A 144179-nucleotide genomic window follows, 5' to 3' on the forward strand; every position below is an offset into this window, starting at 1 on the left:
CCAAGGGGTGGCGCTTCCCTCCAGGCAGGGCAGGCACCCACCTGCTCACCCTGCCACTAAGGTCACCTAGATGACCCACGCTGGGCTGAATGAACACTGTTCCACCACCTTCCCCAGGAGAGTGTTTTTGGAAAAGACACTGGAGTGTCTCCAGCTCCTGAAAGGCAGAAAACAAAGCTTGGTGACATTTTGGCCCAGGTGAAATATTTAATATTTCTTGAATTTTCACTGGAATTAACTAATAGTTTATTTTTTAAGCGGGTTTGATTCCAGGGGTTTTTAAAATCAATCTTTCTTTATTATAAAAATGGCTTTTTAAAAATTATATATACTTTTTAAAAACATTTTTAAAATAAACTTTGAATTTTAGAACAATTTTGGATTTACGGATTTATTTATTTTGCTACTGATGACCAAGAATGTCTCAAGAGGTGCCTGGGTGGTTCAGTCTGTTAAGTGTCTGCTTTTGGCTCAGGTCATGATCTCAGGGTCTTGAGATCGAGCCCCATTTCTGCTCAGTGGGGAGTCTGCTTCTCCCTCTCCCTCTGTCCATTCTCCCTTCCCCCCATGTTCTCTCTCTCTCTTTCAAATATTTTTTTTTTTTTAAAGAATGTTTCTCCCTCTCTGGTTTCATCTTGTTTCATCTCAGGAAACAAACTGAGGGTTGCTGGAGGGGAGGAGGGTGAGAGGGATGGGGTGGTGGGATTATGGACGGTGGGGGGTGTATGTGCTATAATGAGTGCTGTGAATTGTGTAAGACTGATGAATCACATACCTGTACCCCTGGAACAAATAATACATTATATGTTAATTTTAAAAATTAAAAAAAAAGAATGTCTCAAATGATACAGCTGTAGAAATACCCATTTGTCTTGGTAAGAGAAAAGCATATACCAAAAAAAAAATCAGTTATGGTTCCAAATGGGCTTTCTTTTTGAAACACTCAATCCCATGATTTATTGAGAAAAAAGTTAGCAGAATGTTCTTAAGGATAATTATTTTATTATACTTTTCTTGAAAGGAATTTCATAATGTCCAAAAAATGAAAATTATAACAACAGATAGTCGTACCACAACAAAATATTCTTATTGATAGAATGATATAAACATATTTATATAAAGTTACAATCATAATGTAAAATTATTTTCATGCTTTAATTATGTTATCATGGACAATTTCTCATATTGCTATATAATCTTTATAATTATAATATTTATTTTTTGAAAAATTTATACTGCTTTCACAATGTGATATACTTAGTCTCAATTTTGGGGACTTATAGTTAGTGCTACAATGAATATCTTCATGAAGCATACAGCTTTTTCCTTCCGTTGAATTAAGTGAATGACCTAACATTTTCTAAAAGCATCTAATTCTTGTTAGATAACGTGGAGCCTTGGGCATCAAATTGCCTGGGAAGTAGTTGTGGCTTCTCCATTATAAGCTGTTTGATCGTAAACAGATTACATCAGCTTTCTACACCTTGGTTTTTTTCATTTGTAAAATGGGAATAATCATAGCACCACTTCCAAAGCGTTCTTTTAAAGACCAATTGTCACATAGTGATCCGAAGGGGCACGTGCACCCTAATGTTTAATAGCAGCAATGTCCACAATATCCAAACTATGGAAAGAACCTAGATGTCCACCAACAGATGAATGGATAAAGATGTGGTGTTTGTGTGCGCGCACACACACACACACACACACACACAATGGAATACTATGCAGCCATCAAAAGAAATGAAATCTTGCCATTTGCAACAAGACGGATGAAACTAGAAGGTATTATGCTTAGCGAAATAAGTCAATCAGAGAAAGACAACATCATATGATCTCCCTGATATGAGGAAGTGGAGATGCAACGTGGGGGGTTTGGGGGGTAGGAAAAGAATAAATGAAACAAGATGGGATCAGGAGGGAGACAAACCATAAGTGACTCTTAATCTCACAAAACAAACAGGGTTGCTGGGGAGAGGTGGGACGGAAGAGGGTGGTGGGGTTATGGACATTGGGGAGGGTATGTGCTATGGTGAGTGCTGTGAAGTGTGTAAACCTGGCAATTCACAGACCTGTACCCCTGGGGCTAATAATACATTATATATTTATAAAAAAATTTAAAAAATTTTTAAAAAGCTAAAAAAAAATAAAAAAATAAAGACCAATTGCCATAAAACATGTAAAAAGTTTAAAACAATCCACAAAACATATTAAGTTCTCAAGAACTATGATATATTATTTGGAGTAATATTGGAGTATGAACATATTAATGTAAAAATTTCTGTAGCACTGAAGCTTTACTAGTTCTGCTTTTTAGAAATGTTTTACCACTTTAGCAGACATATCATTATATCTCATGATTGCTTGAATTTTTACTCTTTGACTACAAAGGATGAACATTTCTCCTGTATTTATTTATTTTTTAAATATTTGGTTGTTTATTTTAAAGAGAGAGAGAGATAACACAAGCACGAGGGGCAGAGGGAGAAGGAGACAGAATCTCAAACAGACACCACGCTGGGTGCCGAGCCCGACATAGGGCTTTATCTCATGACCCTGAGATCGTGACCTGAGCAGAAATCGAGAGTCAGATGCTTAACCGACTGCACCACCAAGGTGCCCTGTACTTATTTTATTTTTAATGTGTATTATCTATTCTCTCTAATAAGCCATTTTTTAAAAATATGTCTAATAGCCTGAACATTCTGACTCTTTGATTCATTTAAGCATGTGTATTAGTGTATTAATGTACTGTCACTGGAACAAATTACCACAAATTCAGTGGCTCAAAACAACCTACATTTATTCTCTTACACTTTCAGAAGCTAGAAGTCTAAAATCAAGGTGTTGGCAGGGCCGTGTTTTTTTCTGGATGCTTGGCCTCAAAGTGTGGTTCTCCTTATCTTTTTAAGCTTCTAGAGGCCACTTGCATTTTTGGCTCATGGCCCTGTCTTACAAGGACCCTTGTGATTATATTGGGTCACTCAAATAATCCAGGATAATCTCTCTGTCTCAAGATCCTTCATTTAATCACATCTGCAAAGTTCCTCGCACAGTTCTGGGAATTAGCATGTGGATATCTTTGGCGGTGTGTGTGGGGGGGGTTGTTGCTACACTATTCAGTCTATGACAGCACACAGGTATTAGTTCTTCCGCACACACGTGTTGAGCAGCTCTGATGGGTGCTGGAGCCAGAGGGGTGATTAAGACACTAAGTCTGTTTTCAGGGAAAAAGAGAGGGTGGGGAAAAGGAAGGGTTGAAAGGAGGGAAGGAGAAGGAAAGAAGAGAGAGGGAAAGAAAGTCAGCAGGCCATAAAAGAGATTCAAATGCTACGGCAACGGAACAGGAAAACTTGCCCCCATTGCTGGGGCCTGGAGGTGTCCCAGAAAAAAGGACATCTGCGCTCATCCTTGGAAGTTAAGTAGGGGGCACCAGGCAAATAAGTAGGAGAAGCCATTCCTGGGGAGAAGACTGAACTGCGGAGGGACAGAGATGTGCAAGAACATGAAACGTTTGGGGAAAAGCAAGCAGCTTGGTTTAATTCAAGCCAGGCTATTTCATATTGAATTGCAGAGGACAGAAGGCCTATGCTAAGAAGTTAAAAAAAAAAAAAAAAACCTACAGGTAAAGGGGAAGCTGGAGTCAAGGTAAAAACAGGCAATGAACTGATCTGATCAGTGCTTTAAACCTCTCTCGTGGCTCGGATAGACCAAATGAGGGGAACATTACTGTTAGCCGCTGGAGGAGTGGCAAATTCCATTTATATTTCTTTTTGTTTTAATGGGGACTTAATACAATAAATAGAAAGGAACAGAAATGAACTGGATGATTTTAAAGTTCCGTCCTGACCTAAAGTTCTGTGGTTTCACGGTCCCTATTCAAGTTGTTCTCCCCATGGCACTGGTGGTTACAGCACTTTAGCTACTAGGCCTAGAGTAAAAAATTATATTTACTCCCAGAAAATGACCTACAAAAGAAGCTTTTACATAACTAGCTACTAAAAAGTGTTATTAAAAAATTACTCAATTATTTCCCCTAATGTATACTCTGAAGCCTTTGGATAGATTTTTATTTCCTTACAAAAGCACACTATAAAAGCAATGCCACAGTCCTTACTGAAAGCAGCAAAACCCTTCACACTGCAGACTCAGAAAAACAATGTCTGTTTTTCTTTTTCTCCCCCCTTAATGTTCCCCCCTTAATTAAAAGTTGTTGGACTTTAAGGCTGAAGTCTAGAGTTACGAATTAATTTCTAGAAAGGCCTTCCTAACACCTGTAAATTTTTGGGGTTTATAAAATCCCTCATCCACTGCTTCTTATTCGACTTCCTTAGACCCATCAATATCCTTTAACCACTTGCACGTTCTGATTTATCTTGAAGGGGCAGCATTTAACTTTTGTTCTTTTCCCATTGAATTTCTTTCCTGTGGCTTCTCAACAGATCCCTACTTTTACTGCTTCAGGGTGGTTGTGAGGACCAGTAAAGAGGTAGGACCTGAAACAGGCTTAGAAAGTACCTGGCCCAGGGGCACCGGGGTGGCTCAGTCAGTCAAACATTTGCCTTTGGCTCAGGTCATGATCCCAAGGTCCTGGGACTGAGCCCTGCACTGGGCTCCTTGCTCATTGGGGAGCCTGCTTCTCCCTCTTCCCCTGCCTGCTGCTCCTCCTACTTGTGCTCTTTCTCTCTCTCTCTCTCTCTGTCAAATAAAAAAATAAAATCTTAAAAAAAAAAAAGAAAGTAAGTACCCGGCCCATCATAAACATGTGTGTGAACTATTATCTATGTGAACTTCGTGGAAACGGAGCATATTATCCTATGAAATAGTCAAAAACTTTTCAAGATAATGGTCTTATTAAATAGTCTGTCATAATGAGCAACTGAGTGGGTCAGCTGGCTGAGCATATGACTCTTGGTTTGGGCTCAGGTCAGGATCCCAGGGTCGTGGTGATGAGCCCTGCGCCGTCGGGCTCCACGCTCAGTGCGTTCTGCTCTGGATTCTCCCTCTCCCTCTCCTTTGCCCCTCCTCCCACCCTGGCGCACATACCTTCCCTCTCTCTCTCTCTCTCACTCTCTCTCTCTCAAATAAATAAATAAAAATCTTGAAAATAAATAAATAGTCTGTCTTAAGTCTCCAGCATCTTTCTCTGGAAATAATAACTTACGACTCAAAAGGAGAGAGGGAGGGGCATAGACCAAGACAAACACCACAGGTTCGACCCGCACCTGTTTTAGCATCAAGCCGTGGTTCCCAGACTTCAGCGCCCATCAGCCTGGACCGCGGTCTCCATCTGTGTGGAAGTGCCTGTGAGTACCTCAACTGCAAGACCACAGTAATGACTTAGGGTTTACTGCCATGGGTTTCCATCCCAGCTGCATTTTTGAGTCACGTGGGAATATCTTGAAGAATTCCCATACCCAGGCCCCAAATGAGACCAGTGAAATCGATTCCCTGGAGGTGGTCCCCCCAAAAGTCCCCAATTGATTCTAATGTCAGTCAGCTTTGAGACCCACCAGCCAAGAGTGTCGTCCATGTAAACAGTCCCCAAACCACAGGAAACCCCTGCCTCAGCTTCTCAGGACTTCCAAGACAAGGACTGAGGCAGGCCAGAGACCTGGGAGATTGTTCCAGAATCTTTACAGCTCCTGAAATGCAACTCAAACTGAAGCGGTACTTGAGAGATTCTCATTCTGTTGTCTCGGGAAACATTGTTTGGGAAAAAACAAACCAACCGAATCCACGCTCTAAGGGCCATCACTGAACAAAGTGTCACTCAGCACATATTTACTGAACTCCTATTAGGAGTGCCAGGTAAAGATGAAAAAGGAATGGTTCTTGTCTTCAAAGACATCTCACTCCAGTGGGGCTATTTATATGTAGCTTTGAATACCCTTGATTATGAATAGCTTGTCACTCTGATCAAGGTAATCAAACTTGATTTTAATGAGGTCAAAATCCTTTCTAAAAGAGAAATGAAGTATCTCAACGAGGGGTTCGTTTAAGAAACCCAAAATCAGCTAGGCTGACTTGAATGATGAGGGATTTATTTAAGGATTCACATGTATCGCACAGAACGCAAACGGAATGGACACAGCTGGGCCTCCCCAGGGACTGGATCTGGAAAGCCATCAGGAACTAAGGTAACTACTACCTTTTTATATCTCTATTTCTGGGTTACATGATTCCCAATATAAGTCTTCCTTCTCACTGCAGACCAGCCTCTCTGTTCACCTAATCACATGGAAGGAAATTTGGACTCAGTCCCCACCCCCAAATTAACTGCCTCACTCCCTCTGTCCCTTCAAATTTCTGAGAACCTGGTTGGTCTGGTTTGTGTATTGTTGTGCTTTTTCTGGGCAAGTCTCCACCTACCCTTCGGCCAGTGAGCAGTGACCAGGAAAGCTAGGGGGCTGTGCAACTCACCCCCAGGTGATTAAGATGGGTTTTCTGGGCAAGAACCAGGAGCGGGGCTGTTAAACCCACTGATATGGCCACAACAACTGTCGCATTAACAGTACAAAGTAAACTGTCTACAAGAAAAAAAAATGCACAGTAACGATGGAAAGAATAAAAGGCCTATAAAACATGCAGGCACAGTATTAGCGACACTTACCTAATGCAGCCATGATCAAACAAGAATTGTTTTCATTATACTTGCTGAGGTTAATCATTAGCTGATGAAGAATGACCTCACTAGACAACATTTGTTCTGCTTTTGTTCTGCTTTGTCCCAACACATTTTTGAACTTGTTTCTGTTGAAAATCGATTTTAGGGTTTGCTGTAAGTTCAATTTTTTTTTTTTTTTTTTTTTTTGGTAAAATGACACAGTGCTAGTTCCTAACTGTATAAAATTACATTGGCAGAATCCGTCTCACTGCCAACCCTGTGGCCCTCACCCCACCGCGCCCCTCCCCTACACAGACCGCCATTTTTATTATCCTCCCAGTGACTCCTTTGTAAAAGAGAACTAAGCACACACATGTAATTTTAGCTCCCCTTCTTTCATTCACAAAAGGCAGCATTTTATACAGTTTGTGAACCTTATTTTTTTTTTCCTACAGGACACTATTGGTCTGGAAACCAGTACAATCAGAGCATAGAATTTAGGCCCCCTCTTTTATGGCTGCAAAGTGCTTCAGTGTGTGGGTGACCGTTCACCCAGTTCCCTCTGCTCAGCGTCCATCTTTGCTATTCTAAATAGCACCTCCATGAATCAAATTGTACACGTTATTTCTTATCTGTAGAGATGTATCTTTAGAATCGATGCCTAAAAAAAGCTTTCTGGGACAAAGGGTGAATGCTTTAGCGATTTTGTTGGATCTTGCCGAATTCCCCTCCACAGGAGTTGGGACATTTTGCATTCCATGTATGAGAGCACTTGGCTTGCCACAGCTTCGCCAATTGTGTTGGTGAAACTTCTGGATTTTTGCCAGTTGGAGAGGTCAGAATTGGTACTTCCATGCAATTTTCATTTGTGTCTCTCTTACTGTGAGTGGAGGCGATCATCTTTCCATATAGGGCACTTTACCTCTGTGGTAATAAAAAATTCTCAACTTTGAGGTCGTTGGAGACTCCCATGCAGTGGTAAGAAATGGTGCAGAGAAATCCCTATACCCTCTCCCTAGTCCTGCAAGCAGTTACAAGGCCAGGTCTCAACTACTGTACTGACCCACAGTCAAGATACAGAATAGTTCCTGATCTTTCTTTGTCGGGGGATTTCTGGGAATTGAACAAGATGGGGTAAACGCATTCCATTAGCTTCTTCCCACCAGAAGACTGAAAGGTGAAGTAAAGAAGGCAAACTCCCAGGGGACATGGGGACTTGATGAGAAACAACCCAGGCGTGAGTTCTGGGAGGTTTTATTCTTGTGACCTCGGTATCAGCTAGAGATGTCTGCAGCCCAGAAATGCTGATGGCAGACCCCAGCCCCCTCCTCCCAAACAAAGCAGATTCTCTGCAGCTCAAGAGCCTAGAAGAGCACAGGTCATCACCTTTCCAACATACCTGTCTACTCTCCAGAAGGCACTCCAGAAAAGCCAGGGCCCTCTCCACCCACGACTGGCAACCTTGTCCCCTCCTCTCCCCACCCCCACCTTCTGCATGGTAGAGGTGATGCGCTCCCTCACAGAGCCTGTGGATGCAACTCTGCGAACTCCTTGCTTCTATATGACCTGTCCAAGAATTTGTCCATTTTTCTATGGAGTTTCCAAGCACGTTATAAAATACTTAGAGACAAAGGGGTGGCCCCTGTGAGAAACTCTTCGCAAGCATTTCCCTTGCTTGGCTGTGGCCTACTTGAGGGAAGTAACTGCCTTCTTCACTCTCAAGTCCTCAGCACAGCACAGTGCCTGACACAGCAGGTGCTTAATAAATGTGTGGATATAGTGGGGTTGGAGAGACCACAAACAAGGCTGCCAGAAGTTGTCAGACAGGTTAAAAGACTGGTTAATTACCCTATGCCAAATGACATTTATACAAGGTCAGGGATAAGAGAATAATAAAGGGGAAATTTGGTTACCATGGTGACCCTGTTCTGCCCAAACAAAAGCACTCACAAGATTTCATAAAGACTCCAGGAAAACAAATCGCCGCCATGATTTTCTCCTGATTCTAACAACAGTGGTGGTGGAAGAGAAAAAGGAAAAACAGGTGAAGGAAGGGAGGAGGGGGAGAGATAATCGTGTAAAATAAAGTCCTTGAAAATCAACTAAATACATTTTAAAAAGTGCCTCAGATGGAAATTATGTTCCACAGGTAAATTAACACCTTCTCTCTGGTATTAAGTCAAACAGGTGTTTCCAGCATCTGCTCTCATTTTTCTTCAACACAGTAATGACTTGTGACATTTATTTTACAGGAAGGATGACTTCCACTTTCCAGGTTTTTTTAATTTAATAAAAATTTTAGCAGTGAATTTTCACTATTCTATTTCTTTTTACAATAATACATAATAATTTATAAAAGTATTTATTGTCTACCTCTGAAACTAATAATATACTATGTTCATTAACAAGTAAAATTTGAAAAATAAATATTATTTGAGAGAGAAAGAGTGGGGGGAGGGGCAGAATCTCAAGCAGACTCCCCGCTGAGCATGGAGTCCAACAATGTGGGACTCAATCTTATGACCACGAGATCAGGACCTGAGCCAAAATCAAGAGTCGGACGCTTATCCAACTGAGCTACCCAAATGCCCCTATGTTAATTTTCTAAGCTTAGTAAATACTTTAAAACTCTAAAAATATGTTGAGTAAAAAGATGGGCCTGGCTCCCTATTCAGATAGATTTATAGGTGGGTTGAAACACATCCTGACAATGGCACTTGACAGTCCTAATTAAGGCACTGATCCTGCTGGACATAGCTCTGAGTATGTATGACACATGGAGTCATAGCACAGTAATGTAGAATGCGATGGAGTGTTCTGCCCTAACAGATGGCAAATAGTGTTGCCCTGACAGGATGGTTCATTCACTGAGTGGTCTGCAGGAGCCTGGTATACAAAACCAAATGGCATCGACCACTGCCCTCAAAGAGCTAATAGTCTGTGAGAGAAGAAGAAAACATATAAACAAATTAAAAGCCTAAGACATCCTTTTAATGGTGTAGTACTGAAGGGACAAGAGCACAAAGGAGGGAGTGGCCAATTTTACTTGGGTTGGCCAGAGACGGCTTCCAGAAGAGCTTGAGTTTTTCTTCTCTCTCTCTCTCTTTTTTTTAAAGCAGGCTCCAAATCTAGCGTGGAGCCCATCTTGGGGCTTGGACTCACAGCCCCGAGACCAAGATCAAGCCAAAATCATGAGTGGGTCACCCAACCGAGCCACTCACCCAAGAGATTGAGTCTTAAGAGATAGGTTGGAGACCCTCTGGTGGATGAGGGTAGAAAAAGCAGAGGCAAGCGGAAGCCAGATCATTAAAGCCCTGGTCTGAAAAGCAGAAATATTTGGACCTTTCTTTGTGGGCAATGGAGAGCCACTGAAAGATTTAAAGCAAGGTAGTATTTCAAAAGACACAATTTTGTATGTCAATATGGAAGATAGATTCAAGGTACCTTTTTTTTTTTTTTAAGATTTTACTTATTTGACATGAGAGAGGGAACACAAGCAGGGGGAGTGGACAGCAAAGCAGGCTTCCCGTTGAGCAGGGAGCCCAAAGTAGGGTTCAATCTCAGGACCCTGGGGTCATGACCTGAGCTAAAGGCAGATGCTTAAGGAGTGAGCCATCCAGGCGCCCCTGGAAGACAGATTCAAAACAGAAGGCATACCTTTGTATTAAGACAAGACTGGGAGGATCCAACAGTTGTTGAAGAAACAAAAGACCCTACAGATTGTAGAGGGACTTCAGAGGTGGAGCTAATTAATGCTGATTGTACGGAGGAGATAAAGGGAGATTGACTCACAGATTTGGCCTTGAGTTACTAAGTGGATAGTAAAACAAGAGGAATACTACATTTTGAAGGTGAATATGATAAATTCAGCCTAGGACATGCTGAGTTTTAAGTTTCTATGAACAAGCAGGTTGATATGACCCGTAACTTGATAACGTGGGTCAGGAGCTAAGAATTCTAAGCTGGACATTTGGCTTGAGAGCCTTTTGCCTGTATTTGGGGACACCATGAGGTTAAAGTTCTGCAAGTATAAGAGATCATCTGCTGTATGTGGCTATTTACATTTACCTAACATTTGACAAAATTAAAAATCTAATTCCTGGCTCACACCAGCCACATTGCAAGTGCTCAACAGCCACATATGGCTACAGCCTACCACACTGGACCGCACAGTCCCAGAACATTTCCAGCACAGGACAGTGTTAGCCAGTGGTCCCAGAAATTGAGCTACTGATCAGAGGAGAATGGAGAAAGAATGGCAAGCAGAGGAAGAAGGGTCTTCTGTGGAAACTGGGAAAAAAGCAGGTGAAAAAGCTAAGCCCAAAAGCCAAGGTAAAGAGTAAAAGCAGTAGAAGCCCCCATGGCATTTAATTTTCTTAGTCATAATACTGAGAGAAGCTATAAGTTACTGGACCCCTTCCATAAGCAAAGTATTGGAATAGGTGCTTGCTTCCCCACGCTGTCTACCTAAAATCACATAAGCCTCTGAGCAAACGGAGCCGGATTGCCACTTGCTGCATTTTTCCTCACGACTATTACTAAAAGTTAGTTTTGCATCTTTGCCAGTTTTACTAATTGTTTACATGCATTATCATGTATAGATAGGGTAATCACTAACTTCATTTCCAAAAAAGAATCAAAGAATGCAGTATAATTTTAAAAATATGATCTAAGATAATTTGCATGCAAGAAAAGCTTATCACCCTCAAGTCGAAAACTGACTTAATTATAAGCCAAGTTTTTGCTCAGCGTGTCAGGTGCTGCTGTGTTCATTTCTCTGTTAGGATCAGCTTATTTAAGTTCTTCAGCAATCCTTGGGTAGTTCCTATCATCCTCAAACATAAGATCAGGAAACTAAAACCCACAGGGGTTTAAAATTTTGCTAAAATGTCACAGTGTGGCCTTTAAATTCAAACTCAGGTCAGTCTGATTCTGGAGTTGTTGCTTATAACCACTACCTTCCACACAGTCCTATTAAAAGTTCACTGTAAATCCTCAAGATTTATTGTAGACAAACAATGACCTCCATCCTTCTGATGCATAGGGTTTAAAGAAACATTCTGTGAGAAACAAAAGTTTCTCCCACAAAGATACTCAAATGGCCTAATACTGTTTTAGTAAAATATAAAACCAACGTTTGCAGAGGACACAATTGAGCACTTCATTTCATAGTGTATAGGTTTTTACGTTGTTTCCATGTCTGTTTTATCCACAAAAGACAGTAAATTCCACGAGTGTAGGTAATGTCTGAGATCAAAGACCTCACTGATGGAGTTAGGAGAATGAAATTAGCAACAAAATTCAGATCCACCAAAATGTGTTATAGAAATGTGTTGAGAAAGATACAAGTTTTATTTTTACAACCTATATATTTTTCTTTTAATTATAGTATAATTTTCAGTGATATAGCACTATGTTCTCTGAAGTCATTTAAATTAAGAGCAATATAGTAATATGCTCCTCAAGAAGAACGTTCTCTAAATAAAACAATCTGGATCCAGAATATCTCCACAACCTTAAATCCATGTGTTTAATATAGGACAAAAAATACAGATATAAGATCATTCAACTGAGTTGGCATGTTTCATCAGAGGACACATTAGTACCATAGGTAGGAACCTGGTCCAGACTAAGCCAACTCAATTTTATGGCTCTGTATGATTTAAATGACTAAATGATTATGATTTTACCATTGGCTTTGTGACGTACAGTGTCAATATCTCTATAGCTCATACTATGCATAAAAATTAATAGTAATTCATTACATAAATAATTTAAGTTGACAAAAGTCATGATTTCACATTGCAGGCTCAGATACAAATCTAGTCCCTAGGTATTATCTGCCTTAAAGATCTTCAACACTACTTGATACCTAGAAAACAAGAAGGGCACTGAGGACAACAGACCAGCTTAGTTTACTCAAGTTGTGTAGGCAGAAGAAATGTTAAAAATGACTCCTTAAATATTCTTCTTGGTAAAGTAGTATACTAATTGTACTGATGAAAATATTTAAATTTTGAGATCATTAAATGTATTTAAACTGCTGCAAAGGCAAACACAATGGCCGCTTTATGCTTCTACTGCCATCTTGTGCAACCAAGGTATTCATGAGCAGTTCTCCTCAAAATTAGGAAAACAAACACAATAAAAAAACCAGGTAAGCCCCCAAAAGTTCCTGAGCGAAAATAATTAACAGTGTCACATGGAGTCTTTAGAACATTATATTTCATAAAAGACAATGATAAAAAAGTACAAACATTTCCATGAGAAGCAAAAAAATTAAAATTAAAATTAAAATGAGAGTACAAGAAATTACTAGCATTTATTTCAGTGCATTTATGTAGAAGCCTTTCAGATCTAATAAATAAAATTATTTTTAAGTATACTTCCTCTTTCTGATAAACAATACTATGGCCATTTTAGATCTCTCAGTTGGCATACTTGCAAATACAAGGCAACAAATCTAGAGTACTAATATTCATCTGAAAAGTACAAAGAGAAATATAGCAGATACAAGCAGAGGCCAAACAAAATGACATAAAACCTGCATTCACTTGTAGGAAGCCTCCAAAAGAAGGACGGTACTGTTGTATTGGTCATTTTCCCATTTTGTTTTAAAATTGATATCAATAGTTTGGCTGGAAAAGAAGTCTAGGCAAGTTTTTTAACACGTAATTATGTATTTGGATAATAATGTAAATAAGTTTTCTGGTTGAATACCTTTTCACAAAATACAAACAAATTTAAATGTAGATTTAAAAAAATACTCATGTCTACACTTTTCCCTCTCTTTTCTACAAACAGGCCATTAATCATTACTTCTCTCTCGAGCTGACAGGTACTACATAACTTTCCCAGTTAGTGCCATAGGGACCTCATGATAGCCCCATGTCCACATATATGTTTCTTGACTTTGAACCTAAGAAATACAACAGGTAAGTTATCAGAGGATGTCTTCATAATTTTAGAAAGGTTTCAACTTGCTTGATTTGATTTGTTCAGAAATACAATACTTTTTCTGTTGGCGTACCTCACATTGCACTTCATAGAGTCGGCAATCAATACACATTCCCAAAGAAATCCACCAAACATGACAATAAAAGAAATTTCCATTTGCAATGCATTTGTTAAATTTTATGCAATAGATTTATTTTCATAAAATGAAGATAACTGAGCAAAACTCTCTATCACCCTTCCAGAAACATATAAAAGTCATTCTTTATAGGCAAAAATCAATTTTAGGTGTGCATGTGAAACCAAAACAAAACAAAGAGGGTAAAAGCGAAAAACAAACTAATGAGATGATTTTCACAGGATGACATACCGTATTCAAAACTGAAGAGAGCAAAATAACATGGCTCACTCATAAAACAAAAATGGCTGTTAGACTTAATCCAAGAAAATAAGGCAGATACTAGAACTGAGTTCTCCTAAAACTGTAAAATGTGTATCAAAATGAGAATTCCAAAATGTGGGCCACTCCACATTAAAAAGCAAAAAATATGTTTTACGAGTAAGACTCAGAAACAGCCCTAATTTTCCCCACAGTTAAAATATGTAAGTATTAAAAAAATATTTAAGTATTATTGGCTTAACTACGCCCCTACTATCCTGTTAGTGATCACAAACGTTAACATTCCCAACCGACTTTCATTTCACAATTAAAAAAACTGCATTGGTTATGAGACCAAAATGAACAGATACGCAAATTCAGAACAAATTTTTTTTACTTTTCAGAGTTTGATTTTTTGTGATTTTGAGGACCACTAAAAAAGTGGGAGATAAATATTTTGGACATATTGCTAGAGAAATAAATACAGAAAATTCTGTTTGTATCATAAGGGAGAGTGATCAGTTTTTTCAAAGTATAAGAATTTCAATTATGTTATTATTTGGTTTGTGGTCATTTGTATTATTACTACTGCCATAAAAGATGGTATTTCAAAATTAAACTCAAACCTGAGATAAATAACCATATTTCTGTTTTAGGTGAACAATCTATGAGGCAAATATTATCCCAACATCCCTCATAGATAGATTTCTATTGTTCTTCATTGTTTTTGAAGATTCACTTTATGGATACATAATTTTTTTGTTTTAAATTTGTGAAAATATCAAGATATTTTCTAGAATCTTTGGTTACCTATAGTTGATAATTTTCAAAATAAGGATGTTATTTGGTTTTGTCATGAAAACTTCATCCAAATTTAAGATCAAGTAATATACTGGATGTCAGGTAGTGTTCTCAGAGAAGTACCCTAGAACATCAATTCATTTAAATAACTGATTATATATTTTAATATAATTCTATTAAATCATTTCAGTGAGGCAATTTTAAGAATACCAGGAATGTAATTTCTTAAAAGTGAAAAAAATATATAGTTCTAATAAAACTGGTTGACATTAAAGGTTCCCTTCAAAAACTTGAAATTCTATGAGTCTGAGAACTAAACTTAAAATTTGTTTTTATCTACTAAGCATTTATCTTCATAAAAATAGAACATTTAATTTCTTATCTAATATTATAATTCATTTGTATAAGTACTACTGGGTTTTCCATAGCTCATTCTTTTAAAAAAATTGTTTTGATTTTTTTTTAAATGAAAATTGTTTTTTGGCTCTTCTGAACTAGAAATAATAAAAGTGCTGTTTACTATGAATTAAAAAAAAAATACAGTGTACAAACACACACTACCTCAGGAAGATTTTTTGAGGCACAAAATCCCTGACAATTACACCAAAGATACATGAAAGACAGTTAACATAAAGAGGTCCTTTATATCATGTTAACATCACAACGTTTAAGATTTTCTTGGTAATACTCATGCAATATGCATAAACAATATGGTTGTGATTTAGCAAAATCTGATGGGATTGCAAGCAAGGAAAAAAACAGGTAATTTCGGTAGGAAGAAAAGTGGTCTAAGTACTTTCTTCTTACCCTTTAAAACCCTAGGGAAGTTGTGACTTCTTCCACACAAAAGGCTGAAGGTCTAAAGCTCAAAACTAGTATAACAGTTTACTGTAGTAGTTGGCTGTCAATTATTGACAGTTCCTTCATTTCACACAAGGGTTAACCTTTGTTTAGTGACATAAATTTGCATTGTTTTCTTCCATGCAAATAAAAAATGTCTATAAAAGTCCGATAAAGGCATAACCAATTACATGCAAAACTGCAACACATCTTTTTTTTCAACAATTTGAACACGTAAATTTACATCACATATATACAAAACATGTTTAAACAGAAATAAAGCATTCTCTTGAATTAAATTATATATTTTAGTATAAAAATTTTCTCTTTGTAGGGAGCTCTCTTAACTTCCAGATTTCAGCAAGGGCCTTGGGTATCTGCAGTGCTCGCTGTGGGGGTGTGTCTCAGAGAAGAGGGTGGGTGATGGTCTCTAATCTCACGCTGTAAACACTGGGGCACTGCTGGCTCTCCTCATCACAGCAGGGCACCAGGACACACCCACTCACTGACCTCCAGTAAGAGCAGGCTCCTAGTTGATGATCCAGCATTGCAGTCTGTCTTGCCTTGAGAGCTGTTTCCTTTAGTAGTCCTCAATGGGAGCTAACTCTGGCATGAGGTTTACAGATATATTTGTATACAACCTGTCAACCAGTATTTTTGGCGTATATATTAAATTGTTCAACCCATCGATGTACTGACGCTCTTTTGAATATCTTAGCAATTTATACCTATGGTGTTAGAGAAAAAAATGAAAAATAACAGGAACACGTTCAAAAAGAAAAACTGATGACAAATATGTCAGGGTCATTCTACAATTAAAGCATTTAAGCTTTTTCAATTTTTACTTTTCATATATAATTAAAGATCTTTTAAATCATTATCTAAATTAGCATTTTTACTAGTTTTAAAAAGCCTCCTGAAAAAATTATTTTGCACACTTACAACTCAGACATCCTTAAGAAATAAAATGTTTTATGAAATAATACATCTTATGTTAAGGGAACACTTTTTATATAGTTAACCGGGCTCTTTAATATAAATATATACATATCTCTCCCCAAAATAAGCACAAAAATATTTTACTTCTATAAGAGAAAATAAGATCAACAGAAAATTCCCTGCCAAAGATTTTTTTGAGGCTGCAATGTTTTTTAACAAATTTTTCATACATCAAAATATTCTGAAACCTTTTTATCTAAAGGTGATATTAAACTTACCGTCCTAAAAATTGGACTTCACCTCGATGGTGATGAGGAATAGACTTGTATTTTCCCAAGTCTCCCTCTGGCCTTGTTACATTGTATCCAGCATAGTGAACTCTACAAAACATGGAAATAAAAATATAAAGGAATAAACTGTGACATAAAAATTGACTACCTGAATTTAACTTGAAATGCAGAAGAAGGCTCTCATTAGAGTGGTCAATAATTTCAGAAGGCACTCTTAATGAAGAAAGGTAGAAACACAAAGCAGGATTTAAAAACCTCAAAAATTTTCCATCCCCAAAAATCTTTTCTTGGAATAGCAAAGTGCAATGTAACTAACAGAAAGGAAATTTATACAAATTCTATTATTAAGCAGTTTGTACCTCAACATACCTATTCCAAAGGTCATCATCTTCTCCTCCCCATCCCCAGAAGGCATTAGGAAAACCATTGATCTTTCTAAATTGTTCCACTGTCAGTCCACTTACACCACCAAAAAACTCTTTATATGGAAGACTAAAAAGAAAGCAGAATACAGCATTCTAAAAATGAAATCAAAATAGTTTGCCAACTGAAATCAAGTTTTCAGTCTTATATGTGCCTTGCAAAATATATTCTTATTTTCCATATAAACAATTGTGCAGATTAAATCATATTCTGGGAAATATAAAGTACACCAAGAAAGAGAACATTTTCACAGTCTAGCAAAACATCTATGTTAGGTAAAACACTTGTGATAAATGAAATTTAATACTCAATATTGTTATTTTGTAAGACTCACAATGCAGTGTTCAAAAATTGATAAGACTTCCACACCAAAGCAAACTTGATTAAATACATCAATAGTTGTCAATGCAATGTTAGATGCTGTTAAGCTAATAAAGTATTCTAAATCAATTGAACTTAATTATAAATGCATCACTTATTATGTAGATAGACCAGGATAAAAATAAATTAGTAATTACAACTCTAGCATTTATTTTGAAATGACTAGCTGCCTGTTCCAATAATAATCATACCAGTTTGGTATAATACCATAATATGCACAGATATTTACAAATATATTATCTTTAATGTACTAATATTTAGATAAATCACTTTTTGATTGAGATATAATAGACATATAACACTGTATTCATTTTAGGTATACAACATAATGATTTCACATACATATATACTATAAAATGATTACCACAATAAATCTAGCTAATATCCATCACCATACACAGTTACAGAATTCTTTGTTTTCTTGTGATGAGAGCTTTTAAGAACTATTCTCTTAGCAACTTTCAAATATATAGTAGAGTATCATTAACTCTAATCCCCATGCTGGACATTACACCTCCAGGACAAATATAACTTACAACTGAACTTTGTACCTTTTAACCCCCTTCAGTCACCACCCCCTCCACCAGCCCACCACTTCTGGCAACCACCAATCTGTCCTCTGTATCTATGAGTTTGTCATTTGTTTTAGATTCTACATATAGGTGAGGTCATGCAGTATTTGTCTCTTGGAGAAATGACTACTACATTTTCAAGTTTGGATTTAGTTTCCTTACCTTTCCCTAACTCATACACCAAGGAATTTGGCAAATCAAGTTGTTTGTTTAGATATAGATTGGTTTTCTGATCTCAAGGGAGCACCCCTAGACTTAGTTCTGAGTAAATTCCTGTGGCCCCAACCGTACTAGTGGGAAGTGGTACAGCAGGGCCCCTGCAGAAGTTAGGTCAATGTGGGGCGGCCAGCAGGGAAAATCTGACCATGCGCAGCATCTAGAAACCAAGCTGAGGGAAATCCGGCTGGGACTATAGCAAAGCTGCCTCAGAGAAGGGGGAGAGCAGATCTCATTGTTTTTGTGGGAGGACTGTCATCTCGTCTCATTCCCTGTGGGAAGAAGTGCTGGGTGCCCACGGAGATCCGGTGTGGGAGAAGCAGCTCCTGCATGGACTCAACGGGTGAGGAAGAAAGCAGTCTTGGCCCCAATGGCTAGAGGCGCCCAAGGACAACCACAGTGTCCCAGGAGACGGCGCGAGGTTTACATCTGGGAGGTAACGGTCCTGCTTATATCACGAGCTGGGGGTCAGCAGGGCTGACAAGTACTCGTGGCACTTGTCATGGCATGGGCTTCCCACGCCAGCTAGATTATTCTTCCTCAGGCTACTGGTTTGGGAGAAACCCCAGATAAGGGCGTGTGTGTTTTCATTAACATGTATAAACTGGTAAGCACATTAATTCCATTTATTGTTCTGTTTAGGTGTAAACAATCGATTGTACTATATCCAAAATGAAGAAAAATTGGGTAAAAGGAAGACATAATAAATAAAGAAGAAAGAGAGAGGGAAAGAAAAGTATTCTTTTCCTGTTCTAGTGCTGATTCACCTGGTCATGTCCTTAGCATTTTTTGTCTCCCCCTAGCCTGTAGGTCAGGCAGCAGGCACAGCTGTGAAGTAGGGAACATCGCTTTTGCTCCAGGCTTACAACTGAACCTTCTGTTCTGCTCTGTCTTCTCTCCACTTCCATCAACCAATGAAAACTGTGATGACTTGCATGCTTCAATGTCAACTTAAGTTACTGTCACAGCTCTACTGACTGTTTACATTTCAAGGAATGTGCAGTCAGAGAGCAAGAAAGGTCTGCCTCTTATTAATAAAGGCAAGACAAGAACCTATAACTTAGAAAGAAGACACACTACAGAGAAAGGGCCTTCTCCGCACCATAATAAGTCACTGGAGAAGGGGAAGCAGAAAGGAGCCACCACGGGGGTTGCGTGGGTGGCTCAGTTGGTTAAGTGTCTGCCTTTGGCTCAGGTCGTGATCCCAGGGTCCTGGGATCAAGGTGCTCATTGCGCTCCTTGCTCGTCCGGGAGCCTGCTCCTCCATCTCTTCCCCACTCGTGTGCCCTGTTTGCGCTCTCTGTCACTATCTCTGTCTCTCCCAAAGGAATAAATAAAATCTGAAAAAAAAAAAAGAAAAAAGAAGGGAGCCACCGTGTGCTCCATGCACCTATTCAGGGCAGGCCCAGGGTGTGTGGTCTCCTACAGTCCTAAGGTCAGACTCTACGACTCCAACAATCAAGAAAGCCAACATGCAGGGATAGAAGGAACGAACAAAGTCCTATCACTGATCCGTGAGGAACCCTAAGTTAAACCTACTTTTGCCTCACATAGAGCCCAGGTTCTCTTTCCCATCTACCCAAATGCACATCTCTGTGAGGAAGCGCCTAGATGGCGGGTGAGTGACTATCCCCAGCTCCCTGTGAAGACCAAGTAGAGTGCAAGATCTCTCAGGCTTTTGAGCCCTCAGATCCAGGCACACTGAGAGAGCTACCTCTTCAATGACACGATTTTTAAGTATACGGTCTGCTCTCAAGAGGAAGGCTTATTACTCACATATACATGTATTTATCCAGCTTCGCTGCAAAATGACGTGGCATTTCTCCACAGCCGTAATAGTTTCGGTCATTCTCGGGTAGATGATCCACATCATGGAAGATGACGCAGTCCCAGACACTGTCTTTCATGGCCTCTTTGAAGCCCACATTGAAGAGCATCGCACGGTTAAAAGGCTGTGTGCCAGTCTTCACAAAGGAAAACAGAAACGTAGTCAGGCTTTGTCATCTGACTTTGCTCTATGGTTTTCTAACTTGTTGAATCATGGTCAAATATTAAGAGTAAATACATCCAAATAAACTAGATAAAACAAGAAAACATGTCAGGCTCTCCAAATATGCTGTTTAGATTTAGTTACTACGTCCTTTTGTACTTTGGTCACATATAAGAAAACGCTGTCATCTAGTGCATTTACGGGATGTTTCCATTTTACTTCAAATACATCAGAATACAGATCACTTATGACAGGGAGAAAAAATTAAAACCATTAAAAATAATATAGGTTGTGGGGTGCCTGGGTGCCTCAGTCATTAAGCATCTGCCTTCAGCTCAGGTCATGATCCCGGGGTCTTGGGATCGAGCCCCACATCAGGCTCCCTGCTCATCAGGGAACCTGCTTCTCCCTCTTCCACTCCCCCTGCTTCTGTTCCCTTTCTTGCTGAGTGTCTCTCTGTCAAATAAATAAATAAAATCTTTAAAAAAATAATAATAATAATATATGTTGTATTTTTCAGTGAAGCTTTCCATATGTGTCAAGGCTAAGAGAAGCATGAAGTTAACTGGGACAGGACAAACAGTAGGCCTCTGCTTACAGAACAAGGCCAGTGAGAGCTAATTCTGTAATGTTAATTCTTATAATAAAGACACCAACATTTTGAGAGACATAAAGAAGTGAAACTTACTACACAAAACCCAATTTCCTTTATTACAATCATTTACCTTTATTATTAAGAAAAGTCTATTAATGTGCATGGGCAACAAACACTTCCTCTTTTTCTTATTCTTGCTTATGATACAGACCAAGAACACTTTAAGGAACAAGAAGATGGGAACTTATTACACAGAACCCAACTTCCTACAGAATATTCACTTCCCTTTATTCATGAGGGAAATTATATAAAGGTGCACCGGCAATTAAATTGCTTCATTCTGTATCTGAAGGAAAGTAAACAGCAATTATCCACGCCTTCGCAATATTTCTCAAAATCATTTCCAAACTAGAAAATAAAATAAGATGATGACAGAAGCAAATGAGATACACAGCACAGTCATCACCAGAGGGCTGCCGCCGGAGGGAGAAAGAATTTCCGGTCCCAAGTCCTGCATGAACTTTACTTTTACTTTTCACTTTCCTTTTTACAGCTTCTTTCTTCACCATTGAAAAGGAGAATAAAAAGGAAAGGGAGGTAAGTTAAATTATAGTGTCACTACTGGCACATCAACGTCAGTGTGAACAAGTTCCTTTCAGGTTTTAAAAAATTGGTTTTATTAAGTGTGGACATAATGCTTTATGGCTTATAAGCAAAATAAGAAGTCTAACCCATCTAACCCATCTTCACCTTCCAAAAGTAGAGCATTTCACCTCCTGTAGTAGTTTATCCGGCACTTCTCTCCATATTGCAAGGTGATGAGAGTTCTGACTCTCATTAATGTTGAGATAATAATGGCTTCATTAATGTTAGACATTGTCTACTGACTTCCTACCCTGGCCACTGAGGATTCACACCACCATACTCACTGCCCCTCCATCCATTTTCCCAATACAGTTATATCATAATTTACATCATTAGGACTGCATAAATATTTCTTGAGTACAGGAGCACCTGAGTGGCTTGACTGGTTGGGTATCTGCCTTTGGCTCAGGTCATGATCTCAGGGTCCTGAGACTGAACCCCACTTTGGGCTTCCACTCAACGGGGAGTCTGCTTCTCCTCCCTCTGCCTTTGTGTTCTCGCTCTATCTCAAATAAATTTTACACACACACACACACACACACACACTCTTGTTTTTCTATTCTTAGTTTTCTATTATTACTTTGTACAAAAGCCCCAACAGATAAACATTTTACTTATTAATAATTGATGTAATTCGAGCACATCAAGTCATCTATCAACTCCTTTTCCACCTCCTCAAGCCCAAAGGCATTTCCCACTGCCCTGGATTCTTGCTCCAATCTGGAGAGGTCTAACCATGGGCACCTCTCATCCCAGGCCTTCTTCATTCCCTGGCATCACCCCTGTCCCTGACTTGGCTTTCTCTATTTGTTAAGGCACATCCCTCAACAGCTTCCTAAGTAAGGGTCCATGGAAAAAAAAAAAAAATCTAGCTAGCTAGCTAGCTATCATCAGTCTACCTTACAACTGATTGACATTTTGGCTGGGTAAAAATTTCTAGGTTAAAAATCACAATCTCTACAATTAGTTTTTTTTTTTTTAATTTTATTTATTTATTTGTCAGAGAGAGAGAGAGAGAGAGAGAGAGTGTGTGTGTGTGTGTGTGTGTGTGTGTACAAAGCCGGGGAACAGCAGGCAGAGGCAGAGAGAGAAGCAGGCTCCCTACTGAGCAAGGACCCAGAGCCGGGACTCAACCCCAGGAACCCGGGATCGTAACCTGAGCTGAAGGCAGGCACTTAACCCAAACTGAGCCACCCAGGTGCTCCTCCGCTAGAATTATAAAGGCCTGGATCCACAATCTTCTAGCTGTCAGCATTACTGAGAAGTTTCCTATGATCCTGATATATAATCACTGGAAATCCTACAGAATTTCTTCTTGATACCTTCTCTTTTTAATTTGTATTCTAAAATTTCAAAATAACACGCTTCACAGTGGATCTAGATTTTATTCACATGTACCTGTGAGTTCCTTCAATCTGAAGACATGCCTTTCCTCCTGGGAAACTTTCTTACATTATTTCTTTGGACTTTTTCCCCCTACTCCCCCCAGTTTCTGTGTGCTCTGCTTTTCCAGAACTTGGATTAGTGAATCTACGGCTAATTGTGAGCAGGGAACTGGGACAACCACACAGATGTCTTCTCTCTGCTCCATGACATCTCGGCCTGGCCTGGAAGATCCGCTTCCGGGGTGGGGGGCGAGGGGGTGGGAGCTCGCTCACACAACCAGCAAGATGATGCTGCCAAGTTGGTTTCCCCTCCCCAGGGCTGCCCGAGTGTCCTTGTGACCTGGCAGCTGGCTTCCCTGACAGTGAGGGATCCAAGAGACCAAGGCAGAAGCAGCCATGTCTTTCTGACCCGCCCTCAGAAGTCACACACTGCCATTCCTGCAGTCTGGCTGCCCAGGCAAGTCAGCTCATATTCGCTGTGGGAAGAGACGACTCGAGGCCTGGCTGCACAGAGGCAAAAATCCTTGCGGGCCGTCTGGGAGGTGGTTACCCCGTGACATACTGGTACTGACTGATGGTCTTAATTTCTTACGTCTTGTTCTACTTTAGGAGTTATTTTCTTAAGTTTATCTTCCAGCCATTGTACTCAGTTTGTTTAGTTCGGACATTTTCGTTTACAGTAACATCCTTATTCCGACTACTCTTCCTTTATGATGCCCTATTTTTGCAGATTCATGATCTTTTCGCTCTGTGGATATTGATTATGAGCTTTTGTTGTTCTTTTAAGATTTTCTCTGTTTCCTTCATTGTCTCTATTCTCTTCACTCCTTCTCTTGGATTGGTTTTATCCCCTCTTGTGCAAGCTTTCTTCAAGATCGGAGTAGCCTTGGCATTCGTGTTTGAGAGTGAGGCTCTAAAAAGCTGGGGAGAGTCTCCACGAAGCTATGAGAGCTCTGTGGCATCCCGCTTTTGACTCAAACACATACACCACACATGCACATACATCACACCGGTGCATAAGCAAATCCTTAAACCAAACTAAAATATAAAACCAAAAGCCCCATTCCCCCAAGCCCTCCCTACATGTTGACAGCCCAGAACATGGCAACACCCTTGTTCAAGACACACATGCCAGCACTGTGGATGGTTCTCCGTCACTCACAACACACATCTGATTCGTCAGCAGGAATGTTACTTTTCAAGCTGACGGAGTCAGCCAAACCCCACCACAGCTTACCTCCCCGTCAGCGACCACGGCAGCGCAAGCCCATGTCTCCTCCTGCCGGACTTCTGCAAAGCGCCACAGCTGCCCTTGTCTCCGCTCCTGCCCCACTCTGCCTGCTCTCACCACAGTCATCTTTTCAAAGCCTCAGTTAGATTATGTCACTGATTTACTGAAAACCCTCCAGTGTCTTCCAGCCTCACTGGTGATAATCCATGTCCCCACCCTGGCTTGTCCGCCCTCCATTTTTGCTTCTCATGCCCTCTTGGACTTCTTCCCTAACACCATCCCCCACCCGGCGCTCCAGTACAGGACAGACACATTGGCCTGGAATCCACATCCCATCAGCCGGACTCCAGGCTGTCCCAATGTCGTCTCCCCCAGGAGGCCTTCCCAGAGCAGTCTGTATAAAAGGGCACATCTCCCTACCTTTACTGCTCTCTCTGCCCTTTTACCCCTGAGCTCCTCCTGACATATCACAAGTTATGTACTGTTCATCTCTCCTCATCAGAACAAGGGCCTTGCCTTGCTGAGCTCCCTGCTGTAACCCCATTGTTGCTTGAAGGAAAGGGCTTCATGGAGCTTTGGAAATTTCCTTTGGAAATTTCTAAATATTAGATGAGGCATCTTTTCCCTGGGGCTAATCTGTTTCTCTAACAAAGATACTAGTCATGCTGTGCCTCAGTTGGAGGGGTTGGGGGGGATTCGTGCCTAACTGCTGGCTTCAAAAAACTAGACAGAGAAAAGGCCTGAGGGATCCCTAGAGCTGGCATGCAAACTTACTTAGCCCCTCTGTTCCAAAGCCCCCCAAGCTGAGCTGGGCTAGCAGACTCAGGACTTTCTGTGGTGTGGTTTCTCCAGAGGACAAACTTAAACTTTGATTTTTTACAAGACACTATGGAGTAATCCCTTGGCAGCATAAGCATAGATGGGGAAGTGGGAATTTGACTGTTTTGCAATCAAACTTTTAAACAACCCTGTTACTTTAGCCCTGTAATTCAGTCTACCTGTGACATCTTTCAACTGCCGGGATCCGCAGGACTTTGTCCAGCAAACTGACTCAACACTTGTCACCATCACCCTCCACAAGCATGTGGGTTTGAACATCCTCTGCTCTATTACAGGAGCTGTGAGTGCCCCATCTGCTTCCTGACGTCCAGAAATGAGTTGCAATCTCTCAACAACCGACTCTTTTGTCCTTCTGGTTTAAAACTTTTTTTTTTTTTAAGTTTTTTTCTTTCACTCTCGTTTTAGGAATTTGAAAAAGAGAAGTGGTAAATGTATGTTCACTGTTCCCTATTTCACTAGGACTTCTAAACTGTACTTCAATTGCTTGGCTCTTCTGGGCACCAGTCCAGCAGAAGAATCATTCTTTTTTTTTCATATGTGGTAAAAATGTTACTACCTCAAAACCACCCACCATCAGATACATGGGCTGAATTAATACTGATCAAGGCTGAGATTTAGACTTAAGTGGTTGATAAAATATGGATCTTAGCTGGTTTGTAAAGGTTGCTTCATCACCTACACAAAATAATTCAGCGGTGCTGGACTCTCAGAAGAATATACCTTTAAAAGCACAAACACAGTGCCCTCTTCCATAGCTCAGCTGGTAGAGAGGAGGACTGCAAAAACACAGACACACACATCTCACCTCCCTACACATTAGGAGACTGAAGTTTCAAAAAAGGAAACTAGCAGTTGGTAAAACTGACCTAGAGGTTTTTTAACTATGGCTATCATGAAAGAAGTTAAAAGTTTTGATTTGTTATCAGATTTAAAAAAATCCATTTTCATAGTATAGGTTTTCACATTAAAAAGTACACATACACTATATGCATCACTGCATGGGAACAAATCACCTTAAAAAGGTGATTTATATACAGAGAAGTGTAAGTTAGCATAAACACCAAGTATTTCTAGGGGGGGAAATACAGGCAAAAAGCTAAGAGGAGATCTAGAATAAGCCACAAAGGAGCTGGGAAAACATACTATATATAATAATCTTAGAAACATAATTTGAATGTGTTTTACGAAAAAAAAACACAACACAACAAAGGAGCATTTAATAATATAAGCTAGGTCACTTTCTGTCTACTGATAAGTAAGGAAATCCGTTTTTAGTCAGGTTTAGCGTGAGGAAAAAGAAGGAATATCAGGATAAAATGAGGTTATCAAGGTCAAAAACAAAAGTACCCAAATTGCAATATATTTGAAACATAAATGGAGTGCACCTTCTAGAAATGCTACCTAGAAATCACTGATAAAATTCAGCAAGTGCCTCGTGCTTGGGAGGTGGGGATGGGGAAAGATGAGGGAAGAAATCGAAGACAACTTTAAGTATAAAACTAGGTAATGACAGAGGTGGAAAAAACTAAAAGTATGGTAAATATCCTCAAAGGGTGCAAATACGACTGAAAGAAATTCTAACGTATGGAATACTGAGATATGAAAAAGATTTATAGAAAAAAAAATTAGCTGATAATATGAAGACTAATTTAAAAAATGTTTCTGGTGAGTGTTGTGAAGTGTGTAAACCTGGAGAATCACAGACCTGTACCCCTGGGACTAAAAGTACATTATATGTTTATTAAAAAATTTTTTAAATTTTTAAAAAGTCTCATTTTAATAGGTAAGACATGATTAAAAACAACAGGAGCACATCAACTGATAAATGGATTAATAAATGTGGCATATGTAACATACTCAATCCCAAATAAGAATTTACCCAAATATGAAACTAAAGATTGACTCTAAGCTAAACATTTTTAAATCCCACCATATCTAAGAATTTATTAAGGTCCAGTACACTTAAGTACCATTTTGAAAAATATTATCACCTGGGACACTGTGTGGCTCAGTCGGTTAAGTGTCCAGTTCTTGATTTCAGCTCAGGTCATGATCTCAGGGTTGTGAGATCAAGCCCCACATCGGGCTCTGCACTGAGCATGGAGCCCACTTCAGAGTCTTTCTCTCCCTCTCTCTCTCCCCCTCCCCTACCACTTACACACACGCTCTAAAAAAAATAATAATAAAATTTTTAAAATTTTTTTAAAAATTGAAAGAAAAAGAGTAACATTCTCACCTGTTCAATGACATAAAAGGCAAATTCCAGCCTCTGCTTCTGGAGCATTGGAATCAGATGCAAGAAAAAAATCGGAAGATGTTCATGGCGATTACGGAAAGGAATGAGAACTGCCACCTTTAAAAACAAAATAGTCACATATATAAATAAACAGAACAGCAAGCCCTGGAGGTAAAGATAAAAACTGATCCTTAAAAAATTTCTGAAGGTTTTAAAGTCGTACCTTTATGGATTTTCTCACCAGAGATCCAACAGTGAGAAAACACAGACATGGCCCTTGCCTTTGTGCCACTTAGGGTCTTGTGAACCTGGGGAGGTATAAGTGGGCTCTGAAGGCCACTTCTTAGATTGCGTCTTTATTCTAACAACACCATGGGAAATCTTGGAAAGATTCATTAAAAGTGATAAAATCCCATTTGGGGATGGCAAACACTCCCATGGAGAGTAGACTGGAAAAAGCCCAAAATAGATTCAGGTTGCTGGTGAGGACATTAACACAATTACAATACAAGTCAATACAAGAGGCAATGGTAGCTATAACTAAGGGGAGAGTGGAGGAGAGGAGAGGTACATGAATTTTGAACCATTTAAGAAGTAAATTAACAGGACTGGTTTATGGATGGGATAGAAGGAGTTGGGGAAGGAAATGTCAAGAGTAACTTCTAGATTTTAAAGTAGATCATAAATAATAAATTCATGGTTTTTAAACTGAAATTAAGAGATCCCAATTGAATATCTACTATCCTACAAGTTACCTACCTGGCCTACAGTTATTTTGAGAAATATAAAGGATATATCATAGAAGTATCATAATTATATTAATATCTTTCATTTAATCAAAATGCACAACTGAATTTTTGATACATGTTGTATTTATTTCAGTGATAGGATAATACTGGGTTTAAAGTGAAGCTTAACAAAAAAAGTAATGTAAACAGCAGAAAAGAGAGAAATTTATCTTTTTTAAGCAGCCAAAAAAATGTGTTTCTTACATAATCTAAAGGACAAAAGAAAAAAATGTATATATGGAAATTAAATGGTTTCTCAGTAAATCAATGTATCTTCTAATAGAAAAAAAATGTATTGGGACTCTGAAAATCAAGACTAAAAAACAACATCTACATAAAATGTGTTCATATAAAATAAGAATAAATGAATATTATCAATCATCACTTATTCAAATCCCCTATTTCCTGGATCCAAACTTTGTCATATAAGCTAAGTTGCCCTACAATTTAGATTTTGCTCTTGAAAAACTCAAATGTTTTCTAAACATTAGTTTTCTTTTAAAAAGCCCAAAAAGACAGTTTAGCAAAACTAAGAACATCTAAACTAGAAAAACCACCACTAATTTTCCCTTAATGCAGGAAGGCACGATGACCGCTACAATGCTGCTGTCTTCATGTTCACACTGTCTTACATTCAGTATGTGGTAGGAGCTCAAGAGGCTCTCGTGCCTCTGCCGGCCCACTTTAGATCCTATTCCCATTTGGCTTTCTCATAAGGCACCTCTTGAACTGAGGACCACAAGGCTGCTGGAGCAAACCTACCCCACATCCAAGAGTCCCTTCAATCCACCCCCCCGCCCCGTGACTGGGAACCTGCTGGTGGGAGTCACTGTCCATTGCTGGTGCAGCCACACTATTCCCAAATCAGTATAACTCCCAAACCTAGTAGGGACCCCTAGGTTCACTCTTAGGAGAGTGAACTGCTACGAAAAGTCAAAGGAGAGGAAGGAGTCAGATGGCAAGAAAGACTCCTACCACTAGCCTTATCTGAAGTGAACAGCGTGATAACTTCTGCAGAAATAAGCATCAAGCTTGCCCTTCCTCAACCTGAATTTGGCCACAAGTTAGCTGCCTAGGACATAATATAAATGGGCTATAAAAGCAGTTAAGGAGAATTATGGATATTTAAGGAAAGAAGCTATTAAATGGCTGCTGAGTCCATGTTAATTAAATGCAATTACACTGAGTGATGAGTTTAACATCTAAGAATAAACAAAGTCATAGGCCATAATACAGTCCTTTGTTCAATGAAGGATTTAAAATATCAAGAGCTGTTTTTCTTTCTTAATCTTATAAAGAAACTGATAATATGGGAAATGAAATTACCAGTGTCTCGGCAAATTCAAAATAAGCTAAACTGTTCTCTTAATAGCAAATAAATGTCCATTTTTTAATGAGACAACTATCAAATATTTTGAATATTTTGCCTAAAGTAAAGCTTTTATTAAAACAAAGCTAAATCATATCTTAGAAATTCATTTGGTATGTCCCTTCTTCTGGCTGTGGAATGACATTCTTAAAAAGTTTACAATTTATCGCCTAAAAATGAAGATCTCAGTGTTCTGCAATAATCTATTTCAAGATTTAATAACCTCTGTTTCAGGGCATTTTTGGCGGGTACCCTAAGTTGCTGTTTGAGCTACTCTCCTGTTGATGTATTTCCAGTGGAAACACACAACATCTGGTTATTATCTTCTGCAAAATAACACTTCACCTTCATGAATCTATCTGCACCACCTCTTATTCAAGCAAAATTATCCCATTCAGTTTGCGCTCACTTTAGACTCCTAATCTTACTGAATTTATGCACCTATTTTTCTCGTTTATTTTCTCTTATTCTGACCATGAGAAGATCAGCAAGAAAAGTGTTTACTACATGCTATTTCCCACCAAGTATGTGTCCTACTTTCAAACTTCGAGCACACCAGCAGCTACGGTGTCCCTGGGTGACCCGGCTCCACGCCTGCCCCCAGCGAGGGCTCCCTAGTCTCCCACTGCCTAGGATGGAACACAGCGGAAGCCGCTGAGCTCTCATTCTCCACAGTGTTCCAGCTCCCTCTTTCTCAACCTTCCCACTTCCAGTGTTCACAGGAGCTTCTCAACAGGAGGCACTTGATAAAAAAGGTTCTTGTCCCTTCCCACCAAGAGCATCAGAATGTCTGAGCACTATGTTCAAGAATCATCATTTTTACCTGGGTGGTTCTTCTGCACAGGAGGTGTCTAAGACTCATCTCTGAGCCATCAGAGACGAGAAACAGAACCCTGTGCCTCTGAACAGACACATGCAACGAGCACTGCCTGGTCCTTTAGGTTTTAGACAGAAGTGGCTCAGACCTCCCACTGACCCCCAAATGGAAAGGCAAAGCCACAGGTGAAAACTTTACTTTGAATGTTCAGAAAAGCATTGCCATCTTTGCCTTCTACCCACCCCCTTCAAAATAAGCTTGCCTTCCTCCATAAGGCCTCCAACATGTGCTGAATTTTCCACTTGAACCTCCAGTGTTCAGCAACACCTGAGAACTGCTGAGATCATTAGATTTGGAAGATCTCAGTTCCAATTAATAGGCCATCAATCCCTTAGTTGTTTTTTTTTTTTAAGAAAAAAAAAAACCTCAAATATTAAGAATCATGTTGGTAGCCCATGTGTAACATAAATCTAGTAATTCTTTTTCTCCCTCTCAGCTCTGTTCTAAGATTGGAATGGGACGTTAGGAAAGTGTAAACAAGTCGGGGGCAGAGAACGGACAAGGATAGTCCTTACTTAATTAGTTAAATATGGCAAATTCAAGTCACCTCTGAATGACGTCCAAATTTCGTCTCCTACCTTTAGCTGCATAGCTCAGAACTAGAAACTCTTCTGAGAAGGGTTTGTGTCAAGTTGAAATAAGAGCAGCCATTACCGTACAGGTTCCTTAATAAAATAAGCTTATTTTTAGATCCTTGAGTTAGCTTACTCCTAGGAACTCCACTTCCAATATTGTTACCTGGTCACTCACATGGAGTTTACCATCTACTAAAATCTTTAAAACAGGAACTACTTCTGTGCGTGATATACCTTTCTCCCAGAAAATGAGAAGAAAACAAACCATAAAATTTAAAATCCAGTGTCTGATACAGACCAATGAAAAAAGAACAAGAATACTTAATTTTTCAATCCCAAATTATTTTACCGTATCATACCATGCACACCGGTGCAGCATGCTGTACCCCACACTGATACGTCTGAGGACCAACTCCACACTACCCCACAGCCGCTGTGATTAATTGTGCTTTTTTCTCTCATTTGCATTCAATATACACACTCATCACCCAAGTAAGAAAAATAATTTATTTGCCTGGGACATTTTTTAAAAGTAGAATTGTGTAAATTGGACCCTATTTTACCTACAAGTGTGAAAAAAGTCAGTCGTGAAATATGAAGATTCATTTATTAATGGAATCTGACCAGAAAACTTTAAAATAAATGATCTGCCAAAATTTGAGCTGGAATCCATGTAAGCAGCTTTACAACTTGTTTGAGGCAAAAAACAAAAACAAAAACAAAAAAAAACAACCCCCAAAACAAACAAACAAAACAAACAAAAAAACCAACAACCAAACCTGTATTTAATAATTTGTCTCAAGACATTTATTTATCTCATAACCTCAATTCAACAAAACCAGGTTTAGGGCTTACCTTAGACAAGACAACATACTCTGCGTTAAGGATGCAGGTATAAATAACACACTTCCCCAAACACAAAGAGTTCAAGGCCAATTAAGTCAGAGGGCTTTTATCTAAATTCTCCTTCTCAGCAGTGATTTTGTGTACAAAAAGACATCTATTTTAGTAAAATATTAGTGCCGAAAAGAGGAATTGAAAACTCTTTCCAAATTAAGGCTATATCACAATCCTTGAGGATAGGACGTATGATTTAATCATATGTAGTTTTAACTTGAATTATGTAAATGCTACTTCCTACTCAAACATAACCGCCTTACCGGAATATGCACCCAACTAGCCAATTTCACAGTACTGTGAGCAACTCTGATTTAAATCACGGTTTTCAATTTATTTTAAGCAGCAGAGGCAGACCTACTCCCTTATAGTTTTTCAAACAAAACATTAATTAAAACTCTGACATGTCAAAAAGATAAAAAAGCTTGTGCTCTGCCTTCTGAAATACCGAAGTTCTCCTTACTGCGCCCCACAGGGACCTCTGAGCCGCCCCGTCAAGGTTCCGGGACTCTGAGGAACCCCGACGTGAGACCCACCTGGACATCCCGGTTCAGGACTTGGTGGGGCTATGCCTGCAGGTGACAGGAATCATTAGGGATAGCAGCAGGAGGCAGAGAAGGAAACAGGAAAATGGGGGAAAAAAGCGGTTTTCCAAGCCAATCTCAAGTGAGGCATTTATTAGCAGGATCTCCACGAGAGGCACACGAGCATGTATTTTGTTAACACGCAGGTCTGGTCAGAGTCTTCACAAAGAACGCTGCTAGATCGTACCTGAACTGTGAACACCTATACATTAAATGCAAAACTTCTGAGGTCTTAAATTTTCAAGAGACAAATGTATTTAACTGTATATCCTGAATCAAATGCACTTTTCCTCACTCAGACGCATAGGAACAATGACATTACTTAGGAAAAAATTTACCTCACCTTCCATCTGGGTTTACAGTCTTTAGGCCTCCAGTGACCTCCTGGCTCAATATCTAAATCCTTGGAGAAGAGTTGATGAATTTCATCAAAACTGATTTCACTTACATTGACATTGAGGAATCCCCCTAGAAGGTCAAACACGTGAAGAACTGTTTTAATATGGAGCAAGACAGACAACAGTCAGTAGAGTGACGGCGTGACTTGGCTGCCAGGACAGTCCAGCACACTCCTGTTATCACCACGTAACTGTTAGTCCCACCCCCTTTCGGTTCTCATCCGGATGATACCTGATACGACCACTCCACCGTCTTTGGTAAATAAGCTGAAGATAAATCAAATTGTTCAATTTTTTTGCTCTGAGTACTACAGTGAATATTTTACTATTCTTTCGGAAATGTTTGCATGTCATTACAAATTAGCTTATTATTGTAATGTTAAAATGTGTTCAAGTCTCTTAAAAGGACTTTTAGTTTCAACATAACCAACATAGGCAGCATGAGAGCACAGTGCATAAGGGGGTTAATAAAGAAGTTAGATTGGCAGGGAGCTGCCGAATCCTACCTTCTGTGCACTAGGGACACTATGGAACTTCTCTGTGCCTCAGCTGCCCTCTCTGTAAAAGTAGATGGTGACACCTGTCTCTCCATGTGGCAGCATCCACTAGACAAAATAGTGCACGTGAAGGATCAAGCGGCATGTTGGCCACAAAGCATGCACTCAATATACACCAGCTGCTGTCACTCTCCTCTACTTCACTCACACTTCTTGAGAGAATTTGCAAACAGAACTCAATGAATTTATATTCTTAGTACCTACGCAGTATCCCCTTGATAGGCAAAAGTGGAAAACCACAGGCTTTTACGATGTTCCTGGCCTACTAGGCATTCGCTCTCTGAATTAACAAACATATTCCCAGAGGTGTTTTTACTAGTAGCTTCTCCGCTGTATACCACTGATATAGGAATGACTCTTGGATGGAAAGCCATTCCATCCATCCACCTGTTAACCCAATCAAAAAGACGAAGAACTTACAGAACTAGACTAAGACTAAGACCTTACAGAACTAAGTTCTGACTCACTCTTCATCTCATGAAATACATACCAACAAATGAGGTTTCCCACTTCAAGTCCTCTGAGCCTGCGTGGCCCTGATTCCACGTATACAACCCTCAGCTCCTCCTGGAGCGAGCCCTGCCCTTCCCATCCCTCCCTCCTCCTAAGTAGGAAGGAAGACCAGCAGCTTCCACGGAGCACCGAGGCAGGCCAAAGGGACAAGTATTCTAAAATATAATGTCTACAGTTCAGAGGGTAAGCTGGGAAAAAATGTACCATCTTCTCACGTCTGCCAGTTCTCCTGACAATGTCTGTGGTCTTTTACAACCAATCACCCAGCCTTTCGTGTGACAAGAGTCACCTGAAGGAAAGAGCAACCTATGAACTTGCAGAGAAAGAGCAGGTCATGACGTGGGACTGATGAGCCCACGTACAGACTCCGCGGACAAACACGGGATCTACCACCATAACCAAATAAAACTCACACAGATAAATCAGATGCACTTAGTGGTGTGCGTGACGGCTAAAATGATAGTCATTAAGCTAAATTACAGACAGTTCACAGAAGTCCCCGAAGCTTGGGGGATTCTTGATGGGGGTGACACTGATTTCTTTGTCGGTGCTCCAGCTTGACAGGGCCTGACCCAGCGGCCATCATCAGCATGGTCAGCAGCTCTCTCCAGTCTCATTCCGTGTAGTTCTCATCTCAAACACGCGTGTGCTGGCAAATTAGGAAGCAAGCTGTCTATCTCTCTTCTCCGTGGGCAGGGCCTGCGGGGGCCGCTGTTTTCCTCTCTAATGCTCCAGGCACCCCGAGTTCACCTCCCCTCCAACTACCCCACCATGCACATTCCTCAGAGTCCCTTGGCAGCCTTCCCGTGTGCTTACAGCTCTCGGCTCTGAAATCCTGATCTCTTACTGGCTGATGGCCGAAGACGACCCAGTGGCACGACGCCGATGCCAGCGGTCACAGTGTTACTATTTGTGGGGGAGGGGGGTGGCGGGTAGAGGACAGGCCTCCAAGACAGGACTGCCACCACGGGGAACACTGAAAATGGGACCAGAGAGAGAGGGGCAAGAAGAAACGCACACTTAATGCGATGGGGTGACGTGTGATGAGACCAACAAACTCTGTTTTGCGGAGTTGCTGCTAAGGCATTTCAAGGTATGATAACCCTTCTCACACCCACCCAGAGGCCCAGCATTTAGGTAAGGACGGGACTTTAGGATTCCTGCCGTCAACTCCTCCTTTGCTTTTCCCACCGCACCTTTTTAAATAATCACGTAGAATGAAGCCCACAAAAAAAGTTAAGCGACCTCTGCCCCAAGCACCCTGAAAGTGACAGGTGCTGGCTCCCTGCCCCGTCTCCTGCTCACTCCACCTGACAGAGGCCTGTCCTTCTCCCAGCTCACTGCACTCCCTGGCGTTTGGAAGCTGTAAGCGATTAACTCTTGTGACTCTACTTCCTTTATGGGGTTATATGAAACTCTAAGTTCAGTAGAAAGGACCCCATGGGTTTGAGTTTCACTTCCCCCAAGTGGGAGCGTGGATGCTGAGGGAGCTACCTGCCAATCCCAGGTGGCAGCAAGTCACCCTGGGTGTCCTTAATTCAGCACACCAGTCCTGTTTCTCAGTACAACTGGCAATGATGAGACAGTGCGTGTGGCTTGCAGCCCCGCACAATGCCCCAGAGCTGCCAACAGCTTCCTAACGCCCTCTGGCAGGCTCAGTCTCCCAGGGAGGGAGCCAGGCCTGCTGGCAGTCTGTGGCATGGCCAGGCACCGCTGTCCACTGCGGCGGTCAGACATGGCCACAGATTCCCCACCCCAAACTGTGGCTGCTGTCAAAGTCAGACTGCCTGCAAAGATGACTGCCAGCAGGCCCCAGCTGAGGTACGAGTACCGGCGAGGCAGCAGGTCTGGAGGAAGCTGGCAATACTCGCCTGCCGAAGTCCCAGCACCCGGCCAAGGTGAGCTGATAACCATGAACACCAGGGCTCGGCTTCCTTTCCCCGGGCAGGGAGAGGGGACGTGGGTAAGGTCCCAGGAGCAAGGAGAGTGCCCTTAGAGGAGGGACACAGGGGGAGGCTGGCTGCTGTGCCTACCATGTTGCTGGTTGGGACTGGGGTGCCGAGCTTGGCAAGCCGGCCAGGTCCCACGGCAGAGGTGGTTCTAGGGGGGCAGCATGGCGCTCCGGGTGGCCAAGACTGCCACATTCCTTGCTGTTGTCACAAATGATCCCCCAGCTACAGGGGATATCAGGAGCCCCGGCCCTGGCCTGGTACAGCAAAACGAATTCTCACTGAAAGCAGGGGCCCTGAAAACATGGTAGCAGCAACTCCCAAGTGCCCAGAGGAGGCTGAAAAACCAAGAGACGATTGCAGGACCCCTGCTCACATGGCCCAAGGCAGAAGTGTGGAATTATCGACATGCCTCCGTAAAGCTGCTACTACGCTCTTGAGGCCTGGGACACATCAGCTCTTGTTGTGCTGGTGGGGGTAAGCCCCGACCACCTAGGGGGTTGGCTGGGATAACCCAGAACGGGAGGTCGCAGCACATGGGTCAGGGAAGAGGCCGCCTCCATCCCAGGTGTTCCCCGTTACTGTCTGTCCGACCAGAACATCCAACCACCAGTGTGAAACGGAAGAGGCAAGTAACTAAACAAGACAGAAATGCTAAGGTTTTCTAGAAAAATCTGCCCATGGGGAGGGGGAGAAGGGTGCCAGTTGGCTCTCACAGGTCTTTTGAACCAGCTCCGAGCTGTTGCTTATAGCACTTAAGATGCCTGCCCTCGCCATTTGGCCAAAGACCCCCAAATTCACAATTTATACAAAAAACAGCAAACAAAAAAACCACCCAAGGTAGTGAAGCCCTTTTTTACTAGGGACATCCTAGGGGACACCGGACTTGTCAGCACAGCGACAGCACTCCCAAAGGAACTGAACTACCCACACAGGAGATGAAGACAAACAAGGGAAGAGACTCCCGGAAGAGACCACTGCCACTGGCCTCCAGGGTCCAACAGGGATAAGGGGAAAGCAGCTCCGCCTCTCCTCACTTGGGTCTCCTCGGCTTGGCTCCAGGCCCATCCACCCATCACAGCTACTACAGCTCAGGTTCACTGGGAGCGGACAAGCCCAGATGAAGCTCCCCTCCTCCTGGGGAAAACTGGGATGGATCACTGGGCATGAGGTGCTGACCATCCTGCTTCCATAGACAATCCCCCACCCCTCATCACTTCCAACCCAATAATCAACTATTTTTATACAATAGGCAGAAATCAGAGCTCATATGGGGGCCACTGTAATTGCTAGGCATGTTACCAGGCTCAGGAAAGGCTGCTTCCCGAGTTAGGGGCCTACCAAGCTGATTTACTGACCCCGTCCCCACTGGACCGGCAGAAGGACCCCCATGCCTCCCTGCGGCTTGCCGGGCTTCTCTCTACACTGCTCAAATGCTCTCAGGTGGGACACTTTGCAGACACGACGTGATACTTGGCAGGAGTGCCCCAGTGCCCTGTATAATCTTCCACACCTGCCCAAGCACCAACAGCACATGGATGAGAATGATCTCTGCCTCATCCCCAGGAGAACAACCCCCAGGGCCCAGCCATCCAGCAGGAACCTCCAACTTATCTTGGCTTCCATGATGAAGCAGCTCGAGTCCACCACAGGGGCAGTGCATCAGGGCCATCACACACATGTGGCTCTCCGTACGTGCACTTCTTCACTCGACCTCCAATGCATCTGCCTCCGTGCCAGCCCTCTAGAGTCCTAGTCATGGCAGTGTACTTTCGTCTCCCTGGAGCTCCCCTTACAAATCACTGAACACAACACCCCGCACCCATCTCTCTGCCCCCTCACGTTAAAACCAGGCAGAATCTAGCCACATTATATGGAGCCGAGGTCTGCTGCTCTCCCTCGCTGGAACTGGGCTAGGGACCACCGCATGGGGCACACAACGATTTATGAAAACAAATAGCAATCTGTCAACCGCCCTGCCGAACACACGAGGCTGTGACACCAAAGATCAGCCCTCACACAACAACAGGATTCTCTAGCACAGACAGTTCTGGATAACCATTCCGTTTTAGATGACCTACTGGCCAGGAAAGTGGCTGTGTGTGCTGGCAAGGCCCCCATCTGCTGCGTGTATATTAAATAATTCTGGAAAGCGTCAGACAAATTTACAAATGATGGCCCATAGGTACAAAGTATTCCATAATCTCACCCAAGTGTTTCATCAAATACTTACTTTAACCTTATCCAGGGGTGTGGGTTTATTTTCTTGGCTAGATCCCAACGAATGGGGAGGGCGGTTATGGACAGCATTTCAAATTATTTGTCTACTAGGACTGTTGACTGGCGTTTTTGCTTTGCTCAAGTGTTTCATGAACTAAGTGACCAAAACCCTGACAGTGGTTAATCTCTACTGTCCAGATACTGCCTATGATTTTCCCTAAAGATTAATGCCTGGGCATCACTGGGTCAACTGTGATGAAAAAAAACAACTACTGTTCTTCTGAAAAGCAGCTCTGTTTTTCTGAATTGTTGCCTAGGCATTTCAAAGAATGATAACCCTAGTCATACCCAGAAATTGGACACTTAGATAAGGACTTGAGTTTAGGATTTCCACCAAAAATCTCTGCTTTGCTTTTGCCAGGGCACCTTTTAAAATTACTACTTAGAATGATGCCCACAAAAAATTTAAGTGACCTCTGCCCCAAGCACCCTGAAAGTGATGGGTGCTGGCTCCCTGCTCTGTCTCCTTCTCACTCTACCTGAAACAGAGGACTGCCCTTCCCCCAGCTCACTGCACCCCCTTGCTTCTGGGATCTGTAAGTAATTAAATCTTGTGACTCTGCTTCCTTTGTGGGGTTATACTGAAACTATAAGTTCAGTCAAAAGGACCCCATGGGATTGGATTTCACTCCCAAAGTGGGAGTGTGGATGCTGAGGGAGCTTCCTGCCAATCCCAGGTAGGTAGCTTGTGCCCCTCACTCAGCAGCTCATAATCTGTATATTCTTACACCAGCTCCAGCATCTCAATACATGATATTGAGGAAAAGACCCCAAAGCACAGAAAGTGAAGGGAAAGGGGCATATTATAGAGAATGGCCAGGAAGAGGCACTGTGCAGACGAACTATTCGTGATGTGGTTTCCAAGCAAACCTCAGGAGAAAAACAACTCTCAAAATGAGCCTGACTTGTGGTCCTCCCTGACCACTACACCCACTGAAGCTACTTTCATCTCCTTTACATATTGGATGTCCCTCCCCTTCAGGTGCCACTCAAAGAAGCACTTCAGTGCACTGATACCAGGAGAGGTCACATCTCTCTTTACTTGTGAAGAAGTAAGCAATCAGCCAGGCTAGCCCCCTTTATTTCATTTGTTGAGATTTCAAGGGCAACTGGAGAGGAAGGACCCATTGAGCTCCACAGAGAACCCCCAATCTTCATGCCGCACCTGTGCTAATCTGAGCTCTTCCAATGAGAATGTGTGCTCATTCCCCACTTAGAAATTAAAAGGTCGAAAAATAAATATATTTGCTGAAATCAATGTATCTAGTAGTTTCATCAGCACATAAATAACATAATTTATCAAATCTTATTTTCACCATTCTGAAGGTAGAACTGGGGTTAGAAAGGAAAGATCTGGGCCTCAGCTGGGATCAAGTGGAAGAATGAAATGGAGTGTAAGCTACCCATTTGTCCTGCCAACTAAGCCTGCACACCAAATTATTTTATGTGTGAGAAAAACATGGTTGCATCATTGGTTATATATGTCATTTACTATAACTTCTTAATGCTGAATTAGCAAGACATGCAATAATGCCACACAGTTTGGAAACCTAAATGGGTCTGGGGTCCATTAGGTATGTGCAGGCCCAAACCATAGGCTCATGGTAGTGTGCACCATATGGTATCGCATGACATGACTTAGGATACTACTTTTTCTATTAAAATGTAATTCTTGGATGCCTGGGTGGCTCAGTTGATTAAGTGACTGCCTTCGGCTCAGGTCATGACCCTGGAGTCCCAGGATCAAGTCCTGCGTCGGGCTCCTTGCTCTGAGGGGAGTCTGCTTCTCCCTCTGAACCTCCCTGATCTCATGCTCTCTCTCCCTCTCAAAAAAAAAAAAATAAATAAAATAAAATAAAATATAATTCTTAAAAGAATAATCAATACATATGAATTACCTACATTTACATTTCTTTTACATTTCAAGTAAAATTTAAGGCATATATTATCTCTAGCGAGGGAGTTGTTTTCCCTATAAATCAACATCTTTCAATGACTCTTTCACTCGGCTTAGGGCCTATTATCTATTTCTTGGTATCTAAAGCCTAATTCTGGGTACTCTGGCTTTTTATCACCACTTTACCCTCAGGGCGTCAAATGCACATAGCCCAATGATCTGATGACAAGTGTTGAGAAAGACCTGAATTTCCTGAAGAAATATCCCATCGGGTGAATTCCACCCCAAAGTCAAAATATGATTTTTATGGTAAGAGAGCCCATTGTCTCCTCTACCCTCTGGACGGCTGCCTGAACACAGCTCAAGGCCATTTGGTTACATCAGTCATCTTGTCCCCAGTCACCCACTGTCCCCTTTGGAACCAACACCAGAAACTGCCAATTCCCAATGGGGAATTACTTAGGCTTCTCAACTTCTGGAATTTTTTTAAAAAGATTTTATTTATTTACTTGAGAGAGAGAGAGAGAACAAGCAATGGAGAGGAGTGGGGGGGGGGGCGGAGAGAGAGAAGCAGACTACCCACCAAGCAGGAAGGCCGATGTGGGGCTTGAACCCGGGACCCATAGATCATGACCTGAACTGAAGGCAGATGCTTAACTGACTGGGCCACCCAGGCGCCCAAAACTCTGGAATTTTATGTCTGTTTACACAAGTAATTTCGTACTCAACTACTCCTAAAGTAACCAGATTTAAGAATTCTTCTTTTTTTAAAAAAAGATTTTATTTATTTATTCATTTGGAAAGCATGCAAGCAGGGAGAGGTGCAGAGAGGGAGGGAGAGAGAGAATCTCAAGGAGACCCTCACTGAACATGGAGTCCGATGCAGGGCTCGATCTCACACCGTGAGATCATGACCTGAAACCAAGTGTCGGACACTTAACACCACTCATGAACACCCCAAATCTAAGTATTCTAAACACAGAGTGGTTTTTAGCCCCACATGACCAATGCCTGGACACTAGATGGATGAATGAGCAAACGAATGAATGAATGGGTAAGAAGGGTAAAGCTGGCCGTGTCCAAATCCTGTCTCACCTCTCTTTCTTCGGCTTCCTTTCAACCTGTGCTTCTACCCACTGGCTCCATCAAGTGCTAAAATATGCCTATAAGACATTCGTGCAAAAGGTGCCCCCCAAGTACATGACCCCAAATAACAGCTCCAAGCCAGCCCAAGTTCTCACCCCCTGATCCTGCCCACAACACACAGTTCTTAACACCTGACTTCTTCCCTTGCTATAGTTTTCTCCTGCTTTACTCTGGATGACTAACTGAAACCTGATTTTTGTCCCCACCCAGGCCTTCTAACCACCCAATAGGCCCTTGTTTCAGTCCAGAAGTTCTCACAGCCTTTATCACATTCTTCCAAATGATTTTCCTAGTCCTTGACTGTTAAGAGATGTCAACCTCCTCTATTGTCACAGTGTACAACTATTTATTTCCTCAACTCTGAAACACACATTCATTTATGTTTTAGCATCCTGATATAAGGATATACCCCATAATGTGTGCATTTAATGCATTGCTTCTTCCTTGTTCCCAAAAAGCCATTATAAAATTAATGGTGTGCCTTGTCAGGAAAATATGAGATATCAAAAAAAAAAGAAAGAAAGAAAGAAAGAGAAGAAAAGGAAAGAAAATATAGTATGTCGCATATTCCTCCAGTGATTTCCAATGTATTTTCTAGAACCATTTCACTGCCAAGAAATTTTCATGTGTAGCACCTCGGTGTTTTTTCTAGAATATCTCCCCACTCCTCATCTTAAATGAAAAATTATTCTTCCTTTCAAACTGTGCTAAGTGCTCACTTTCCTAGGTCTACCCTCGTGGAGTCAGGGATAAAAGAACGTATTCCACAGACTTATAGCTACAATTAAAAAAAAATGTTTACTTTGTTCTTTCATGTATTCACCTCCTTTCACGTTTATGACTGTTAATCATACCACCTTTTAAAATCCAGCCTTGTTTACAGAGTCTCCCCTCCCTGTCCATCAACCCAGATCTGTAACCCTAAGCATCATGGTCACCTAGAACGATGGGCACCATCAGAGCTGAAAGCCAGTCACCTCTGGCTTCAAATTCTCTCTGCTACATCCTCATTTTCCCCATCTAGCTGGCTTCTAATACGCTCACTAAATTTGGTGGTATGGCTAAGAATCACCAGGCATGGCTGTTTAAAATGAGGGTCACTGGCCCCGTTCTCAAAGCTCCTATGTCAGTAGACACCCCTGTGAACAAATTTCAAGTGTCTGAACGGCCCACCACTGAGTCCTGCCTTCCAGAGGAAGAAGCTAGAACCTACTTGCCCATCCTCTTTAGCAGAAAGGAGCAGTCATGTGACCAACCGCACCAGCAGGAGCATTTAAGCAGAAGACAAAACCATGAGGACAGGGGCACTTTACAAAACTACCTTCTGGTAAAAGGAGTGACAGAAGCTTCCAGTTTTGGGTGGGGGGTACTCTGATCTCCAGACCTGAGCACCCTGGGGGAAACTGTGACCTCTGCCAAGTGAAAGCGAGAGATGCTTCAGCAAGAGTCTAGGTCTCATCACAGCTATTCAGCCTCTAACCCTAACTCTATGCCACCCAGGTTTTCTGAGGACTGCCTGGGATCTCTCCACAGATTCCCTTTCTCCTCAAACCAAGCTAGACTGTATTCTGGGATGTGCAGCCAAAAAACCTGACCTTCCCTGTGGATCAGGGGTTTGACTTAGAGGCTTACATTTCTAACCAGTATCCCAAGCTGATTCTAGTGCAGATGATCCCTGGACCACACTCAGAGAAACACAGCTCTATGAGCTCTACCCCATCACAGCCCTTTATAAGGAGCTGAATGTTTGTGCCTCTAAAATTCGTATGTCAAAATCCTAACCCTCAACATGATGGTATTAGGAAGGCGATTAGGTCATGAAGACAAAGCCTTCATAAACAGGGTCAGGAGTCTTATAAAAGAGATCTGTGTCCCCACGTGGTGGAAAGGGCGAGGGATGTCTTTGGGATCTCTTTTATAAGACTCCTGACCTGACACACCTGATCAATGATTGTCCATGCTTGAATCCTCTACCCAATAAATACCACTAAAGAAAATCACATCAGCACACTAATCTCATCCTTAGTGACAGTACCTAATACACTGCCTTGAACATAGGAAGCTTTCAACAAAAATAAGTGTCACAATATTTGTGCATTTTGACCCCTCAGGGAAGGTGAGGGGCTCTTTTGGCTAACCCGTTAGTCACCTTTAACTTGTGGTTAGCTGGCTCCACTTCTCATTCCCTACAACAACTTTTTAAATATTTACTTCTCCCTTTCCCACTGCTCAGTCCTAGATCAACCTCTTAGATATATGTGGCCTCCCACTTTATTAGGAACACAGAAGCAACTGGCACAAACCCCCTTAACTTTCTCCACCTCATCTCCAAATGACCTTTCCTCTTGCCTCAGGGGAGAAGTGGTCCTATTTTCCAAGGCTAATTCCTGGGCCTGAGCATATTTCTGTTTCCTATACATTTCTCCAGAATCTGGCTCTGTGGATACCTCCCTTCTGCTCCCTTCTACTTCCCATCTCCTGTCTTTCTGTAATGCCTAAAACTCGTTCAGTCCACATCTTCCCCAAGAGTTCTTCCCTTGCCACCACCCCCTCCTGATACCTTACCTTCTCTTTCCCTTTCCCACCAAACTTTTTTTTTTTTTAAACTGACTGGTTTGTACACACCTCTGCATCACTTCTCCGGACAGTATATGTTGCCTCTTACCTGACCCCTCTACTGACGCTGCGCTGGCGGTGGTCCCCACTTTCTTCTTGCTCAATTCTATGGCTCCTCACAGGTCTTCCTCCCACCTGCTCTGAGGTGCGTCACAAGACAGAACACTCTCTCCTTGAAACTCTCTTCTCGTCAGCCTCTGGGACACTGCTCTGTGACCAACTGTTTCCCTTTATCTGTAGATGCCCCCTTACCCCCACAAGTGCTGGTGTTCTCCAGAGACCCACTCTTAGCATCGGTCTCACTTCCTCTATTTCCAACCTGGATCTCTCTGATGAAATTCAGACCCCAGATCAACTCTTCCGAACTTTAAACAGAACGGGCCCAACACTAACTTCCTCAGAAACGTCCAATGTGTTGTTTATCCTGTATTTCCTGTTTCCGTGAACAGTCGCCAGGTCAGAAACAGCTCATGAACCCCGATCCCCTAGTTGGTCACTCCATCTGGCCAGTGGTGCCCCGGAGTTCCCTCTGGTGCCCCAACCTCTCTCCGATGCCACGGTTTCAGCACAGGCTCTTGTCACTCCTCTTGGCCCCCTCAGAAAGCTTTCAGATTCTAGTGTTTCCCCGTTCTCATCCATTTTTCAACTTCTCATCAGAATAATCTTTCTGAATACCATCTTAGTCATATTATTCAGCTGCTTAAAGCAATGGTTTTTGTTTGTTTGTGTTTTCTCCTTTTTTGCCCCAATCCTTTGAAAACTGTACCCACTCACCCTCTGTACACAGAGGGCATTAACTCAAACCTTGGCATACAGGCTCAGGGGCTCTGCTCCATCTGAGGCCTATCTCATGGATGTCCAGGGATTCATGGAACCCACACGGCCCTCAGGCCCCTCACCTCCTTGTCCAGCCTCACTTCCCACACACCCCACCACACACCTACCCTGGTCACAGCAGACCACCCTCTGTTTTTAAAACACAGAACCCTTGGTGCTCTGGCCCTGTTACCTCAGCTGCCTACTGCACAATCTTGCAAGACCCAATTACAACATCCCCTCTCACTGACGTCTCCCTCCTTCTAGAATGAACCACTGAATCCTTCCATCACACAATAAACCATTCATAGCAATGAGCACACTGCCTTTCTCTGAGCACATTACCTGCTCTAGCTGGTTGGACACGGGATCATATTCAGCTTTGTTTCTCCTCTGCCTGTCCCTGTGAACAGCCCAGAACACTACATGTGTTTTACTCTAAAATGGCTCCCATCCCCCTTTTTACAAAAACACATGCATGATGGTTTGTCACCCTAAGCAATCTTTTAGCTTCTTTTAGGTGTATTTGTTTACCTTGTCCTTCTTTGCTGATTTTCAATTGAATTATTTAAATTCATCTCAAAATTTATTGCATCTCAAAACTATTGCAATTATCAGGTTTAAACCCTAAAGGGAACTATTCCACAAACAGTAAGGACAAAATACATGGAAGTTGCTACAAATGTATTCTATTTGAATTAAGGATTAAAAGACAGGAAAACTCCAGATAAGTCTACCTTAACACTGCAAAGTATACAAATGACATTTTCTAGCTCTCCTTTACTCAGAAAAATCAAAACATTCACATTAAGCACTTACTATTTTTAACCTCTAGATAAAGTGAAATTTCTACTTTACTTCGTTAGCATGGAAGTCTCACATAAATTTTAAAAAGCTAAGTGGATTAAACCCTCTGAAGAATCTATAAATACTAACACTGACAAAGAAGTCATTCATATTGTATAAATAACACACATTAAAATAGATTTTAGAGTGTAACTGATTGAAGGTAAAATATTGCTGAAATCTGTGAAATCGATTTTATCTGAATTCCAATTGGAAAAGTTCCAACTTTATCTTTATGGCAATCCAGTGCTCTAGTCCCATTGTTACACTAGAGAAAAATTTAAAAAAAAAAAAAAATTCTAGCCAGATAATCAAATACCAATTTTAAGCCCTCACTTTGCTTTTGGTGAATATAAGAGAATTAAGTATCTTTCATACATGGACAGGTTTCATCAAAGGAGATCTTCTTCCTACACAGACTTCCTTTAACTATTATTTAGGGAGGTATTGTATTCAATTATTTTGTACCACATTTTAATAAGATTTTACACTTAGTTATTTTAGTATGCTGTTCTCTATTATGGATGGGAAATAATCCTGTTAATTAAAAGTAAATTAGGGATGCAGCTAAGTATAGAAGCCCTTAACTCTACCCATTTCTCCCAGGCTTCTCATTCCCTTGGTCATTACAAATTCTGGCTCCCTCAAAGCTGTGAGAAAGAAAGGGAATATCAAACTAATGTCAATCAAGCTTCAAGCACTGCACCTCTTTGTATCCTTGCAACACTGTGAAATTGATATTATAGTCCCATATTTTCCAGACAGGTAAAGCGAGGCTCCACTCTGCAGAGGTCACATGACTAAGCGAAGGGGTTCCACTGCATGGCCCATGCAAGGCCCTCGTGGAAAAAATCTCATTACATTGGCTGTACCCACAGCCCCTTTCTAAGTAGTTTCTGGTATGTGGCCTATTTTCTACTTGGACATGGGGTTGGTGCCGTACCCAAAGCCAGAAGCCCACGAAGAGGCCTTCTGTGAAAAAAGGTGGCTAGCTAAAAGAGCGTGATCCTCTTCTGTGACGAACCCAAGACTGACGGAAGCAGTGAACAGTAGCACCAGCACATTTGGAGAACAGGCAGTGCCTAGCAGCCTTGACACAATCTCTCAAGCACCAGGACAGGAGCAATTACGAGTTATGGGCCTGGAGGAGGACAGGGCTGGTAGGAAGGCCTGGCAGGCAGATGCTTTTAAACAGAGTTTAATTAGTACCCATAAAGCAGTAATTAAGAAAATGGCAAGTACACCAAGAACAGAAAGATTTCCTAAAACTATAAATCCTTGAATATGCAAATTATGAAAATGAAATTATTGTAATCAATATTTCAACAGAACATTACTTAGTGGTTTCAGCACTGCACAGACAAAAACATTCATTTTTAGAAAACCAAGGCTACAATAACAAATGACAAATACACAGCCACAAAAATCACAGCTTCCTCTTCTACTATAAGACAGCAAAGAGAGAGCAAGATTAGAAACCACTGAGAATTTTTTTTTTTTTAAATACCCATGTTCCCTGTCAGGTTAATAAAATCACTTATGGTGTGGGACCAATAATGATAAAAGTTCCCTAGGCTCAGTAGAGCCAGGATCTAGTCTAGATTACTGGGTCTAAAGTATGGCCGAAGGATGACTAGCATCTAGGAACTTGTTAAAAATGAAAATTCTCAGACCCTCCTTGAGATCTACAAAGTCTGAAATTCTGACAGTGGAACACAACAATCTAGATTTTAAAAGACTATCCAGCTGATTCTGATGTACTCCAAAATTTGAGAACCATGGCCTTAGATATTGAAAGGTGACTCTTTTTTATTACAGATATATAACATCAACAATTTACCAACAATAAACTGAAAAAAATCCTACAACTATGGCAGGCAAAGGTTAATTTCCTCAATAAAGAATACTCATGAGGGGGTGCCTGGGTGGTTCAGTGGGTTAAAGCCTCTGCCTTTGGCTCAGGTCATGGTCCTGGGGTCCTGGGATCAAACCCTGCATTGGGCTCTCTGCACCGCAGGGAGCCTACTTCCCCCACCCCCAACTCTCTCTCTGCCTGCCTCTCTGCCTACTTGTGATCTCTGTCAAGTAAATAAATAAAATCTTAAAAGAAAAAAAAAAAGAATACTCATATAAAGACATAAAAAACACATTCAGATACCACTTTAGAACCCAAGGGTAAACAAGCAATTCACAAAGATGTTCATTTAAATTTTAGTTATATAAAAATCAACATACAGGCTTATATATAAAGAGTATGCTTAAAATTGGGAGCACCTCGGTGGCTCAGTCCGTTAAGCAGCTGCCTTCTGTCCAGATCATGATCCCAGGGTCCTAGGATTGAGTCATGCATCGGACTCCCTGCTCAGCATGGAGTCTGCTTTTCCCTTTCCCTGTGCCCCCCACTTGTGCTTACTCTCTCTCTCTCTCTAGCTCTTTCTCTCTCAAATAAATAAAAAAATATTTAAAAGAAAGAAAGCTAAATGCAAAATGGTAAAACTGTTAGAAGGAAATAAGAGTATTTGTATGGCCTTCAAGTAATAAGGAAAGCTTTCTTAAGACCAAAAAGCAATAACTTTAAAAAAATCACTGATACACTTAGAAACATTATAAATTTAAACTTCTATAAAAGTTCCCATAAACAAAATGGAAAGACAAGCCAGGGACTTTGAAAAGCTGTTACACCACATACAGCAGATAATAGGTCACTGTTGGAATATACATAAAGAACTTACATCAATTAATATGAAAACCCAATTAGTCAATATGGAATTGATAAAGCACACGACTGAGTCACAGGAGAGAAAATGTAAAACCACTCATAAACACAACTAAAATTACTGAGGGGCGCCTGGGTGGCTCACTCTGTTAAGTGTCTGACTCTTGATTTCAGCTCAGGTTATGATCTCAGGGTCATGACTCTGAACCCCTGTGCACCTCGGCTCCGTGCTCAGTGGGGAATCTGCTGGAGATTCTTTCCCTCTGCCTTTGCCCCTCCCCCTGCTTGTGCTCTACTTACTCACTCTCCCTCTCTCTCAAATAAACAAATCTTCTTAAAAATGTTACTTGAACCTACTAATAATAAGAAACACTGTTTGAACATTCAAACAGTGAGATATCAGTTCTTGTCTACCATATGAGAAAAAATATTTTCCTCAGATTAGCAAAAATTTTAAAGTCCATCCATATCAACATGGTACACTCATGCTCTGCTGCTGGGGATATAAACTGGTCCAGCTGCTTTGGTACAAATAGAAGCCAGCCTATAGAGCAACTGCAGTTCTAGGTCTGAACCCCCAAACACATGCACACCACGTGCAGAGAACTCTGTACTATGCTGCACCCTATGCTACTACTTTGTGATAGCAAAAGAGCGGAAATAACCTAAATTTCCATCAGCAGAGAAAAAGGTACCTGAAATGTGGTACATTTATTCAAAGATGTACTATACAGTAGCTACGGAAAATAAATAGATCTATATGTATCAACATGGACAGTTCTTTAAAAAAGCAAGCAAATTACAGATTTTACATAACTTTAAGACCATTTATACAAATTTTTAAAACCTTTGCAACATTACAACTTTCTATCTAACCATCTATTTATGTAAAAAAAAATTTTTAAATAACCTGTAAGAATACAAATCAAACTCATGATAGAGGTTACTTGTGGGTAAAGGATGAGCTTTTTCCACAGTTTTTCAATCCCCCTCCCCTTCCAAAAAAAACTTCATCAAAAAAAGAAAAATCACGTAATACGCTATGTAACATAAACATTAGCACCCACAGTGATGATCTGAGCATGAAGTGCTCAAACTACGTGGTTTTTATTATTTTATTATAACACAAGCAAACAGTTAAGTCAAAATTAGATGACACTTACGCATATAAGGCAGTTTTTCTGGGCAGGGTAGATATGGTGAATATGTGAAGTTTTCCGGAAGATATGTTGTTGTTTGAACAAGATAATCACTTGAATTATTGCCTTCAGGATAATCTTGGAGAGAGAGGAAAAAAGTTACAACCGAAAAACTGCCTTTTTCTTTGCTCCTAGCATGAAATCCGTCACTATCACTGCAAGAAGACTTGCAACATGCAACCTACGGAAGTACTTAAAAGCAGTTATCTATAAAGAACAAAGGAAAAGCAAACACGGCTGCTGTGGCTACTCTCCCATTCACCCTTCACTGCTACTAGAAAGGACCTCTCAGCATGATTTCCCAGCGAAGCTCGGGGACAAGGTTAGAGAGCAGCCTGGCCTCATCTGTACACACATACCGAGCAGGCTCATCTGTGGCCATATGAATACACCTGTTCCCATCCCTCCCAAGCTGAGCAAGATCAAAAGAGACTGGAAAAGTACACCAGGGGATCCCCACCAGCATCGATGGCCAAGGGTATCCTGGAGACCACAGAGCCACAGCACAATGCTTCTAGTAAGCACCAGGCTGAGGGAGGGGGGTCATGTTTTCTCACCACCCCACACTTAAGAAACTGAGACTGAGACTGACCCACTCAACTTACTTCTGTAACGCAGTCCATTTTAAATCTTTAAGTTCCCAACTCGTAGGCTGCCGTGCCTGGGGAGCCCTGGGCTTTGCATTACATTAGGTCCATTATCGCTCACTACTATAAGTTCGACAGCATGGAGGGCACTGGTTAGAGAGCCACAGTCAAATGTGGAGTTCAAATCCTTGCTCCGACATGCACGAGCTTTGTGGTACAGGGCCAGACAATGTAGTTTCTCTTCTCTACCTACCACATGTAGCCGTTTCCAGATTTCAATAAGAGAAATGCACAAACTGCTTACAACAATCCCTATCCAATGGCTGGAGCTCTAAGTGACTGGCTCAGAGCCATGCATAGGACTTAACCCAGGACATTCAGAATCTTAGAAATTTTGAACTTGGAGCCAAAGAGATCGTGTTTTGGCCCTTTCTGGAACAAGGTTCTGAGATGCAAGTTTGAGAACCATGAACTGACAGGTTCCTCTATGTCAGAGGAAGCCAGTCTAAGAGGACAAGACCAACAGGTGGTAAGAGACAAGACATGGAAACAGCTGATTCAACAAGTGTCTGTCTCCTGGATCATAAACCATGTACCCACAAGAAATGAAGCTCTAGCAGACACTTGAGGAAAATACAAAGAGGTCCTTTCAATCTCCAGGAATCTGTTCTGATGACAGAGTTATTCCTATCTGAACTGGTCTGCAGGCAGAGAGGTAAGAAAGAGGAGAACGGGCATACGACTTGAAAGAGAGGCCTACCAGTGACCAGCAAGCAAAAGGCAAAAGGTAAAAATCACACACCTTACTAACCTATAAAAGCTAAACCCTCTCCCTAGGGAAAAATGGTAGAATCCTGGCAAATGAATATGAAGTATATGAGAAGAGTCAAAGAACACTAAACACCACCCTGCACACCTTTTGCCTACCACAGTTATCCACCCATCAACAAAATGGACTTGACAGGGGTGCAGCCTGGGCTCCAGGATGGCACTTCCAAGCACAGGCACGCCTGCTGAAAGGAACCCCGTAGAGCCTCCTAAGTGGAGGGTAAGGGCTTCCAGTAAGAATGAGGGGACAGAAGTTGAAGAAGAAGGTCCAATTCCAAAGCACTACATGGAAATCCCAGTTGTGATTTGGCAGGGCATGGGGGAGGTTTTAAGATAAGTGTACTTATTGACAGGAAACACCAAGATGGTAAGTAGGGCTGAACGATGTACAACCGCTAAGGCCGATGCCAGGAAGCGGGAAAGTGGGAAAGCCCCAGTGACAGAATCCCCCCAGGAGCGCTCTCCAGAGCAGCCCTGGAAAGCACTTCACAGGAAAATGCTCTAAGCCAAAGGGGAGGGGCGTTCAGTGCACAGCAATTGTTTTGTAAGCCCAGGGACACACCAAGACCAGAGACCCCTCTAGTAATCCATACTCCATGTGTCCCCCATATACATCTGAAACGTTTAAAGATACTGAACATAAAATAAGTTTAAGTCCATTGAAGTTCTGTTTCTTTAAGATGCTTTTAAAAAATATATCTAGATACAGATCAAACTTCAAGTTATATTCAAAAAATTTTTCTGCATTTATGGGGACTCCTACTACACTAGGCAGCCACTATAGTCTATGCATTTGTGGGAGCCAAAACCAGAAGATAATTAAGGTTGTCCCTGGCCTTTATGTGTTCCAAAGATTGATTTTCTTATAATCCTGAGGATAAATATTAACATTCTCAAAATTCTTAAGTATTTCTTAATGTTACGTAGTTAACTTTAGATGAGAGTATTTTCTTTTTTGCACAACTTATTCTTTCTTGTGATTAATGCTTGGGCCCCTTCTCTTAGCTACATGTTATGATTCTATAAATCTGCATCCAACTCACAGAAATTGTAAGCTCTTTAGATGTTTCTGCTAAACAAACTATTAACGGAAGCTCCCCCTGGGGAGTCTGGTGGCAGCAGAAGGCCTAAAGAACTGTTTCACTTTTTATTTTAGTGCTAGAATGACTGAGTCTTTCACAAAAAAAAAAAAAAAAAAAAAAAAAGTATCACTTTGATCAGTTTTTAAAGGACTAGATTAAAAATAAAAAACTCAAAGACACACAGAATAGCAGTATATTCATTTCCTTTAAATACAAAGTTTTGGAGCTAAATGTGTTATTCTTGGCTATATCATTACAAATGATCATAAGGATCAACTCACTGCCAGACTTACAGAAAAGTCTCTGCACTCCTTGGGTACTGTGTCCAGTGGTGCTTATGTCATCCCAATGCATTATGTATAAGTCTACCCACACACCCCCTGCCACTAGTCTGAATACTTTTTTTTTTTTTTAAATCAAACTGCCTTTGATTTCCAGTATCAAAGTATCTACAACATGGTAAAAACTTACTGTAAATGAACTCTTCACAACTGATCATTCAGCCAACAATAATTTAAGCTTTTGGAGACTATACTGTAATAAACCCACAAAATCATTATTCCCACAAAGTGCTTGGGTCCATCAAGTATAACCACTGCTTTCAAAATCAGGAGCATTACGCATGATAGATGCATTTGAGGCGGATCTACCACAACTGCTTTAAAATGTAGACATTATTTCATCTAATGAATGGATGAGTGAAAACACAATGAGTTCTGGGCCCGAGCTTTTTTTCTCTTTTCTAGAGCCACACCTAAAGAGAAGAGAGACAAAGAATGAAAACTGCTGGACAGGTCCCTTCCTCAGCTCTCACTGGAACTTACCACTTACAGGAAAAGGAGAAGAGCACCAAACTGGATTCGCAAGGGCTTTGTTCTTCCTGCAAAGGGCAGCTTCAAGTGGGAACAGAAACTCAGTGAGAATTCTAATCTGTTTACCCCTGGCTTGCTCTGTTAGCCCGGCAGTGTCTGAGGGTTCAGACCACACAGCCATCAAGCAGGAGGTGCACTCGGCTATTTCTAACAAATCTACCAGCTCTCACATTGCATGACCCTTATCATCTGCTTCAGTAATTATTCACTGATTACATCTTGTTTCCTTAATTTGACTAACTCCATAGCTACAAGGCAAAGCATCATTTGATGATGGGAGTATGTGATGTCTTTGCAAAAATATTCTATGTAGTACTTCTTTACATTTGGTGTTTCAGAAAGTCAAGTACAAGGTTAAAAACCCCTTTTTGAAATCAAATGTTCTTAGAAATATCGCAACCTATTTGCCATCAAGTGTTAAATTTTAAATGCGCTAGCATATATTAATCAATTCTCCCCCAGACTTCAATTAGCTCTCAATACACCTTACTGGCCATTATCTCCTTACTAGCAGATTATATCTATATAGGTTTGTGCAGAAATAAACAACAACTTCATTATAAGTAACTATGTATGCTTCCATCTCTCTCAAAAGAGATCCTCATACAAAGGGAGGATGTTCTTCTTAGTGCTGTGTCTCCAAGTATCGATGTAAGAATACTGACAACATGAACTGTTCAATATACATGAACACAGCAGAGTCTCATGGTTGCCTCCTCAAACTCCATTTTTACTTACTCATTATGTAGCAGAGCCCCAATTTCATTCAAAGCACCAGTGTGCCCAGCTCGTAATTTACAGTCCCTACAACCAAGTTCTGGTCAATGCGACAGAAGCAGAAATACCATGTGAAACTTCTGGAAAGTCTCCTTAAAAGGGTCCCTCTGTTCTTCTTCCTTCTTCATTTCCTTCTTCCTACTAACCCAAGTACAAATAGAAAGACTGGAGCACCACAACAACCTTTGAAGACTATAAAACTCCATGACAGAGCAGAAGATGGAAGGTGTGTGGAGAATTTCTCTACCACAGCCCCAGACATCCAACTTCTGGGTCTCTTTTACATAAGAACGTGGAGTCTCATGGGCTTAAGCCACTGCAGCCAGGTCCCTCTTACAGCCAAACCCACTTCCTAGCTGATACAATGACAGAACAGTTTACCACCAGTAAATGAACCATGAGAAAAATTTTCAAAGGTTCATCAAAGTAAGCTAAATCTAATCCAAGTAGGCAGTGGTTGTTTGGTCAGTATTGAAACTGAGTTGGTAAGGGGAAAAGAGGATTTCCCTTCTTCTTATCTTCCACTTGTGGGGTGGGGGGTTGGGGGGAAGAGTTTGTCTTAACCCAGTAATCAATTCTCCTAATTAAGCTCAACTGAGTTCCCACATGAAACTTATTCATGCCCCAGGAAAGGAACTCGATTATGCACCAATGTCCAGCACTCCCTTATACAAACACAGTAGTCTGAGGATGCTGAGTACTTCTGTCCAGTTGAGTCAAGTTTTAATGAACACTTGACAATCAGTTTATTCAACCAGGACAAGTCCTAAAGAATCTTTTATAATGTTTAAAATGCTCCTAACGTTGACCTACTATTCAGAAGACCAATTAAAGCAGAAGACCAGTTAATGAGATTTTTACGATACTATTAAAATATCAGGTACAATGACGGTCTTTCTAAAAGAAACGTCCTTCGACTTAAAGGGGAGAAACAAGAGTGTTTTGACTTGCGGCATCATAAAACAAATCAGACAAATGACTAGACTGAATTTTGCAAAAGCACGTGTGAAATTAAGAATGAATCTGATACAGTCTTGAATTTTTAGAAGGGTAAAACTATTACTCACCGTAACATACATTTTAAGAAAGAACATCTATGGTTGGCAGATAGTGTGTGCATGTGTGTGTGTGTATCTGTCATTGACGGTGGCACAATGGAGAACTGTTGACAGGAATGAAATCTTAAATTTTAACTGTTTAAAATGAGAATATAAAGGATGCAACAAGTGATAACCAGTTACTGAAACTTTTAAGTAGCTTCTAATAACACTTCAGAAGTCACCGCAGAAACACTACCCCGTGGGAGGCTAAGCATTCTTTCATGACAGTTCAATGTATTTGCATCAATTCTGCCTTCATTCAATCACTAATATTGGCCCATTACTTGGTTTTAACCTCAGGTGATTCTGACGGACATTCTACTTCCAGATAATATTTTTAAAGGAAAATAGCAGCTATGGATTTCCACTTTTATATAATTTCTCCTTAAGCCCCGTAAAAAGGCCATAAAATTATTAAGAATCTTCTATAATTAAAAACGTAAGTATTTACTAAACAGAGTTAGAAAAACATTTTAGGAGTTAGAATAGACATAAAGAGAGATGGCGGAATGACTAATTTGGATAAATTATTCTTTCTGCGGTTGATTTTAACTACGATAGGTGAACTGAAAAAGCACACGCTGCTTTTTGTACTTTATGTTTGCAAGAATTAAGTTTAATAAAAAAGAATTAAGTCCCGTATCTTTGTACAAAACCCCCAACCCCTCTGTGAGAACACCTTTATAGATCCTAAAACATGGACAGTCTGGCCCAAGTAGCGAATGAATCTCCCAGTACACGTGGTAGGAGATACCTTCATCTTTAACAGGAGTCTCAGAGCTTGAGGGATCTGGTTTACTTCTTTTGACTACAAAGGTAAGAAGCAGAAACAAAGCATGATGAAGAAGCAAGCAATCTTACCTGTACCATTGAGGGTAGTGTTTTTATTTGTGTACAGCCTGATCATATGTCCTATTGTTTTCACATTTTCTCTCAACATTATTCCTCGAGCTTGTACCATAAAGAGATATGTGTTGGCTATAAAAAGGAAAGAGAGGAAACATCATGACTCAGTAAGCTTTTTTTTTTCCTAATTTAATAAAATAATATTCGGACTGGGGAACAGCCCAATAAACCCAAACTGACTCAGTTAACATGTCCAAAGGGAACAAAGAAATACAAAATGACTATTTCCTATTATCAGAAACTTATAAAAACAGGGGAGCCTGGTGAGCCCAATCAGAAAAGCATGTGATTCTTGATCTTGGGGTTGTAAGTTTGAACCCCACATTGGGTATTAGAGATTTCCTTAAAAAAAAAAGAAAGAAAGAAAAGAAAAGAAACAAACTTTAAAAAAGTTTTTAAAACAATAAAAATGAAAAATTTAAGTAGTGATATCCCATCCAATAGAAGGAGACTAAATGAATATCATAATGAATTCCTTTATCCATAAATGATTTTCTACCATAAAACATACTTACACATTTCAAAAAGGCATTTTATTACCAACATACAATCATAGTATACTTTCTCTAATTCTACATTAACTTCCTCAAACCCCAAACTCCACAAGAGCAAGTATTCCTTACCTAATAGTAAATATATCATAAATCACCATAACAACTAGTATGAATATGACTCTTGAAATGGATCTCCTAAATTCTCCTAAATTCTCACTGTGTTTGTGGAAGGAAAGTTAGGGGGCAAAATGACCTAGAATCAATACCTATTTTGGTTAATTTCTCTCTACTGAGTTAATTACTTAAGAACTTTTATACTCCCTTTCAATCACAAATTTATCTACCAGGATGGTAAAAGCAGACACAATTAAAATCAATGTGCATTTTCAAGTTGGTACATTTAATTCTTTGTGTTAAGTGCTTCAAAACTAGGCCCCTAATTTCTTGCTTTGGGAGAAACTGGTCAACTGACAAAGATGACAAAAATCTCTGCGTTCTGAGATGCCAGCACTCCTCAGAGAAGCACAGGGGTAATCAAAAGATCCTTTCTTTCTCAGTCCTGATTCTGTAAGCACAATGCACAACTCTAGACAACTCATTGAATCTCAGTTTCCTCACCTAATACAGTCGGTGTATTGCCTTAGATGTTCTCTAAAGCCCTTTCTACTCTCCATTCTCCAAGAATACAGCCAAAAAAATCATACACTCCATTCAATCAAGAGGAAGAGGATCATTTTCATGGCAAAAACAAAAAACTGCAAGTCTCAGTTAATGACTCTTCCAATTTTAAAATAAGTCAGCCCTGAACACTGATGATGCTCTCAAAAAATGAATGCCAAAATAAAAAATGTTAAATTCAACTCATTTTCTGGGCCCTGCTCTACTTCCCTGAGTTGCTACAGAGAGATGAGCAAAATGTGATGTTTACTACCACCTTTAAAGATTTTATTTCCTTATTTGAGAGAGAGTATATGAGAGAGAAAAAACACATGTGCATGAGTTGGGAGAGGGAGGAGGAGACTCCTCGCTGGGCAGGAAGCCTGATGAGGGGCTCCATCCCTAGGACCCCAAGATCATAACCTGAGCTGAAGGCTGAAGCTTAACTGCTTAACCCCTTAACTGACTGAGCCTCTCAGGCACCCCCTCCTTTCCCATTTTTTTTTTTAAGATTTTATTTATTTATTTGACAGAGAGAGATACCAGGAGAGAAGGAACATAAGCAGGGGGAGAGAGAGAGAAGCAGGCTTCCTGCTGAGGAAAGAGCCTGATGTGGGGCTTGATCCCAGGAGCCTGGGATCATGACCTGAGCTAAAGGCAGATGGTTAATAAAGACTGAGCCATCCAGATGTCCCTCCCTTTCCATTTTTTATGTAAATTTTAACATGCTCAAAGCACAAAAGACAATAAATAAACTAGAGAAGCAGAGTACAATAATACTTCTCCTTTTACCTTCAATCCATAACAGAGAAAACAACAGAAATCCAACTTCACATAAGTTTACCTCAATCATTTTTAAGAGCGTGTCTACATCCTCTCTAGAAAGCAATCCTATAATTAGATATAACTTGTTTAGGCTTGAATTTATTACACCCCTCAGGTTACAAATACAAGTTTTTATTGAAGTTTTACTCTTGAGTAGACTCTAAAAGAAAAAAGAGATAAAGTGAAAAATGAAAACAAAAAAAAGAGCCAACCAAAAATGCAGAAAAACATTCAATAAAAGCCAACTAACACTAGCAAAAGCCAAGATCTAAAATTCAACCGAAATGATGCAGAGGAAAACCATCAAATAGAAAACTAATTCTAACTTACAACACCTTGGAGCACTGAATCCTAAAGTTACACATGAAATTTGTTATCAGTGATCTAATATCTTGTAACATCTGTTCTGCACCAAACCACAGAGAGGACCTATCATATGGCAGCAGAACTGAGTGGCTCAAAACAATACTGGCCCAAGCCAGGATGCGATAGGTGAGACCATCCATGTGCCCTGGAAACTGAATCTTTAACACACCTATTCACATAAAGAATATTGTCTGACATCGGGAAGCCAAGTCAGACTTGAACAGCAAAGAAAAGATCTGGTAGAGAAAAGAAGAATCCTCAAGGTAAATTATCCTAAAAACTTCCAAAACATCAGGTAACAAACTTATACAGGGGAAAAAAAAAAAAAAAAAAAGACTGATGACAACTGTGACAAAAGAATACATTTACTATTCATTAGATGGATAGAGAAAAAATTAAGGAAGGCAAGATACCAAGCTCTCCAAATGGAGAATCTATTAGTTTATTTTAAATCATTTACAGCTAATTGAGTTATAGTCCTTAGGTTAATAGTCCTCATGGGTTTAATCCCTAAAGATCAAAACCCATTAGGGAATGAAGGTGTTTTGTTTAAATAGTCATTGCTAACAGGAAGAATGCGGTGTGTCAAAGTATTGCAAGGCACACTAACCGAGCATGAGAGTAGTTCCAACTGTCGGATTTCCAGACACCTTAAGCTGTTAATCCACACTCAAATAACTATATGACCACTAATTACTATTAGGTACATCTTCTTGGTAAACCAGCAAGTTAGAGGAAATCTTTGTCAAAAATTTCTATTCCAAGTAAGAGAAATTGCATTTCAGAAAACAGGGAAATCTTTATCAGCTTTGCCCTTTGGTATTTAGAAAACTCAGAAATACACTAAAAAAAACTACCACTGCTTAATTAAAATCATGCCCTGTTCTCTACTCTAGTTAATTTGCTATTTGCCTCTGCTTTGTGAGACATACATTTAACCTATTTACCTAGGTCTGCTTTGTGGGAGGTGGTGGGGGTAGCGGAATACCTACAACTTAAAAAAAAAAAAACACTCAAAAATCAAGTTTACAACAGCTAGACATCCTACCCTTGGTTTGTGAAGCAAGAGATGGAATTCTCAGCTTAAGGAAACTAAGGAATGCACTTGCTAGTAATGTGTCTCCCCAAGCCTTTCCACATCCAGCTCTGTTCACTGAAAACAGTATTCCGGACAAGGAGAATGTGCCAGTCTGCACTGATCTGGAAAGCTTTCCTGAGCTTCAGAGGCTTCAGACACAGCGTCCCCCTGGTCCCATACTATGATACATGCCACAGGTCTGTTACCAAAAAGTAATCCAGCCAGGAGCTGATTTTAAGAGGGAGATTATGTTGGTTAGGTACATTGTAAGTGCAGGACTGGAGCTAAGAAAGGGCAAAAAAAAAAAAAAAAAAAAGGGGGGGGTGACATTCCTATAAGGGTAGGAACTATGGTGGTCAATCACCGTAAGGAAAAATTATCCAGAAAAGGGATAAGAAAGTACAGTTCAGACACATGGAAAGAGACCACAAAGAGGGTCACAAAGATAAAAGGCCCCAGATGAATTAGTCTGAGCTTTAACACAGTGAAGAGGAAATGGTCAACCATATCAAATACCACAGAGGCTAAAAAAAAAAAAAAAAAAAAGACTAAAAAATAATAGTTTAAAAAAATAAAACACTAATGATTGGTAGATACCCTTTTCAAGCATCCTTCGAAGAGCTTTACATATACTAACCTAATTAATCCTTACAAGCAATCCTATAATGGTAGGTACTAATATTATTCCCATTTTGCAGATCAAGAAATTAAACAATGGAGTTATCTAACTTGCTCAAGGTCGCACAGTTATTAGCTGGGGGTGGAGCCAGAATTCAAACCCCAGCAGGCTGACTCCAGTGGTCTAGCTCCTTTCCACCATACAATGCAGCCTCTTAAAAATGCTGGTAGGGGGGACGCCTGGGTGGCTCAGTTGGTTAAGCTGCTGCCTTCAGCTCAGGTCATGATCCCAGGGTCCTGGGATCGAGTCCCACATCAGGCTCCTTACTCAGTGGGGAGCCTGCTTCTCTCTCTGCCTCTGCCTGCCACTCTGCCTGCTTGTGTTCTCCCTCTCTCTCTCTCTGGCAAATAAATAAATAAAATCTTTAAAAAAAAATGCTGGTAGGGGATCACTGTCAATCTTTAAAAGAAGTTTCTGGAAAGCAATGGAAACAAAAGGCAAGTAGCAAAGAATAAAGAGAATAGTGACAAAGTAAAAGCAATTTTAAGAAAAGAGAAGTGAGAGCAAGGTCAAGGAAGTTTTTTTTTTAGACAGGAGAAAACTGAGCATGACTGTGGCCTAAGCAGAAGGAAGAAAGAGTAAATTTAACTTTAAGGTACTGAAGGGAATAGGAGGAAGGATGGAAAGGAACAGTTCCACTGAGGGGACCACAGAAGCAGAGGTTCTGGGGTGCACGGGCACACAGCACATCCAGCAGTCAACAATCCAACTTGAGTAGAGTTTGGCAGCAATGGAAAGTAATTTGTCAAGGTCTAAGTGGATGGACGGTGAGAAAAAAAATAGGAGGAAAGAGGGGCGGGACTCGAGGTCATTGTGAAGATAAGATGGGGCGCCTGGGTGGCTCAGTGGGTTAAAGCCTCTGCCTTCGGCCTGGGTCGTGATCTCAGGGTCCTGGGATCAAGCCCTGCATCAGGCTCTCTGCTCAGCAGGGAGCCTGCTTCCTTTCCTCTCTCTCTGCCTGCCTCTCTGCCTGCTTGTGATCTGTCTGTCAAATAAATAAATAAAATCTTAAAAAAATAAAAAAAGGAAGTCATGTTAACAATAAGTGAGAAAGTCCCAGAAGTGTAAGGGTTAGGAAGACTATGGTCTGGGGAGGTTCAAGAGAGAGCAGGTCACAACTACAAGGACCTGATGTGGCCAGACAAGAGGAAGGAAGACAAGCCCCAGACTGTCTGATGGCTACCAACAGGGGCATCAGTGGGGGATGAAGCAGAGAGGGAATGTTCTGAGCTGAGCACAGGCATACCTCAGAGACATGGCAGTTCTGCAGCAGACCACCACAATAAAACAAATATTGCAATTAATTGAGTCAAATAAATGTTTTCATTTCACAGTGCATATAAAAATTTATACTATAGTATAGCATTATGTCTTAAAAATCAATGTACATACCTTAATTTAAAAATACTTTATTGCAAAAAAAAAAACTTAATCATCACCTGAGCTTTCAGCAAGTAATACCCTTTTCGCTGATGGAGAGTTGCTTCAGTGTTGATGGCTGCTGATCAGTCAGGGTGGTGATTGCTGAAGGTTGGCACGGCTGTGGCAACTTCTTCAAATAAGATAATAATGAAGTTTGCCACATCAAATGATTCTTCCTTTCATCAGTGATTTCTCAGTAGCACACTAACGCTGTTTGATAGCATTTTACCCACACTAGAACTTCTTTCAAAACTGGAGTCAATCCTCTCCAACCCTGCCACTGCTTTCTCAACTAAATTTATATCATATTCTAATCTCTTATTGTCATTTCAACAATCTTCACAGCATCTTTACCAGGAGTAGAAGCATCTCAAGCAACTCTTCATCCTCATGAGACTGCAGGAGTTCAGTCCCATCTTCAGGCTCCACTTCTCATTCTAGTGCTTTTGCTCTTTCCACCACATCTCCAGTGACTGCCTCCAAGAAGTCTTGAGTCCCTCAAAGTTCTCCATCAGGGAGGAAAACAACTTTTTCCAAACTCTTGGTAATGCTGATATTTGAACCCCTTCCCATCATAAATGTTCTTATTGGGATCTAAAAAGGGGAATCCTTTCCAGAAAGTTTTCAATTTACCTTGCCCAGATCCATCAGAAGAATCACTGTGTATGACAGGTAAAGCTTTATGAAATTTATTTCTTAAATAAGACTTGAGAGTCAAAATGATTCCTTGACCCATGAGCTCCAGAATTGATGTTATGTTAGCAGGCAAGAAAATACTTACCTCATTGCATACTTCCATCAGAGCTCTTGAGTGACAAGGTACATTGTCAACGAGCAGCAATATTTTATAAGAAACCTTTTTTTTCTAAGCAGGAGGTCTCAACAGTAGTCTTAAAATATTCAGTAAACCACGTTGTAAGAAAATTTGCTCTCATCAAGGCTTTGTTTTTCCATTTCTAGAGCACAGGCAGAGTAGATTTAGCATAATTCTTCAGGATCCTAGGACTTAGAGAATGGAAAATGAGCAATGGCTTCAACTTGAAGTCACCAGCTCCATTAGCCCCCACCTAAGAAGAAAGTCCACTTGTTCTTTGAAGCTTTGAAACCAGGCACTAACTCCCCTTCTCTACCTATAAAAGTCGTAGGAGGCATCTTCTTCCAATAGAAAACTGTTTTGTCTACACTGGAAATCTGTTGTTCGGTGTAGCCACCTTCATTAATTAACTAGACCTTCCGGATCACTTGTTACAGTTTCTACATCCACACTTGCTGCTTCCACCTTACTCTGTCGGCTTCCTTCTTTAAACCTCGTGAACCACTCTCTGCCAGCTTCAGACTTTTCTCTCGCAGCTTCCTCACCTCTCTCCGCCTTCATGGAACTGAAGAGAGGCAGGGCCTGGCTCTGAATTAGGCTCTGGTTTCAGGGACTGTTGTCGCTGGTTGGATCTTCTAACCAAACCACTAAAACTTTTCCCACTTCAGCAACAAGATTGTTTCACATTTTTTTATCACTCATGTGTTCACTGGAATAACACTTTTCATTTACTTCCAGAACCATTCCTCTAGGAGTGCCTGGGTGGCTCAGTTGGTTAAGCATCTGCCTTCGTCTCGGGTCATGATCTCAAGGTCCTGGGATTAAGCCCTGTGTGGAGCCCTGTGTCGGGGGGGGGGGGGGGGGTCCCAGCTCAGTGGGGAGTCTGCTTGTCCCTCTCTCTTAGCATGCTCATGCCCTCTGTCTCTCTCAAATAAGTAAAATCTTAAAGAAAGAAAGGAAGGAAGGAAAGAAAGGAAAGGAAAAGAAAAGAACAGAACACTTGGGTGGCTCAGTTGGTTAAGCGTCTGCCTTCAGCTCAGGTCATGATCCCAGGATTCTGTAATCGAGTCCCACATCCGGTTTCTTGCTCAGCAAGGAGCCTGCTTCTCTCTCTGCCTCTGCCTGCTACTCTGCCTGCTTGTGCTCTCTCTCTCTCTGATAAATAAAGAAATAAAACCTTTTAAAAAGAGAGAAAAGGAAAGGAAAGAAAAGAAAAAGAATCATTTCTCTGCATTCACTGGGCTATTTGGTGCAAGGGGTCCATCCTTCTGCCTATTGGCTTTCGACATTCCTTTCTCATTAAGCATATCATTTCTAGCTTTCTTTTTTTTTTTTTTAATATCTTATTTATTTGACAGAGAGAAAGAGTGATCACGAAGAGGCAGAGAAGTAGGCAGAGCGGTGGGGGGAGCAGGCCCCCTGCAGAGCAGAGAGCCTGATGTAGGGCTTGATCCCAGGACCCTGAGATCATGACCTAATCCCAAGGCAGAATCTTAACCTACTGAACCACCCAGGCACCCCTCATTTCTAGCTTTTAATTTCAAGTGAGAGATGTGGGACTCTTCCTTTGAGGTGAACACTTAGAGGCCACTGTAGGATTATTAATTAGCCTAATTTCAATACTGTTATGTTTCAGGGAATACAGGGAGGATCAAGGAGAGGGAGACTGATGGGGAATGGCCCATCAGTGAAGCAGTCAGAACACATGCTTTTATCAATTAAGTGTACTTGCTGTCTTATATGGGCAAAGATCATGATACCCAAAACAATTACAGTAGTATTAGCAAAGAACACAGATGACCATAACAAATATCATAATAATGAAAAGGTTTGAAATATTACAGTTATCAAATGTGACACAGAGACACGAAGTAAGCAGAGATTGTTGGGAAAATGGCAGTAACAGGCTTGCTTAATATAAGATTGTGACAAACCGTCAATTTATAAAAACCCATTATCTATAAAGCACAATAAAGTGAAGCATAATAAAATGAGATATGTCGGTACTAACTGCCAAAATCATGCCGGCATGGAGAATGCTGGTGGGCAGAGGCTTCTAAAGAGAAGGGAAGGGTGCCTGGATGGCTCAGGCAGTTAAGCATCTGACTCTTGGTTTCAGCTCAGGTCATGATCTCAGAGTCATGAGATGGAGCCCCGGTATCAGGCAGGTGCCTGCTGGCATTTCTTGCCTTCCTGGGCTCATGGTCACATCACTCCAATCTCTGCCTCTATCTGTACATTTCTCTGTGCACAGCACACATGGTCCCTGTGAGATTCTTTCCCTTTCCTTCCCCGTCTGCCCCTCCCTGAGAATGTGCACACATGTGTGCATGTATGTAGCAGGTAGTATGGGGTCCCCCCAAAAGTATGTGCATCCTAATTCCCAGAAGCCGTGAAAATGTTATTTGGAAAAGGAGTCTTTGCAGATATAATTAAGGATCTTGAGATGAGGAGATCATCCTGGATTATCTGGGTGGGCTCTAAATCCAATGACAAATGCTCAGATAAGAAAAGGGAAAGGGATATTTTACATACACACACACACACACACACACACACACACACAGAAGTGAGCAAGGTAAAGATGGAGGCAGAGACTGGAGTGAAGAGACCACAAGCCCAAGGAAGGCAAGAAATGCCAACAGGCACCTGAAGCTGGAAATAGCAAGGAAGGATCCCCCTCGAGAGACTCCAGAGAGAGCGCAGTCCTGACAACAACTGATTTCAGACTCCTGACCTCCAGAACTGGGAGAGAATAAATTCCTGTTGTTTTAAGCCACTCAGTGGGTGGTAATTCATATGGCAGTCCTAGGAAACTAATACATCAGCACATGGTGCAGGTATAACTTTTCCCCATTTAAAATATCAAAAAACAAACTCAAAGGCAAGTTGCATAGATAGTTAAGAACTGGGATTCAAGGACAGGTCTGAATGGCAGCAATCTGGAAGAAGCCATGGCTGAAAGTCATAGAGGAGAGGGAGGGGCCAAAAAAAAAAAAAGCGCGCGCGCACAAGAGAGAGAGAAATCCTTAATGTAAAAAGTAATGAGCGAGTAAGAAAGGAGGGATAAGCCAAATCTCAACCAGTGAAAAGAGAAGGAGGAAATCCGAAGGGGCACTAAAGGCTACAGGAGAGAAAACCATTTCCCATATTAGCTACAGAACATATACTGAAATAAATGATGTGGAAAAAAAGCAAAATACCACTTATATATGCCCCTGGATATTACTACAGACATCTGAATCTGGTATCTCTGAATCTATCAGATCTCACAATAATCTTCTAAGTATCGGCTGCAGATGCCTTAAAGGTTTTCTTCAACCCACATCTAGCCCTTGTTCAACTAATTCTCAGAAATGACTCACCCAAGATGGTAAAGCTAAACATATTATCTCTGGTAATAATGTTGTAAACCCCAGGATCAGGCCAGACTATATATGAAATATTGCTCATGTTTTGCCTAGGACCAAAGTACTGCTTGGGTTGAAAACAACATACTTTCACTTTATGTCAAAGTACTATTTAAGCAGAGTATCTTATCACACTGACAGTAATTCAAAGCCAGGTATGGGCTCAAGGAAATCTGTAGTGCAAATAATTACCAGCCTAGAATAACAACCTCCCCATCTTTCAAGTGAGTCATGGGCTGACTAATGAATTAAGAGAATGAAAGAACTCTGCATTCAGAATCCCATTTTATCAAGGAATAATGAATTCTGTGACTATATACAGTATAGCTCTATTTTAGATCTTAGCCAACAGCTACAGCTTTGCTGACGTAGACACTAAAAATTAACAAGAAATTCTTTACAATTGGTGCTTTCACCATTTCCACTCTGCAGTTAAGCAGTTTTGTTATTTTGAGAGATTATTTGTGCTTGAATACTGATCACAATTAAATATTTTTAAATAAAATTGGACTTCCAACAGTCTTATTAAAGATGTTTAGGGTGGAGACATGTGTTTGTTGACAGTTATTTACTGAATGCCTACAGTCTGCCAAACAGCAGAAACTAAGGTCTCCAGGGGGTTCCTCAGTAAAAATCAAAATCCTGAAAAAGCATAAACTGCCTAAAACCACAGAAGTACCTTCAAAACAATCAGATCATCAGTTCAGGCTAGTTTACACTTAGCTAATAATTCTAAAAATAGACTCCGAACCTGAAAATATGATAACACTATCTAACACAAGATATTGATCTGCACTGTCATGTATTAGTTCACTATTATTCACTTAAAACAAACACATGCTTCTTTAAAGCAGGACAGAGGCTTCAAGAGTTAAGCATTACACCCCACCTTGTAGAAAAGCAAAATTTGGAGAAAATGAGGGAATTGAGGAAGAAGAATGTAGGCAATTAAACAGACTTTTTAAAAAGCCAATCAGTAAGGAAATTTACTTAATGAAATTACATACTAAAGATCAAACCATAAGTAATCACACCCAGAAAACATTACAGAATTGTTGAAATTTAATGATTTCAGAGTACATACAGTAAATGTGAAAGGAATCTCTATCCTCTTAAGAATTCTATCATGAGAAAAAAAAAAGTGGAAGTGGTATTTGAACTACATGTTTTACGATCATCCCCGATTTCCTTGTGTTTTCACAATTAAAATATCTTTTGAAATTTCAAATTTATTTTATGAGAGGAAAATGACTCTAATGACAGGAGAGATGAATGCACTGTGGGAAATGAGTGTCAAAGATTTCTAAAGCTAGGGGAGCCTGGGTGGCCCAGTCAGTTGAGCCTCGGACTCTTGATTTTGGGTGCAGTCATGATCTCAGGGTCATGAGATCCATGGGCTGGTGCAGAGTGTCCTTGAGACTTTCTTTCCCTTTCCCTCCCTCTGCCCCTCCCCCACTGTGCACACGTGCACGTTCATGCACACGCACATGCGTGCGCGCGCGCTCTCTCTCAAACAAATAAAATTTTTAAAAAAGATTTCCAAAGCCAGAGCACATTTTTAAATCAATATACAAGGCACCTTATAATTCCCTGCCTTAAGTCCCTCGATTCAAATAAAAATAAAGTCCAATTTCTCTTCCCCTAAGTCAAACTGGAAATTGCATAAGTCATAATTTCTGAGCTATTAACTTAATTATTAGGAAGGTAATATATGTAAAATGGTTTCGGTAAAGGCACATTAACACTAGCAAGCCTCAAAATCTAAAAAGGAAACAAGACATAATATTTCAATCTAGATGACAGGTTACAGTAACAAATCTCATATACCTACTCACCTGTAACAATATTACAAAGGGACTTTCATAGCCAGATGCTATATGAATTTTTTATGCTTATTTTTTTAAGATTTCATTTATTTATTTGTCAGAGAATACGCACAAGCAGGGGAAGCTACAGGCAGAGGGAGAAGCAGACTCCCCACTTAGCAGGGAGCCCAGTGTGGGACTCTATCCCAGGACCCTGAGAGCCTGACCTGAGCCAAAGGCAGATGCTGAGCCACCCAGGTGCCCCATGAAATGTTTTTAAATCATTGGCTAACATGCAGGGCTATATGCTTAATCACTTTTTAATCTTATCAAGTAAATCACAATGTAACTTTCTAATAATTAGAAACAGTAACTTATAACTCAATCATATAGTCACTGCAGACCCACAAAGAAACACAGGATCTTGGTTATCTTAAAGGATGTGCTTGTCCATCCTGTCCATTTCTGTTCTGGAGGAAAAAAATTTTTCACCATGATTGCCATCTCTAGCTCCAGTAAAACATGATGACGTTAATCTGGTTTTTTAAAAATTTTTCACCATGATTGCCATCTCTAGCTCCAGTAAAACATGATGACGTTAATCTGGTTTTTTAAAAAGTAAGTTTACTTCTGTGAAAGAGCAAATGATATAAGATGATTAATTTCAAAAAATAAACCTATCTACCACTTGACTTTTTTTAACCTATCAGTTGGGGTATTTGTCAGAAATAAAGTTCCCAGGGTCCAGAATTACCTAGGATGTGTATTAAAAATGAACCAAAATCAGAATTAGCACATCTGGTAATAAAAACCTAAGAAATAAACTTATGTATGCAAACCACCTTAAGTAAGGCTTAAGCACATTCATGTTCGAAAAACACTGCTTGTAGTAATTCTTTAAACACAACAAGCAAAAAAGTAGAATCTTCTTTTTATATTAGTTTAACTTATATTAAATAAATCCTCTATACAGCTTTCTAATTTATGCACAGTTTATTCAGACACAGCAGAATCTATGTTTACCTCCTATTATAATGGTATCACACAATGATTTGGTGGAGCCAAAGACTTTTACTAACTCGAATAATTAATCCTGAAAACAAAGATGAAAGCAAAAAGCCATATTTATTATGCCTCTGGAGAAAAAAAAAGTTAATTATAAATTTCAGATTTAAAATTACTAAGTATATTTTCCTAAACATTTTGCTGTGCCACGTAGCCAAAAATATAACTGCTGATGAACATCCTTTAAGCTAGCTTTCCTATTTTAACTGAGGAGGGTTCTTGCTGTCGCTTTAAACCAAACTTTGCCAAGTTGTGGTATGACCAAAAACAAGTACACCCACGAACCATAACAAATCAGGTTGGCCCAATGCATGATTCACGTACTAGAGAAAAATAAAATTGAGGTATTCCCTGAAATTCTCCAGTGAATCCAAGACATGAAGTAAAAATATCTAGTACTAACTGGAGTAAACTCTTAATTTTGCAAAGGAATGTTAATGGCATTGTAGGTGCCTACTTTCAACCTTGAATCGGCCTGATCTTCCACTCAAACCACATTACCTGTGTAATAGTATACTCTTTGCTGTTCTGACAAAAGGCAGAAATGGGAAGAAACGGTCCTTAAAATACTGAATTACCATGTCCTCCAGAAATTAAAAAGAAGAAAAACAGATTCAGAGGGAAAAGGGATGACAGAGAGGCCAGGGGCAGGCAGCTCTGATTAAACGGGAACACTGTGGTCTGAGGCAGTGGTGACAACAGCCAGTTTGGTCTCAGGCAGCCAGGAAAGTTGATCAGAAGGGGACCACTGCAAACGCAGACATCAATGCTCTTCGGAACTCCCAAACACAAATCCCCGCCATGCACCTCTTTCCACTGTCACTGCAGCCTCCCCCCACCACCTTCACACTTACTGAGGTTAGGACAAACATGAAACAGCAGGCTTGAAAGGGAAAGGGAGTCACAAAAGGCAGTGTGGGTGGGGGTGTGGGAGACAGGTGGAAGAGCAGGTCTGCCCTGAGGCTGGGTGAGCAAGGGTGCTGCAGAGTTTAACACAGCAGCACTGCGTTTAAGAGGCTATTAGAAGTCTATCCAGTCTCCCAAGTAGAGCACCTTCACCAGCTTTAACAGGTGGTCATCTACCCCTGGGGCTTGATGAGGCACCTAGGAAGCCTTATTTTATTATTTGTATCTCAGTCAGGATGATTTGATTTCTTAAAATCTGACTCTTTGTAACTATCCTCACTGTTATCTGATGCTATTCAAAAAAAAAAAAAAAAAAAAAAAAAGTTCACCTCTCTTCGATATGGTGTTCCTTTAACCTAAAGAACACAGAGCTCATATTTCCCCCAAATCATTTCCCAGGGCAACAATCAATGACCAGACCCTTCACCTCCTGCACAGTGGAAGAGTCAGCTATCCCAAGGTGTACATTTCAGCTCTTCCAAAAAACTATATACCTCAGGTCTTCCAACAATGACATGTGAGACTCTGGGCACATGACAATCTTTGAGAGGCTGTCTTGCCTTCTCTTTCTTTAAAACAAGGCTTTTATTCCATAAGCATAGGGTTTGGGGTGTGGTAGGGACAGCTCTATGAAGCTCCATCTCGAATCTTTCTCCTGGTTCTTCTTTTGCACCAAGCTTTGGCTCCAGACACCATGGCCTCTGTGTCCAAGGTTCCCATGGCGTGGAGCCCTTGAACACAGGCTCAAACCTAGAGCACTGGTGGGGAGACTGGCAGCCACTGCTCTGACTACCAGAGCCTAAGGCCTACAAAGTCAAGTGCCCTGATAAGCTCTGCAGTACACTCTTTAATAAAAGCCCGACAGCACGGTGGGTTAGGAAATTATCCACCTTGTAGAACATTGCCTCAAGAGAAAAACCCATTCCATTCCCAACTAAATTCCAACTGGTATTTGGAATACCTACGACACGTACCATATGGAGACTACAAACCTAGATTAGGAGTTTCTCCTTTAGAAGTATCCACAGACCTGGCTATTCTTACTTCTCACAGACATTAAAAGGAAGTCCGATAAGCACTGCTGCAGAATACATGTGTCATTTATCTCATTCCACCATGCTGTTCAATAGACCTCAAATGTATTCACGAAAGAAAAACACGAAGAATAGTATTTAGCATTGTCAGATTTCAGTGTATCAATCTTCCCTCCAAAAATACTGCATTTCCCACAAGTCCAAAGGATTTAGATTCATTTATACTGAAACAATATAGCTTAAGTTACAAATGCTGCTCAAGAATAGCAATCCGACTGGGCTGGGAAGTCTCTAAGAACACTTCCCATTCCCTGAACGTAGACTGAGTGACTCTCTTCTAAAAAAAATATGGCAGGGGCACCTGGGTGACGCAGTAAGTAAAGTGTCTGCCTTCAGCTCAGGTCATGATCTCACGTTCCTGGGACCAAGTCCCACATTGGGCTCCCTGCTCAGCACAGTCTGCGGCTCCCTCTTCCTCTGCCCCTCACCCCTGCTCATGCTCTCTCTCGCCGCTCGCTCTACTACTTTCTCTCTAAAATAAAGAAATATAATCTTTAAAAAAAAAAAAAGAAAAGAAAAGAAAATATGGTGAAAGTGATGGGGTCATGAGCTGCCCATGGAGAGGCCCATGTGGCAAGAAGTGAGGAAGGCCTCCAACAAACAGCCTGCAAAGAACTGAGGTCGTTGGTCCAACAGCCCTCAGGAACTGAGTTCTGCCCAAATCCACATGGGTAGACCACAAGGCTGATCAACACTCAACACTCGGCAGCCTCATGAGAGACCTTGAACCACAGGCATGCAGCCAAACCAGGTCCAGATTCTCAGCCCACTGCATCTATGAGATAATCATACATTTGTTCTTTTAAAGCCCTACATTTGGGGGTAATTCACAAAGTTATAGATAATTAACATACAGACCAATCCAATTTTCTCTACGGATTCCTAATTCCAGCCCGTCCCTCCATATTCTCCCAAGGTATCTAATATGTAACAACCCAATGGTATTGATGAGTAAGCCAGTAAGAGGACAAAGGAGCTGCCATACCAAGAGAAGTGATTTAATCAGAAACATTCAGCCACTCAACAACTCTTCACTAAGCCTCTAGTGTGGTCTGAGGCAGAAACCAAATCTCTTTAACTTGGGTTAGAAAACAGTTCACTCTATACTAAGATTTGGTCAAATAAACTGAGTGCCTCACTCTCAACAAATAACTCAGATACCTACCCAACCAAGAATGAACCTTCTTCTCCATATTCATCTCATTTTTGCTAATACAAACATCTTTATGTCCTCTTCTTCCATCTCCAAAATTAATGTAACTATACACTTGATCCTACTCTCTCTACCTGCTCTCCCTGATTGCAATCTTGTTCCCTTTAATCCATTCATACCAGTAATGCCTAAATATTTCTGAAATGAAAATCTGATCGTGTCACTGTCCTAGTCAAAATTCAAGTTCAATGGTTTGAAACTGTCCTTGGGCTAACATCAAGTTCTCACACCCAGTTTACAAGGATCACGATTAGACCCATATTTATCTCTCTAGCTTCGGCCCACACTCTCCTCTGCACTCTATGCTTTAGTCCCTATGTTTCTTTGTTGTTGTTGTTTTAACTTTCCACTTCTTCACCTCTTAGCCTTCGAATCTTCCATTCCTGCATGAAATATTTTTCTCCTAAGCCCATCTTTTCACTACCTAACTTAAGCTTCTGGCCTCAGCTGCACCTTCATCTTCTCCATAATGCCTAAACCAGCTCAGGGCCATCCCATAACCCGTGCCTCCCTAGCAAACGGTATTTCACTTTACTCTAGAATAGTTATTCTTCAGTTGTGAGGATTTCTCACTGGCTATAGGATCTATGAAGACAGGGACCATGTAGATCCTGTTCAATGCTGAACCATAGCACTTTCTGCAAACATTCGCTGTATGAAAAACTAAAGGAATGAGTCTTCCTAGATCACATGTCATAATCTGTTCCCTTTCTCAAATCTTCAAACCCTGTCCTCAGTCCTTAAACCTTTCTATAAAGTTCTTAGAATCTCAGGTCTTCCCATCTTGGAAGACTCCTTAGATCCTGCTTCCCCCTACTTTACCCTAACTAAGGCACTTTCCTGGGACCTCTGATTTACTACCCAACTCAAGGCTATCTGACAAATCAAAATAAAAATTGTTCCTGAAGCAGCTGTCATGGACCTCCTACTTATCAAATTGGTAATTCTTCTTATAAGCATTAAGCACCATTTCTTTTCTTATTTTTGTTTTAAGATTTTATTTCTTTATTTGTTTGACAGAGAGAGAGAGAGACAGACAGCAAGAGAGGGAACAGAAGCTGGGAAGAAAGAGGGAGAAGGAGAAGCAAGGTTTCCCACTGAGCAGGGAGCCTGATGCAGGGCTCAATCCCAGGACCCTGGGATCATGACCTGAGCTGAAGGCAGTCTTTCAACCAACTGAGCCACCCAGTCACCCTGCATTAACCCATTTCAACACTTGTCTTGCTAATGATCATTTTTCATTCATTCATTTATTCATTCATTCATTAACAAAACCTCACTTTGCTCATATGATCTCTCTTTCCCTTCATTTTCCTGTTCCTATTTCTCCACTTACCCTAAGCTGTTAGACTGCATCCACGGCTGCCTTCTTTTCAGCTTCCGTAAGTTCTCCTTGAGTGGCCACCCAAAACTTTCCATGTATCAACCACAATGACTGCCTATTTGGGACTGGGGAATGAAAAGGGGAACAGAGTCTCACGGGAAACTTTTCAAAGTACACTTGGGCCTCCTCTATATTTTGATTTAACCTCTATCATCCCACGTTTAAGAGTAACTGACTCAGTGAGTCACTTCTGCTTGTAGGAGTGGAAAATAAATAAAAAATAAAACTCGGATATGTTGGGAGAGAAGTAAGTACCATTCATCTACCTGCTGAAGACAGCCAAATCTCTCTCCTGTCAAACATTTCTCCTGGGCTCCAAGTCCTTATGTCCATCTTCTTACTACTGAGAAGTTCCTCCTGGGCATCCCTCTGGTGTCCTAACTCAGTTTCTCTAAAACCAAAACAGCTCCCTCCAAGGACATGCCTTTCTCTATTCCCTATGACCAGCTACCAGGTTGTCGAAGCTAGAATACAAACAATGTCTTAAAGCTTCTCCCTTTCATTCAATGTCACTACTCCCATCCTCTCAACTCTGCCCAGACCCAACTATGACCTTGATCATGTTCTAATCTTCTGAGCTACCAAAAAAAAAAATTCCTACCTGGTCTCCCTGCCACTAGTTGTGCCCTCTATCACTGGGCTCCATGCTAAGAGAAATGCTGTAGAACAAAGGATTGCATCATTCCCCTTTTCAAAACTTCTGATCTTTCCTGCTACTCCCAGGGCAAAAATTTGAGCATTGGATAAGTGGACCAGCAAAGGAAGGCCCAGAGGAAAGAAACCGCTGACACCAGAGCCCAAATCAAAAGAACCCTTGAAAGGAGCCATGTAGGTCAGAGAACTTGGGTGAGGAAAAAACCAAGGGACCTTTGATACACAAAGCAAACTGTAACAGCTCACAACACAACCAGGTTTACCCAGCCAGGGCCAGGAGGCCAAAGGGCTAAGAAAGCTGCAGTGCAACTTGCCACCTTCTGAGCTAGCCAAGAGAGAGCCAGGGAAAATGTGAGGGCTCTCTCAGCAAGGACCTAACAAAGTTACCCTCTCCCCTAACACCTACTCGTACACACACACCCACAGGTCCTGACTGCCCATGAACTACACTAGTACCAGCAGAGTGCAATCCGCCTAGAGGCCCAAATTGCCAGGTAATTCCTTAAAGGGCCCACAGGAATCTAGACCAAAGTGCCCCAACCAGATTCCACCTCTATTCAAAGAATAAAACCGCCTGTCAGCACATCTAGGAAAGGTCAAAACCTCTGGTGAGTCACATAGACAGTGAAACCCCACTCCCAATGGAGTCGTGCAACCTTCTCCACAATACTACCCCATTGATTATAGGCACATCAACTTTTTTCTTAATCACAGACAGCTTTGATAAACCTATATGAGTCAAAACCAGCTTCTCTCTGCCCGAATTTTAGGGACCTCAACATCAAAACACTAGGCGGGGCAGGGAAGTCCCAAGAATTATTCTCAATGTGGCTGATCTGCCAGCCCATACCCTAAGTGGTATCCAGATGGAAATACTCCTATTTTCTGTAAGTATCTTTGGCCATCCTGCCCCATTGCTTAGTCCAGTTAAATCTTATTCATCCTCAATAGCTTGTTCCAACCACCAGCTCCCTCTGGAAATCCTTAACCTTAAAGTCCACAATGCAGGCTTTCCAATGACTGGCAGCTCTTTCCTGGTGCTGGTCCCACTGTAGCATGAAGGAAGTAGCTGTGTCTTAGTCATCTTCTGTGCCTCAGACAATGTCTAGCCTATCTGAGATACTCCACTTGTGTTGGATGAATGAACTCCAAAGTCATAAGTTCATCTTCTCCTACGATGCAACAGCAGGAAAATACAAGTATGCTGTGTTGGAAGCTGCACTGGAAACTAAACACTAAATGGGATTCTACTCTCAATCCAGCCAGGTCAAGAACTTGGGGGGAAAATGCACTCATCTCTTTGCAATCGCATACAGAGGCGAAAGAGAACGAGAAATAACTAATGGCTCCTGACTCTACCAGATGGGCTAGGGAAAAGATCTGTCTTCCTGTGGGGGATGGTGTCTACAGACCAGTTTCCCTTGTTACTAAAGTTCATAACATACAGGTTATCCGTGTGTTTCCTGCATGAATCAGAAATTTCAAGAAAAATGTTTCCAATCATTCTTAAAATAATGAGCTTGGAGTCTGATGGGACTCTCAGAGTAACACCTAAATAGCCAATGAATTGTTCAACATGAGAAAACACTGGAAACTAAACAGACTATGCTGTCTACAACTGTGTGGTACTATCTGCTCAGAGGGAAGAGAGAGAGGGAGGGAGGAACACAGGTGAAGAAGGCTGAGAAAAAGGAACTAAAAATAAGAAAAGGACTGCCTGGGGAAGGTGCAAGACAAAAACAGGTCTCTGGACAGAAAATGTAGGAAAATAAAATTAATGTCTACACAACAGGTTGATGTGGACAGGAATAATACGGACTTTTTAACAGAACACTTTTGAAACATTTACTTAGAATCAATAAAAAGTGCTCTCTTACACCACATGTGTTTTCATCATAAGAAAGTTTCGCCCTAAGATGTAATTCAGACTAAAATATGAATTATTTCAAGAAGCTTCTCTGTACATCTAATGTAAATTAGTTATAAGAACCTAGTTTGGGGGTATATCTCATTAAGAAGAAGTCTGGAATGAAACAGGAAGTGTACATGAAGCATTTTTGTAGCACACCAACGTACTATGGTTATCCTGAAAATCAACTTGTGCACTGATTTTGCATTGTGAGCTGAACTAGCCACATTTTTCATGAACTATCACTTTTACTTTAAAGAACTGACAAGCTTGGTTATTTAAACTCCTGTATTTGACCTACATTTTCCCAAAAATGAACAAAGTGAGCCTGGCACTTAAAAAAAAAAAAAAAAACCCTGACAGTATTTGTTGCCAATGATAAAATTTGAGCTTTCAAGCAAACATGATTTTTGGAAAACTGCTTCCCAATAAAAGAGAAATAAGGAGACTTTTTTTTCTGCTAAGTAATACTGGGTTTGGGAAATAGATATAGCTTAACAAATTGATAGCACTTTATAAGTTTTGGGTTTCATTCTCCTTACTGGCTTCAGTCAATTTTTTTAAGTTCTAAATTTAAGACCCACAAAAACAGAAGCTTAAATTGTGTCAACCTAATTGTCTATAAGAAAACTGCCAAATTTTATGATATATAAGTGATTACTCCATGGCAAACGTTAAAGTCACACATAACTGAGAAAAAAGTATTAGTATTACACATTAATTGAATTTTAAGATTCTACAGATAATATATCAATGAACCAAGAAAAAAAAAGGATGACTATCAAGTAACAGAATTCTGATCTCCTTTGGTTAACATTTTGAGTATCATAACTTCAACAAGTTATTCAAAATACCAAGAAAGTAAAAACATTGTTGTCTAAGTGCAAAAAACCTTTTTCTGCAAAACCTCTCAAAGTTAATGTCTGAGTAACCAACATCATTCAAAGATTTCCAGCTTTTAAAGAGCTACATGACAAAGTAAAAATGGCTGTAAAAGGAAGAGTTAATTTCTAAGACTGTCAAAATGGTAGAGGACTTTAAGAAAAGCCAGCCAAATAATTTGGCTATCTACTCTAAAGTCCACTGAACACCACTGTCATTTCTACTACAGGCTTCCAGGGGTTTTTATTTAGCCTAAAGAAAAAACTGCTTTAAAAGAAAATAATATCTTAAAATATTCACACTTGTTAAAACTTTAACCTCAAATTTCTATTTTGGAATACATCAAGGTTTCAACAATTTATGTCTTCTCAAGCATCATTATCTTAATTTACACATCTTACTTGAATTCAAAAATTTAATCAAGAAAAAGTCACATAGTAATTCTGTTCTAGGAAATGCAACAGTCTTCATGAGGTCTGCATCTTCCTTCTCCCCTGCAATTCATTACAATACTCTATAATAATCACACAAGTCAATGCTCTGATACTAATGCCTTCTCAAAATTCTGCAGGTGTTTTCACTGTTTAAGAGACCATACATTTTTGACTTACCCAGGGAGAAAAGGCCCTGGGTCAAAAGACTATTAGTGTCTAAAAAGAAATAACAGGAGATACACACTATTACTGAGTGAACAATAAACTTATATTTTACACTAAATACATTAACATTAAATACATACTATAAATATTTAACATTAAACAAATAATGGCCAGGAAAAACTCAGAAAGTTTTGGAGATACAATGTGTTTTAATATCCATACGAAGTTCTTATTTTTTACTCATTAGAATGCCACACTGGCACCTTTCAACCAAAGGAGACTGAGTACTTAGAATATTAAATGACCCAAACCAAATAGATTCTTCAAAAAGGTATTTGATCCAAAATATGATAAACAGGTTAAAATGTTAAACTACAAACGAACCTGTATAACTGTCACTTTAATCACTGTATTATCTCAGAAATCATCCTAACAGGTAGCAGAATCTACCTACCCTTGAAAAGCAGACTAAAGAATGGAGCATTGTTTTCACAAGAAAACTCATCGCCTAAAAATTCCTGAAGTGTGGCACAAATGTTCACTGACCCCATTCTAAAAAAGTGACCTAGAACACTAGAATACATACATTCTTGAACTCAATCACATCCCCTGGTGTTGGTTTCTCCTTCGTATTTTTAAACCAGTTATTACATCCAAGGGTGTTTGAATAAAACTAGGATTAAGCACCGAGTTTAAGCTTCAGGAGCTGGTATCACATGAATAAAGCTGTCACGAATACTCGAGAAAGCGACCAAGGCATCCGGCAAAATTACACCTAATTTTGCTACGTCCATTTAATGCAGTCTTTTAAGTTAGTTAAACCGGCACAAACGAAACTCACATACTAAAGCCATGCCCCGAGCAGTTTATCTGACACGTCTGAAATAACATTTCAAACACAATGCTTTCTGCCAGTCCCCTGTTTATACACCTTCCAAACACGGTAAGTAACATCCTGCATTTCCTTCGGTGTGACCGTGGGAAGGGAGGGTGTGTCTCGGTGCTTACCGATGCCCGGAGCCACATAGACGAAGTAGAGGCAGGAGGAGGAGAGGGAGAAGAAGAAGATGAAGGCGAGGAGGGAGCGATTGGAGACCCGCATCATCCTCTTGAGCACAGACATCTTCCTCTTCCCGGCCAGCAGCTCAGGCTGCGCTCTCACGCCGGACTTGGCACCATCCAGGCCCTAAACTTCCATGAATGTACCAAGAACCCCAAGACTGCAACGGGGTCCGCGCGGGGAGGACCAAGGGGAGAAGGGCCGGAGCGGGAAGGAGGGAAGGGGAGGGAGCGAACGGAATGAATGGGAGGCCGGAGAGTCGGGGGAGGGGAGGCGCGGGAGGAGAGGAGGAAGGGGTGGAAGAGGGAAAAGGGAGGCAAGGCGTGGGGGGGGGGGGGGGGGGGGGGAGGCCAGGGACGGCTGGACCTGCGGAGGCCCAGGAAGGGCAAGGACGCGCCTTTTATCCGCCCCGCGGCGGCGGGAGGAGGGGCTGCAGGTGGGGAGAGGCGCGGGCTGCGCGCCGCGGCGCCCCTGCGGAGAGGGGCAGCGAACTGCAGCACGCCCGGGCTCCCCGCGTCCGCTGGGGTCCGGGGCGCTCAGCCCCCGAGCACGGGAAGCGGCCCGCGCGGGGCTCGGCAGGCCTGCGCCGCCGCCTCGTCCGGGCCGCGGCGTCTCGTGCCTGCGCGGGGCTAGCGTGGGCGCCGGGGCCGCAGTCGGCGCGCGCGACGCGCGGGGGCCCGCGGGGGCCCTGGGGGCCGAGGAGCTGAGCGCTCGCGGGCGCGCAGCCTCCTCCTCATGCCGCGCCGGGCCCCGGCGCCCCGCGGCGGCCGCGGGAGCGGAGCGCAGACGAGGGCGGCGTCCGGGCTAGCGGCGAGCGCGCTCCGACTCTGGCTCCTGCCACCGCCGGCTGCCCGCCCGGCCGCAAGGGCGGCAACCGCAGCAACATTACCGCCGCCGGCCTGGGGTGAGGCGACCCCGCCGGCGCCGCCCCCACTCCGCCCCCGGACACCAGACGTAGAGCGGCCAGGCGACTCGCGCTGCGGGCAGACCCGGGGAGCCCGAAGAGGAGGCCGGGCGCCGTCGGAGCCGCGTCTGGGTCGCTGAAGGGGGACGGGCCTGAAAGGGCGGGGGAGCCGCGGAAAACCGAGGACCGGCGCGTGCGCCCGGAGACCCCGCGGGGCTCCGCGCCTGTGCTCGGAAACTGCAGGCGGCGCCGCCCGGGCTCCCGAGAAAACCTGGAGGCCCCCACCCACCCGCTCCCCTCCCTTCGCCCCAAACACCGCGCCTCCTGATTGGCCAGCGCCGCACCGCGCCGAGCAACCTGCCCCCTCCCCTCGCGCGGCGACCTGGGCCGCTGCCGCCTCCTGCGTCACCGCCGCCCCCGCCAGCCCCGGGACCCCAGCGCCAGCGGCGCTGCACGGAGCTGAGGGATAGGTCTTGAGCCTCAGTACGCATCCCACCCCAGGGATCGTTAAAGAAGGATGATGTACCTTGAGGGAAATGGGTATCTCGAGGAGGGGACTTCAATGGTGTAATTTCCTCCCAAAATACACGCTCCGGGAACAAGATTTTTTTTTTTTTTCCGGTCCCGGATTAATGAAACCTTCCATCCCGCACTTCTTACAGAAACATACTGCTAGGATGTGTTCTGGATCTATGTATATCCCTTATAATGGGACTTGCCTTCTCATCTGGAGGTGAGCGCCGGTAGACTCTACATTAGCTCTGTCCATTCAGGCGGGGCTGGAAAAGACTTCTGTGCCGCCAATTGGCCGTTCAGTACTGCAGCACCAACCAGCTTCAATTGGCAAATTGTTTTAATTCCCTTCCTAGGCCGTGGTGTCCCCTTTGTTCAGAAAGGAGAGACCTTTGGTAAGTAAATAAATTAGCCTGGAGCCTTAGTTCAGCTATCTCAGTTTACCAACCTGTGTGTGAAGGGTTTTCCACTCATCATGTAAGAAGTGGCTGGTTGCGCCTCCCCCCTCCCCGCCATTATTTGTTCAGCATTTCCAGAGGCAGTGTGTTGACCCATCACTTGATTGCCAGCGAATCTGGTACATTCTTAGCAAGCCTTGGATCGTCTCTTAAATAATACTGTGTTACTTGGAGCCTGAAACACCCGGATTTATACTTCACTAAGGCCTTTTATTAACCGTGAAATTCATGGCAAGCTAGGCAAGCTACTACCCTCTGCAAGCCTCTCTCCGTGGCCCTCAAATGATGAGTGTGAGACCACCTTGCAAGGCTCTGGGGTTGAACGGGGTAACTGTAAAATGCCAAGTGCTATGGCTGGGACCTAAAGAGATTCCCTCATAGACCATTTGACAGTTGATTGATTGGAATCGCCAAGTTCAAATTCATTTTTTAATATTTTGGGTTTTTTGGATTTCTCTGGCTGATGGGATATTTAATGTGGAAGGAAATGACACTCTTCTGTAACATTTTTAGATGCTAAAGGGGAATGTGAAATACAAACAGAGCAATATTAAATGAAACTCACTTAAAAAAATACCTATGCAAAAGAAAGAGATCTATGAATGGTACAGAAGCAAAGACGTTCCCCTCTCAGACCCTACGGACTTTTCATCTCACTGTTCCCACAATTCAACCACCATGATGGCTTAGCAATGGCCAGGTCTCAGGCAAGGTTGACTTTTTATAAGGAAAGTTTATTATGTAACCAAGAGGAAGTATTAACCTTGCAGAAATTGATTATTAATCTTACTGTAAGAAATCCAACTACTAGGTATAGATGTGCTTTGCTGGCATAGACGACTGCCATGGCTGTTCTCTCAAGTTCACCACAGTACTTGTTAAAACTAATTGGCTGCTAAGAGAGTAAATCATAAAAGGTCACATCGCAAGAAAAAAAATTGTAACTATGCACGGTGACAGATGGTAACCAGACTTATTGTGGTCATCATTTTGGAGAGTATATAAATATTGAATCATGCTGTATACCTGAAACTAATGTAAGATTATATGTCAACTCTACCTCAATAAAAAAAAAATCAATTATAGAAAAAATTTTTTCCAAAAAAAAAAAAAAAGCCTGGTTTGTTCTAAAAAAGGAAAAGACTGGTTGGCTCTTCCCTGGAGTAAAGCAGAGTACCAGAAAACCAGCTCGGTTGGTACTTTTATCACCAGTCACAAAGAGAGGCAGCCAAGCTTCTGGAGCCAGGGAACCTGTGGTCGAATCTCAATCACTCTCTGATCAAGTGACCTCAAAGATACTCACACTACCTATTAATGTCATTGTAAGGATTAAATTAAATGAGCTAATGCCTCCAAAGAACTTGGGGGAGACTGTTACCTAGTAAGCACAACTCAAATATTGTTAATTTTTTAAAATCTCTCTTTTAGATCACACTCTGCCAACAGTAAAGGTGATGCTGGTCTCTTTCTGTTTAAAAACCAAATTTTCTACTGAGTCACCTATGAAGTCTCTATCTGTCTGAAGGATGCCACAGGGTCTCAGCTCATTTGTAAAGCCAAAGTCCATGAAAAACTCAGAGCTCAAGGAACACTAACCAAACCTTTCCAAGCCTAGATTATCAACTGATACTTCCTCAGGAGCCAGGTAAAGTCCACAGCAGAAAGTTTCATTTTATAACATCAAAATTTAGTTTTATAATATCCATAAGACTTTAAGCTTATAATAATAAGATGAAACATACACTATTAAGATACAAGTGAATTTCATTGAACTGCTTTGTTCTATATTTATTACCACCAAGTATTCTTTTTATTATTTTCTATGAGAGCCCCCATGCTCTTAAATATTTGGGTATCAAACTGAATAAGTTAAGTTTTAACTAATGGTTTTCTATTTATATTAATCAGAAATATATTACTGAGATTGTGCTTACAATAAAAAAAAATACTTATTGGATGAGGTGGATGACATTTTCCTTGGTCCATGCTGAGTGAGGATAAACAATGATTATGAAGTGTTTTGGATTTGCTCACAACCTTGGTAGTATAAAAATCAGTAAGTTATTTTTCCCCTATAAATTGGGGAAAAAGGAATGAAACAAAGCACACCAATTAAATATTACAATCACTGATTAAATATAATAATTTTATATATTTAAACACAGGGCCTGAGCGCCTGAGATTCAGGTAAGGAAAATTGTTTGGTTGATGAATTATGCTTAGACAGTTGAATTTTTTTTTGCATATGTAATTGGAATGTAGATTGTGTGAGAGTTAGACACTGACATGGTCTATAAAATGGAATATGTATTCAAAAATATTGTTGTAGCACAGAAATTTTTTTTTTACTTTGAGCCCAACATGGGGCTTAAACTCACCCCCTTGATTTAAGACCTGAGCTAATATCAAGAGTCAGATGCCTGAGTGATTGAGCGGCCCAGGTGCCCCCAGAAATTTCTCTTAAAGAAAGCCCATTTCCTACTGATTTCTATGATAAATATAGTCAGAATTTTGACTCTAAGTCCTTATAACTTATTTAGGTTATAATAAACTTTAAAATAAATGTCCTACATTTGAGAGTAAACATAATCACTTTAAGGCCAGACTTACTAATAATCATATATATATGAAATAATATAAACTTTATGATAATATGGTATTGTGGTTAAAATTTAAAAAGAAAACCACTGGAGTGATGAGAATCCCTACTGCAGCAGTTGACCCAAATTTCATACTCTTCCCAGATTGCTTAACGCTGGCATCTGAAATCCAAAATCATTCTTTCCCATCATAAGAATGCCTTCTAGCATTTCCAAATATTCAAACCACTACCTCTCATTTTCACAAAATCCCTTTGGCATACATTTAGCAAGTAGTATTATGTCACTCGCGATGAGGAAACTACAGCTCCATCAGGTACAATGTGTGGCCCTAGTTCACATGATAATGAGGTAGCAGCAGAACTGGGGAAAGACCCAATACGTTAGCAGCCTTCCTGTGTCCCTTCCACAAACCACACCAGCTCCCGTCTTCACAGGGATTACTTTGTCTATCAGGGCAAATGTATTATTTAGTGTACTTTTCAAAGTTTTCTACAAATAAATAGGTGCTCTCCATCTTTCAGACTATCTTTACTGATTTTGTCTCCGACACCCGTGTCACGGAATATATCGATTGAACTACATGGTACATAAAGTGAAGGCCCATCTTTCTGGCTCAAGCAGTTGATAAGTCATAATGAAAAATTAATAGGTTGTGTTTGCTTTAAACCTTCTTTTTCTTAGCATCATATTAGTTTATTCAACAGATAGCTAGTTTTGCCTTAAAGAGACTCTGAACTGCCAAAGCCATGTCCCTGACGTAGCCCCCAGGCTGGCTGGGAAAAAGAAGTCTGCCCATGGAAGATGGAATTAGACTTTGTTGGGGAAACCAGACATTGGAGTTTGGGGAAACGGACAACAAAAAGCCAAAACAGGAGATTAAAAGAGCAGCTGAATCCTATACAAGATAGCGCCTGGTCCCTTCCGTGGAAAGGATGTGATTTCAGCACCCACTGAGGTGGACATAGGAGGCTTCCTCTTCCTGCTTGAGGCTTCCATCTCCCACATCCTGTGCAGCCTCCCAAAAGCTGAGGGAAATCCAAGTATCAGCACACATCCAAACCAGATGCATAGGACCTGTGCGTCTTGCACATACCAGCTGAGCAACCCAGCCCTCCAGAGAGCCCTTAAACCTGGCTGCTAAAGAGACAAAACAATAGCCACATCCCCAGAGCTCCCTTGAATTCTAAACAGCAGTTAGTCCTGAATAACTCTGAAGATACTTTTCTCACTGATATGCACATACATGTTAAAAAGAAGGAGAAAAGAAAACCATTCCTATTACTTGACACAGTTCAAAAGATTCTGCTTATTATAGTCAAAATAGCCCTCATTTTGTTTTTAAAAAATCATTTCCGGATCACCTGGGTGGCTCAGTGTGTTAAGGCCTCAGGTCATGATCTCAGGGTCCTGGAATTGAGCCCTGAATCGGGTTCTCTGCTCAGTGGGGAGCCTGCTTCCCCCTCCCTCTCTGCCTCTCTGCCTATTTGTGATCTCTCTCTCTCTGTGTCAAATAAATAAATAAAATCTTTAAAAAATAAAAAATCATTTCCTCAACATGATTCTATTTTGATGATATACAGTAGTAGTCCAGAACCTCATATAAAACAAGGCAACAAATAACTATTGAATGAATAAGCCAACACACTCTTAACCTTTTACATAATTACATATATTCCTCTGGGTAGTGTAACAAGGAATACAAGTTAGTTCACTTTAACTTACCCAGAGCATTTTATCAAAAGAGCCATCTTCATAGGTGAATGAATCATAAAAGTAGAAGATAAAATGCATAGATAAAAGCTAGTGTACTATTAAAGTGTTCTTCTATCGTATCAAGAATCTTATACCTGTGGCAGCCAAAAGCAATAAAAAAAAAAAAAATAGAATTTAAAATACAGAATAACCTTTAATGAAGGACATTAGAAGGCAATTTTCTATCAATTTTTTTTATCCTGTTTAATATCATAAGGCTCAGAGTAGTATAGATAGATATTCTCTATCTACACTTTTAGTGACTAAATCACCCTGGGAGCAGCGGGGGGAACTAGTTTTAAAGTTTAAATGGCTAAAAATTGAAGTGAGAAAGGAGATTCAGGGGCGCCTGGGTGGCTCAGTGGGTTAAGCCGCTGCCTTCGGCTCAGGTCATGATCTCAGGGTCCTGGGATCGAGTCCCGCATCGGGCTCTCTGCTCAGCAGGGAGCCTGCTTCCTCCTCTCTCTCTCTCTGCCTACTTGTGATTTCTCTCTGTCAAATAAATAAATAAAATCTTTAAAAAAAAAAAAAAAAAAGAAAGGAGATTCAGGTAAATTTGATAAAGGATTTTGGTGCTTCTGTGTCTGAAAAGGGAATTTTGGAATACTGAGGCCCTGAATACTGAGGTCCTGACTTAAACTAAAATTCACAAGTTCATAGTCACCACAAGTATTTAAGTCACTGTAATAAGAGACATAAAAACATAAGTTTAAATATGTCAGAGTTAACCAAAAGAAAGATAGAAGCCAGTCTTTTAAGCCTAAAAAATACAAATAATACCAATTCACCATGACCAATAAGGAATACCCCAGAAATGCAAGAACCTAGCAACATTAGGCAAATTATTAACATGATCCAATGTATTAGACCAAAGAAAAAAATTTGGTATCTTATTTTTAAATAGGTGACTGTATAAATATACTACAATTTAATTACCTATTCTGTTATTTGTTAATGAACATTGCTTTTCAGTTTGATCCAGTTACAAATAAAACTAGTTTAACGTACATATTATAAACTATTATAATACATGCAGATTTGTGCATTTCTGTTGGCTATATGCCTGCTAGTCAAAATTCTTGGCTTCATAATATGGACATGCTCCGATTTCAGAAATAATATAATGGCAACCAATTCCCCAAAATGTTTTTACCAACTTACACTCCCACCAGTTGTGTTTGAAGGTTCAAGTTCCATATGTTTTCAACAACACTTGGTATAATCAACCCTATTAATATTAGCATTTTAGGTAAAATATAGTGGTATCTCATTTTGGTTTTAATTTTCTCTTTCATAAGGACTAACAATAAGAATGAGCAATTTTTCAAAATGTATTGGCATACATTATCTCCTATAAAGACTATAAAAGCATTTGATACAATCAAGCAATTTCTGACGTTAAAACTTTTCATAAAATAGGGATAAGAGGATTTTTTTTAAGTAAGCACCATGCCCAGTGTGGAGCCTAATGTGGGGCTTAAAACTCAGGACCCCAAGATTAAGGCCTGAGCTGAGATCAAGAGTTGGACACTTACCCAACTGAGTCATCCAAGTGCCCCGTTATGTTAAAAAGAGTAGGAGGCATTCTTATGATTACGGTAGAATCATCCTTTTGCAAAACATGAAAAAGACATGGGCAGGCAAGAAGCAGGCAATTGGTTGGATGAGAATGAAGAGTTAAAAACAGTGAAAAGAAAGTGAGAAAAATTATTGCTATTTATAGGTTTGTGACTACCAAACAAAGCGTTAACTGGAAACCTGTTAGATCTAATAGAGGAGATCAATAAAGAGCCAGTGAAAAGAGTATATGCACACTTACCCCAGTTCAGCATGGAGATACATTCCTAGGAATCAGAGTTCTCAGTATGAGGTCCTACAGTTCCCATGGGGAAGTATTTTCAGTATCATACTGAAGCAATTTCTCAATCGTCTCAGCTTTTAGCAATGTTTAAGATATCCTTCAAAGTGTCAAAAAAGACTTCTACCAATCTTCTAATTTTCTTTATTCTCTGCTTCCTCGAGCATTTCCTTGAAAGCACTGCAAGTGAACAGAAAATTTGTCTTCTAACTCAGCTTCTGATCCTCCTTGTACCTTTGTAGTAGGTAAAGCACTATGGCACCCGTAACTTTGGAAGGCAATTTTTTTGCCAAAATTATTTACCAGAACCCAAAGTGCAGGGGAAGCTAGAGCAGAGAAAACAATGCACATCATAGAACCATATATCTCAGGAAAACCAGTACATCACTCACTGGTTATGTTGGTAGCACAGTGTAGTCCCCTAGTACCTCATGGATTGAACATATTATGGCACTCAGAGCATAGAGAAAAAACCCTATTAACAGGGCACTATGATAGATTATTAAATATATAAATGTATTGTTACACATACAGCATATTCTGTCTTTGAAGATATCATAAAGACAAATAGCAAGTGGGAAATGTAATGTACCTGGTTATATTACAAAATTGAAAAATTCAATCAACTTATTCCACACAAAAATTAACCTGTGAGTTAACCACAGCCCAACTTGCTGGGGCATTATCAGAGCCTAACTGACCTAGGGGAAATGAAATTCCGAACTCCAGTCAGCTCTAGCCTTCCATGTGGGGGAAGAGAAAGACTCAAATCCAGCCTAAGACATCGTTGATCTATCAAGTTCCTAACTTCATCTATAGTTTCAGTGCAATCCCAGTCAAAATCCCAACAGATTATTTTATGGATATTGACAAACCAATTCTAGACTTCATATGAAGAGGTAAAAGACCCAGAATAGCCAACATAATATTAAAGAAGAAGAAGAAATGTGGAAAGCCCACACTACCCAACTTCAAGACTTACAATAGGTTATCAAGACAGTTTGATATTGACAAAAGAATAGACAACGGGGTCAGTGGAACAGAAGAAAGAGCTCAGAAATAGACTCACATAGATATGGTCAACTAATATTTGGCAAAGAAGAAAAGGCAGCAAAATAGAGCAAAGATAGTCTTTAACAAATGGTGCTGGAACAAGTGGACATACACATGCAAAAAAAAAATTTAGACACAGACCTTCTACTCTTCACAAAAATTAACTCAAATGGATCAGAAACCTAAGTGTAAAATACAAAACTATAAAACTCCTACAAAATAACATAGGAGAAAACATAGTTGTGCTGGGTATGGTGATGACTTTTTAGATAGAACACTAAGGGCATGATCCATGAAAGAAATAATGGATAAGCTGTACTTCATTAAAATTTAAAAACTTTTTCACTGCAAAAGTCAATGTCAAGAGACTGAAAAGATAAGCCACAGACTGGGAGAAAATATTTGCAAAAGATACATCTGACAAAGGACTATTATCCAAAATATACAAAGAAGTTCTTAAACTCAAAAATATGGAAACAGAAAACTCAATTAAAAATTGTGCTGAAGACCTTAACAGACACTTCTCCACTGAAGATATGCAGATAGCAAATAAGGATGTGCAAAGATGCTCCATAGCACATACTAGGGAAATGTGAATTAAAACAAGATACCACACACCTATCAGAATGGCCAAAATCCAGGGACACCTGGATGGCTCAGTTGGTTGACTATCCAGCTCTTGATTTCAACTCAGGTCATGATTTCTGGGTCATGAGATTGAGCTCCATGTCTGACTCTGCACTGGGAGTGGAGCCTGCTTTAAATTCTCTTTCTCCCTCTCCCTCAACTCCTCCCTCTCCCCCTCTCTCTCCCTCTCTAAAAAATAAAAACTAAAACTAAAACTAAATATACTGTTACCATTCAATCCAGCAATCATGCTCCTTGGCATTTATCCAAGGGAGTTGAAAATTTAGGACCACACAGAAACCAACACACAAACACTGGAATATGTTATCCCAGACTGAAAAGAAATGAGCAGTCAAACCATGAAAAGACCTAGAGAAAACTTAATGCATTACCAAATGAATATTACTAAGTGAAAGAAGCCAATCTGGAAAGGCAACAGACTGTAAGATTCCAATTATATGACTTTCTGGAAAAGGCCAAACTATGAAGATAGTAAAAAGACCAGTAGGTGCCAGGAGTTGGGAGGGGGAGAAGGATGAATAGGCAGAGCACAGAGGATTTTTAGGGCAGTGAAAATACTCTATATGGTGCTATAATGATGGCTACATGTCATTATATATTTTTCCAAACTCATAGAATGTGCAACATCAAGAGCAGACCCTAATGTAAAAACTATGGACTTTGGGTGATAATGATGTGTCAATTGTAGGTGCATCAGTTGTAACCAATATACAACTGAGGTGGGGGATGTTGACTATGGGAGTGGTTATGCAGGTGGGGGCAGGAGAATATGCGGAAATCTCTGTACCTTCCTTTCCATTTTTCTGTGAACCTGAAACTTTACGTCCACTTGCTCCAGCACTGTTTGTTACCCCTTCACTTACCCAGAACACAGATGTGTCCAGGAAAGACTAGACACCTTTGAACACACCATCCTCCTCAGCACTATGGTATACTAGATGGGGAGTGATGGCTCAGAGTCTGCAGGCTTGACAACGGGTTGAGAGAGCCTAGGTACTAAGGAGAGGATATGAGGTGACTTCAGCTAGAGCCCTTGGCTATAGGATCCTTACCCTTGGTCAAATGAAAGGCATATATAGGATTTTTCTTCCCACAGATCATTTGCAGCAACTGGCAACTATTACCGAGTTAGTTTTGCCTCTGGTCCTGTTGTAAGTTTTCTTAGAATAACGTCAGTAAGAAATTTCCCTATCTTTGCCATACGATAAAAATAACTTAAAATCCCACTTTATCAAAACAATATGATTCAATGTGAAACTGATAATACAAAATAACAAATTTTACCCCTCCCCATATGACATACCAGTCATCTCCAGACCCCATATGTCTTTAAACTGTTATCAGTAGCATAATTTTGCCAATATGAATTGCACTGGGATTAATAAAGATGTTTAATTTTAAATATTCTTTTTTAAACCTACATTATTTTATTTTTTATTTCTTTTTTTTAAGATTATATTTATTTATTTGAGAGACAGAGATCACAAGTAGGCAGAGAGGCAGGCAGAGAGAGGGGAAGCAGGCTCCCTGCCGAGCAGAGAGCCCGATGCAGGGCTCGATCCCAGGACACTGGGATCATGATCTGAGCGGAAGGCAGAGGCTTTAACCCACTGAGCCACCCAGGTGCCCCAATTTTAAATATTCTTGATTGAGTTCTGGGTCTGCTTGTAAAATAACATTAAAATCTCTTGGGAGACTTCCTCATCTCATGAGCCCTCTCAGTGGAGAGGGAATACTGATCTGATGAAATAGAAGTCTCATTGGGGCGCCTGGGTGGCTCAGTGGGTTAAAGCCTCTGCCTTCGGCTCAGGTCATGATCCCAGGGTCCTGGGATCGAGCCCCACATCGGGCTCTCTGCTCAGTGGGGAGCCTGCTTCCTCCTCTCTCTGACTGCCTCTCTGCTTACCTGCAATCTCTGTCTGTCAAATAAATAAATAAATAAATAAATAAAAAAGAAATAGGGGCGCCTGGGTGGCTCAGTGGGTTAAGCCGCTGCCTTCGGCTCGGGTCATGATCTCAGGGTCCTGGGATCGAGTCCCGCGTCGGGCTCTCTGCTCAGCGGGGAGCCTGCTTCCACCTCTCTCTCTCTCTCTCTCTGCCTGCTTGTGATCTCTGTCTGTCAAATAAATAAATAAAATCTTTAAAAAAAATAAAAAAGAAATAGAAGTCTCATTAAAATAAGGTGGGAGTGACTTTTTTCCTATCTAGAGGAGAAATCTTTCTGGTAAACCCTTCCCCACTCCCACAGAGAAAGGGGCTAAAACATTAAAAGTATACATGTAGCAGGAGGAGACTTGTTATTAAAGGTGCAGCTGGCGGGGCGCCTGGGTGGCTCAGTGGGTTAGGCCGCTGCCTTCGGCTCAGGTCATGATCTCAGGGTCCTGGGATCGAGTCCCGCATCGGGCTCTCTGCTCAGCAGGGAGCCTGCTTCCTTCTCTCTCTCTCTGCCTGCCTCTCAGTGTACTTGTAATTTCTCTCTGTCAAATAAATAAATAAAATCTTTAAAAAAAATAAAAAAATAATAAAGGTGCAGCTGGCAAAAGGTGGTTTCTAGTTTAAAGCAATAAAGTAAAAATAGCTCTGCAATCTCTTCTCCCTGAAATCAACTGAAAATAACAAGGAGTACAAGAAAAAGCCTAAATGATGCAAGAAAATACTTAAAATTCTGAACAATGGTATAAGAAGAAAGCCTGGGAATGTTGTCCTTCAGTCAAGGAGAATGCTGTAAGTGAATCCCTACTCAGTCCACTGGGACAGCTACCAGAGCAGCCAGTTTCCTTGGTGGTGGGGCCCCTGAGCAGCAAAACAGTTACTGCTTCTCTGGAAGGAGAGGTGGTATCTAGGCAGCCTAAAGACCTTCTTTCACTGTTTTTGACAGTGGGGGCAGGGGAAATATTCAACCAGCAAAGCATAGGCACACCATTTCTCTAAGAAGCAAGCTATCATGAATCCCATGGAAGAAAACCCTGGGTGACCTACAGCCCTGAGATGCCAATCTGTATAAGCAGAAGGCTGTGAAAGCTAAGTCAAAGGTAAGCATCCTGGCAAATTGTATCACGTGGAGACTCATGAAAAACCAGTGCAACTTCTACTAACTTGCATTAGAATTATGCTACGGAGCAAAGTAAAACCCCTTTCACAGGCACCGTCTTGTAATGCAGCTGACCCTCAGGGGCACTCCCTAGCCCTTAGCCCCTACCAGACTGGGAGCAACTTCATTCCAAACAGAAGTGGCCAAAGAGGGGCCACGGCAAAACATAAGAAAACCAAGAAGAAAAAGATCATGACGTAAGAAAGGTAGATAACAACCATATACCAGAAAGATTATACCACAAATGAGGTTAATATAGTTTTTTTTTTAATTCCAAAGAATTTTTATACACACCCACTTATCTGGAATATATATATATATATATATATATATATATATAGAGAGAGAGAGAGAGAGAGGAGATACAAGAGCTCAAGAAACAGATGCAAAATAATCTCACAGAGCTCAGGAGAAAAATGAAAAAGAATAATACCATCACAAAATCATATCCATATGGAATGCAGAAATAAGAGAATAACAGATATTGCTGAAAACACAGACATGAGAGATAACAGCCTTGAAAAAACTGAGCAAAGTGAAATAATAAAGGAAAAAGTAGATACGAAAGATGGGCAACAGAATTCATCACATGCACATTTGGTATTGCTGAAGAAGAAAACAGAATAAATGCAACAGAAAAAAATTGAAAACTATAACCGAACAAATTGAAAAGAAAGAATATCTCTATTCATTATAGATTTTTTTGGCTTTCTTTATTCCTATGAAGTCTTGCATTTTAATTAATCAAGTTTTAGTTTATTGCTTTTCCCCCTTTGCTATTTTCTGCATTCTATTTCTATAATTTTATTGACTATCCTCAAATTTTCAACACACATATTAAATTTTTTTATATTTTTAAGTTATTCTAAAATTATCAGTGTCTCCTTCTCAAAGATCTAGAAAAATTTAACTTCCCTCCAAAAAACCTACTTTCTGTAGAACATGCCATGTCTACTATTTTGTTTTCATTGTTTTAAACCCCATCAAATGTCTTTTTAAAGAAGTTATTGTTGCTGCTGTTTTTAGGATTAATACTTATATTTTTTTCTGAGCTATTTCACCCATTTCTCTTTTTACCATGGCTTCTTGCCTTAGGTGTTTCATCTACGTCCATGTTCCTTCTTGCCTAAGTATATTCTTTAGAGTCCTTACAGTAAGGTCTGTGGTATTAAACTGTTGATCATTGTGTGTACAAATGTGACTTTATTTTGCCCTCAGTACTAAATGGTTGCTAGCTTGGCACAGAATTATCGGTTGACAGTGATTCTTCCTTCAGCCTTTGAAGGTGTTGTGTTATTATCTTATGGTATCTGTAGTTGCTAATTCAGTTATTACATTGCCTTTCTATTCTTTTTTTTTTTTTTAAGATTTTATTTATTTATTTGACAGAGATCACAAGTAGGCAGAGAGGCAGGCAGAGAGAGAAGGGGGAAGCAGGCTCCCTGCTGAGCAGAGAGCCTGATGCTGCGGCTCGATACCAGGACCCTGAGATCATGACCTGAGCTAAAGGCAGAGGCTTAATCCACTGAGCCACCCAGGCGCCCCTGCCTTTCTATTCTTGATCTTTTCAATGCATTTACAATGCAAGGGATACCTCTGTCTTGTGAACTTAGTCTACCATCTTAGAGGAGGCTGAAAACTTAAGTCACCATGTTCAAAGTGATACCATGTCCCAGAAGAAAAATAATATGAGCTAATCAACATTGATAAGTATACTCAGTAAACAGAAAAAAGAGTCTTCTGAACATTTAAGCAAAAAAGATCAAATCATGACAACAAGGAAAAAATTAACTGGTTCCAGACTTCTCTACAGGTTTGTTGAATTCTATAATAATTTTCAGAAGTAGCCAGGGGGAAAAATGTCATGCAATAATTTTATACCCATAGAAATTGTTACACCCATAACATAAAGGCAACAGATACTTTCAAATGTGAAAGAAGACAAAAAGTACACTTCCCATGAAACTCTTCTTAAAAAATCTGCTGTACAGAGAACTTCAGCTAGCAAAGAACTGAATGAAGAAATGATGGTGGAGGAATGATGTGACCATTGAATCAATACAGATGACTACTACTAAAAAACTCAGCTTCCAAAACAATATAGCAGAGTAGAAATTCAGAATTAAACTCAAATGATTATGGAAATTCTATATATATATATGTCATTTTTGTGCCCAGTTGGCTCAGTCAGTAGAGGATGCAACTCTTGACCTTGGGATTGTGAGTTCAATCCCTGCAATGGGTGTGGAGATTACTTAAAAACAAAATCTTTTTTAAAAAGTGGCATGGGGGGGGCATTTTCAAAGTCATGAGAAGTGGGCAAGAGTAGTCATTAAATGGAGAAGGAACAATACCAACTTCCGGAAGAAATTAGATCTACTTAATTTTTTATGCTGAAAATGTCCAGAGTTCAGAGTTTTAAACATAAAAGTATAGAAAGTAAAAACTGTAAAAATACTAGAAGAAAACAAGGCAAATCTTTCAATTGCTCAGAATGGGGAAGGTCTTTCTAACAAAGACATTTTAAAAAAATGATTGAGAAGTGTCACTAAACAAATAGAACTTTCTTCATTGAAAATGTTCCATAAGCAAAGTTAAAAATCAATGACAATCTAAAAACAAGTATTTGAAATGTGTGAAAGAGACAAAGAATGAATTTCCTTAATATATAATAAAAGCACTTCATATCAATAAGAGGTGGTAAAAGAAGCTTTCTGGAAAAAAATAATTTTTTAAAGATTTTATTTATTAGACAGAATCACAAGTAGTCAGAGAGGCAGGCAGAGAGAGAGGAGGAAGCAGGCTCCCCGAGAAGCAGAGAGCCCAATGCGGGGCTGGATCCCAGGACCCTGGGATCATGACCTGAGCCAAAGACAAAGGCTTTAACCCACTGAGCCACCCAGGTACCTCTGGAAAAAAATAATTTTAAATAAATATAAAGTTGTTAAACTTTTACTCAGAATTCTTAAGATGCAAATTAAAATGACAATGAGATACCATCTTTCACTCATGGTTTGATAAAGAATTAACTGTATTGGCAAGATACTATCAGAGGCAGTACAAACTAATAAAAATCTCTAAAGGGGGCAATTGTTGGCATTTATTAATATTATAAGTGCCTATAGGCTTTGGTGCAGCAGTTACTATTTTTTTTAAAAATTATTCCGCCATTCTATTTGTACATATGTGCAAAGATATTAACACAAGGATATATGTTTGCATCAGTGTCATAAGCAGGAAGTAACCTAACTGCCATCATTAAGGGACAGATAAATAAATTACAGCAGTGTGACTGAACATTATGTTTATAAAGACCTAAGGTAGATTTCATGTGAGTTGATACATCCTGATATCTAAGCTCCAGAAAACACATAAATGGATAATCTGAGGAGTTCTCAAAGGAGACTGTTTATAAATTTGGGAGGGTGTGGTGGAGAAACCTCTAGAGATAATGCAAGGCATTATAACCACAAATAGACCTGAAGAGAAGGAAGAAAGTCACAGTTATCAGAACTGGAATGAGAGAGCCACCAAGGGACCCTAGGAAGCAAGGCCAAGGCCAAGGCCTCACCTCTTTCTTCCCCTTAGAGCTTCCATCATGAAGCCAGAGGTGAGCGAGTCTGAGGATTAATCCGTAATGGAGCTCTGAGCAGGAAAAGAAAGGGAGAGGGTTGCAGCATTCTATGTTTCTGAAAAGTGGGACTATACTTGCACTTATGTACTCCAGAATCTGGCATGAGGAGTCCTTGAGAAAGAGAACCATAGGAATGGGGGTCTCTGCAGTTTGAGGTGGAAAGAAATCGTATTTTCTCTGCATTCTTTATTTTACTGTTGACAATTTTGTAACCTTATGCATGTATTATTCTTTCAATTTAAAAACTAGCTGGTGGCAGAATTTCTTTTAGGGAGAATACTCTTGTTTAGCAAGCATCTTGGTAGGTCATCTTGGCTGAAGGAAGAGAGGAGAGAGAGAAAGAAACTGTTAAGAATAATTGGAAGAGGGTAAGGGAACCCAGGAAGGAGTAGAAAGTGAGAAGCTTTTTTTTAAAGTAAGCTCTATCCCCATCGTAGGTCTCGAATTCACAACAGAGATCGAGAGTGCATGCTCCGGGACGCCTGGGTGGTTCAGGGGGTTAAAGCCTCTGCCTTCAGCTCAGGTCATAATCCCAGAGTTCTGGGATCGAGCCCCACATCGGGCTCTCTGCTCAGCGGGGAGCCTGCTTCCCCCTCTGTCTCTGCCTGCCTCCCTGCCTACTTGTGATCTCTGTCTCTGTCAAATAAATAAATAGAATATTAAAAAAAAAAAAGTGCATGCTCTACTGACTGAGTCAGCCAGGCACCCCAAAGAAGTGCAGTTTTGAGGAGAGATACAAGGGGCACAAAATGCTGGATGGCTAAGACCTAAGGAGAATAAAAGGACCAGGATGACGCAGAAGTCTAAGAACAAGCTAATACCCAGTTTTGTATTACCCCAATCCTTCAGAAAAACCAGCTATATTCACAGCTTGTACTTATGGTATGTGGTTAGGACAGGTGGGAGAGATTAAAAGGATAGGACTCTGTTTCCTGTTTGGGCTATTTTAGGACTGAGAATAAAGAAGAATTACAGTTAGCTGGGCGCGCGCACACACACACACACACACACACACACATACACACACGCATTTCATCCCAAACCAGAAATTGGGACAGACTTTGACTTGGGAAGACATAAGCCCCTAGAAAGTCTTCAGCAATGTAAGAGGGATGCTAATTTTCACCATGTTTGAGGTCAGAGACCCAGGCAGCTTTAAGAAACAAGTGAGCCTAAGCAGCTAGAGCTCTAAGGATGCCTGGGGAGCTGTGTGATATATATAGAATGTAGGAGAAGCAAATAAATGTATTCAAGGACAGGTCTGACTCAGGTATTCTGCAGATGTCGAAGAATTCACATGGAGAAATATGCAGAGCTCTGAGCTCACCTGCTTCACGTTGGCTCTTTTTCTTATCAGCAAGGTTAAGAGGCTTGAATATTATTCTGGGAATTGATAGCCAGTGTGTTATGATTCCAAAGAAACTATCAGATTTTTTCTATCATAATAAATTATCTATCCAGGTCCAAAATTTTAATCCTTTTTTGTTATCTCTATTTCCAGCAAAAACAACATTAATGACAGCAACAAAGCCTGAATATAGAAAACTGGTCGTAGAAAAGTTTTGTGGTAAATGATATGTCAGACTGTCAGATACACGTAATAATTCATAATAATTCTACAATTAATTACTAATCTGAAGAACCTAGATGGCTTCAAGGTATGTAAGAATAATAGAATTCATTAAGCAAAACCAAGATCTTTCATAAAAGAGCTTAGGACATCTTTTTCATTTCAAAAAAGTCCTGTATCTATTCTTAGTATAGTTTTTGGTATGTCTTTCCCAACTATATGATAGGCACTTGGATTTGCTTTTCTTCCTTGTCTTTTTAAAAAATAAATTGCATTTATTGACATATATAGACCACAGAAATGCAAAAATTAACATATTTTCAAGTGGATTTAGGATATCTATAAAAACTGACAAAATGCATGAAAACACACTGGATTTGTTTTTCTGAGACTGATGATGTGCTCTCTCCTAACCAATAATATATATTTGTGAATTAACCGATTGGTTTTAGGGATGCAGGCCATGGCCACTCAACAGTTTTTTTCATATTACAGTTACACAACCTCTAATGACCTCATTTGTACACTCACACAATAATCAACCAGCTGAGTGGCCGAGCATTTTGGGGACATGGAAAGAGTCATATGTTTAGTAATTAATTTATAATTTGAGAGAGATATAAGAGATGTATAGAGAAATGTATATAGGCATACAAAGTTAAATCTTTATAGCTATAACTGTCATAATATTCTGTTCACTGACCTCAAGATTTGAGCATAGACTGTCATTTAAAAATTGCAGATACAACACAATGCCAAATCAGTCAAATAAGATAAATAAGACAAAAGTCAAGTAATAAATATGGTGCTAATGAATATACCTATTCTCAATTTATAGATGGGAATATAGAGTAGAGCTGACCTCATGCTCAGATCTTTTTATTGCCTTATAAAATATATGTGACTTAGCATATTTGAACTTGATATTTTTTCTTGACTCTAACAAATAAATGAGAATAATAAAAGTACTTACACAATAGTGTACATTAGAAGATGGTATCTAACACTTGGTCATAGGCAGAGAGAATGCAGAGCATACTTTAAATGTTATACTGGGGCACTGTTTAACCAACGTATTCATGGATTATTTCATTATCTGGGGTAACATTCCTTTGTTTGATTTTCATACAGAACTTTGTGTATGATTTGTACATAAATAAAGATCTCAGACTCTGTGTTAACTTGAAGGTAAATACAGTGGAGCAGCAAGTAATTTCTGTCAGGTAGAAAAAATAACCCCAAAGGTGATTTTTTTTTTTTTAACTGCCCTCAAGATCAGTCTTATTCTAATATTCTTCTTAGGTATCTCTAAGCACCTAGTTTCTCCAAAATACTTTTTGAACCACTTTATTATGTTGCTGGTTTGCTCATTAATGAGCTAATAAGTCTTTAGCATATGTTGATTCTATATTGGAATAAGAATTGTGTTTTTAGTTTCTTGAAAATTATACTTTTTTTTTTTTAGAGCTTTTAATATAATTTTTTTTTATTTTTTTATTGTAAGACTTATTTATTCACGAAAAAGAGAGTGAGCCTAGGGGAGGGCCAGAGAGTGTTAAGCAGACGCTGGGAAGAGCACTGAGGCCAGTAGGGGGCTCTATCTCATGATCTTGAGATCACTACATGAGCTGAAACCAAGAGTCGATCACTCAACCAACTGCTCCACCCAGGTACCCTGAAAATTATATTTTGACAGGTAGTTATGATGGTTAAATGAGACAAGTCTAGAACATAGTAAATGCTTTATAAATATCAGATTTCATTAAGTTTCATATCCTAATTCCTCCAACTTTATAAAAGAATGTAACACTGTTCACAGAGGAAATACACACATATGTATGTATAAATGTATTAGATGTGTATATGTACACATCTGTACATGTATTATATGTATAAAATTGATGTGTATATCTTATACACAACACATTTGCTATCAAGAACCATATGTAACTTCAAAAGAATCTCTGTATATTTCCTTATTCTTATCACTGACATTAATGTCTTCTAGAAGTGTTAATATTAATAACGAATAACAATATGCTTGGGGCGCCTGGGTGACTCAGTCGGTGAAGCGTCTGCCTTTGGTTCAGGTCATGATCCCAACGTCCTAGGATTGAGCCCCGCTTTGGGGTTCCTGCTCCGTGGGAGGCTGCTTCTCCCTCTCCAGCTTATGTTCCCTCTCTTGCTCACTCTCTCTGTGTCAAATAAATAAAAATAAAATCTTAAAAAAGAAAAAAAAAAACAATATGCTCAATCAAGCCTGTTTTAGGCCTAAGTATCCTAAGCCGGAAGTTCATAAACAGACCAAATGAGAAACAACAGCAGAATCATAAAGATAACTAAGAATATACTAATTTGGAAAGAGAAGGTTACAGAGTGCCCGTGAGAACTCTAAAACATTAGCCCTGTTGACATACCTCAATTGCAAGAACTGCTTACTAACGCACATCTGTCCAGAGTCGACCTTTCTTCATGTGCCCTGGTTTATACAGGGGAGGTGGCTACAGCAAAGAAGGACCCTGCAAAGAAACATAAACAGGACCTGCTTCTCTATATTTTTTCTGTCTTCAGAAGAGTGGCTGCACAGTATAGTGTCTGGGAAACTTTTCCTTTGCAAATAAAAATATGAAAGTCCACTCTTTCTAAACTTTTTACTAAAGGACCCAAATCAATTAACCACATATTTGTGAGAAATAGTTAATTTATTTTTATATTTCCTTTTTTTTTTTTTTTACATTTAATTCTACCTAGGAAACCAGAATCTATTTTTCCCTCTTTAATAAAATATTTACTCATGTTCCAAGACACTACAGTATTAGAACATAGTAATACATTTCACTAGTACCTACAATAGAAATAAGGTATCTGGCTTGAAAGACAATCATTTTATTTCTTTCTCATTCATAGATGTTGATCAACTGACCTCACTAAGAGTTACATCTTTTACCGCAATGAAAAAGTTACAGTTTTTACTGCAAAGAATTTCGTATTCTTCCCTGTTCTAGATGAAGAGGTTAATTTACGAGCTAAGTTAAACATGTTCTGCCTGTAATTTAGAATGTTTGAAAAGAGTAAGCTCGGAAAGAAATGAATAAAACATTTTTCACAGCGATCAATTATTTAAATGGTATTAATTAAGTTAAGCCTCCTCAGAAGTTTCCCTGACATTGTCATTTAAGGACAGGAGCTCCTTGGCAGTTTCTTATTTGAATATTTCCCCCCAATTATGCATGGTTCATAATAGACTCATTATAAAAATTGGAAAACAGAAAGATATTGAGTGGAAATGGAAGTCTCTAACACAACTTAGAATTCTGGCTCGTTATTCTTTCAGATATTAGATTTATGTGCCTACATGTAACATAGTATGCTACATAGTACATATGCTATATTTTACATTGCATAATGATATATACTAAAAAATAAATGAGATCATCTTAAACCTGATCATGCTTTAACCTGACCTTTCACTCAACAGATTATGGCCATTTATCAATGTCAATATGTTGAGAAATATGTTGCTATACCTTACCTTTTTGATAGCTATATAGTATTCCTTCACATGGGTTTATCATGAGGTAGTTTAGTGCACTAATTAGCCAATTTCAATTTACATTACTAAGACTCCTGTGAAATTTAGTAATTATCCTGCTGCCAGTGTACAGTTTATATATATTTAGATTCAGAAGGTCCAGCATGGGCCATATTTTTAAGAATGTTCAGAAGAGATTCTGATTCAGACTGAATTTTGAGAACCACTTAGTTAACAATTTTCTTACCAATGTACATTTAGTTCTATACTTTTGGGTGTGTGCAAACCATTGTAAAAGTTTTGACTCATGGAAATAAAAAAACATAGAAGGGCACTTGGGTGGCTCAGTCAGTTAAGTGCCTACCTTTGGCTCAGGCCATGAGCCCAGAGTCCTGTGATGCAGCCTTGTGTTGGACTCTCTCCTCATCGGGGACTCTGCTTCTCCCTCTGCTCCTCCCCCCAGCCCATGCTCTCTCTCTTCCTCTCTCTCTCTCTCTTTCAAATAAAATCTTTAAGGAAAAATTTTTTTTAATAAATAAAAAAAATAATTAGGAAGAAAGAAATAATATTTTTCTCTCTCTCCCTTTATTCTTCCCACCCTTCCTTCTTCATTTCACCTCAGCCTCTGACTTTCCCACTTATTCCATCGAAGGAAAAATAGTAAAATATTGGAGTTTAAAAAAAAATAAAGGAAACTATGACAAGAAAGGAGATCAGTAGAAGATATTGGGAAACACTGGAAGAAAGAAAAACAAAATAATGTCAGGAACATGACATTGGTGACAGTAATGTGGAAGAGAGGCCATCCTCTGGTTTAGGAAAAGCAACTGAAGAAAGATGAGCCTAGATTTATCAGTTTCTCCTGAATCACATTCCTAGCCTATAAAATGTGTGTGCTAGATTAGATTAATCTACAGAAACCTTCACCTCTAATATTATTTAATTCTACGAGAAAGCAATTTATTTCACTTTGTAATTAACCCAATTTCAGAGAAAGAGCCTTTTCTTCATTCTAATTTAAAAACCCGTGGGTGCTGGGATATGTGACAATGAGCATTTACAGTCAGTAAATATAAATCCCACTGGAACCTTTCTTACTGAAGGTGCACTACATACAATATGTTATTCTGAAACAGAAGGGGTCAAAGAGAATTCATTAATTATAGATAGGTTTTAATACTTCAGTGTGGGGTGCCTGGGTGGCTCAGTGAGTTAAAGCCTCTGCCTTCAGCTGATCATGACCCCAGGGTCCTGGGATCGAGTCCCACATCAGGCTCTCTGCTCAGCAGGGAGCCTGCTTCTCTGTCTCTCTCTGCCTGCCTTTCTGCCTACTTGTGAGCTCTGTCTGTCAAATAAATAAATAAAATCTTTATAAAAAATACTTCAATGTGAGTCAATCCACAAAGACATTAGTTGGAAAATAATGTCTCTAGGTTATCAATAATTTAAAACAAGTTCTAGGCAAAGAGAAAAATTTAGGTTCAAACTCAGACTACCAACAGCAACTCATCCTTTTCACATTTTTTGAAAAGATTTTATTTATTTATTTATTTATTTATTTGAGAGAGAAAGTGAGTGAGAGAGAGAGCATAAGCAGGGGGAGTGGCAGAGGGAGGGAGAGAGAAGCAGACTCCCTGCTGAGCAGGGAGCCCAATGCAGGACTCCATCCCAGGATCCTGGAATCATGACCTGAGCCTAAGGAAGACGCTTAACTGACTGAGCCACCCAGGTGCCCAGGGACTTTTTATCTTTAAAAAATAAGAAATGCATAAATGGAAAGTGTGTTTTTCTGATTAAAAGAGTTGCCTTGTCAGGATAAAACCAAACCACACAAGTATAAAATGAAGACTGCATAGCCTGAAATAAATAGCAAGTGAGTAACAAATATTTGAATATCAGTGAACCATAAACTGATATAAAGAAATAATGCAATATCTCAAAATATCAGATGGGAAGTTCCTGCCTACTCACCAGCTTAGTGTCTTACCACAACTCACCTTGTAGTGGGTTGAATCATGGTTCCCAAAAGATATGTCTACCCAGACCCTGTGAATGTGACCGTATTTGCAAAAAAGGTTTTTGGAAATGTAATCTGTCTTGCTCTAAATCCAATGACAAGTATGCTTATCACTGAGGAAAAGGTGGTGTAAAGGCAGAGGCAGAGACTGAACGTGTCTATAATCCAAGTATGGCCAGCAGTCGCTGGCAGGGAAATGAGTCTCCATACTCCCTCCAAGCCACTGAGGCACAAACCTAGATGACACCTTGATTTCAGACCTGTGGATTTGTGGCCTCCAGAACAATGAGAGAATAAGTTTTTGTTGTTTGAAACCATCTAGCGTATGACAATGTGTGACTGCAGCCTTAGGAAACAAATAAACTCCTTTAAAAATATACATTTGTGGGGGCGTCTGGGCAGTGCAGACTCTCAACTCTCAATTCAGCTTAGGTCATTATCTCCAGATCGTGAGATCATCAAGCGCTCTGTCAGGTTCCATGCTCAGCAAGGAGTCTGCTTGAGATTCTCTCCCTCCCTCTCCTGCTTCCCCTCCCCCATTCACCACCACTCAGGGTCTCTAAATAAGTAAAAAATAAAATAAAATAAAAATATACAGTGTCCCTTGAACAATACAGGGGTGAGGGTTAATGACCCCCATGCAGTCAAAAATCAGCATGCAACCTTTGACTCCCCCAAAACTTAACAACTAATAGCCTATTATTGATTGAAAGCCTTACTAATAACAATTAATACATCTTGTGAGGGTGCCTGGGTGACTCAGTCATTAAGTATCTGCCTTCAGTTCAGATCATGATCCCGGGGTCCTGGGATTGAGCCCCACATCAGGCTCTACTCAGCAGGCAGCCTTCTTCTCCCTCTCCCTCTGCCCCGCCACCTGCTTGCACTTGCTCTCTCATTCTTGCTCTTTCTGTCTTTCTCCAATAAATAAAATCTTTAAAAAAAATTAGTAGGAAGAGAAAGTATTTTTTCAGTACTATATTTCTCAAAAGAGATCCATATGTAAGTGGATCTATGCAGTCCAAACTCCCATTATTCAAGGGTCAACTGTAGCTTCTGAAAATACTGATCTGCTCAGAGTTCTCCAAGCACACTGTACACATGCACACATAATATAGTCCCCAAATCCTTTTCAGATTAGGTGATGTTGGCCTAAACCCACTTTTATGACTTCTAATAGTCAAAACCCACCCCACATATCTTGTGAATTCCTATCCCATACAGAGTTCCTCATGGTTGGGGCTGCCATACCGAGTTGCATAGGCCGTGTATTGCAGGCCACCCAACCAGGGAGGTGAGCGAGGGTTGCAATCCAGCAGAGCTCTGCCCTCAAAGCTGTGCACCCTGCTGTGGGAGGACCAAAAGGGAGATCCCCCATTGCCTTGATGATGCAAGGCCTCTTTTTTTCCCCCACAAATCGACTACCTAGTCCCAAAGAGATATCTTTTTTAAGATCACGCAAAAATGATATAACATCAACAGTGGTCTTGGTAATTCTTTTTGTCTGTCTTCTTGATGCTAGTCCCATGGTCTCAGTCCTTCTCCAAGACTAGTATCCACAAATTCCCAAATGCCAAGCATTTCTTAAGCATGACACACAATTTCACTGTCATGTTCAATTTTCCCCTCATGTTACCCTCTCCTTTCCAAAATACAAGGAAGTTTAATAAACAACTCTGCTACTGATGTAAGTCATCCCACAAACCCTCTCTGTATACCATATTCTGGAAAATAAAATTTTTTCTATCATTTTTTACTATTTTGTCTCTGAGCCTTTGAACATTCAGGACCTTATACTCAGAATCACTTTCTCCTCTAGTCCAGCAGGTAAACTTTTATTCACCTAGTCATCTTTCAAAACCTACTTCATACATTTTTTTAGAGATTTTATTTATTTATTTGACACAGAGAGAGAGAGAGACAACAAGAGAAGGAATACAAGCACGCTTCCTGCCAAGCAGGGAGCCCAACGCAGGGCTCAATCCCAGGACCCTGAAATCACGACGATCGAAGGCAGATGCTTTACCACTGAGCCACCCAGGCTCCCCTCAAAACCCATTTCAAAATGAAAGAATTGGGATTATCAAAAAGTAAAAACTATACAAGTTACTTCCAAATTTACCAGTTATCATCCGTCTCCCACATTAACCTCTGTTCTCTCCTACATCTCCCCAACTGCATGATAATTCTTTGAGAGCAGAGCCCCCTGATTAGTTGTTCCCCTTGTATTTAGTTCATGCTGAAATGTTTGTTTCCTAAGCATTTTTCTCATAACTAAATACCCTAAGAGGATTATAGTCACTTAACTTTAAACTCCTGCCATTTTCCAGTATCAGTAACATTGAAAAGTTATACACCGTCTGTTGGCCATCACTTCGACTAATGATATAGACGTAAGCTATGTCATAGTCTTTTTCTTATTTACCATTGGATTTCTGCAATAGTTTGTGGTTGCCATTGCTTTTCTTTTTTTTTTTTTCTTTATCTCTATGGTACATCCTTTTTCCTTTTGCTTTCCTGACATAGTATCTTCCAGAAAAATCACTTTCACTTTTTCCTTCTTAATTCCCTTTGTTATGCTCAAATTTGCATTCATTGCCCAATTTTTAAGGGATTTTGGCGATGTTATGTTTCATCTGAATTTGATTGCTTTGTCTATTTTAGGCTCCTTCCCAATTCCAAATCAACAATGGCACTAAGCAGGGAAAGTATGTTAATGAGTCAATTTCATCTTGACAGGCTCAAAATGCAGTTATTTTCTTGTAGGGTGTATTAGATTATGATCAATGAATTTAAGCCCAAAAACATATGAAAAGAAACTTTTATTTTATTTTCTCTATGTAGGCTGCAGCATTATATTTTTTATTTACTAACAAAAAAAGTGTACTGTTTACAAGCACTATTTAATTCTCCCCAGATTCTTTAAAAATTGATATTCTTATCTAATATAAAATTGTAACTCAGATGAAAGTCCTATTTTTAAAATTTTTAATTTATTACTGAGCATTGATCTTGTGCTTTATACACTTCATTATAGTAAAGCCACATAATGATACTATAAGTACTATAATCAACTTTTGTTACAGAGGGAGAAACAGAATTTCTCAGAGACAAAAGGATGAGACCAAAGTTGTCTGCTTAGAACATGATAATTCCAGCATGTAGTCCTATTCTAACAGAGTTTGAAGCCTCCACTTTCCTGTTTATGAGCCTAATTTTTTATCAGAGGCACCTTCTAATTAATATTTCTTTTTTTTTTTATTTTATTTATTTGTCATAGAGAGAGAAGCGAGAGCAAGCACAGGCAGACAGAGTGGCAGGCAGAGGCAGAGGGAGAAGCAGGCTCCCTGCCAAGCAAGGAGCCCGATGTGGGACTCGATCCCAGGACGCTGGGATCATGACCTGAGCCGAAGGCAGCTGCTTAACCAACTGAGCCACCCAGGCGTCCCCTAATTAATATTTCTTAAAAGCATCTCAGAGTTAGGAATTTAATTAATTTATTTTCATAAAAATGAAACCTCATTGTTTTTCAAACAGGGATCCCAAAATCAAATGCCTGTGGCAACTAGGCAGATAAAATAAATGATGAAAGCAGGTGGGGTATAAAATAAAACAAAAGCAAAATAACCACTGATAAGCTCAAGCTAATTAGTGCCTTGAGAACTGTTGGCTTGTTTGCCAGATATCTTGTTATCGTCCAAAAGAAGCCAGAAATTCAGGTTTTCACTTAATATCTGCCACTTATCTGTTGGGGAAAGTATGTGCTATGCTGAGTGCTGTGACATTAAACCTGGCAATTCACAGACCTATACCCCTGGGGCTAATAATACATTATATGTTAATTAAAATTAATTAATTAATTAATTTTTAAAAAAGATCTGCCACTTATCAAATGTTAACAACTAAATCAGGTCTTTTTGTTTTTCTAACTATGCAAACTAAATATGTCTATGTGGCCCACAAGCTGCTAGCTGGTGAATGACTCCAGGATAGACTAATGTTGACCCGTAAACCACATGAACAATATGATATCCAATAGCCACATGCAGCTATTTTAATTTTAATTTAGTTAAAATTAAATAAAACTTAAATGTCAGCTCTGTAATTGAATTAGCAACATTTCCAGTGTTCAGTAGCAACATGTAGTTTGTGGGCACTCTAAAGGACAGGCAGAGCATTTCCATTATTCTAGAAAGTTCTATCGGACAGCACTGAACTAGAACAAGAAAATCGGGCTGTTTTTCTGTCCTCCGTCATGATTCACCAACTGGTACTCCAGTGCTAAAGTTAACTGCTTCCCCAGGCCCATTCCTACCATTTCTAGTCTACCTGAACAGAGTAGTTCTCTCTGAAAGTCCTCTCGTTCAGCTGGGCATCACTGTAACTGAGAACAAGTCAGATCCAGGACAGGTCTGGGGAGTAGGCAAAGTGTGTCCTTAGCCCCTCTCACATCCCTGCTCTGGAACTAGAAGTCAGGCCACTGTCCTCCCCTTTCCACAGAGATCAGAGCTTCATATCCTCTTTATTCACTCTTAAAAACTTATTTTTAGATGGTTCAACTACAGTAATGTTTAAATAATGGATACTTAACTGAAGTTTCTACCCTTCCCTAGGATATTTACATTTATAATGTATAAAATCTTAAGAGTGAAGGACACCTAGGTGGCTCGGTTGGTTAAATATCTCAGGTCATAATTCCGGGGTCTTAGGATCAAGTCCTGCATCTGGCTCCTTCCTCAGCGACGAGCCTGCTTCTCCCCCTGCCTGCTAATCCCCACTTGTGCTCACTCTCCTTGTCTTTGACAAATAAATTAATATTTTAAAAAATAATAAAATAAAATAAAATAAAATGCTAAGAGTGAAATGTCAAGCCTAGAAGAGATGGTGAGGCAGGATTTCTTATTCTCCTAAGAAAAGACTATGATCATCCCCCTGGAGCATTTAAAATCCTGCCTTTTAGGAAGGCAGCTCATTTCCCTCATTTAATGACAGGCCCCACTCAGGATCTGAGTCAGTAGTTCCTAAAGGAGTTGCTCATGAGAATTACCTGTGTAGGACTGCCAGTGTTAGCAAGTAAAAATACAAAATTCTCAGTAAAATTTCAGTTTCAGGTAAACAGTGAATAATTTTTTTAGTATAAGTATGTCCCATGCACCATGCAACATGGATTATATCTGAAAATCCTATGCCTGTGGCCTTATTGTAAAAATAGTGTTGGGACACCTGGGTGGTCCAGTCGGTTGAGCGTCCGACTCTTGATTTCAGCTCAGGTCATGAACTCAGGGTGGTGAGATTGAGCCCTGCGTTGGCCTCCACACTCATCTGGGAGTCTGTTTGAGATGCTTTTTCTCCCTCTCCCTCTGCTCCTCACCCCTGCCTCTCTCTCTAAGAAATAAATAAATAAATATTTTTTAAAAATACTGTTTTTCTGGCTCCAATACATCTTTTGTTTTTAATATTTATTTATGTACTTGAGAGAGAGAGAAAATGCAAGTGTGGGAGAGGGACTACAGGCGAGGGAAAGAAAAAGAGAAAAGGAGATTCCTCACTGAGTGTGGAGCTTGACGCAGGGCTTGCTCTCCTGATCCAGAGATCATGACTAGAGCCGAAATCAAAGGTCTGGCACTTAACTGACTGAGCCACCCAGGCATCCTCTAGCTCCAATAATTCTCATATTTATTAAGACTTAGGAACCATCATAGTTAATTCACCTAGTTCTTAGTAGTGTATCAGTTCTTAGCCAAATCTCTGTCACTTTTAGAAGAGTCTTTTTAAATGGAATCACAGTCTCCTAAAGCAAATATCAAGCTGCACATGACTGTCGCCTTGATAATGCTCTTTGATCCTTACAATAACCCTGTAAAGTAAGACAGGTAGAGTCTCCCCATTTTATCAATTAAGAAAACTGAGGCTCAGAGACTTAAACTTCCCAGGCTGACCAGGCAAACTAAGAATCCAAACTCGGGGCTCATCCAGTTATAATGCCATTCAGTTGTTCAGTGCTATAAGTGGAAGACGTAGGAACAACAGAGACAGAGACAGAAAGAAAGAAATTGAGACAGAGACCTTCTGAGAATTTTTAATCCAAAGTACAGCTAACTAACCAATTGCTACTCTATTGACACACAGCGTTCTTGCCACCAAGTAACAAGAAAAGGGCAGACCTGGGACCTAGAGGTCAAAAGACCCCAAGTCTCCAGGTACTTAGGGGTCCTAGAGAGACTTCAGCCGTGGACGATAGAAAAAATAGTCCGGAAATTGGTTTTGGGACTGGTAATGACAGTGATGACAGAGAATGCCTGAAAGAATGTTTTATGTTCAAAACGGTTGTTAAACTGAGTAATGAGATACTCTACCTGTAATTTACCTCAAGCACTGAGTTCATACTCTGGAATTTCTTCACGGTAACGTAAATGAGGACTCTGCACCTAGTCTGACCCCAAGGACTGCAGTGCAGTGAACAGGGTCAGAGCCGGGGTACTGTTAGAGGAGGAGAGGATGTGGGGAGAAACCACATGAGTAGGCTCTTCGGCTGCCGAGGAGAGATGACTACCCTGCCCCAAATGAATGCCAGGAGGTGATGGCAGAAGCTGAGCAGCCTCCTTAAACCCATCTCCTTAAGTTCTTTGCTACTGAGAGAATTCCTTGAAGGTGCCCCAAGTCATCACACAGCCACAATTCCATAGAACACTGGCGTGCTAGTGGAAGAAATTCATTCAGTTCTAAGCAATACAACTAGTAAAGTGAGTTTCCAAAACAAGTAGAGGAGTTATGGCACCATCTGTCCATTTTAGTGCATGTCTCATGTTTAATCCTTTCTATGAGCTATTAATACACTGAATGTTATAATATTCCTGAATCCTGACAGTTGATTGAAAAGTACCCACCTCAGACACTTAAGGCTTGATATCTTGTTCAGTCAACATATGATGAATGGGACAAGAGCATATGCTCAGTATCATGTTCCAGCTCAATGAATATTCTTATAACCAAACAATTCATCCTTATTAAGTTGTAGCTGGGTGTATGAATTATTACTATAAACATTTGGCCCTCATTAGAGACACTCAGATTTAAAATCATTTTGGAAGTAACTTTCTCTATTAATCTCTAAAACACTTGAACAGTACTCTTGAATAATATATAATACTATTATATTGCATGGAAAAATGCATCAAATACTTAGATTTGGTATCATCCTTCCTCTTTTACTTTCATGGTAATGAGATTGAGAATCTGTAAGCATACCAGTAATTTGAAACACAATAAGCCTAAAGCATTATTTTCCATATTTGATCAGGGAAGCAACCTCAAAAGTCATTTTCTCAAGGAATTTTTTTTTTGAATAATTTATTTTTTTAGTAATCTCTACACCCAACATGGGGCTCGAACTCACAACCCCAAGATCATGAGTTGCACACTCTTCTGACTGAGCCAGCCAGATGCTCCAAGGAACCTTTTGAGGCTTAAAACACCAAGCTCTTGCATTTAAGAAGACGGAGTTAATAAAAATAGAGTCCAGGGTGCCTGGGTGGCTCAGTGGGTTAAGCCGCTGGCCTTCGGCTCAGGTCATGATCTCAGGGTCCTAGGATCGAGTCCCGCATCGGGCTCCCTGCTGAGCGGGGAGCCTGCTTCCTCCTCTCTCTCTCTCTGCCTGCCTACTTGTGATCTCTCTCTGTCAAATAAATAAATAAAATCTTAAAAAAAAAAAAAAAGAGTCCAGGAGCTTATGTGTTGGCTCATTTGACATAGAAACAGAAGTGTTACATGGAAACAAAAGGGTTAAAGGTCAGATGGCCTCACAAGTTATTTTCAGACTCTTCCAGATCCCTATAGTAGCAAACATACACTTAGCAAAATAAAATATTTAAACAACAAATATGTGCTCTTACCCCCAAATCAGTATACACTGAAGTTGAAACAAAATAGCAAGTGTGTTTTCTCTTTTGAGGAAAATTTCTCACTGGATTTATTCTGGTATTCTACCAAGAATAATAATAATGTTTCTGACTGGTCATCAGCAAGTCTAGGTCTTGACAGTCAAAGTTGCAAGGTAACAGAAAATGTGTACTCGGGCTGTGTACTCTGCAGAAGTCATAGCCTGCGGCGTGAAATAGGACATTCAGGAATGGGGACAGAAGGAGAAGGAGGGAGAGATTTTAGAAATTCTAAGCATTGAGGCCTCCAAATCTGCTGGAGATAAATCCTGGCCTTTTTGTTGGTACAACTCTTGGAAATTCGGGTGGGAATATCAGAGCTGATAGCACTGTAAAAGATCTCCACTTCACGTTCTGCTTATCAGTCAAAGATCCAGGAAAGTCCCTATAACTAGAGAATAGGTATTAAGAATGATTGTCTTTCTCCTTGGCTCAAACAATTTGCAACATTTGGGAGTCTCCTGTTTTGACAGTGTCTCCTCTTTTTTGTCACACTGCTTCTTTTGCAACAGTGCTTTAAATTTTTTCTTAATGTGAGCTAGAGTATTATCCTGGATCCAGTGCACCCACATTCACCCTCCCACAGACACAGACACACACACACACACACACTCACTCACACAAATGAAACAAACATTTTACTCTATATGATGAAGTTAAAAAGCAACAAAGCTAATCTAAATGTGATTTTATTATTTTATTGCAACATTCTTCTCTACCTCTTCTTCACTAATTTTTATAGCCACCTACTAAAATGTTCTTTCAAATGTGCTTTGCAAATGGGAGTTTGAAATACAAAGGATTTTTCTCAAAGCATTAGTCTTACTGCAAGGTAATATAAACAAAGGTAACCATACTAGCACTCATTAATATTTAGTATATGCGAGGCACTGCTTTAAGTGTACTTTGGATGATAACCTTGTGGCAAAGCTACAATTTTTATTCTCATTTTAAAATTTTATATGAAGAAAAGGGCTATAGAGAGTCAGTGGCTGCTCAGGATCACACAACCAACAAGAAACAAGCCTCATATTCACACCCAGGCTTTCCAGATCCAAAACTACACACTTACACACTATATTATATTTTTCAACCCCTATCTTCTGATAAATTCAAATGAAATTGTCCCCAAGCCCTACTCAGTTTAAAGAAGAGGACCCACAGAGCTACTTTACTTCTACCTACTTAACTTCTTTGGGGTCCCCTGGAAATTCTTCACCAGGGATCATAACTCTAGCGCAGGAGACAGAGGTGACAATGCCAACCATGGAGTGTTTTCTCGTTCTCCCAAATCCAGGACGTGGCACAATGAACAAATAAACAAAGAAATAATAGGACACCAAGAGATTCAGCTTTTTTAGCCTGGTAGAATCTCTGGCAACAGTTCCCTCCCATCTACCTTCTACATGACAGTCAGAGTTGTCTTTATAAACACATTTTGGCTTGTTACTCCTACCCTTAGAACCTTTGATGACTTTCATCATCTACTCAGTGTCAAATAAATTATGATCATTATGTTCAGTCACAATCTTGCCCCTACTTACCTAGAATCTCACTCGGTCATTCCCTCTGCACAAACCTGAATTTCACTTTCTTGCTTCTATATAAGCTCCTTTATCAAGCTACGATGACCTTTCCCTCCTTGTTTGCCTGGATCTTTACCCCTAAAAATCCAATTCAACTAGAGCAGAATGTGAAAGCTTGACCTATGTAGATCACAAAACATAGGTCTATAGACAGAAATAGTGTTGACTAGGACAGAAGAGACAAACGGTGGTCCAGGAACTAAAAAGCACAGAGAAATGAGGGAATGTGATTGGGGCAGGGTGAGGAGTTGGTAACAAACATGGAAGAGAAGGCTTGAAAAGCCTGGTGACCGGAGATTCAAGAGTGGGTATTTAGGGAGGAGGGAAAATGAACTGGAAGAGGAAAAAAAAGAGCAAAGAAGATACTTAGCACTCTCCTTGAGAAGCCTGCAGAGGAAGCAGTGTCCTAGAAGGAAAGAGGTCTTTGGGAAAGACATTGTTTTCAGAGAGAATTTAAAGTTTATAGGGAACCAAAAAGAAGAAAATCCAGTTCAATATCATTTAGGTATTGCTGTTACTAGCATAATAGCACAAGGTGGTTAAAGTAGCAGACCAGAACCTCTTTCAAAATGCTCTGATAATCATCCTCTATCGCTACCTTGGGTATGCCGCTCTTGAATATTCTAGGTAAGAGAGTAAATCTGTCCAGCCTCCATGGAAAGTAATTTGATAAGATGTTTACATCTTAAGTGTTAACTTGGCTGGACTATAGCGCCCAGTTATCTGGTCAAACATTCATCTAGATGTTGTAGCGAAGGTATTTTGTAGACACGATTAACACCTCCTATCAGTTGACTTCAAGTGGAAGAGATTGCCCTCAATAATGGGGGTGGGATTCATCTAATTTAAGTTGAGACATTAAGGACAAAAACTGAGGTTTCCCAGAGTAGAAGGAATTCTGCTTCAAGACTGTAACATAGAAATCCTTCCTGGAGAGTAATATCATCAAGATGGCAATATAGGTCATTCTTGATTTTAGGCCCCCTCGTGAAAAAACCCAGCTAGCAACTTAGGCCAGACACCATTGTGAAAATCCCAGCACCCAAGTATAAGTGAGGCTGAAACACTACCATGGACCACAGAGACTTAGAAGGACCATTATAGAAGGACAAGAGGTGTAGTTTCACTTAGACCATATGGCCCCTCCCCTAGACCAGCACAGAGCCACACCAAGAGGGCCCCCTCAGGGTATGGCTCTCCGGAAGGAAAAAGGGAGCCCAGGGTGGGCATCCAAATTCCCCAACACTGCAGGACCTTTTCCAGGAGGCCCACTTGGGTCTCACCTCCCAGGATCACTGGGGGAAAGCTGCAGGGCTGGACCACTGGGAGTGAGACAGAGACAGAGAAGGAGGCAGACCTTATGGACTGAGTACTCAGATCTTGGAAGACTGCATTCCTGTTTGCAGGAGGCCTCTGAGTGGAGAACCCATCCAGCAGCCCTGTCCGTCTATGAAAGCTGGGGACATAGACTAAGGGGTGTGGGGAAGGGGACACACGTTAACTATTCTGAACAGAATCGCAGGCAGGAGTAGAGAAGTGGGAAAAACTTGGGGGTCAGTAAGGGTGGAGGAGGATGAGGAAATGGGAAACAAGTGTCTCTCTGGTTCAGGAAGGGCAAATACAGCAGCTACCAGAAATGTGACAGATTAAAGTATATGGAAGCTCCTCAAGAATGGGGCCCAAGTCTGTACCCGGTGCCTAGCATATTAGGCATATGATTTTCAAAAAATTCTTCCGGAGTTCCCAGCCTGCCAGCTTGCTCTACAAACTTCAAACTCAAAACTACATCAGCCACTACCTGAGTTCCCAGCCTGCCTGCCTTACAGACTTCACACTTGCCAGCCTCAATGATTGCATGAGACAATCCCTGTTTTTAACGTACAGATGTAATCAGTGCATAAGTGAAGTTATGCAAGTACAAGATCCTTTCGTAGTGCAGAAACAACTAAATGCCCTTTACCAAAGTACTGCCTGAAAAATTACAGCACACCCATAGCTAGAATAATTTGCAGCCTGAACAAGAAAGCTCTCTATATTCTTACATTGGATTTTCAACAAGATAATATTCATTATCTTGTCTTGAAAATCAAGACGCAGAATAGGGTGTTCAGATGCTAGGAGGGAGGGAGTCGGGTAATACACAGGCTCTCAGGCACACCAACGATCTCCGGAAGGATAGAGGAGGAATTGGTAATGCTGGGTTCTATTGGCTATTTCTGGGGAATACACGACCCTTTTCTAAGTCTGAAATTTGGTACCATAGAGCATGAAGACAAACCAACTTGAAATGAAATAAAAGGGCACACACATTTAGAAAGAAAGGATACAGAATCCTGGGGAGCTCTTTGCCCAGACTTGCCACAGGAAGGTGGGCTTGTGACTTCTCTGCCCTCTAGAGGCCACGTAGAGAACTTGACGAGACGGTTGTGGACCCCTCCCCAGCCGACCTCCATCATCAGCACAGACCTGAAAAGGTTGTTTGCAAGCTGGTCGCCCCCTGGCCACGAACTTTCGTTTCAGCTGGGAGCAGTGGTTCCCGCATGGCCGGCAGTTAGCGCCTATTTCAGTGGGAAGAGTCGGAACTAATGAACCACAGCTCTGCTGAGATCTCTTAGAAACAATTCACACATATTCAAACACATATTCAAATATTCAATTGAATATTCATACATATTCAAACAAAGAGAGTAGATCTTCAATGAAACATTGATACTTTATTACTCAATTTTGGCCAAAGATTGATCACTAGAAAATAAAATGGTAGAATCACTATTCATTTATCTTTGTAAGTGTAGCCTATGACAGATAAATGAATATATAATAATTACGGTGTTGGGTTTTAAATTCAGGTACACACAACATGTACCCAAACAGGACTTTTAAACCCCACATTCTCACTGCAGGCTATATTTGCTGAATCAAGAAAAATGGAAAATAAACTATTTTTTAAACTTCTACTTTTTCAAAATTTAAATATGTTATTTAATATGTAATTTAACAATAAACACATATTTCCACCACCATACAATTATTGTTAATATTTTTCATATTTGCTTCCAACTAATTTCTTTTTTGAAAAACTAAGATGTATTTTTTTCTGATTAGAAAATGATGGCATTTGCATTACTGAGTGTTTAAAAAATAAAAAGTTTAATGATATTACTAAGGTTAACTAAAACAATGAAATTAGCTAAAATAAGCTTTCTGTGCAATAAAAAAGTTTTAAATCAATGCAAATATCTGTAATCTGTAGAAGTGTTCTCTAAAAAGTCACCAAAAACTATTCATTTAACCGTTTTGATTGATGTTAAATTCTTCACAAATTATCACATAAGGACATATTGCAGTGAGGGTTTAAAAGAAGAAGAAGCAATTTATTTTATGTTCTTTATACAATCATCATGGAACAGTATTAAGTGACCAGGAGCAGATGGGTTTAGGTACTTTGTAAACCCAGTGAAAGACACACCCTTTGATTTTCCAGTCATAAAATGTCGCTGGATCTTCTCTCTCTGACCATTAAAGGCTGTTGATCTTCAAGGTTCTTTCCTAGACAGTGTGTCCTCTATAAACTCTTAGCACCGGTGTCTTGCACTCTCCTGGTGTAGTCTCACCTGTATGCCAGTGACACCTGGGTCACTATCTCCAATTAGACCATGCCTGGCTGCCTCAGATTCAAATGTCTAACAGTGAACTCCTTACCATTCCTCTAAAACTCTTCCTTCATCAGCGTTCCCTATCAGCTGCTTAATCTGTCCAATTTTACCACCTAAATATTGTCAAATCATCCTGCCTTACATCAAACATTGTTGTTTCAGCCCCTTCCTAATTATCCTTCCTGTCCCCAGACTTGCCTTTCTCTGTATTTGTCCACAATGAAACCAGAATGATGGGTCCAGTATGTACTTCTGGAGAGAGACTATCACTTGACCTAACTCAGCTTGCTCAGCTTGCTCTATGAAAACACATAAAGCCAAATAATCCTACTCTATCTCCTAGTATATGTGTGTGTTTGTGTGTGTGTTTGTGTGTGTGTGTATGTACACACATATAAATTGTAATATGTGGAGAAATTTGTAATGTATACATAAAAGTAAGGCAGTTTTTGACTTATAAACACCTGACTTATAAGGATATCTTACCTAGACATGGGTGTCTCATTCAGGAGTTCGCCTTCTCCAGTTTCCTTCTGAAAACATCCCTCTCTTCCCACCACTCCTGCCCACCTCACCCCCACCCTGCCCCCCAGTGTATTAAGTTCTGTGTGGGGAGCACCTCTCCCACACCAGTGCTGCCCCCTTTGGGTCAGCAAGAGGGCAGTGCTGACTGGTTATCTCCTCCCCTCCCGGTGGGACTTGGGTCATTCCAGATTTTTGCTGCTTGCATTCCGGTCCCCTTTCCTTCCCGTTTCCTCCCACTGCAGAAGACAATTGGAGTCTCTGCCCCCTCCTGATCATTCTGGGGACTCTTGTGTGATTCCCTGCTTCCACCTGGATCACCAGAGCCCTCTTTTAACTGCTCAAGGTTCCCTCTGATGCCACAAGAACCCTAGAAACGTCACTGCTACTGCTGCTGAGACACTTTAAAGTGGCAGCACCAGAGGGGACCTCTTCCCATACAAGACACACTCAGGGGAACCACGAAATAATTTCCTTGCAGAAATAATGCTGTCATCTTGGTTATGTACTATTATTAATATTGCAGTTCAGTACAGAGGTGGTAGATAGGACTTGGGAGTCATTCTGGAAAACATAAACTACCACTATGGCTGTGGGAAAAATGTGATCTGAACTGATTTAGAAAGGAACACTTGGAGTGTCATCAACTGATATATGAGACAGATAAATAAATCTTAGAATCATGTTAAGGTTTAAAAGTCCATTTGAGGCACTGCACCCATGAATTAGAAAACCATCTGCACTAATCTTCATGTGTATTTTCGATGTATTCTCTAGCACCCCAGAGCAATTAGCATGGGTTGTTTACAAGAGTGGCCACATTCCTGTATAGGATGCCACTGAGGTCAGATGTCAAATATTCTTTTGGGAGTAGTACAGACAATGCTACCTATCCGGGGTCATTTTCTAGTGTTATTCCTTTTTCCCCTTTGCTCCAGTCTGATTGTATTTCTTGAAAACACCAAAGTCATGCTGTTGTCTAGTGTACACCTCCAAAACCTTTGCTTGGCTCTCCCCATAATTGCATTTGTCTGCTCCTCCAAGACACTGTAACTGAGCACCCAAATTAAAATAGCCTCCCATCCAACCCCCTTACTCTATTTTTCTCTAAAACACATATTTACCTGAAATGTATACTTATTCATTCATTTGATTCTTTTTTTTTTCTAAGATTTTATTTATTTATTTGAGAGAGAGAGAGAGCAGATACAGGGGACTGGGCAGAGGAGGAGGGAGAGGAAGAGAGAAAGAATTTTAAGTGAACTCCACACTGAGTATAGAGCCCCAGCTGGGGCTGGAACCCTGGACCCTGAGGTCAGGACCTCGAGATCACAACCTGAGCTGAAACCAAGAACTGGGCAGCCAACTGACTGAGCCACCCAGGCACCCCCATTTGCTTATTTTCTGCTTCTCCAACTAGAATATGAGACTCACGAATGTGAGGAATTTGTCCTTGTTTTCACTGCGGAAACCCCAAGTGCTCAGCCTGGCACATAGTAGACACACAATAAATATATGAATATTTATTCTTAATATTGTGTCTTCTCTCTTCTTGGTCAGGTTTGTTAGACTCTAATTGATATTTTCCAAGTACAATACGGTGCAAATAATATTGCAGTGGTTAGAACAGCTTCCTGGATCTGGCTGGAATTCTGGCCCCAGTACTTACTAGCATTATGAACTTGAACAAATTATCCCACCTCTCAAGTCTCCATTTCCTGTCTTTCAAAACATACATTTGGGGTTGTTCATTTTCTAGATTCCAAAAATGGTTCTTTGGTGGCCATTGGCTCTAATTGTCTATCTTCACCTGCTCTGATGGATAGTTCTGCTCAAATATCTCATTATTTTTCATGTATTGCCCATTTTAATAAACAGCCAAGTGTATCCCAAGTATGACTGGTAGAACATCAGGCATTCAGTTAAAAAAAGAAAAAGCATGTTTGTAGGACTTCACTAGTGATCAAGATCCTCTTGATATGAGGGCCAGCAACATGTATTTTAAACAATTTCTCCAGACTATTCCCATATGACACAGAGTATGAGAAGCACCAAGTGTTCCAAGGGTGCTGGTAATTCATGGGGGTTTTCCCAGATGTCATATAGATCGGTTTTCCCTGTTCCCTTCTCTCCTCACACTACCTGTCCCAATCATTCTCTGGGGGCTGTTGACTTTGATTGATGTTCCTCAAGTCTTTGGGCATTTCTTTCTGACTATTCCCTTGGTTTAAAGGAAAAGAAAAGATTGACCTAGCTTGGCTGGGGAGCCCTTTTTACTTCCAACACTGTCTGATGGACGGATTTACTCTCTAAATCCTTTTACAGTGTATAAATATATCAAATCACATTGTATACATTAAATCTATTATAATTTTACTTGTCAATTATCCCTCAATAAACTAGAAAAAAATGTTTATCTTCCAACTCTGTTATTCTTGGTAATCTGTCATGAAGAAAACTCCAGGGGAAAATTTGTTTTTTAAATATGAGGAGCAACATGGGTAAGCCCCAGTGCTTGTACTAAGGCACAGCTTAATAAACCTTTGTGCCATGGAAAGAAAGGAAGGAAGGAAAAAAGAAAGGGGGAGGTAAGGAGGGAGGGAGGAAGGAAGGAAGAAAAGAAGAAAGAAGGAAGAAAGGGAGAGATAGAAAGGGGGTGCTGGGTGGCTCAGTCAACCATCTGATTTTTGGTTTCAGCTCGGGTCACAGTCTCAAGGTTGTGAGATCAAGCCCCACATCAGGCTCCACGCTCTTAGTGTGGAGCCTGCTTGAAAGTCTCTCTCTCTCCCTCTGAATCCCCTCCCCCCCCCACCTCTCTCTCTCTCTGAAAAATTAAGAAAGAAAGAAAGAAAGAAAGAAAGAAAGAAAGAAAGAAAGAAAGGAAGGAAGAAGGAAGAAAGAAAGAAAGAAAGAAAGAAAGAAAGAAAGAAAGAAAGAAAGAAAGAGGAAAAGGGAATAAACTTCAAGAGAGTTCCTGTCTATCTTTGCCAAAACCTATCCAGCATCCAGCCTTTGCCCCGTAAGCTTCACTGTCTAGAGTCTTCTTTCATTTTAGTTCATATTGTGCTTCCTCTGGAAGATCTTTCTTGTGGATTATTTTCTGCAGTTGAGGACTTGGTTAGTTTCAGTGGTGCTATAATTTTCCGCTCTGCTATTGCTTCTTCAGAGGATCTTCAATGGTCATGGGGAAGATGTTTATTTGATCACCTATCAACACTGCCATTTCCCCCTAGACAACAGTTTTGAGAAGTCTCCTGATGGGATTGTTGCATTGCTAGTGATTTGTTCTCACCTCAAAAGAGCTAGTTGCCAGCCAAAATAGGAAAGAAATGGTCAGGCTCCATTTTCATATGCCTTGAGAATTTCTTGAAGGAATGGCTGCTATCCACAAGGCACAATGAGGCCTTGGGTCAGAAGGCATGCTGCGGATCCTCTGAAAAGGGTTTATATCCTCAAACCTGGGACTTGGATGGAGAGTTTGTGCCTACAGAAGCTGTCTGGGAGCAGCATGTGCTAGTGAAAGGCTGTGGAACAGGCAGATTTGAAACTTTAGCAAACTTGGCCCCAAAAGGAGGGTCTTAGACTCTGTTCACCACTGACTGGACAGTCTTATTTCTAACATCATTATTAAAAATAGCCCTTTTGACATATTTTTCCAGTTTGCCTATAAGTAGGTTCAGATTCTTCAAAAGGTAAGGATAGCACATATGACAGCCATGTTGTAATACCATAGGCTGTCCCAGAAAGACAGGCCACTGGGCTTTCTTTATTTATGGGAACAGTTGAATATGATCAGAAGTGGACCTGAGCTGCCAGGACATGCCCAACCTTCCAAACCTTTAAAAATAGGAACTGAAAATTCAGTCCCATGCTTACTTATCAAATGTGGCATTAGCCCTCAAATTCAAACTGCTACTATATACTCAAATTGCCTTGTCCAACTAATTTTAGGAGCTGACCAATGACCAAAGGTCTCATTATAATGTGGCATTTGTTAATAGAGCCCCAGAACCCCTATGGGATTTCCTGGGTACCTGAAACAGGGTAACCTAGAAATTCTGCCTCTTAGTCACAAAGCTATTTAATCCAAGAGCTTTTTCAAATTCATTTACCTAGGAAATTAGATCATTCGTTACAATTAATTTGGCAAGCAAAGACAGCCAGCTGCTCAAGTGAGAGCCCAAATTTTGTAACAAATTGAATAAACACTAATTTGTTTGTTGATATGATTATAGAATTAGCAAAACATTCTGTTCCTCAGCATAAAAAATTAAGATCCAAGTTATTTCATTATGGCTTATCTCTGTTACAAGTTGAATAAAATGGGGATTCTGTTGATCACAAACTCAAACAATCATTGTTCCAAATAAAGACCATCATCATTGAAAGTTCTACCTGAAAGTTGTGATCTCCATGTGGCCCCACTCTTTCTCTATAACAGGGAGCCACATCCTACTTGAAATGGTGCTGATCCTTCCTGGAACTTTGTTCTCAAGTTGCCCCCCAGCCACACCACCCATTATAGGAAGCTCATGTTTAATAGAATAATTTATTATTATTATTTTTAGAGAGTGAGAGTGTGCAAGCTGGGGGGTGGATGGGGCAGAGGGAGGAGGAGAGAGAGAATCTTAAGCAGGCTCCATGCCCCTCATGGGGCCTAACACGGGGTTTAATCTCACCACCCTGAGATCATGACCTGAGCTGAAATCACCAGTCAGATGTTTAACTGACTGAGCCACCCATTATATTATAGGGATGCCTGGGAGGCCCAGTCGGTTAAGCGTCTGCGTTTGGCTTAGGTCATGATTCCACAGCCCTGGGTTAGAGTCCCACATCAGGCTCCTTGCTCAGCAGAGAGTCTGCTTCTACCTCTGCCTCTGCTCCTCCCCCTGCTTGAGTGCTCTCTCTCTCTAACAATTAAATAAATAACTTACTTTTTTTAAAAAAGGCCTTATTGAGGATGTGGAGAAAGGGGAACCCTCCTACACTGTTGGTGCAACCACTCTGAAAAACAGCATGGAGACTCCTCAAAAAGTTGAAAATAGAGCTACCCTACGACCCAGCAATTACACTACTGGGTATTTACACTGAAGATATAAATGTAGTGATCTGAAGGGGCACGTGCATCCAAATGTTTATAGCTGCAATGTCCACAATAGCCAAACTGTGGAAAGAACCTAGATGTCCATCAACAGATGAATGGATAAAGAAGAAGTAGTGTATATATCTACAATGGAATACTATGCAGCCATCAAAAGAAATGAAATCTTGCCATTTGCAACGACGTGGATGGAACAACGTGGGTATTGTGCTGAGCGAAATGGGTCAATCAGAGAAAGACAACTATCATATGATCTCCCTGATATGACGAAGTGGAGATGCAACGTAGGGGGTTTGGGGGGTAGGAAAAGAATAAATGAAACAAGATAGGATCTGGAGGGAGACAAACCATAAGAGACTCTTACTTTCACAAAACAAACTGAGGGTTGCTGGGGAGAGGGGGGAGGGAGAGGGTGATGGGGTTATGGACATTGGGGAGGGTATGTGCTATGTGAGTGCTGAGAAGTGTGTAAACCTGGCGATTCACAGACCTGTACCCCGGGGCTAATAATATATTTTATGTTAATTAAAAAATTAAAAAATTTTTTAAAAAGGGCTTATATTGTATTCTCTCTATACATATTTCCACACTTTGTAACAGCTTTTCAGGAGTCCAGAAAAATGCAGAAAAAAATTTGAAGTTATTATTTTCTCATCATTTAAATATAAAGGAGATTAATTTGCAGAAATGATACCTTTTGCTCAGAAAAATATCAAAGTCCTATTGGAGGAAGGGGAGTGTATATTTTTTTACTGCTCTTATTTCCTTAAAAGGAAAGAAAGGCTCTAAAGAAGTTTTCCAGCCTCTACTTCTGCTTCTAACTCTACTTGCCTTGAAACAAGAACAGACCTACCTGTGGGAGGTGGGAACAAAGAATGGGCTCACGTATTGTTCTTACTCAGTCTTCCTGATGGTTCTCCATTTCTCCTTCAGTTCACTGGTGAGCATGAATAGCCAGCAAGGAATGTACCAGAGAGGGCTCTAGGCCTGCTCTTGGAGGTGGGTTTGGGGGCTAACAAACCCTGGTCTGCATTCCCAGGGCTGTGTGGGAAGCTGGGATTCTATCTTCCTGCAGAAGTGAGTAGCTACACCTCCAATCAGAGCAATAGGTGAAAAAGCTCTAGATTTGGCATCAGATCAGAGTGTAAAACCTACTCCAACTCAGCATACCAGATAATTATTTGGGGATATTATTTGATATTGTTTGATTTGATATTTGATATTGTTCTGTAAGCCTCAATTAATTCCTATATTTGCTTTGGTTTTTGTATTTTTTTTTCAATTACTAAAAGGCAAGAAGAATATATTTCTTTAATCAGTACATCCCCACTCAACCCCCCACCCCCGATGCCAATCACCAACTCATCTACTTTATAGCCCTGAAGACTGGATTAAAAGACTACTGGAAATTATTTCTTTGCACTTCTACTTAAATGCTATTAGCCAAAGTGGGGAGATTATTGAAATTCTGAGTAAGCATCTAAATTCAACACTAGATGCCACTACCCTGATATTTTGAAGTAGGTATTCAATACGTTTTTTTTTTTTAATCTGTTTTATGTTCTTCCTAAAAGTAATAGTATTAAGTGTCAGATATTTTACTGTAGCCTATCATCAGCCAGATGATTATTTGGGGGGACGCTTCTCCTTGCCTCTTGCCTAGGCTCTGAGATCATTGAGTCTGAAGTACCACAACCACACTCTGGTCTAGAGCAATGGTTCTCAATCTGGGTTACGTGCTAAAATCACCTGGGATATATATATATATATATATATATATATATATATATATATATATTTTTTTTTTTTTTTTAACATACCCATGGCCGGGTGCCTCCCAGAGATTCTGATTTAAATTGTAAAGGGTAAAGGGTGGAGTTTGGACAGCCACATTCATCTAAACCTCATCGGGTAGTTGTAACGTGAAGCCACAGTGGGGACCTCGGAGCTGCCTGAAACTGAGCATTCTAAACTTGAGCATCCATCAGCACCACCAGCGAGGCCCTTCCCTAGACCTCTGAGTCAGAATTTCTGGTATGGAGCTCAGGATTCTGTCTTATTCATGATCCAACTGAGCCCCAGACCAGCACTGGGGAGGGTCACCAGATCTGGTTTCCGCCGTCGCCTATATTTCTAATGATCTTTTAGACACGTTATTATCACACCACCTGCAGGATCTCCAATTCGACCCCAATCACTTCACATCTGGATATTTCTTTCTTTTTATTTTTTAAAGATTATGTATTTATTTATTTGACATACACAGAGAGAGAGAGATAGTGAAAGAGAGAATACAAGTAGGGGGAGTGGGAGAGGGAGAGAGAGAAGCAGGGAGCCCAACTCGGGGCTCGATCCCAGAATCCTGGGACATGACCTGAGCCAAAGGCAGACACATAAGGACTAGCCACCCAGCTGCCCCCCACATCTGGATATTTCTAATGAGTCTCTTTTCTCTCTTTCAGTTCCTCTCAAAATTTCCATAAGATTTGTCCCCAAAGTGTGACTTTGTTTGCAGATATTTTGACAAAGGATACACTTGACATTTTGCCAGATCAGAGGTTCCTGCTGAAACATAAAATCACTTTTTAAAAAATTTGCTCCAAGCTAAGTACAGAATTTTACCAAGCATTCCCGGCCCCTAGTCCATTCCTCATCTTCAACAAATTGGGATCAGCCCTAGCCCAGCTGTGACCCTTATTCCCCTCTCTGACCTATAAGTATCTGTAGCTCCTTCCCTAATTCCATTGAGAGTCATCTCACTCCTCAGCCTATCATTGATTCCCACCCGAGGGATACAAGTCAGCAAAGGCTCGGGGCTGGGGTAAGGACTGATAGTCTGCAGGTTACCGACTGACCTAAAAGCTTGGTAGTTTACTGACGACCGCTCTGTCCCCAACCAAATCATACTAAAATCTCTTCACCCCTTCCCGTTCATGCTTTATCAAAACCATCTGTTGCTCAAGGAATAATTCTAGGGGTCATATCTTCCACTCTTTGGGGGTGCAGATTGAACTATGGGGTTGGGTATGTTTGATTGCAAAAATGGAATGGGACATTTTCAAGGGAGAAAAAGCTGATGGAGCATGGCAATTACAGCTGGCCACTGCTTCCAAGAGCTGGCTGTCTGATAGCTTAGCTCTGCTCACTGCACAGGACTTGCTCAGACCTCGTCACCATGGGGAATCCTGTGTTCTTATGGGCCTCCCACTCTGGTCCAACGAGAGCAGCTTACCAGCAGCTTACCAGCGCTGCTCCAACGTCTCAATCACCTTGGCTGTCCCTTGATCAGCCTGATGATTCAGGCTCTGATGATTCAAAGAACTCTCTTTACTTTTCAGACCTGTACCCCCATTCCATGCACACTCGCTTTAGGACATAATGTCTTATTTCCCTTGGGCAACGGCCTCCTCTGCCTCTTCTTCACTTATTTCTTTCAACACACAGCTGTTTCGCAATTTGCTTATATTTTCTGCCCTCTTGTGCACCTACACCCCCTCCTTTCCTTCTACAGAACCTTCGCACTATGTCCTTGAATTACTATTTTCCCCCAAATTTCTTCACTACTTTGCTTCCTCTTGGCAGAGTAATCTGTGTAATGAAACAGATGGGATCTAGTAGTCTCTCTCACGCCGATTTGGACTGTATGATTGAAGCACATTTTATCAATTTCACATCATCTGCTGACAAGACACAAATTCCTGTCAGTAAGTGACTGAGAAGAGCGAACAGTCTGTTCTCGCATAATAAAAACATGTTATACAGCATTTCATACCATAGTTCAGTTTTGCAAATATAGCATAAATTCTGTATGCATAAACAAGAGAAGTATATTTTTACCTAAAGTAAGTCGATGCTATTTCCCAAGTAATTATCGAGGCCTAGAAGCCTCCAGAATCATTAGCAAGATTGACTGCAACATATCAGTCATTGAGAAATGTCTCCGTTACAAGGGAAGTTCATTATTAGATCCCACAATAATTACTCTATGACATTTTATAATTCAGTGGCACAGAGGACGATAATACGGAGCCAGACTGTTAGTTGTAAATTCTTTCTCGTGCACCCTGCTGTAATTTCAGACCATAACGACTTAAATTGACATGCAGTTAAAATCAGACTACAAGTTTCTTGAAGAATATAATGATCCCTAACAATGTTTACCTCTTAATGGACCTTGAGAGAAAAGTTGAGACATCTTCCATTGTTGATGCCTGGGACACTTAAAAACTATTTATCACATAATGTATTGAAGCTTGATCCTTGTCTGAAGGTCATTCATTCCATTCTCCCTAGAATAGTCACACGAGCCTCTCCTCTCTCTGGCACTGAAACCCAGCTCTTCAAACGTGTGGAGATACCCATAGAGGAGAAATACAGGCAATGGGGCAAGGGGGAAAAGCTTGGCAAAGTGGGCCCTGGGGAATCAAGAGCAGAACCAGTTTGGTGGCATGGGGCAGCAGCAGAATAAAGAGAAGGAGAAGAGAGGGAGTGAGTAGGAGAGCTTCCATGGCACTTGGAACTGTGGAGAGCGGGAAAGTTATTTAAATACGAACATTAGTATTCAAATTAAATATAATTATATTAAAATTAAATTCAGTTGTATTAAAACACAATACAAATTTCCTGCTTCCAAATTCTCAAATGTTTGGTAAAGACCTGCACAGAATCCCATTTGAGTTTCCTTTATATGCCTAACCATTCAGAGACTGGCCTCCCAAGGGACCAGGACATTTAGGTCCCACCTGCTGGGCTCCAATTTCCAGATGCCAGGAAATGTTCAGGTGGTGATTGTCTTAAAACGAAACGACATCGATGAAACTGGAGGGCATTTTGCTAAGTGGGAAAAGCCAGACCAAGACAAATTTGCATCCTATCACTTATATGTAGAAGCTAAAAAAGAAAAATTGAATTCATAGAAACAGAGAAAGACAGAGGTTGCCAGGGGTTGGTCGGGGAGGCTTGTGGGGAGGGGGGAATTGGCAGAGGTTCAAAAAGAGTACAAGCTTTCAGTTACTAGATGGATAAGGTCTGAAGATCCATTGTAGAATATGGGGACTATAGCTGATAATGCAGTATTACTTAATTGAAATCTAATTAGAGTAGAACTTAAAAGTACTCACCAAAAAGTATGTATGTGAGGTGATGGATGCATTCATCTATTGGATGGGGGGAATTCACTCACAGCCTTGCTGTGTGTCAAACCATCATGTGTATGCTTTAAATATGACAGTTGGAGTGCCTGGGAGGCTCAGTCGGTTAAGCATCCGAAACTTGGTTTTGGCTCAGTTCATGATCTTGGGGTCAAGGGGTTGAGCCCCATGTCAGGTTCCACACAAGTCTGCTTGAGACTCTCTCTCCCTCTGCCCATCCCCCTTCTCTCACTCTCAATAAATAAATAAATAAATAAATAAAATCTAAATGAATAAATAAATATCTGACAGTTTCATTTGTCAATTATACCTCAATAAAGCTGGGGGAAATATGACACATGAGAAAAACAATCATACTGAATGTGAGGGACCAAAAAAACTAGCTATCTACAGAAAAATATTTTAAAATTAAAAATAAAAACAGTAAAAATAAATAAATAAAAGCAAAGTTTGTAAGTCATCTGAAATCATCCTTCAATAAAAATATGTAAGGTCAAATATATTTTACCAAAATAAAAAAGAAAAGAAAAGGAGGTCACAACACAAAAAGAAAAGAACATTTGTAATAAAGCTAGTGATTGATTCTAAGTTCACCCTGAGAGACCCTGACAGCGAAAAGTGGTGAAATTTGATGTCTAAAGTTAGAAACTTTGATCACAGTTATCAGCATAACCAGTCGAGAAGAAAAAGACCTCAAAGAGTAGGGAGAATAAAATGGACAAAATAAAGTATGATTCTTATATCCAAACAGTAAAATCATCAGAGAAAAATCAAAGTAACAGATCAAAACCAGGAAGGAAGCATTCAATATTTGAAAGGAAATAGTAGCCAAAAGTCCAAAATAGAATCAACATTGTAAAGGTTGGACAAAATCCAGCTGCAAACTAGAAAGTTATTGGGAAGGGCGCCCGGGTGGCTCAGTCAGTTAAACTGCTGCCTTTGATTGAGGTGTGATCTCTGGATCCTGGGACTGAACCCTGTGTCAGGTTCCCTGCTCAGTGGGGAGCCTGCTTCTCCCTCTCCCTTGACCTGTTCCCCACCCCTATTCCAGTTCATGCTCTCTCTCTCTCAAATAAATAAGTAAAGTCTTAAAAAAAAAATCCTATCATTAGTAGATGCCATTTTAGGTGCCTCATTTGGTATTTTATTTTGTTAATAATTCGAAACAACCATTTGCAGCAGAAATTGCACCATTTTTCAGGTGAAAAGCACAAAGAATACTTGCCTGATGGCAGGTAAGTTGGGGGTGGTGGAATTAGAATTTGAACATGGATGTGTCTTGTTTTAAAGTTTATTCCTTACTACTTGTGGTTTATACCATTATTTTAGTGTGTTATTATAGAAATACCTGGGTGAAGTTTATCGTTATTAACTACAGATTCTGAGAGGAAGAAAAAGATTTTCCCTACGGCAGAAATACCAGTCAAGGCTGCGCAACCTCATGCTGCGAGATGAACCCACAGACCTTCACATCAAATCAAACACAGAAGTGATCCAAATAACCCCTCCCACACAATGACCTCCTGAAATGTGAGAAGGATTCCTTTTAAAACAAGTATGGCGATTTCTCCTGAATGAGCTGGATAAAATTAAATAAAACCAGACTAATCCAGCAATCCTAAAACTCAACCAATCCCTAGATACTAAAAGGGGTAGACACTACACGTGTTTCTTAATGTCCTCCAAGGATATCATAAGATGCTGTTTTCCTAAAGAAATGTTACTGAAGCTTTTTTAAAAATTAGAAGTTAGCATACATATACCAAGAAAAAGTAGATTTTAGTGTAATCTTTCAGAAAAACAAAATAAAACATTGTATCCAGGAACACAGAAGCTGGGAGTCCCAGCCAGCCACTGAAGCCTTGGGTTATTTTCTTTAAAAGAAAAAAAAAAAAATAGGTGATGGTTAGGAGAAATTGGGTAAAAGATAAAACATTCTGTATACTTCATGAAATTTCACTTGGGGGAAAAAAGATTCTGAGGTTTTAAGAGGCTAGATTAAATAACCTTGAAGCCCATTTTGCCCGAGGGCTATCCGGATGTTTTCAAGAGCAGCAGATGCTTATGTTCCATGTATAAGTCTGAGAGATGAGAGAAAACAAAAATAACCTTTCTCCCAGGACAGTGGAGGCTTCGGCCACAAAGTAGGTCACAGCATCAGGCTGTGTTACCTTCCCCCACCCCATGTGTGCCGCCTGCTGTAAATGGAGTTAAATGACACAGGCTTCCCTATTACCTTAAAACATTCCTGTAGTGAGTTGCTTCTGAATGAATCATGTGAACCCCCAAGTCCTCTCTTAGCTTTAGTGAAAAGAAATAGAGATATAGGAGTTTCCAATATCCGACTAAGACTGATTCTCAGAGCCTTGACTTTAGTTGGACATTTAATTGTTGTCTACAAATATTAGCACTGTTTGGGCTAGAAGGATATATTTTGTTTTCTTTTGTTTTGCTTTGATTTTTCCCTAATATTGATTTCTCACTTTTATCAAAACCCTTCTGTTGAGGTGTTGGCAATTGGAATGTTGTGAAAAACACAATGCCTTCTCTAGCTTTTATTAAAGAGAGACTCTCATGGCCCCATGAGTGAAAGAATATTGCCCCTTCTCAATCTATCCTCCTCCCTGGAGCCAAGGTAAGCATCTTATTAAGGAATCTGACCAATTTTCCCCCTGTTTAAATCTTTAAATGATTTTCCACCTGAAGGACAAAGGTTCCTCATGATCCAAGGTCTTATTACCTTTGGGCCTGTGTGCCAACACATCTCCAAGGGCACTTCTTGCCCCAGCCATCTCAAATTTACCTGTGGTCTCCACAATTAAGGATACTTCCAGGTCAAAAAGATTAGAATTTGATTTGGGGATGTTTGTCAAAGATATCAATAAGTCTTAAAACATTTGATTAGATAGGATTGTAGGTCACTGTGAAACAATAGTTAGCTATCCATTTAACCAAAGGGACAAAGACTTCCAGGCAAATACAGAAAGTTACAAAGTTGGGAAAAAATAAAACAACACAAAACACCTTACCTCTTTTAACGGAGAAGACTCCGTTTACCTAAGTAATCAAAGACCTAATAAAGGCAATGAAGCAGAGGATATCATTTTGATAAAACATAGAATCTTCATTTTCTAGGAAGATCACTTACACGGTAAAGAAAAACCTTTCATGATCTCTTATCAGGAGCAGATCAATCGTCTAAGAAAGCTTTGTCGTTTCATCAAGGACAGAGAATTAAGTTCAAGTGTCACATAAATACACTACTGATATTAAAGCTTATTTTTTTAAGATTTTATTTATTTGTCAGAGAGAGAGAGAACTTGCACACAAGTAGGCGGAGCAGCCTGCAGAGGGAGTAGCAGGCTCCCCATTGAGCAAGGAGCCCAATGTGGGACTCGATTCCAGGACCCTGGGAATCGAGATTCCAGGGATCATGACCTGAGCCACAAAGGAAGATGCTTAACCAACTGAGCCATCAATATGACCCTTAAGCTTATTTTTAAAATGCTTATCATAACCATTGCATTTTATCCAGCTTAATTATACAAGTAACATTTTCTCCCTCTCTCTTCCAACTTTCTATGTCCATGGTTTTTCCTTTATTTTCATGTTTCCCATTCTGAAATAACCAGCTTTCCCTGAAGACAAGAATGCTTTCTTTTCCCTAATCAAAGATGCATCATCTGCGTACTTCATACCTTTTATGAGCAAACAACATATTTTACTTCTTTGCAATACAGATGTGCCCCCTTTATTATTCCTAGTTGTTTTAATTACATTTATTAATTTGTTCTTAAACCTTAGAAATCTAAATTTCTCGTAAAAATTAAATAAGCAATTGTGAACTGTTATGCTTGTGTTCTTTAGGTTGGCAAATTTATGAATACATTTCATAACTTCGAGAAGCATACACTTTCTCACTGCATCATCTTTTTTAATGTGACACAAGACATGTTTTCTGACAGATCCAAATATCTTTAGTTTCTCTGTAATAAGAAGCCAAAGGTAGATAAACTTATGTTTAATGACCAATGTTTCTGTATTTTATATTATTTGGAGATGATCTAGATATTCAGTGAATTCCCAAAATTTAACTCAGCAAAACTCTAAGGGTATAAATTACTAAAGAGATTTGGGAAATTACTTAAGTAGGTATGTCATAAAACAATCATTACTGAAAAGTTCATCTAAGAACTCTTATCCCACTTACACCTATATAATTCCTTTGGTTGTTTTTTTTTTTTTTTTTGAAAAACAGAAACACTTTATTTATTTATGAACATGCACACACATGAGTACAAACAGAGGGGAGGAGTGGGAGTGGGGAGGGGACAAAAAGACTCCCCGCTGAGCACAGAGCCCTAAATGGGGCTCGATCCCACAATCCTGAGATCAGGATGTGAGCCCCTTTCCATCGACCTCCAGTTGATCCTTTTCCTGCTTATTTGCAGGAAGACCTGGGAGAATTTCTGGCCACTGTTTCCTCTGTGAGGGGTTCCCCCACTAACACACAGCCCAGGGTGTTATCGAGCTTGGCTGGTAGCTACAGTATAACCATGGGTGGGAAGCACAGCCCTTAGCAGCCAAACAAGATCCCTGTGAGTGGGGGTGTGAATAGCCTTTCATCATTTTAAGTCCTCTTTAAATTCAGTAGGATCTTCTAAAAATGGCATAAAAGAAGTTTATAATGTAAAAGGTCTGCTGTTGTCCGGGGCACCTGACTTGTTTGAGTGGGTTCCAGGATACAACTGCAAAAGACATTGTAAAGGAAGGCCCCAAGCTGGCAGATCCCTATCAGAGAAGTCTGGGAAAAAGGAGGAGTTTTAAGGGAGCAAGGCAGCTTTCCCGTTTGTCTCAGGTGATTCTGCTAAATTCACTTCCTGGCCTCCAGCACTTACATGAGTAACCCAGACATCCAGGACCTAGAGATCGGGCTGGAGCATGCTCTGTAAATCTTGCAGGAAAAAAAGTTAGAAAAAGCAGCTGGGTGCTTAAAGGATCTTCTGGGGAAAGTGAAGAAATACTGAGTGTTAAGTACTGCTGGGGAGATGGGCCAGATTTTAAGAAGGGAAATTTACACTGGATGTGGACTTTTATTTTAATTCTGTTTAATTTCTGTTCGTTCACCTTGTTCAAGGAGTCCATATAGCTAGCCATCATATTCCTTTGTAAACACTTTTCAACTTCATCTTCCCATAGATACCAATCATCTGGCCACTGACAAGTAGGATCTATTAATCAGAGAAGAGACTGAAACCAATAATCTTTTTTACAGCTTAACCATGGATTTAGGGGACATCCCTAAAGGACAATACACAAGATGTCACCCTCATAAGACCCAGAAAGTTCACTCCCAGATTTAGCTTCAGAAACAAGGGCTTCATTGTTACTGGTGGTAAGGGTGGAGTAGAGGAAATGATGTGTCCCATCTCCCACAGGAATGTGAGATGCCCAGTCACGAGAAGCTATTCTGTGACATCAGGCAGGTGTTCTTGGACTGGAACTTTTCTAGCACTAGTAAGACAACTAAGGTTGAGACAACAAAGGCCCCTGTGAATTAGGACCACTTATGACAAATTTTCCTGAAAACTGGCACTGCCAAGGAGAATGATGCTTGCAAGTTCGTGTCTCGGCAATTCCATCTTTTCAACTGGCCACCTTGATATACACCAGCACATGCACCTTCCAGTTGGTAGAAACCAAGAGAATGTTCTCACTGGTCACAAAGCCAACTTTTCAGGACATGGAACCAGAGGAAAAGAAAATCTCACTGGATTTTTATATAGGGGACCCACAGTAAAGTTTGCCTAAACCGATACCCGTTTGGTGAGAATCATGAACTCAGCAGTCTGCGAAGCCCATCTGAACAAGAGGCTTATAGGACCTATGCTGGTATTCTAGCCCATGGTTTTCCTCCTTATGACAATTGACATAACTGGCAGAGACAAAGGAAAACAATGTCCTCTCTGGGAGGAAAGGATCAGTAGAAAATAAGATACTCATAAATAAATACTCATAAAATCTTTACTAGAATTGCTACACCTGAGGAACTAGTTCCCACAAATTTTTTCTCCTGCTAATATAAATTTAGAAAAAGAAAAGGACCCTCACCACTCTCACATCCAACAGACTTTGCAGGCAGAGATCCAGGAGAATGGTGTGGTATAAATTCCTACTTCTGCTGGCTCTCGTTAGGGGTTCCAGAATCTTGTGGCTGCAATAACCCTGGAGCAAGCCATGTCCAGCTAGGGAACAGCTCCAGTTGGATGCCAAGACTGCAGGGGAAAAAAGTTTTCCCTTCTTCCTTTCTAGGTTCTTAAGTTGGCCTGATAATTAAACTGATGTAAGACAATTCACAGGGAAAATAATTTAATTTTATATATATGGGAACCCCAAAGATATGAGGCTCAGGGAGGTGACCAAAGAAGGCAACTTTTATACCTTTTAGAGAAAGAAATCATATATTTATGAAGAATTGACAAGACAAAGAAGTTTGGGCTTAGAGGAGCAAATTAATGAGGGAGTAAGAAGGTTTATTTATACAGACTTCTCAGCCCTAGATTCCCTCTCTCTGGTAATAAGCTTTTACCCTCCTGGTGTATGGAGAATATCTTCACATGGGATATTTATTCTCTGTTGTCAGGGTGACAGGGACAGTAAGAGTATCCTTCTTACACCAGCTGTTTCTCAAGTAACTTTAATTTGATCAATACGCTGAAGTGGAAATTTGGGGATGGTATATTTTGCTCCCCTTCATCAGCATGACTTCAGCTTGGCATCTACTTAATTGAAAACGTGTTTTTAATTAATTTCAATGTTAAATGAAGTCACTAATGGTGTGATATTTTATTTGAAGCACTAATAGTCTCTCTCAAACTGGATTTCCAGGTCCCCCCTCCTTAGGACTGTCAATATTTACTTTTTTTTTTTTTATTTTAAAATTCCAGTGTAATTTCATACATCACCCAGTGCTCATCAGGACAAGTGCCCTCTTTAATCCCCATCACCCATTTTACCCATCCCCTCACCTACCCTAACCATCAGTTTGTTCTTTATAGCTAAGAGTGTGTTTTTTCATTTTTCTCTCTCTCTCTTTTTCCTTTTGTCATTTTTTAATTTCTTTCTTAAATTCCACTTATAAGTGAAATCATATGCTATTTGTCTTTTTCTGACTGACTTATTTCACTTAGCATAAGACCTCTCGTTCCATCCACATGGTTGCAAGTGGCAAGATTCCATTCTTTTTTGTGGCTGAATAATATTCCATTGTATATATACAACACATCTTCTTTATCCATTCATCTGTTGATGGACACCTGAAAATATTTACATTTTTAATAGAATCCCAATTGGGGAATTGACACCACTGTGAATGTAACAGGGTGAATATGCCAGCCCCTATTCGAGGAAAATGGTTAACGGCATTATAGGGACACATTTAGGGCTTGTGTAATGAGAATCCCTATTTATACCTCAGATCTCGACAGAAGTTATTCTTTCCCACAAGGACATAATGAGTCAGAAGGAAATTTCACAGATACAAGAAGACTGACCTTGAACAGTCAGTAACTCCTTGAACAGTTACAGAAGCAGATAACTAGAATTTTGAAAAGTATAGTGGAGAGAAGCAATGATTTATTGGTAAAAATAAGATAAAGATTCAATTCCTAAAGTACATGTTAGTATTTGCTTATCTCAAGACTAAGAACTATCTACAAATACAAATCCATATTCTCTTATTTGAAACCCTTGGAGTAGTTGTGTTTCAAGATTCAGGATTTTTCAGATTTTGAAAAGGAATACAGTGAAAACCCAACAAATATAGAACTTTCCTAATAAGATCCCTAGCAATGTCTCATAATCAAACACATTAAAACTTTACTGCTGTGAATTATTACTGTTATTCACACTAAGTGGTAAAGAGTGTGCATAGCCTCCCATATGCTCAAGAATGTTGTACAGTCAAATTAGGTCAGGATAGGGGAGTTTTGCTGCCAAATGGGTTTCATTTTAAGAGTTTTTTGGACTAGAGTTACAGACAGTGGATTGGGGAGAGAAAACTCTTAATTTGGATTATTCCAGAAGAGAGAGAAACAGACTCCACACTAACCATGGAGCATTCTCTCTCTCTTTCAGGGGATAAGCCAAATTAAGAGGATTTTTCTTGGACTAGAGTTACAGATAATGGATTGTTTACCTCTGTAGTAAAAAGATCTAATATAGGAAAGTGAAACATTAGTGTAGTCGAGAGTACAGAATGATGATGTGGGAAACAGGAAAATATTAGTAGAGTCAAAAAAGAGGAATATAGACCAGAATGAAAAACTTACCATTTTCTTAGCCACAGTGGCTGAGAGTTTTCATGATGTGGAATTGGAAGCTGGTTTCAGAAACAACTGTGTTTCCTTAAAATTACTTTGCAACTTTGCAACAGGAGAATAAAAATCAAACCCTCTCCCATACCTTTGGGGGCCTGAAGTTTATAGATGCCCGCCCCAGCTTTCTTTTACAGAGCTGACCTTAAAAATTGCATGAGTAGGGATGCCTGGGTGGCTCAGTTGGTTAAGCAGCTGCCTTCGGCTCAGGTCGTGATCCCAGCGTCCTGGGATCGAGTCCCACATCGGGCTCCTTGCTTGGGGGGGGAGCCTGCTTCTCCCTCTGCCTCTGCCTGCCACTCTGTCTGCCTGTTCTCACTCTTGCTCCTCTCTCTCTGACAAATAAATAAATAAAATCTTTAAAAAAAAAAATTGCATGAGTATCTGACATGACCCCCAAAACAGGAAACAAAAACACCATTTCATTTTAGAGCATCTCTTTGACCTTTGATGAGCTTACAAGTGAGTATAACTAGGATGCTCTGCTCTTGAATATATTCCAAGGCAGAGTCCAAAAATAGCAAGTAGAACAAAGGGAAGCAGCCTCTATTGTTTATTCCTTCAGACTCTAGTCTAGGCTGGTGCAAGCTGAGTATTTTGCAGATAGGAAAAGGTGTATGGATTCATACTGGCAAGTCTATGAAAATCAATGTTCTTGGGAGCATGGTGTGTGTGTGTGTGTGTGTGTAAGAGATGTATTTGCTAGTTGGAAGCTATGGAAGGGTAGAGAGATATATCAGTGTCTGAGTGGCTTAGAGACCACAGAAGGAACCAACTTGAAGTGGCAAAGCCCACAGCTAGTGGTTCTTTGGTGCACTTCAGCTTGTGTTGCTCAAATTCCAGTTCCTGAGCTCTGCCCCACCACTGGTGCCACTGAAGAGGGACTAGGTTGATTTGGGAACTCTCCTGCTGATTATCACATCACATGCTCTGGATAGCAAGATGGAGGTTGATGAGGAAGAGTGGGCAACTTAGAATCAAATCATCAGTCCCTACTGGGGTTTTCTTAAGGCTGTGAGCTTTTAAGAAGACCCCTTCAGAAAGGGATGTGAACTCAAGGACAGGTAAAGGATGTTAACATTAGAAGAGTTCTACAAGGTGGACCACCTTGGATGGATTTACACTCTTCCACTTTTCAATTTGACTACCAGGAAAATGCAATGAAGCTCTGGATGGTGTGGAGGGAACAGCCTCCTTCAACAGGGGACTGTTGCTCAGGAGCTCCAAGCAGTTACTAGCGTGAAAGTGAGCTTAGCCATGGCAGAGCTGGAAATAGTCAGAAGCAAGGGAAAGCAGGTGATGATTTAAGAAGATGCATGAGTCAGGGGCACCTGGGTGGCTCAGTCGGTTAATTATCCGACTCTTGATTTTAGCCCAGGTCATGATCTCAGGGTTGTGAGATGGAGCCTGGCATTGGGCTCTGTGCATAGCAGGGAATCTTCTTGAGATGCTCTCTCTCCTTCTCCCCTCCCCTCCTCCAACTGGTGCACTCTTGTGCGCTCTCTCTCTCTCTCTCTGTGTCTCTCAAAAATAAATAAATAAACCTTTTAAAAAAATCTTGAAGACTATTGAGTGAATTCTTCACTTCAGTTATTTTTCTTTTCTATTCTATAATTTGTATTTTTTATTGCAATTTCCATTTCTCTGTTCATTCACTAAGACTTTAAGTCCATAGATAGATAGATAGATGATAGATAGATAGATAGATATAGTTGCTTCTAAAGTGTTTGTTAAATCCAATGTCTGGACTATCTCAGGGTTCATTTCTATTATCTAACTATGGCTCACGTTTTCCTGTTTCTTTTCATGTCTGGTAATTTATTGTCTAGTGGATATTGTTGGCAAGACATTTAACAGATTCTGGATTCTGTTATCTCACTCTCTAAATAATGTTAAGGTATATTTTATTTGGCTGTTAATTATCGCCAGCCATCTCGAAGCCATCTAGGCTTTATTACAGCAGATCTGCAGAAAGCTCCTAGATACTTACCATGCCCACACAGGACAGTAGACTTTGACAAGGCTTGCTTTTTGTTTTGTTTTGTTTTTAAGATTTTTTTAAATTTTTATTAATTCATTTGAGAGAGAGAGAGAGGAAGACTGAGAGAGTGAGACCAAGTGGGCAGAGGGAGGGCCAGAGCAAGAGTGACGAGCAGACTCCATGCTGAGCAGGGAGCCCAATGGCAGACTCGATCCCAGGACCCCAGGATCACTACCTGAGCCAAAGGCAGACACTTAACTGACTGAACCACCCAGGATCCCCTACGTTTTTTTTTTTTTTTTTTAAGTAATCTCCACACCCAACATGGGACTCTGACTTACAACCCTGAAATCAAAAGTCACATCCTCCACTGACTGAGCCAGCTACAGGTTTCCCTGAAAAGATGGTTTTATGGGGGGGTGGGGTTTAAAGTCCTTTTATTATTATTTTTTAACAAACAGTCCCAGGGATAAACCACTAGAGGTGGAGGGTGTAGGTGAAGAGAAGCCCCAGCCCCACAACCCTTCCCCGTAGGGTTTTTTGTTGTGGTGGTGGTTTTTTGGGTTGTTTTTTCTTTAGAGTGATCTAGAATAGGCTTTGCTGTAGGACGTGATCCTCAGTCCTAAGACATGGTCTTTTTGGGTGTCTGGAAAGTTAATGAGGCCATCCTACTCTGCCTGGAGCTGAAATCCAATGTTTGATTTCCTACATCCTCATCCCAAACTCAACTGTGTACCAGCAACTCCCTGGTAAACCTCCCAAATTCTCAGTCAGCACACGCACAGCCCTGTCTTTAGACAGACTCACTGGGATCCCACAAACACTTTTCTGGCCCCCTTTTTGCACAGCTCTGTCCTCTCCAGTTCCTTGCCCTGCCAATTCCAGCTGCTTTAGTGGCCCCCAAACTCTGGTCTGTATCCTTAATTCAGCAAGACCACTATGCTCTGTTAAATCTCCATCATCCTAGGCCTCAGACTAGAAACTGTCCCTGAGGAGAGACCTTAGATACACATAGGTCTCACCTCTTGACTTTCCTTATCTCACAGATCATAGGCTCGCACACCTGTTACCTAGTACCTGGAACTGTTACCTCAAACACTTTTATCATTTGTTGCTGCAAGGGGGTGAATTTGGTACCAATTACTCAAACATGGCTCTAAACAGAAATTCTCTTTCTCTCTTTTTAACACCACTCTATTCGTTATGGTTGATCTTGCTTTTGAGGAAGATTTTTTTTATTTCCCAAATTTCAGAGTCAATGACCCAAAAGCTCATCAAGTGTGTTCAACTTGGATTAGTTGTCTTTGTAAAATCAGCATAAACACTCATCAATTTTTTTATAACACATAGAAATTTTAATTGGATATACTTTTTTTAAGATTTTTTAAAATTTGACAGAGAGAGAGAGAGACATAGCAAAAGAGGGAACACAAGCAGTGGGAGTGGGAGATGGAGAAGCAGGCTCCCCACTGAGCAGGGAGCCCAATGTGGGGCTCGATCCCAAGACCCTGGTATCATGACCTGAGCTGAAGGCAGATGCTTAACAACTGAGCTCCCTTTAATCTCCCAGGCTCCCCTTAATCTGCTACACTTTTGAAAGACTGTACATATGCAGCACAAATAACAGGAAACACTATTGTGGCTTTATCATTTCTTTAAAATATCAATATTAATATGATAAAATATCAATATGATAAATATAATCATCATAAAATATTTCTCTGATATATACCACACAGTGACCTTGTATTCTGATGCAAACGTAGCAACCAGATCAGTCAGAGTCATTTCAACCTATACCTATTACTTAATTCTCCTAGAAGCGATGGATGGTAAGAGAAGGAAGGGAAGCTGGTCAGGTAGTCGGTCAATGTGCAGGTCTTCAGCTGGAGGAAAAAGAAATGTAGAAGAACAGGGCCAGGGGAGAAGGTGAACCCCAAATGCGGCCATCCTGTCAGCCACATAGGCCAGTGAGAGCCACAGTGGACAGACCACAGCCAAGGTCCTTAGGAGGGGGAGAGGAGAAAAATGATCCAATTCTTGGGCTACCTTTCCTAGTTCAGGAGTTTAAGTAAATCAGAGACTGACTAATGATTGTTACTGTTGCACCAGGATTTACACATCCAAAAAAGTTGCATCTTCATCAATATGCTTCTCAAAGTTCTTTAAAATAGAGGCACCTGGCTAGATCCATTGGCAGAGCTTGTGATTCTTGATCTCGGGATCACAAGCTCAAGCCCTAGGCTGAGCACAGATCTTACATCCAAAAAAAAAAAAAATAATAATAATAATAATACATTAAAAATTGACACCAACACAAAACTATCATGGCACAACAGTTATGAAACCCAAATGGCACTCTGTTTTTAAAGATTTAGACAAAATTAGCTGATGTCTACCTGCCCAAATGTGTAATGGTCTAATGGTCTCTAAGAGCTCCTGCAAATTCTCCAGGGCTTTCCTTCTCATGGGCATTTCTGGCTCATGGTTCCTGCTCTGGCAGGACTCACGAATCTCAAAGATACCTCCTAGGTGCCAGGCTAGATGCCAAATTCAGCTTCTTGCCCTTGGTTTACACACACACACACACACACACACTCTCTCTCTCTCTCTCTCTCTCTCTCTCTCTCAAACAAGGCATTCTTGTATATAACAGTTTACTGTCATTGGGGGTCGACAGAAGTATTGACAAGACAGCAATTCCAAAACCTAAAAACTAGACACAACCTGTTCTTAAAAATATTTTTGCTACCTTGTCATGTTGTTAACCTGCCTCATTCTTCCAGTACCACTCTCTTTGCAGGGAAGGCATCCTTCCCCAGACAATCTACAGCAACTCAACACACCTTGCTTGATTATTTAAAACAATGAAATTCCCCCATGCTCTTTGATGGCATCAAGGGGGGAAAAGTAGTCCCCAATCCCAGAAATAGAAGAACTGTGTATTCTGCAGCTTTGTTTGGATCCTAAAAAAACAATCCTTGCAGCCAACAGCCTGTTTAACATTCAGCTACACTCCCTGGTGCTCTGCTTCTGTTCTCTGGTGGACCCCACTGCACCTTTCCAGACTGATTGGACTAATCAGCACCTCCTTGGGAGATGAAATTTTGTTAGTCCAGTGATTAGCACCACAGATGTATCTTCATCATTTGCTTGGAGATGGTTTTTCCTTCCTGTCTGGCAGACAGCATATCTGGCATCTGGGGCCACATTGTAGCTACTGACAGGGTCATGATGTGAAATGAAACTGCAAACTTTTTTTTTTTTTTTTTACTTTGAAAAACATTAGCTACATATGTAATCGTTGTCTTTCTCACCTGTTTAATACCTCTACTTCCACTCTCTCTCTCCCTCTCTCTCTCCCTTTCTCTTGAACTTTCTGGGTCCCTGGTCCCAAGCAAATTTATGGATTTCGACATAAACTTGAGATTGAGTTTGTCTAAGAAATTTTGTTTCATAATCAGCTTTTCTAATGAATTTTGTTTCATAATCAGCTTTTCTAATGAATGACCCAAAGGCACGTGAAAAGATGTTCAATGTCATTAGGCATGGAGGAAATACAATTTAAATCCATGATGGGTCACTACTTCCCTACCAACAACTGGAATGGCTGAATTTTAAAAACTGTCCATACGGAGTGTTGGGGAGAATGTAGAGGAACAAGTCCTCTCATCCACTGCTGGTGACAATATAAAATGGTGCAGACACTTTGGAATACCCTTTGGCGGTTTCTTAAGTAGTTAAATATATACCTACTCTAGGATGCAGCTCTCCTCTTGGGCATTTTACCAAAAGAAATGAAAGTGTATGTCCATAGAAAGACTTATACACAACAGTTCATAGCTATTAGATCCCTTCATTATGATAGCCAAAATCCGGAAATGACCTAAACGTCCATCTACAGGTAAATGGATACACTGTAGTACTTCCAAAAACTAGAAGACCGTTCAGCGATAAGAAGAAATGAACTATTGATACAAGCAACAACATGGATGCACCTCAGTACAATTCTGCTGAGTGAAAAGAAGCCAGACAAGCATGAGTACATACTTAGGATTCCGTTTGTACAAAACTATAGGAAATGAAAACTAATTACAGTGACAGCGAGCCGATCAGTGGTTGCCTTGGGGTTAGATGGATTGAGGAGGAACCAGAATGAGAACTGACAAGGGGGCCCAGGGAAATCTTGGTGGAAGGGATAAAGGATGTGTTCATTATCTTGATTTTGGTGATAGTTTCATGGGTGCAGACATATGTCACAGTCAAAACTTATCAAACTGAACAGTTTAAACAGGAACTTTATATATACAAATATACAAATATAAATATAAATATATATATATATATAAAATTTGTTATGAACAGGTGTTGGGCTCTGTAAGAGTTCTCAGTAAGTTTAGAAAATAACATTTGTTATCAGTTGAACTGTGCCCCTCCCACCATTTGTAGGTTGAAGTCCTAACCCTGGTACCTCAGAATGTTAGTCTTGTAGATAGGGTCTGTACAGAGATAATCAAATTAAAATGAGGTCATAAAGTTGGGCCCTAATCCAGTATGACCAGTGTCTTTATAAGTAACCGCTCTGGAAAAGAGTACAGAGGTTACTCCAAAAGTTAAAAATAGAACTACCCTATGACTCAGCAATTGCACAATTAACTATTTATCCACAGGATCCAAAAACAGTGATTCAAAGAAGCACATGCTCCCCAGTGTTTATAGTAGCAATGTCCACAACAGCCAAAATATGGAAAGAGCCCAGATGTCCATTAGCTGATGAGTGGATAAAGAAGATGTGGTATAAATACACAATGGGCTAGTACTCAGCCATCAAAAAGAATGAAGCCTTGGCATTTGCAACAACATGGAGAGAACTTGAGGTATTATGCTAAGCGAAATCAGTCAGAGAAGAGCAAGTACCATATGATTTCGGTCTCTATGTGGGATCTAAGAAACAAAATTGGTAAATATATGGGAAGGAAAGGAAAAATAAAATAAGATAAAAACAGAGGGAGGCAAACCATAAGAGACTATAGGGAACAAACTGAGGACTGCTGGAGGGGAAGGAAGGGGGATGGGGTAATTGCATAATGGGCATTAAGGAGAACACTTGATGTAATGAGCACTGGATGTTATTTGTAACAGATGAATTACTAAATTCTACTCCTGAAACTAATAATACACTATGTGTTAACTAACTTGAATTTACATAAAAATCTTAAAAAAAAAAAAAAAAAAGGAGGGGCACGTGGGTGGCTCGGTCAGTTAAGCGTCTGACTTCACCTGAGGTCATGATCCCGGGGTCCTAGGATTGAGCCCCATGTCATCAGTCTCCCTGCTCAGCAGGGAATCTACTTCTCTTTCCCCCTCTGGCCTTCTCTCTCTCTCTCTGAGATGAACAAATAAAATTATTTTAATAAAAGGGAGAAATTTGAAGTCAAGTACATGCACAGGGAGAAGACCATGTGACATAAAAACAGTTACCTACAAACCAAGGAGAAAAGCCATGCAAGGGCAGATTCTTCCCTCATGGCCCTCAGGAAGAACTAACCCTACCTAAACCTTGATTTCAGATTACTTATCCAGAACTGTGAGATAACAAATTTTTGTTTTGAGCCACACTGTTTGTAATCCTTTATTTCAGCAGCCCTAGAAAATGAATACAGGGCGCCTGGGTGGCTCAGTGGGTTAAGCCGCTGCTTTCGGCTCAGGTCATGATCTCGGGGTCCCGGGATCGAGTCCCACATCGGGCTCTCTGCTCAGCAGGGAGCCTGCTTCCTCCTCTCTCTCTCTCTGCCTGTCTCTCTGCCTACTTGTGATCTCTCTCTGTCAAATAAATAAATAAAATCTTAAAAAAAAAAAAAAAGAAAAAGAAAGAAAATGAATACAATACTACTGTGTAGTAGACACAACATTCTCAGCTGGAACTTATGACCAGTAATGACATTTTTGAAATAATGTATGAAGAAAGTACTACTTGAACCATTCAGGGCAGGAAGCTTAATGTGACAAAAAGGATATATTTGACTTACGGAAATAAACAACACCTTAACTAAGTTATAAAGAAAAGCATGTCAGCGAACAAGAGCTGATCCTCTGGCTATGTTAGTAGTTTCTCAAAAGGCTATCAGGGAGAGGCTCTGGAAAATAGAGATGGAAGAGCATGCCAGTTGACAGAACTTTGACTTAGGAAGAAACATATTTTGTTTTTAAATATTTATTTACTTACTTTAAAGAGAGAGCATGAGCATGAGTGGCAGGGGAGAGGGACAGGAAGAAGAAGAGGGAGAGGAAGAGAGGGAATCTCAAGCAGACTCCCCTGCCTGCCGTGGAGCCCAACACAGAGCTTGATCTCAGGACCCTGAGGTCATGACCTAAGCCAAAATCAAGAGTGGTCTCCTTAAGTGACTGAGACACCCAGGGGTCCCTGGAAGAAACATATTTTTAAGAAAGTTATATGAGTGTATATTTTGGAGAGATAATACCAAGTATTTTTTAAGGGGTTACTTTATTTTTTTTAAGTCTCTTTCTTTTTTTTAGTAATCTCTACACCCAATGTGGGGCTCAAACTTGGACCCTGTAATCAAGAATTTCATGCTCTACCAACTGAACCAGCCAGGCACCCCAATACTAGCTAAGTTTCAATGTGATTTGTTCTGCTCAGTATTTCATACAACGTTATGTTATGTTACTTATTTGTAAATAGTTTGACATACATTAATGTAAAATAATTACAATTAAAATTAAATTATATTTAAATTTAGACTAATTATTAATTAGAGTATCAAAAGTTAAATTGCATTGATTTATAACATGAAAAGTCAAAGAAACAAAAATAAAGTTTTAAATTTACAAAAAAGGCTTTTATACCCATTAATTTTGCTCTTTAATGTTTAAAATAATTAGCTAAAATTGTTAAAATCAAACAATTCAATATGGATGTGAATAGTAAACACATCATAAATGGAGAGCTTCATGGCAGCTGGATTTTGAAAAAAATGTTCTACTCTGTGTTTAATTCTACTCTCAGTGGTGCCTGGGAGCTTTATGAATTCTAATCATGGCTCTCTTTGAAACAAGAAATACAACTCTATGACAGTCTCAACACCAGAAAATCTACCAGGTAGTTCAAATAAATAGCCATTAAATTTATGAGACACCTAATGTAACTTCTCTCCAGTACATTTCTGTGAATATCTTTGTCTTTGCATTAGTCAATGATTTTGTTTGAAAAATATAACAGAACTTTTCCAAGCACCTACCACTTCCACCCACCCTCCAGCTCGTATCTATTATTGAATTATGGATCTAAAAGGGAAAAAATAAAACCCCTTCTCTAAATCAAGTAGCCACTTAGTCATTCATAAGGATATTTAAAGATATTTTAAAATAAAGTGAAAATTTTTAATTTTGCACGTTCTCTGGTTATCCCTAGAAGCTGGTGTGGTTGGGCACATCCTGAGTTTTTTAAGAAAGCTGAATGCGATAAAGTATGATGAACCCCAGGAAAGAATCATACATAAATTCCTCCTCCATGGGTCTGCTATTGATGAATGAATTTTCTACTATTAAAAAAAAAACCATTTTGGCTAAAACAAGGTCATTTTAAAATGTAAAACAAAACAAAACAAAAAACACACCCATGAAGACTAACACTAAACAAAGATCCATATTTAATGTCTTAGTTGATCAATCATAGCTGACAGAAGACATTGATTGGATGGAAAGACAATAACATTTTACAGTTAGCCAAAGCAGGGTTTCTCAACCTCACTACTACTGACATTGGAACTGGATAGTTCTTGGTAGAAAGGAGCAGGGAGGGAGCTGTCCTCTGAACAAGAAAGTGTTTAGCAGCGCACCTGACCTTTAGCCACCACATACCTGCAACAACCCCCTCAGTTGTGAGAACTAAAAATGTCTTCAGATATTGTTAAATGTCCCCTGGACACAAAATTGCCCTGGACTGAGACCCACTGGACTACAGTTTTATTTGTAGTAAAGTCACTAATATATGCAACAACATGGACATATCTGAAAAATATTTTGAATGAAAAAAGCCTTGCATGAAATGATTCCATTTATATGAGCATTCTAGAACAGGCAAAAGTAATCTATTATTGGCGGGAGGGAGACAGTGGCTACCTGTAGGGAGTGGTACAGGGGTTGGTGGGGTGAAACATGGCTGAATTTTCTGGGGTTGGGGTCATATTCTATATCTTGATCAAAATTTGGGTTATACAGATACATGCATTTGTCAAAAATCAGCAAATGTACCTTAGCATTTGTGCATTTTATTTTACCTACAGGAAAAAATAAATCTAAAAAAAAATTGAATTTATGTGTACTGAAGGATATAGGGAAAAAGATTCTTTTTAAATATATATATAAATATATATATATATATATTTTTTTTTTTAAAGAAA

At 40.4% G+C, this 144179-nt stretch overlaps 1 protein-coding gene across 3 annotated transcripts; it reads right to left on the reverse strand.

Moving 5' to 3' along the window:
- Positions 1–12810: 12810 nt before the first annotated feature.
- Positions 12811–78083, reverse strand: B4GALT6 (beta-1,4-galactosyltransferase 6). 3 transcript variants are annotated; one of them, XM_004742881.3, is made up of 10 exons: positions 77764–77876; positions 61802–62025; positions 55455–55571; positions 49312–49425; positions 32758–32882; positions 27325–27441; positions 20179–20366; positions 17180–17302; positions 16799–16900; positions 12811–16309 (listed from the first exon to the last, which is right to left on the reverse strand). In XM_004742881.3, the coding sequence occupies exons 3-10, from the start codon at positions 55552–55554 to the stop codon at positions 16162–16164; spliced, it is 1017 nt and encodes a 338-aa protein (XP_004742938.1). In that variant the 5' UTR covers positions 55555–55571; positions 61802–62025; positions 77764–77876; the 3' UTR covers positions 12811–16161. The 3 variants fall into 3 exon arrangements, with proteins under 3 accessions (XP_004742938.1, XP_004742937.1, XP_044921422.1); XM_004742880.2 differs by lacking the exon at positions 61802–62025 and having other exon boundaries at positions 77764–78083; XM_045065487.1 differs by lacking the exons at positions 32758–32882; positions 49312–49425; positions 55455–55571; positions 61802–62025; positions 77764–77876 and adding an exon at positions 27548–28036.
- Positions 78084–144179: the final 66096 nt, after the last annotated feature.

The sequence above is a fragment of the Mustela putorius genome, unplaced genomic scaffold, assembly GCF_011764305.1.
Source record: "Mustela putorius furo isolate JIRA1106 unplaced genomic scaffold, ASM1176430v1.1 tig00003858_pilon_pilon_pilon, whole genome shotgun sequence".
Taxonomy (NCBI): Eukaryota; Metazoa; Chordata; class Mammalia; order Carnivora; family Mustelidae; genus Mustela; species Mustela putorius.

Bases quoted from the DNA above. Each gene is read 5' to 3' on its own strand.
- B4GALT6 (XM_004742880.2), bottom strand. From the start codon at position 77,878: ATGTCTGTGCTCAAGAGGATGATGCGGGTCTCCAATCGCTCCCTCCTC. The intron at 55,572-77,763 runs GTAAGCACCGAG...TCCTTTTTATAG, and splicing joins CTATGTGGCTCCGGGCATCG to CCAACACATATCTCTTTATG. The intron at 20,367-27,324 runs GTGAGAATGTTA...TCCTTTGTGAAG, and splicing joins CCTTTTATGTCATTGAACAG to ACTGGCACACAGCCTTTTAA.